This window comes from Silene latifolia, chromosome 7, assembly GCF_048544455.1.
Source record: "Silene latifolia isolate original U9 population chromosome 7, ASM4854445v1, whole genome shotgun sequence".
NCBI classification, from domain to species: domain Eukaryota; kingdom Viridiplantae; phylum Streptophyta; class Magnoliopsida; order Caryophyllales; family Caryophyllaceae; genus Silene; species Silene latifolia.
In genome coordinates, this window is record NC_133532.1 from 124,025,100 (window position 1) to 124,140,511 (window position 115,412).

At 36.7% G+C, this 115,412-nt stretch overlaps 7 protein-coding genes, 2 long non-coding RNA genes and 5 other non-coding genes across 17 annotated transcripts; 4 read left to right on the forward strand and 10 right to left on the reverse strand.

Annotated features, from left to right (window-relative positions):
• Nucleotides 1-32,358: 32,358 nt before the first annotated feature.
• On the reverse strand, nucleotides 32,359-38,597 carry LOC141592934 (internal alternative NAD(P)H-ubiquinone oxidoreductase A1, mitochondrial-like). Of its 3 annotated transcripts, none has more exons than XM_074413827.1 (9): nucleotides 37,278-37,379; nucleotides 35,602-36,230; nucleotides 35,305-35,518; nucleotides 35,049-35,209; nucleotides 34,879-34,944; nucleotides 34,304-34,467; nucleotides 34,092-34,206; nucleotides 33,813-33,992; nucleotides 32,359-32,785 (listed from the first exon to the last, which is right to left on the reverse strand). In XM_074413827.1, the coding sequence occupies exons 2-9, from the start codon at nucleotides 36,190-36,192 to the stop codon at nucleotides 32,627-32,629; spliced, it is 1,650 nt and encodes a 549-aa protein (XP_074269928.1). In that variant the 5' UTR covers nucleotides 36,193-36,230; nucleotides 37,278-37,379; the 3' UTR covers nucleotides 32,359-32,626. The 3 variants fall into 3 exon arrangements, with proteins under 3 accessions (XP_074269928.1, XP_074269929.1, XP_074269930.1); XM_074413828.1 differs by lacking the exon at nucleotides 37,278-37,379 and adding an exon at nucleotides 38,532-38,597 and having other exon boundaries at nucleotides 32,427-32,785; XM_074413829.1 differs by lacking the exon at nucleotides 37,278-37,379 and adding an exon at nucleotides 37,094-37,112 and having other exon boundaries at nucleotides 32,427-32,785.
• Nucleotides 38,598-43,670: 5,073 nt separating this feature from the next.
• On the forward strand, nucleotides 43,671-46,656 carry LOC141592942 (uncharacterized). The gene is made up of 3 exons (XR_012521259.1): nucleotides 43,671-43,878; nucleotides 44,537-44,604; nucleotides 46,537-46,656. It is a non-coding gene; the product is annotated as an uncharacterized LOC141592942 (long non-coding RNA).
• A 1,965-nt stretch (nucleotides 46,657-48,621) lies between these two features.
• On the forward strand, nucleotides 48,622-50,213 carry LOC141592943 (uncharacterized). The gene is made up of 2 exons (XR_012521260.1): nucleotides 48,622-48,697; nucleotides 49,855-50,213. It is a non-coding gene; the product is annotated as an uncharacterized LOC141592943 (long non-coding RNA).
• A 1,052-nt stretch (nucleotides 50,214-51,265) lies between these two features.
• On the reverse strand, nucleotides 51,266-57,527 carry LOC141592940 (endonuclease 1). The gene is made up of 9 exons (XM_074413836.1): nucleotides 57,236-57,527; nucleotides 56,140-56,320; nucleotides 55,938-56,045; nucleotides 54,992-55,047; nucleotides 54,755-54,838; nucleotides 54,557-54,652; nucleotides 52,672-52,736; nucleotides 52,443-52,516; nucleotides 51,266-51,561 (listed from the first exon to the last, which is right to left on the reverse strand). Exons 1-9 carry the CDS (start codon nucleotides 57,347-57,349, stop codon nucleotides 51,437-51,439), a joined length of 903 nt encoding a protein of 300 aa, XP_074269937.1. The 5' UTR covers nucleotides 57,350-57,527; the 3' UTR covers nucleotides 51,266-51,436.
• A 1,949-nt stretch (nucleotides 57,528-59,476) lies between these two features.
• On the reverse strand, nucleotides 59,477-63,818 carry LOC141592941 (uncharacterized). Its single transcript, XM_074413837.1, has 5 exons — nucleotides 63,593-63,818; nucleotides 62,540-62,764; nucleotides 61,319-61,417; nucleotides 61,082-61,233; nucleotides 59,477-60,119 (listed from the first exon to the last, which is right to left on the reverse strand). The coding sequence occupies exons 2-5, from the start codon at nucleotides 62,753-62,755 to the stop codon at nucleotides 59,732-59,734; spliced, it is 855 nt and encodes a 284-aa protein (XP_074269938.1). The 5' UTR covers nucleotides 62,756-62,764; nucleotides 63,593-63,818; the 3' UTR covers nucleotides 59,477-59,731.
• A 1,018-nt stretch (nucleotides 63,819-64,836) lies between these two features.
• TRNAM-CAU (transfer RNA methionine (anticodon CAU)) lies at nucleotides 64,837-64,908 on the forward strand. The gene has a single exon. It is a non-coding gene; the product is annotated as a tRNA-Met (tRNA).
• Nucleotides 64,909-67,440: 2,532 nt separating this feature from the next.
• On the forward strand, nucleotides 67,441-67,512 carry TRNAM-CAU (transfer RNA methionine (anticodon CAU)). Its single transcript has one exon. It is a non-coding gene; the product is annotated as a tRNA-Met (tRNA).
• A 61-nt stretch (nucleotides 67,513-67,573) lies between these two features.
• LOC141592937 (endonuclease 4-like) lies at nucleotides 67,574-70,594 on the reverse strand. The gene is made up of 9 exons (XM_074413832.1): nucleotides 70,466-70,594; nucleotides 69,996-70,176; nucleotides 69,789-69,899; nucleotides 69,574-69,629; nucleotides 69,369-69,452; nucleotides 68,892-68,984; nucleotides 68,709-68,773; nucleotides 68,270-68,343; nucleotides 67,574-67,810 (listed from the first exon to the last, which is right to left on the reverse strand). Exons 1-9 carry the CDS (start codon nucleotides 70,577-70,579, stop codon nucleotides 67,668-67,670), a joined length of 921 nt encoding a protein of 306 aa, XP_074269933.1. The 5' UTR covers nucleotides 70,580-70,594; the 3' UTR covers nucleotides 67,574-67,667.
• A 464-nt stretch (nucleotides 70,595-71,058) lies between these two features.
• LOC141592939 (endonuclease 4-like) lies at nucleotides 71,059-74,145 on the reverse strand. The gene is made up of 8 exons (XM_074413834.1): nucleotides 73,363-74,145; nucleotides 73,156-73,266; nucleotides 72,995-73,050; nucleotides 72,606-72,689; nucleotides 72,025-72,117; nucleotides 71,839-71,900; nucleotides 71,559-71,632; nucleotides 71,059-71,419 (listed from the first exon to the last, which is right to left on the reverse strand). The coding sequence occupies exons 1-8, from the start codon at nucleotides 73,511-73,513 to the stop codon at nucleotides 71,265-71,267; spliced, it is 786 nt and encodes a 261-aa protein (XP_074269935.1). The 5' UTR covers nucleotides 73,514-74,145; the 3' UTR covers nucleotides 71,059-71,264.
• Nucleotides 74,146-74,464: 319 nt separating this feature from the next.
• LOC141592935 (uncharacterized) lies at nucleotides 74,465-77,534 on the reverse strand. Of its 2 annotated transcripts, none has more exons than XM_074413831.1 (3): nucleotides 77,356-77,534; nucleotides 75,338-76,371; nucleotides 74,465-74,845 (listed from the first exon to the last, which is right to left on the reverse strand). In XM_074413831.1, the coding sequence occupies exons 2-3, from the start codon at nucleotides 76,299-76,301 to the stop codon at nucleotides 74,817-74,819; spliced, it is 993 nt and encodes a 330-aa protein (XP_074269932.1). In that variant the 5' UTR covers nucleotides 76,302-76,371; nucleotides 77,356-77,534; the 3' UTR covers nucleotides 74,465-74,816. The 2 variants fall into 2 exon arrangements, with proteins under 2 accessions (XP_074269932.1, XP_074269931.1); XM_074413830.1 differs by having other exon boundaries at nucleotides 75,338-76,377; nucleotides 77,356-77,533.
• Nucleotides 77,520-77,591, reverse strand: TRNAD-GUC (transfer RNA aspartic acid (anticodon GUC)). The gene has a single exon. It is a non-coding gene; the product is annotated as a tRNA-Asp (tRNA).
• Nucleotides 77,592-77,680: 89 nt separating this feature from the next.
• On the reverse strand, nucleotides 77,681-77,752 carry TRNAW-CCA (transfer RNA tryptophan (anticodon CCA)). The gene has a single exon. It is a non-coding gene; the product is annotated as a tRNA-Trp (tRNA).
• Nucleotides 77,753-78,254: 502 nt separating this feature from the next.
• On the reverse strand, nucleotides 78,255-82,409 carry LOC141592938 (endonuclease 4-like). Its single transcript, XM_074413833.1, has 9 exons — nucleotides 82,201-82,409; nucleotides 81,343-81,523; nucleotides 80,999-81,115; nucleotides 80,418-80,473; nucleotides 80,202-80,285; nucleotides 79,383-79,475; nucleotides 79,242-79,303; nucleotides 78,643-78,716; nucleotides 78,255-78,546 (listed from the first exon to the last, which is right to left on the reverse strand). The coding sequence occupies exons 1-9, from the start codon at nucleotides 82,312-82,314 to the stop codon at nucleotides 78,413-78,415; spliced, it is 915 nt and encodes a 304-aa protein (XP_074269934.1). The 5' UTR covers nucleotides 82,315-82,409; the 3' UTR covers nucleotides 78,255-78,412.
• Nucleotides 82,410-86,962: 4,553 nt separating this feature from the next.
• TRNAD-GUC (transfer RNA aspartic acid (anticodon GUC)) lies at nucleotides 86,963-87,034 on the reverse strand. The gene has a single exon. It is a non-coding gene; the product is annotated as a tRNA-Asp (tRNA).
• Between the last annotated feature and the right edge of the window lie 28,378 nt (nucleotides 87,035-115,412).

Here is a 115,412-nt window from a genome sequence, read left to right on the forward strand (position 1 = left end):
GAATTCATCATTTTTAACAAGTGACGAATTTAACCTCCTAGGTTTTAAAGAAACAATGTCTTACACAAAGCGTCTCATGTAGCCAAGAAAGACCAGTTTCTTGCAACATAACATTCTCTGTGGCATTCTTTGTGGCTCTTGAATAATTTCTCCCACTCTGTCTTCTAAAAATAAACTTGTATTTTAGAAAGACAGTTTCACGAGCCGCAAACTCGTCGTACTCGTGATAATTGAAAGGGAAAAATGAGCATTTGTTTCTTTGTGAAAACTTACAAATATGGTACATTACCATTTCATATCTCATATGATTCGATTTAGTGGAAAAAAATTTAGACAAAAATGATAAAATCCCCAAAAGGATCAAGTAACTCAAAGTAACTTGATTGAAGTCGAAACCATATCGAATAGCGTTTGAATTCATATCCAATCACACATTATTCCATAACGTGTGCTAAGAGAGATTAATTTGTGATACAATATCACATTTCCTTTGGCTTATATCAAAGTCTTCACTTTGATAATCCCATCACGACTAAATCGTGATTCCTTGAACTCTTTGAAATTCTTCAAAGATTTCTCTATTTACCTTATTAAGTGAACATACTAGTGTCAACTTAAATCGTTGGTAAAAGAAAATGATCAACCTATTTTGGATAAATGATTTACAATCTCGATCTCCTTTTTCAACCAAAAAGGCACGAGATATCTTGCTTTGAATACAAGATACGCATATACCATTAACAATCTAATGGTTTCAAGAGTACTCGATAACTCTTTGCGTTCATCATTCCAAAATTTAAGGTTTAATCTTGGGTTACCAATTTGAATCTTACATCATCTACATGATATATCATTCTAGTTTGGTTTAGAATATGATCACCTTGATAATGGGCTAGCCATACATCAAATCGTGGTGTATAGGGTCACAAAAGTGAAAACCTCTTTTGTATCTTAACAAGTTTATATTCTTATTTAGAGTTTATGCACTTAATAGTCATAATTAAGTACAACTTTAAATCCAAAAACTAGATTGAGTACACAATTACTCTATCTCTCGACATTATTGTTGCTAGTCGTCATATTCTAATCATCCTATGTATCAAATATAATGATGAAAACCTCCACTTGTTTCTAATATTGACGAAGTAGTACTAGCAAAATTTATGTTTAATCAAATAAACATTTTAAAGAAGAATGTCCCATTAGATGTCCCACAACTAACTTGTTGATTCTTCAATAATTTGGGGTAGTTTCCTTTCTCGTGTCTAACATTTAAGACAATGGAAACCATATCGGTCGGGATTGATAGGTTTAGCATCGTCATTCTCAACAACTTTACCTTTAACATTACCTTGTATCAATTCCTTTTACTTCTTGAACCTCGTCCTCATCTTAACAGTTTAAGAGAATGCTCCCACTTATTTCAATGAGCCTTTGCTTTGAGAAGCAAAATTGAATTCACGAAGATCACTTCTTCATTTGTTCGTTTTAGTCTTAAAACTTTCATTGAAGTGGTTGCGTTATTTTGGTCAATTACGAATTCTGAAAATCTAATCACCAAAACAATTTATCGCTTCAAGGTACTTAATTCAATCAAGTATATGAATAACAATCCATTGTAAGTAGATGTGTTAGTCAAGAATCAAAACCTGTTTGATAATGAATAACTTTAATCTATACTCTTTACAAGAGATCCTTAGCAATGGTTCATTTGAGGTTTTTAGAAGCAATTTCAAATTTGTCTTTAGTTACGTTGTTTTAATGGAGATTTGTATCAAAATCGAAATGATATCGTATATGAATTGTGGTAAAGAAATAGAACAATATAAAAAACGGAATAGTGGAAAACTTAACATTCATCGTTATATTAATACTTGTAAAACAAGTATAGCATTTACATAGTGACCTCTACCCAACTATGATAAATGATTCCAAGATCCAAATTCATATTAACTTGGGCACGGTAGGGCCGATTCATCCCTTATCAATATAACTCGGTGGATTAACTCTTTAATCGATTCTACTTTTAGAACTCTTGGTCGATAAAATTACTCTAATAATTATCTATAGCCCAAAACACATCCGACAAGGGCACGGTAGGGCGATTCATCCCTTTATCGAAAAACTTTTGTTGAGTTCAATCCAATTTTCGAATAAATGTGTCCATGATCCAAATCCACATCAACTTGGGCACGGTAGGGCCGATTCATCCCTTATCAACATGAATTCGGTGGATTAACATTCATCACCCACTTCCCCTACGTAACAAGGTTTGTACCCGGTAGGGCCGAGCGCACTCCCCTCGCGAAATAGGTTTTCATGGTTTCTACTATTTGGTAAGGCTATGTCTCAATTGATTGTTTTAGCGAGAGGTCATGTCAATTTATTATCTATCACGTTTTAAGTGAACTAAAGCGGTGAACTACGATAATTCTAATTGACACGGTCGATAAACTCGATAAAAGAAGATGCATGTTTTAGTTATGGCGATTTAGCGATGCATGTGACATAAAATAAAATGCAAGCATAAAATAAATAAATCCTAGTATGGCCTTTCCTAAAATAGAAAAACTATTAATCTATTACATATTCGGAAACCAACTCCATTGGTCCCTTGAACTTCGGTTGTGACACACATCTCGAGGTAACACCGTCTTTATGTATCGCCATTCTTGAAGAAATCCGTCTTTTGGAACTCCTAATGAATAAAATTACATAATAAATTACATAATTTCCTATTATACATTTGTAACTAAAATAAAATAAATCTATTAAATTACAAAACGGTGATACGAGATCACAATAAAAAATTACAACCGAATCGATATCCCCATACATTTCGGGAAATATCAATTAAAATCTAAGGCCATACTAAGTAAAATTACATAATTCAAAATTACATAAATTAAAATTATGACAATCATAAAGGAAAAAATGCAGCATTTATAATATGTATGAACATGCTCAATTTTATGCTAAATCGCCTTTAATTAGCCAATATCATATATTACTCGGTTTTTACGGATTTGCGTGATTTCAACATTTTATAATCACAAAAATACATAAACTCATATTTATGCATAAGTTAATTACCCTAACCTCTTAGGACTCAAAATTTAGTCTTCACTAATAATTTGACCATAATTAACTTTTATTTACTTAAATTGTTCATAAATGGACAAAAATTACAAAAATAAGCTATTAAACTTCAAATAAATCACAAAAATTTCAAATAAATTCAAAATTTGAAATTTAAATTCATGAACATTCTAGAAAAATTCCATGACACTCATAATGTTCAAAACCTTAGGTTAAAAAAATTTCGAAATTTTCCGGAAAAACAATGTTGCGGTTTATCGATATTTAATAAAATAATCATAAAAACATGGAAAAATTATTTTCATTAACTTTTCAATTTTAGATCTGAAAAATATAATAAAATGCAACATTAGACGTTTTTCCCAAGTCATAGATTATGTTTTATTAATTTTTCACTAATAATGTCACTATTTATGCTATTTTTCTTCAAAAATTCATAAATCATGCTAAAAGACTTCTTTATAGCCAATTATTTTACACACATCTTGTAAAATTGCATGTGACAACATATAAATTTTCTATGACCAGATTCGAAATTTAACTCATATTAACCTATTTTTCTCTTAAATCCGAATTTAATAATGAAAAATTCATTTTTCGAGCATAACAAGTGCAAAAATTATGAAAATTTACAGGTTATCTCAAAATAATATATGTAACAACATATCCAAAAACCAAGTGAAAATTCGAAGTATAGCTAATTTTCGACCAAAAATGACATTTTTACTCATAAAATCACATTTAAATGTCATTATTATTAAATATGAACAATAAAAATCCGAAAAATTAACCAAAATATCCTAAAACACTTTAGGACCAGAAATATTAACATGCATGTAATTATTTCGTGATATATCATAATAACACAAATTTTACAAGTTTTATTTTGTTATTCATATAACTCGGAAAAACTTTTAACCAATTTGCATGCAAACAACCGTGGCTCATGATACCGATTAAAGGAAATGTAGATTCATATACATATTTAACATACTCATATATGTCTAATTAATTTGTCATAAAATTAAAACGGATTTTATGCATGCAAACAATAATATAAAATAGAGGAGAAATCATCCTTACATTGTGATTTCGGTTCTAATAGGGCACAAGAGAGATCTCCTTTCTCTTCTTGTTCTTGAGCTTTTCCAATGGAAGAACAAAGATCTAAGGGTAAGATCTCTCCCTATGCTTTATACCCAAGGCTTTCTCTTAATTAGAATTAATATTATGAGTACTAGATAATATTAATTCTTGTAGAAAAATGACCCAAAAATATTGTTTGTGCTCTTGAATATTCGGTCAAGAGTAAGGGGATTTTGGAGTTTATTTCTCTAGAATTCTCATAAATTGTAGAGAGTATTTTTCATTTTCTTACACTAGAAAAATAAGAAGCATGAATGAATGAGTAAAGTGAAGAGCTCTCTTCTCTATTGTTGTTGGTGGCCGAAAAAGAGAGCATTGGGTAGTATGCCCAATGCCTCTTGTTTGTGCTCTTCACAAGAGACTAGGCATGCAAGCCTACTCACAAGTGTTATGATTGTGTTTCTATTTAAAAATAAACAACACAATATAAACCATGTACACACACCCACATTTTCGGTTTTGGCATAAAATGGAGAATCCATTTTATTTTGTCATTTGTCAAATTTGTCACATGTAACATGTTACATGTCACATATATTTGTTATGTAATTTTTAACACATTAAAAATTCAACGTATTAATAAAAATACGTCACATACAAAAATCGACTTAGTAATATCATAATTACTTGTGCCAAAATATTTTACCAATTTATAAATCACAACAGATTGTATTTATAATAAATCATTCAATTCCGATTGTTTCTTTAAACAATAATTTCATCCGAGTAATGATACAATTCAATTACTCAGACCGTATCTCATTTAATCACATTTCAATTTGATACGTAAATTTTTACTTCCAAAATCGCCCGTCAATTTTTCAAGTAATTTAATTAACTCGTAACGTTATACGATTAATTAAATAATCAATTAAGAGTGTTGCCCTATAGGTATGACCTAGGGGTCAACGATCACCACCGTCACACGACAAAGAATGTCAAACTCTAGTCGACCAATCATTACCGATATATGTTGACCAGTTGACAGTAACAATATTACTTCCCAATTGTATTCTTAAAATGAGATTTAGTAATGATATTTAAATCATGTGATCGCACTATTGTTGAGGACACATTTCCCAACAGGTTTATGGCATACCGACACCCCCAAATGTCTTCTGTTGCTACTCAAATTTTGCGTGGCCGCTTTATCTGACCTGTGGAACTTTCTATGTGATTTCCGGAGAATTTTGTTCCGGGACCCTGGAATCCCGAAAAACCGTGTATTATACACTTCAATTTGAGCCGTTCGGGAGGTCTTACCGGACCCTGTTCTTTTTCTCCCGGTTTTTCAATCACGCGTCCGAGGTCATTTCAGGAGTTAACCTATTTGATTCAGCCTCAAATAACGAGCATTAAACGAGCACTAATCCATTTTTCGTGGCCGCTTTATCTGACCCGACGAACTTTCTATGTGATTTCCGGAGAATTTTTTTCCGGGACCTTGGAATCCCGAAAAACCGTGTATTATATACACTTCAGTTTGAGCCGTTTGGGAGGTCGTACCGTACCCAGTTTCTATTTCTCCCGGTTTTTCAATCACACGTCCGAGTTCATTGCAGGAGTTAACCTATTCGATTCAGCCTCAAATAACGAGCATTAAACGAGCATTAATCCATTTTTCACGATTATCCGAGGTTCGGCGAATGCTAGTTTATGGCATACCGGCAACCCAAATGTCTTCCGTTGCTACTCAAATTATGCGGGGCCGATTTATTTAACCCGAGGAACTTTCTATGTGATTTCCGGAGATGTTTTTTCTGGGACCTGGAATCCCGAAAAACTGTGTATTATACACTTCAATTTGAGCCATTCGGGTGGACGTACCGGACCCGGTTTCTTTTTCTCCCGGTTTTTCAATCACGCGTCCGAGGTCATTTCAGGAGTTAACCTATTCGATTCAGCCACAAATAACGAGCATTAAACGAGCATTAATCCATTATTCACGATTATCCGAGGTTCGACGAATTCTGGTTTATGACATACTGGCACCCTAAATGTCTTCCGTTGCTACTCAAATTTTGCGTGGCTGCTTTATCTGACCCGAAGAACTTTCTATGTGATTTCCGCAGAATTTTGTTCCAGGACCCTGTAATCCCGAAAAACCGTGTATTATACACTTCAATTTGAGACGTTCGGGAGATCGTACCGGACCCAGTTTCTTTTTCTCCATCGATTTTTCAATCACGCGTCCGAGATCATTTCAGGAGTTAACCTATTCGATTAAGCCTCAAATAACGAGCATTAAACGAGCATTAATCCATTTTTCACGATTATCCGAGTTTCGACGAATCCTGGTTTTATGGCATACCAGCACCCCCAAATATCTTCCGTTGCTACTCAAATTTTGCGTGGCCGTTTTATCTTACCCGAGGAACTTTCTATGTGATTTCCGTGGAATTTTATTTCGGGACCCTGGAATCCCGAAAAACCGTGTATTATACACTTCAATTTGAGACGTTCGGGAGGTCGTACCGGACCCAGTTTCTTTTTCGCACGGTTTTTCAATTTCGCGTCCGGGGTCATTTCGGGAGTTAACCTATTCGATTCAGTCTCAAATGACGAGCATTAAACGAGCATTAATCCTTTTTTCACGATTATCCGAGGTTCGACGAACGAATCCTGGTTTATGACATACCGGCACCCCCAAATGTCTTCCGTTGCTACTCAAATTTTGCGGGGCCGCTTTATCTGACCCGAGGAACTTTCTATGTGATTTCCGGAGAAGTTTGTTCCGGGACCCTGGAATCCCGAAAAACCGCGAATTATACACTTCAATTTGAGCCGTTCGGGTGGTCGTACCGGACCCTGTTTCTTTTTCTCCCGGTTTTTCAGTCACGCTTCGGAGGTTATTTAAGGAGTTAACCTATTCGATTTAGCTTCAAATAACGAACATTAAACGAGCATTAATCCATTTTTCACAATTATCCGAGGTTCGACGAATGCTGGTTTATGGCATACCGGCACCTCCAAATTTCTTCCGTTGCTACTCAAATTTTGCGAGGGCGCTTTATCTGACCCGAGGAACTTTATATGTGATTTCTGGAGAAGTTTGTTCCAGGACCCTGGAATCCCGAAAAACCGTGTATTATACATTTCAATTTGAGCCGTTCGGGAGGTCGTACCAGATCCTGTTTATTTTTCTCCCGGTTTTCAATCACGTGTCCGAGGTCATTTCAGGAGTTAACCTATTCGATTCAGCCTCAAATAACGAGCATTAAACGAGCATTAATCCATTTTTCACGATTATCCGATGTTCGACGAATGCTGATTTATGGCATACCGGCACCCCCAAATGTTTTCCTTTGCTACTCAAATTTTGCGTGGCCGCTTTATTTGACCCGAGTAACTTTCTATGTGATTTCCGGAGAATTTTGTTCCGGGGCCCTGGAATCCCTAAAAACCGTGTATGTCAATTTGAGCCGTTCGGGAGGTCGTACCGGACCCTGTTTCTTTTTCTCCCGATTTTTCTATCACGCGTCCGAGATCATTTCAGGATTTAACCTATTCGATTCAGCCTCAAATAACGAGCATTAAACGAGCATTAATCCATTTTTCACGATTATCCGAGGTTCGACGAATGCTGGTTTATGACATAACGACACTCCCAAATGTCTTCCGTTGCTACTCAAATTTTGCGGGGCCGCTTTATCTGACCCGAGGAACTTTCAATGTGATTTCTGGAGAAGTTTGTTCCGGGACCCTGGAATCCCGAAAAACCGTGTATTATACACTTCAATTTGAGCCGTTCGGGAGGTCGTACCAGACCCTGTTTCTTTTTCTCCCGGTTTTCAATCACGTGTCCGAGGTCATTTCAGGAGTTAACCTATTTCGTTCAGCCTCAAATAACGAGCATTAAGCAAGCATTAATCCATTTTTCACGATTATCCGAGATTCGACGAATGCTGGTTTATGGCATACCGGCACCCCCAAATGTCTTCCTTTCTACTCAAATTTTGTGTGGCCGCTTTATCTGACCCAAGTAACTTTCTATGTGATTTCCGGAGAATTTTGTTCCGGGGGCCCTGGAATCCCGAAAAACCGTGTATGTCAATTTGAGCCGTTCGGGAGGTCGTACCGAACCCTGTTTCTTTTTCTGCCTGTTTTTCAATCGCGCGTCCGAGATGATTTCAGGATTTAACCTATTCGATTCACCTCAAATAACGAGCATTAAACGAGCATTAATCCATTTTTCACGATTATCCGAGGTTCGACGAATGCTGGTTTATGGCATACCGGCACCCCCAAATGTCTTGCTACTCAAATTTTGCGTGGCCGCTTTATCTGACCCGAAAAACGTTCTATGTGATTTCCGTAGAATTTTGTTTCGAGACCCTGGAATCCCGAAAAACCGTGTTTTATACACTTCAATTGAGCCGTTCGGGAGGTCGTACCGGACCCAGTTTCTTTTTCACACGGTTTTTCAATTTCGCGTCTGAGGTCATTTCAGAAGTTAAAACCTATTCGATTCAGCTTCAAATAACGAACATTAAACGAGCATTAATCCATTTTTCACAATTATCCGAGGTTCGACGAATGCTGGTTTATGGCATAACGGCACTCCCAAATGTCTTCCGTTGCTACTCAAATTTTGTGTGGCCGCATTATTTGACCCCAGAAACTTTCTATGTGATTTTCGGAGAATTTTGTTCCGGGGGCTCTGGAATCCCGAAAAACCGTGTATGTCAATTTGAGCCGTTTGGGAGGTTGTACCGGACCCTATTTCTTTTTCTCCCGGTTTTTCAATCACGCGTCCGAGGTCATTTCAGGAGTCAACCTATTCGATTCAGCCTCAAATAACGAGCATTAAACGAGCATTAATCCATTTTACACGATTATCCGAGGTTCGGCGAATGCTAGTTTATGGCATACCGGCAACCCAAATGTCTTCCGTTGTTACTCAAATTATACGGGGTCGCTTTATTTAACCCGAGGAACTTTCTATGTGATTTCCGGAGAAGTTTTTTCTGGGACCTGGAATCCCAAAAAACCGTGTATTATCGACTTCAATTTGAGCCATTCGGGAGGTCGTACGGGACCCGGTTTCTTTTTCTCCCGGTTTTTCAATCATGCGCCCGAGGTCATTTCAGGAGTTAACCTATTCGATTCAGCCACAAATAACGAGCATTAAACGAGCATTAATCCATTATTCACGATTATCCGAGGTTAAACGAATTCTGGTTTATGACATACCGGCACCCCAAATGTCTTCCGTTGCTACTCAAATTTTGCGTGGCTGCTTTATCTGACCCGGAGAACTTTCTATGTGATTTCCGCAGAATTTTGTTCCAGGACCCTGTAATCCCGAAAAACCGTGTATTATATACAATTCAATTTGAGCCGTTCGGGAGGTCGTACCGGACCCAGTTTCTTTTTCTCCATCGATTTTTCAATCACGCGTCCGAGGTCATTTCAGGAGTTAACCTATTCGATTAAGCCTCAAATAACGAGCATTAAACGAGCATTAATCCATTATTCACGATTATCCGAGTTTCGACGAATCCTGGTTTTATGGCATACCGGCACCCCCAAATATCTTCCGTTGATACTCAAATTTTTCGTGGCCGTTTTATCTTACCCGAGGAACTTTCTATGTGATTTCCGTAGAATTTTGTTTCGGGACCCTGGAATCCCGAAAAACCGTGTATTATACACTTCAATTTGAGACGTTCGGGAGGTCGTACCGGACCCAGTTTCTTTTTCGCACAGTTTTTCAATTTCGCGTCCGGGGTCATTTCAGGAGTTAACCTATTCGATTTAGCTTCAAATAACGAACATTAAACGAGTATTAATCCATTTTTCACAATTATCCGAGATTCGACGAATGCTGGTTTATGGCATACCGGCACCTCCAAATTTCTTCCGTTGCTACTCAAATTTTGCGAGGGCGCTTTATCTGACCCGAGGATCTTTATATGTGATTTCTGGAGAAGTTTGTTCCAGGACCCTGGAATCCCGAAAAACCGTGTATTATACATTTTAATTTGAGCCGTTCGGGAGGTCGTACCAGATCCTGTTTCTTTTTCTCCCGGTTTTCAATCACGTGTCCGAGGTCATTTCAGGAGTTAACCTATTCGATTCAGCCTCAAATAACGAGCATTAATCCATTTTCACGATTATCCGAGGTTTGACGAATGCTGATTTATGGCATACTGGCACCCCCAAATGTTTTCCTTTGCTACTCAAATTTTGCGTGGCCGCTTTATTTGACCCGAAAAACTTTCTATGTGATTTCCGGAGAATTTTGTTCCGGGGCCCTGGAATCCGGAAAAAACCGTGTATGTCAATTTGAGCCGTTCGGGAGGTCGTACCGGACCCTGTTTCTTTTTCTCCCGGTTTTTCTATCACGCGTCCGAGATCATTTCAGGATTTAACCTATTCGATTCAGCCTCAAATAACAAGCATTAAACGAGCATTAATCCATTTTTCACGATTATCCGAGGTTCGACGAATGCTGGTTTATGGCATACCGGCACCCCCAAATGTCTTCCGTTGCTACTCAAATTTTGCGTGGCCGCTTTATCTGACCCAAAGAACTTTCTATGAGATTTCCGTAGAATTTTTTTTCGAGACCCTGGAATCCCAAAAAACCGTGTATTATACACTTCAATTGAGCCGTTCGGGAGGTCGTACCGGACCCTGTTTCTTTTTCTCCCGATTTTTCTATCACGCGTCCGAGATCATTTCAGGATTTAACCTATTCGATTCAGCCTCAAATAACGAGCATTAAACGAGCATTAATCCATTTTTCACGATTATCCGAGGTTCGACGAATGCTGGTTTATGACATAACGACACTCCCAAATGTCTTCCGTTGCTACTCAAATTTTGCGGGGCCGCTTTATCTGACCCGAGGAACTTTCTATGTGATTTCGGAGAATTTTGTTCCGGGACCCTGGAATCCCGAAAAACGTGTATTATACACTTCAATTTGAGCCGTTCGGGAGGTCGTACCAGACCCTGTTTCTTTTTCTCCCGGTTTTCAATCACGTGTCCGAGGTCATTTCAGGAGTTAACCTATTTCGTTCAGCCTCAAATAACGAGCATTAAGCAAGCATTAATCAATTTTTCACGATTATCCGAGATTCGACGAATCTTTGGTTTATGGCATACCGCACCCCAAATGTCTTCCTTGCTACTCAAATTTTGTGTGGCCGCTTTATCTGACCCAAGTAACTTTCTATGTGATTTCCGGAGAATTTTGTTCCGGGGGCCCTGGAATCCCGAAAAACCGTGTATGTCAATTTGAGCCGTTCGGGAGGTCGTACCGAACCCTGTTTCTTTTTCTGCCTGTTTTTCAATCACGCGTCCGAGATGATTTCAGGATTTAACCTATTCGATTCACCTCAAATAACGAGCATTAAACGAGCATTAATCCATTTTTCACGATTATCCGAGGTTCGACGAATCTTTGGTTTATGGCATACCTAAGCACCCCCAAATGTCTTGCTACTCAAATTTTGCGTGGCAGCTTTATCTGACCCGAAAAACGTTCTATGTGATTTCCGTAGAATTTTGTTTCGAGACCCTGGAATCCCGAAAAACCGTGTTTTATACACTTCAATTGAGCCGTTCGGGAGGTCGTACCGGACCCAGTTTCTTTTTCACACGGTTTTTCATTTTCGCGTCTGAGGTCATTTCAGAAGTTAAAACCTATTCGATTCAGCTTCAAATAACGAACATTAAACGAGCATTAATCCATTTTTCACAATTATCCGAGGTTCGACGAATGCTGGTTTATGGCATACCGGCACCTCCAAATTTCTTCCGTTGCTACTCAAATTTTGCGAGGGCGCTTTATCTGACCCGAGGAACTTTATATGTGATTTCTGGAGAAGTTTGTTCCAGGACCCTGGAATCCCGAAAAACCGTGTATGTCAATTTGAGCCGTTCGGGAGGTTGTACCGGACCCTATTTCTTTTTCTCCCGGTTTTTCAATCACGCGTCCGAGGTCATTTCAGGAGTCAACCTATTCGATTCAGCCTCAAATAACGAGCATTAAACGAGCATTAATCCATTTTACACGATTATCCGAGGTTCGGCGAATGCTAGTTTATGGCATACCGGCAACCCAAATGTCTTCCGTTGTTACTCAAATTATAAGGGGTCGCTTTATTTAACCCGAGGAACTTTCTATGTGATTTCCGGAGAAGTTTTTTCTGGGACCTGGAATCCCAAAAAACCGTGTATTATCGACTTCAATTTGAGCCATTCGGGAGGTCGTACGGGACCCGGTTTCTTTTTCTCCCGGTTTTTCAATCATGCGCCCGAGGTCATTTCAGGAGTTAACCTATTCGATTCAGCCACAAATAACGAGCATTAAACGAGCATTAATCCATTATTCACGATTATCCGAGGTTAAACGAATTCTGGTTTATGACATACCGGCACCCCAAATGTCTTCCGTTGCTACTCAAATTTTGCGTGGCTGCTTTATCTGACCCGGAGAACTTTCTATGTGATTTCCGCAGAATTTTGTTCCAGGACCCTGTAATCCCGAAAAACCGTGTATTATATACAATTCAATTTGAGCCGTTCGGGAGGTCGTACCGGACCCAGTTTCTTTTTCTTCATCGATTTTTCAATCACGCGTCCGAGGTCATTTCAGGAGTTAACCTATTCGATTAAGCCTCAAATAACGAGCATTAAACGAGCATTAATCCATTATTCACGATTATCCGAGTTTCGACGAATCCTGGTTTTATGGCATACCGGCACCCCCAAATATCTTCCGTTGATACTCAAATTTTTCGTGGCCGTTTTATCTTACCCGAGGAACTTTCTATGTGATTTCCGTAGAATTTTGTTTCGGGACCCTGGAATCCCGAAAAACCGTGTATTATACACTTCAATTTGAGACGTTCGGGAGGTCGTACCGGACCCAGTTTCTTTTTCGCACAGTTTTTCAATTTCGCGTTCGGGGTCATTTCAGGAGTTAACCTATTCGATTTAGCTTCAAATAACGAACATTAAACGAGCATTAATCCATTTTTCACAATTATCCGAGGTTCGACGAATGCTGGTTTATGGCATACCGGCACCTCCAAATTTCTTCCGTTGCTACTCAAATTTTGCGAGGGCGCTTTATCTGACCCGAGGAACTTTATATGTGATTTCGGAGAAGTTTGTTCCGAGACCCCGGAATCCCGAAAAACCGTGTATTATACATTTTAATTTGAGCCGTTCGGGAGGTCGTACCAGATCCTGTTTCTTTTTCTCCCGGTTTTCAATCACGTGTCCGAGGTCATTTCAGGAGTTAACCTATTCGATTCAGCCTCAAATAACGAGCATTAATCCATTTTCACGATTATCCGAGGTTCGACGAATGCTGATTTATGGCATACTGGCACCCCCAAATGTTTTCCTTTGCTACTCAAATTTTGCGTGGCCGCTTTATTTTACCCGAGGAACTTTCTATGTGATTTACGGAGAATTTTGTCCGGGACCCTGGAATCCCGAAAAACCGTGAATTATACACTTCAATTTGAGCCGTTCGGGAGGTCGTACCGGACCCTGTTTCTTTTTCTCCCGGTTTTTCTATCACGCGTCCGAGATCATTTCAGGATTTAACCTATTCGATTCAGCCTCAAATAACAAGCATTAAACGAGCATTAATCCATTTTTCACGATTATCCGAGGTTCGACGAATGCTGGTTTATGGCAAACCGGCACCCCCAAATGTCTTCCGTTGCTACTCAAATTTTGCGTGGCCGCTTTATCTGACCCAAAGAACTTTCTATGAGATTTCCGTAGAATTTTTTTTCGAGACCCTGGAATCCCAAAAAACCGTGTATTATACACTTCAATTGAGCCGTTCGGGAGGTCGTACCGGACCCAGTTTCTTTTTCTCACGGTTTTTCAATTTCGCGTCTGAGGTCATTTCAGAAGTTAACCTATTCGATTCAGCTTCAAATAACGAACATTAAACGAGCATTAATCCATTTTTCACAATTATACGAGGTTCGACGAATGCTGGTTTATGGCATAACGGCACTCCCAAATGTCTTCCGTTGCTACTCAAATTTTGTGTGGCCGCTTTATCTGACCCCAGAAACTTTCTATGTGATTTCGGGAGAATTTTGTTCCGGGGGCTCTGGAATCCCGAAAAACCGTGTATGTCAATTTGAGCCGTTCGGGAGGTCGTACCGAACCCTGTTTCTTTTTCTGCCTGTTTTTCAATCACGCGTCCGAGATCATTTCAGGATTTAACCTATTCGATTCAGCCTCAAATAACGAGCATTAAACGGGCATTAATCCATTTTTCACGATTATCCGAGGTTCGACGAATGGTGGTTTATGGCATATCGGCACCCCCAACTGTCTTCCGTTGCTACTCAAATTTTAAGTGGCCGCTTTATCTGATCCGAGGAACTTTCTATGTGAATTCCGGAGAATTTTTTTCCGGAGCCTGGAATCCCGAAAAACCGTGTATTATACACTTCAATTTGAGCCGTTCGGGAGGTCGTACCGGACCCTGTTTCTTTTTCTTCCAGTTTTTCAATCACGCGTCCGAGGTCATTTCAGGAGTTAACCTATTCGATTCAGCCTCAAATAACGAGCATTAAACGAGCATTAATCTGTTTTTCACGATTATCCAAGGTTCGACGAATGCTTGTTAATGGCATAGCGGCACCCCCAAATGTCTGCCGTTGCTATTCAAATTTTTCGTGGCCGCTTTATCTGACCCGAGGAACTTTTTATGTGATTTCCGGAGAATTTTGTTCCGGGACCCTGGAATCCCGAAAAACCGTGTATTATACACTTCAATTTGAGCCGTTCGGGAGGTCGTACCGGACCCTATTTCTTTTTCTTCTGGTTTTTCAATCACGCGTCCGAGGTCATTTCAGGAGTTAACCTATTCGATTCAGCCTCAAATAACGAGCATTAAACGAGCATTAATCCATTTTTTACGATTATCCGAGGTTCGACGAATGCTGGTTTATGGCATACCGGCACCCCCAAATGTCTTCCGTTGCTACTCAAATTTTGCGGGGCCGCTTTATCTGACCCGAGGAACTTTCAATGTGATTTCTGGAGAAGTTTGTTCCGGGACCCTGGAATCCCGAAAAACCGTGTATTATAGACTTCAATTTGAGCCGTTCGGGAGGTCGTAGCAGACCCTGTTTCTTTTTCTCCCGGTTTTCAATCACGTGTCTGAGGTCATTTCAGGAGTTAACCTATTTCGTTCAGCCTCAAATAACGAGCATTAAACAAGCATTAATCCATTTTTCACGATTATCCGAGATTCGACGAATGCTGGTTTATGGCATACTGGCACCCCCAAATGTCTTCCTTTCTACTCAAATTTTGTGTGGCCGCTTTATCTGACCCGAGTAACTTCCTATGTTATTTCCGGAGAATTTTGTTCCGGGGGCCCTGGAATCCCGAAAAACCGTGTATGTCAATTTGAGCCGTCCGGAGGTCGTACCGAACCCTGTTTCTTTTTCTCCCTGTTTTTCAATCACGCGTCCGAGATCATTTCAGGATTTAACCTATTCGATTCAGCCTCAAATAACGAGCATTAAACGAGCATTAAACCATTTTTCACGATTATCCGAGGTTCGACGAATGCTGGTTTATGGCATACCGGCACCCCCAAATGTCTTCCGTTGCTACTCACATTTTGCGTGGCCACTTTGTCTGACCCGAGGAACTTTCTATGTGATTTCCGGAAAATTTTGTTCCGGGACCTTGGAATCCCGAAAAAACCGTGTATTATACATTTATGCACTTCAATTTGAGCCGTTCGGGAAGTCGTACCGAACCTGTTTCTTTTTATCCCTGTTTTTCAATCACGCGTCTGAGGTCATTTCAGGAGTTAACCTATTCGATTCAGCCTCAAATTACAAGCATTAAACGAACATTAATCCATTTTACACGATTATCCGAGGTTCGACGAATGCTGGTTTATGGCATACCGGCACCCTCAAAGTTCTTCCGTTGCTACTCAAATTTTGTGTGGCCGCTTTATCTGACCCGAGAAACTTTCTATGTGATTTTCGGAGAATTTTGTTCCGGGGGCCCTGGAATCCCGAAAAACCGTGTATGTCAATTTGATCTGTTCGGGAGGTCGTACCGAACCCTGTTTCTTTTTCTGCCTGTTTTTCAATCACGCGTCCAAGATCATTTCAGGATTTAACCTATTCGATTCAGCCTCAAATAACGAGCATTAAACGAGCATTAATCCATTTTTCACGATTATCCGAGGTTCGACGAATGCTGGTTTATGGCATACCGGCACCCCCAAATGTCTTCCGTTGCTACTCAAATTTTGCGGGCCGCTTTATCTGACCCGAGAAACTTTCTATGTGATTTCCGAAGAATTTTGTTCCGGGACCCTGGAATCCCGAAAAACCGTTTATTATACACTTCAATTTGAGCCGTTCGGGAGGTCGTACCGCTCTGTTTCTTTTTCTACCGGTTTTTCAATCACGTGTCCGAGGTCATTTCAGGAGTTAACCTATTCGATTCAGCCTCAAATAACGAGCATTAATCCATTTTTCACGGTTATCCGAGGTTCGACGAATGTTGGTTTATGGCATACCGGCACCCCTAAATGTCTTCCGTTGCTACTCCAATTTTGCATGGCCGCTTTATCTAACCCGAGGAACTTTCTATGTGATTTACGGAGAATTTTGTCCGGGACCCTGGAATCCCGAAAAACCGTGAATTATACACTTCAATTTGAGCCGTTCGGGAGGTCGTACAGGACCTTGTTTCTTTTTCTCCCGGTTTTTCAATCACCCGTTCGAGGTCATTTCAAGAGTTAACCTATTCCATTCAGCCTCAAATAACGAGCATTAAACGAGCATTAATCCATTTTTCACGATTATCCGAGGTTCGACAAATGATGGTTTATGGCATACCGGCACCCCCAAATGTCTTCTGTTACTACTCAAAATTTGCGTGGCCGCTTTATCTGACCCGAGAAACTCTCTATGTGATTTCCGGAGAATTTTGTTCCGGGACCCTGAAATCCCGAAAAAGCGTGTATTATACATTTCAATTTGAGCCGTTCGGGAGGTTGTACCGGACCTAGTTTCTTTTTCTCCCGGTTTTTCAATTACGCGTCCGAGGTCATTTCAGGAGTTAACCTATTCGTTTCAGGAGTTAACCTATTCGATTCAGCCTCAGATAACGAGCATTAAACGAGCATTAATCCATTTTTCACGATTATCTGAGGTTCGACGAATGCTGGTTTATGGCATACCGGCATCCCAAATGTCTTCCGTTGCTACTCAAATTTTGCGTGGCCGCTTTATCTAACCCGAGGAACTTTCTATGTGATTTCCGGAGAATTTTGTTCCAGAACCCTGAAATCCCGAAAAAATGTGTATTATATACACTACAATTTGAGTCGTTCAGAATGTCGTACCGGACCCTGTTTTTATTTGGTTCAATTTTTATGGGTCAAGTTTCGAGAAAAGTAGATTTATGCTTAAAATGGCAAGTAAATTGAAGATTAGGAACCTTTTTTCTGACTATAGAAAGGTCAAATACTTGATCTTTGACGGTTCTATTGCCTAACCAAATAAAAGGTCAAGTGTCTTAAGAGTCAAGATTCAAGAGCCAAGAGTAATCACCAAGTAATGGAAACATACGCATTCACATTGTTGACACTTAATTTAAACTAAATTCCCATCAACAATAAGGATTATCTCCATCGAAAGGTGTTTCTTCAGACTGGTCATTTCGTCTGAAGATTTTAGACGATTATCAATAACCCATTCACAATCACAAATTCTCATTGAAGACATGACATATCCGTCACAAACTTGTGACGGATACCACTTTACCTCACAATGTACCCACTTATTCTCTCTCTGCAATACTATTCATGTGGTCCCCTTTCTCCACTAACCCATTTTGTTACCATTTTATCTCACAAAATATCCGCCACAAATGGTAACCCGTCACAAGGGAGACCAATTGATTCACAAATTCACATTCAAATGTGATTCTGTTTAAGTAGTAATATTTTTATGTTACAAAATGTGATCCAATTTAGGAGGCCACATTTTACCATAAAAATAGTCATAAAAATCCGTCCAAATGCTTCAGATGAAATTTCTCGCCTGAAATGAGAATTATTAGCGTATTTCGATTTCCTAGAAGAAATAGAGGTTTATTTATCTCAGCGCTCAAGATTTCGTCCACCGATAATCTAACAATTCAGGCTCTATCCAAAAAATAAAGGAAAGAGGCAATGTAAAGAGAAATAAATGTCTGTAAATCATAAAGACAGTTCTTCGGGTCAGATAAAGCAGCCACATAAATTTGAGAAAGCAACAGAAGCCATTTAAGGGTGTCGATAAGCGATAAACGAGTCTCAAACGAAAATCAGGCACTCCTTAAAAACTGATGAATACTTCTTATTTAGGGCTGAAAATCGAATACGATAACTCATGACGCGACCTCAGACACGTGGTGGAAAAAGAAAAATGACCCGTACTACCTCCCAAATGGCTCAAAAATAAGGGTATAATACATGGTTTTTGAGATTTCAGGGTCCGGAACAAAATATTTGTAAATCATACGGGCGGTTCCTCAGGTCAGATAAAGCAGCCACAAAAAAATTTAGAAACAACAAAAGACATTTGGGGGTGCCGATACGCGATAACGAGTCACGAACGAAAATCATTTACTCCTTAAAAATTGATGAATACTTCTTATCTATGGCTGAAAATCGAATACGGTAACTCATAAAAGACTCAAGGGCACGTGGCCTAACGGTCTGTCCATGAATAATTTTATTTAGTCCATACCCGCCCATTAATTTAGCGGGCCGAGTTTTCCATGTCCATTAACCATTAATTTTAAAAATTATGTGACCAAGCCGGCAAGTACCGGGCGGATGGGCCACCGGAGATGATCACTCTCTAACGGTAACACATGAAGAAGCGACGCGTACACGTGGTAAAAAAACTTGTATGAAAAGAAACATGACCCGCTACGACCTTCCAAACGGCTCAAATTTAAGTGTATAATACACAGTTTTCTTGATTTTAGGGCCTCGAAACAAAATGTGTGTAAATCATACGGACGTCTCCGGTTAGAAAAAGTAGCTACAAAAATTTTGAAAAGCAACATAAGACATTTGAGGGTGTCGGTACACGATAAAGGAGTCTCGAACTATTAGGTACTCCTTAAAAATAGATGAAAACTTCTTATTTATGGCTGAAAATCGAATACGGTAACTCATGAAACGACCCAAAACACGTGGTAGAAAAACTGGGAGGAAATGAAACTCCGACCCTCATTTACCTCCAAACGACTCAAATTTAAGTGTATAATACACGATTTTCGGGATTTCAGGGTTCCGGGACAAAAATGTTAGTAATCATAAAGAGGATTCTTCGGGTCGGATAAAGCGGCCACACAAATATTGAGAAATAACCGAAGACTTATTAGGGTGCCCGTACGTGATAAACAGGTCTCGGACAAAAAATAGGTACTCCTTAAAGTAGATTAATACTTTTTTTATAGCTGAAAATCGAATATGGTAACTCATGAAACGAACCCAAAAACGTGATAAAAAACTGGGAGAAAAATGAACAATGACCTGGCTCAAATTTAAGTGTATGAAAATTTTCAAGAGTTCAGTATCCCGGAATAAAATGTCTGTAAATCATACGACGATTTACAAGATCAAATAAAGCAGCTCAAATTTAAGTGTATCAAAGTTTTAAAGAGTTGAGATTCCCAATAACTCAACACAAATTCTTGTTTCAGACGGACACTTTTGGTCTTATTTGTCAGACGGATAAAATGTTGCCATTTTTTAAGAAAATGTAACCAATTAATTCACAAAATGTTATGACTAGAGGTGTCATTTTTTACCCTGAAAATGATGTGAACAATAATGATAACATGTTATCAGAAAATAACAACATTTTATTATAAAATGATGACATGTTACCCGTCTTATTTTAGACCAAAAGCAATGATTTTAAGAAAAACGGACCGATAACTCAAACACCCCATGCAAGGAGTTTTTCTTATTTTTTTGTTTTTTAAATCTCATCCTTTAAGATTGATAAGTTTAATCCAATCCATTTGACTCATTATTTTATATTTCAACTCTATTTTTTTTTTCAAAATTTTTTTTCCAAAAAAACAATATTATGGTCAAAAGTTCCACGTGGATTCGTATACAAAAAACAATATACCATGTGTAGATCCTTTGTACTTCCTCCATTCAACTCCACTCTACCTATTTCTATTTCGTACACTATTCACAAATGCACATTCAATCTCGATTTTCTCTCAATACATAAGTGAAAATATATTCATGTGGGATCTTGTTTGATTCGTCTTTACGAGTACATCAAAAATATCTAACTTTCATAATTTTTGCAAATACGTAGCTAACGATATTTACCGCGTAAAACACGCGTTGGCGAACGTGAAAAAGCAAAGTGGTAGAGTGGAGTTGAATGGAGGAAGTATTAGACATGCACGACAAAGAATCGGTAAAACGAAGGTACGTAAGCACGTAACAACGCGGCTTCATGTTCCTAGTCAAAATTGGTCAATTTCTTTCGGTCAAAATCAGCCCATTGACTCTGACTTTGATTTAATTTAATTAATCCAAAATTTTTTTAATTTTAGAACTACTATATATACAAATCTTGAGCTACCACACTATTATCATTTATATCATCATATTTTTTTTGGTGCACACTTAAACACCCCCTCAAAATCTCACTAATAATAAATTCGTATATCTAATCTTATAACAGGTTACGACTTTTAAAATCCTGGAATATCTTACGAGTTACGACCTTAATTGAACACGATTTGTTCTGTTCTCTAGGCTCGTACTTTGGAATCCTAGGATAACTTACTTGAACACGACCTTACTTGAACACGACCTGTTCTGTTATGGTGAGTCGTAACAAATCATCAGTATCAACTCCATCAAATTCAATGATGATCGCGACGAAGATGAGTTGTAGAAGCAATAATAATCAAGACCGTTTGATTCCAAAAAGAGGAAAAGTAAAAGCTGGGATTGTTTTGGCTGTTGCTCATACTTTGGTTGCTCTTTTTTCCATTAATCATCATCATCGTCATCATGATGTTAATGATGGTGGATTATCATCACACCATCAAATTAATATCGTTGGCTGTTAATTAGTCGTTGCTAATACATGAATAAGGCTGCATATGTCCGACTTTTCTTATCCTGTAATTTACGGGAGTTATTGAGACACTAGGTACCATAATGTTACTTAGTCCTTTTTTGTGTGCTTTTTGCATTTTGAGATTTTTGGATTAAGATGGATGTGATATTTTTGTAGTGTGTGGATATCATGCACTATTTTTAGAATGTAATTTCTATATCTTTTGGAATTGAATTTAAAATTTGTGTGTGTTTTTTTTCAATTGGATTGTAAATTTGTAAGTGATCATTAATTTAAAAGCATTAGCTTGAATGTTTGATCCACTTTAGTTTTAAGTTTTAACTTTTGATAATATTACTCACGATTTTACTAGTTAAGCTAACTGACATTTACCTAAATATTTATTGTCGTATAGGCCATTATCGATTTACCCTCGGTAACTTGATAACAACACCTAAAAATGACCTGGACTCGAAATAACTCGTCCCGACCCAATCCTACCAAAGTTCTTGTAAATCCAAAATAACGGGATTACTCAAACTGACTGGAACTGTCCCCATCCCGTTTAGCCCATTTACGAGGTCTATATACATGTCCCCTTTCTTCAAGAAATTAAATATAAGACTGACCCATGCTTTTAGATGATCATATAAAGAATTATCTATTAAAAATCTCCACTTTCCTATTACTACTAGTCAAAAAGTATTTATGTTGTCTTAAAACGTTTTATGTTAAAAAAAAAACACAAAAGTCAAAGCAGCCCTATAATCTTGAAATTAAGCTATAATTTGCTAATGAAATCCCTAATAAAGAATTTAAAAACAATAAACATTTATGTTAGCTCTTAAAACTTTGTAGAGCAAACATGTAAGCCAGACATTAAAAGTGATCAGTGGCGGAGTTAGGTTTTGAGCGAAGGGGTAATATTATAAGGTATCCTCAAAAAAATGTCGAAAATCTCATCTGTCGGAAGGTGAGCGCCCCTGCTAGCACCCCTAGCTCCACCACTGAGAGTGACTATGATTTCATGGACTCGGAGTACATCCATGCATGGTTCTATAGTTAAATCTCTTTTTTTTTGGTGTCAAAGGAGCCTATAAGGGTGATTTTAGTTAATCAGGTTTGAACTCAGGCTATATATGAGTATCACATCTCATAATTTAACTAACTAAGCTAATTAAAATCTGCTATACTTAAATCTCTCTAATCTCCCTGTTTATGTACTCTCGATTGAGTTAATAGAGCACTGACTATTAGGTTTCAATTTAATCAGATATCTCAAGTTTGAGCAGTAATATATGCTCTCCGTCTCAATCATTTATTTACCTCTTTTAGTCGTTATGAGAAATATTTTTATTTAAATTTTAACAAATGATTAAGACAAAGATGCATTATTTATTTTCTTTGTTATAGAAGATTAGGAGACATAAAACAAATGCACAAGGTAGCGACTAACCACGTATCATGTTTATATTGTCTTCATTTGACTTTATTGATCAAACAATGTCAATATTATTTGTATTTCCTCGCAAAAAATACAATATTGTCAACTATTTAAGATGCTAAAATGATGATTCTATTTTATTTTTTTCAACCAAATATTGATACTAAAGAGCCCTAAGCACATCCCCTGTTTTCTTCTTCACAAGGCAAATAAAGGACAAAACGAAGTGGCAATAGTTTCTAAAAGGAGTGGCACTCAATCTCGATACCACCCTCTCACATGTAATATGTAAAATTCTACTAAAATGATGTTTTTATATAAGAACGTGTGAGAGGATGGTGCCAAGACTGGATACCACCTGGTGACCCCCTATCATTATCCACTAAAAATAGAGGACTACCTAAAGCTCAAGGACACATAACATAGTCATCAATCCTAACAAATTTCTTCTTATATAAACTCAAGTCATGGCAAGGTGAAGGCCCTGAAGGGGGCACTAGTCCTTTGGGAAGCCTACCTTCAAACATGTAATGAAGCTTATTTCTTTGATCGAGTCGTCGGCCGCAATCAACCCTTGTTGTAAGGATCACCATTATGAAGAGAAAACACTTGATCAAGTTCATTAGCAACTTCTTTCTTGTTTGAAATGCCATTTTTGTGTTTGATGTAATAAGGTGTAATGAAGCATAGGGTGTTTGTTATATAGTAGAAGTATGTAATGAGTATGTTTTGTGTGAGAAACAAAGAATGTTGGCATCTTTGAAAAGAAACATGACCCGCTACGACCTCTCAAACGTCTCAAATTTAAGTGTATAATACACAGTTTTCTTGATTTTAGGGTCTCAAAACAAAATGTGTGTAAATCATACGGACGACTCCGGTCAGAAAAAGCAGACACAAAAATTTTGAGAAGCACCATAAGACATTTGAGGGTGTCGGTATGCGATAAAGGAGTCTCGAACTAAAATTAGGTACTCCTTAAAAATAGATGAAAACTTCTTATTTATGGCTGAAAATCGAATACGGTAACTCATGAAACGACCCAAAACACGTGGTAGAAAAACTAGGAGGAAATGAAACATAACCCGGTACGACCTCCAAACGGCTCAAATTTAAGTGTATAATACACGATTTTCGGAATTTCAGGGTTCCGGGACAAAAATGTTAGTAATCATAAAGAGGATTCTTCGGGTCAGATAAAGCGGCCACACAAATATTGAGAAATAACCGAAGACTTATTAGGGTGCTCGTACGTGATAAACAGGTCTCAGACAAAAAATAGGTACTCCTTAAAGTAGATTAATACTTTTTTTATGGCTGAAAATCGAATATGGTAACTCATGAAACGATCCCAAAAACGTGGTAAAAAACTGGGAGAAAAATGAACAATGACCTGGCTCAAATTTAAGTGTTTGAAAATTTTCAAGAGTTCAGTATCCCAGAATAAAATGTCTGTAAATCATACGACGATTTACAAGATCAAATAAAGCAGCTCAAATTTAAGTGTATCAAAGTTTTAAAGAGTTGAGATTCCCAATAACTTAACATAAATTCTTGTTTCAGACGGACACTTTTGGTCTTATTTGTCAGACGGATAAAATGTTGCCATTTTTTAAGAAAATGTAACCAATTAATTCACAAAATGTTAGGACTAGAGGTGTCATTGTTTACCCTGAAAATGATGTGAACAATAATGATAACATGTTATCAGAAAATAACAACATTTTATTGTAAAATGATGACATGTTACCCGTCTTATTTCAGACCAAAAGCAATGGTTTTAAGAAAAACGGACCGATTACTCAAACACTCCACGCAAAGAGTTTTTCTTATTTTTTTGTTTTTTAAATCTCATCCTTTAAGATTGATAAGTTTAATCCAATCCATTTGACTCATTATTTTATATTTCAACTCTATTTTTTTTTTCAAAATTTTTTTTCCAAAAAAACAATATTATGGTCAAAAGTTCCACGTGGATTCTGTATATAAAAAGCAAAATACCATGTGTATATCCTTTGTATTAGACATGCACGACAAAGAATCGGTAAAACGAAGGTACGTACTACGTAGTACGTGACGACGCGGCTTCATGTTCCTAGTCAACAAAGGTCAATTCTTTCGGTCAAAATCAGCCCATTGACTCTGACTTTGATTTAATTTAATTAATCCAAAAATTATTTAATTTTAGAACTACTATATATACAAATCTTGAGCTACCACACTATTATCATTTATATCATCACATTTTTTTTGGTGCACACTTAAAACACCCCCTTAAAATCTCACTAATAATAAATTCGTATATCTAATCTTATTACAAGTTACGACCTTCAAAATCCTGGAATATCTTACGAGTTACGACCTTACTTGAACACGACCTGTTCTGTTCTATAGGATCATACTTCGGAATCCGAGAAAATCTCTAATATGGTGAGTCGTAACAAATCATCAGTATCAACTCCATCAAATTCCACGATGATCGCGACGAAGATGAGTTGTAGAAGCAATAATAATCAAGAACGTTTGATTCCAAAGAGAGGAAAAGTAAAAGCTGGGATTGTTTTGGCTGTTGCTCATACTTTGGTTGCTCTTTTTTCCATTAATCATCATCATCATCATCATCATGATAATGATGGTGGATTATCATCACACCATAAAATTAATATCGTTAGTTGTTAATTAGTCCTTTCTGAAGCATGAATAAGGTTGCATACATTCAATTTTTCTTATCCCGTAATTTGCGGGAGCTATTGGATGTTACTTAGTCGCTTTTTGTGTGCTTTTTGCATTTTTGAGATTTTTGGATTAAGATAGATGTGATATTTTTGTAGTGTATGTGGATATCATGCACTATTTTTATTTAGAATGTAATTTCTATACCTTTTGGAATTGAATTTAAAATTTGTGTGTGTTTTTTTTTTTTTCTTCAACTGGATTGTAATTTTGTAAGTGATCATTAATTTAAAAGCACTAGTTTGAATGTTTGATCCACTTTAGTTTTAACTTTTGATGAATATCACCCACGATTTTAATAGTTAAGCTAAGTGACATTTACCAATAAAATCATTAAATAACATTATACAATTTTCTTATTCCATAATCATAGTAACCCAATTCGAATGACCCGGTTTGAATAATCCGAGTCGTACTCAACTTGCATTTGTATTTGATATACAACCCGATTGACCCAAACCTACCTCATTTGACCTAAACATTTATTGTTGCATATGCCATTACCCAAATAACTTGATAACAACACACCGAAAAATGACGTGAATTCGAAATGACTCGTCTCGACCCAATCCTACCCAAGTTCTTGTAAATCCAAAATAACGGGACTACTCAAACTGACTGGAACTGTCCCCATCCCGTTTAGCCCATTTACTAGGTCTATATACTAGTCCCCTTTCTTCAAGAAATTAAATATAAGACTGACCCATGCTTTTGGATGATCATATAAAGAATCTATACTATATAGTTAAAAGGCTACTTATACCATTTAATTTTATTCCACATATCATTTTTAGATTTGTTAATATTAATTAATTTTAGTTTATATTGCTTACTTGATTAATGACAATTGATAACATGACATTAACTTATAAAATTAACATTTTAAGTGAATGTTTTGTAATAAAACAAGTTAATGAATTGATTAATGTTTTTTATAGTTTTTTTTTAATTTATTTTCATATGATGGAATATTTGGTTGAAAATGTTGCATATTTTTTTTTGGGTAAAAAGTTAAACTTAGCTTTCCTGAAATTGTACCACTTAAAATTTACACCTAGATCTATTAATTTAAGATCGTTATACAAACCATTTTAATTAAAAATAAAATAATTGTTAAGTTTAATAATATTCTTAAAAGTAAAGTATGACATTTTATTTAAACCACTATTTAAAACCAATAATAATAATAGTAATTTTAATTAACATTTTTTCCTATTTGTTTTACCTCTTGATCAGCTCCTCGCTAATGAATTATATTATTTAATAATACTCATAACTCAAAAATAAATGAACAGGCAAATTAAAAGATGGGAATCCTCCATTTAATAACTACTCCCTCCTATTCTATATATTCTTCCCTATTTCCTAAAACGGATTATTCAGGTTTTCTTCCCCTTTCTTATTTTGGAAACTTTTACTCTTATTTTATTCATTTCTCTCTCCTATCACCAAACCCCACCCAACTCTTTTACTCATATTTTATTACTTTCCTTAATATTTTGGCCCCACCATTTCTTATTTAACTCATAATTATTCATCCCTCTCTCCTACTACCAAACCCCACCCAACTTTTTACTCTTATTTTATTATTCTCCTTAATTCTCGTGCCCACAAACAAAGGGAAGAATACATAGAATTGGAGGGAGTATTACTCATGAACTTCCAAATTACAAACTATATTTCATGGTTGAATGAAAAAATTCCAAAAAAAAATGTAACTTACCAAAATTCACATCAAAATTTTTTAATTTACAATTAAAATTCCAATTTTACAATAAAAAAAAATGTTAGTGAATCGATTAACATTTTTCATAGTAGTATAGCTCATAAAAGTTATACATTTATTTATTTATTTAAAATTACACAAACTTGAAAAGAAAAACAAATGAGTAGCTTACTAATATTCTTAAACGTAAAATTATGGCATTTTATATTCAACCATTATTTAAGTTCAACCAACGATAATTTTCGCATAAGTCTAATGATTTTCTTAAAGGTATCGTCGAATTTTCTCACAAGTCTCTTCTAATTTCCTGCCCTAGCCTAAATGTTTCTACTTTAACTCTCATACTAATTTTACAATAATTCCTACCAGCATAAAGATTATATAAAGCAACCCATTATATAAAACCTTTTGAATGCTTTTGTTTTTTTCCTAATTAATATTTATGTCATTTAAAGTTTGTGAACACTAATTTTAGTGTACATCATTTAACTTCCAAATTAGCATTATTTAGTCTCTCCTATTTAATATCGTCTCATTTGTTTTCCTCCAAACCAATCATTTGGGAGTAGTAAAAATTTGCAGTATTTTCTTTAACTTGAATTTGGAATGACGAATTACTAATTAATTTGTGTATTGTTTTTGTTGTACTTTTGTTTTGTAGGCGGTACGAAAGGAATACCTTGTGGTGAAGTCGTATGTTTAGCGGCTAACTCTTGATGCCATGCACACTCCACAAGTAAATTCCCTTTTTATACAACTAATAACTTTAATATTTAAATTTGGTTTTCAAGTTTTCTAATTCGTACATAATCAAATTCTAAAATTTATAAATTTTTATTAGATGATGATCAAAATTAAACAATAGGAATATGTATCAATGATGAAATAAATTCCGGTTTCATTTCATATTCACACAAAAAAATCAACTAACTAAATTTTTAATTTTCCTAGAGATAACCCGTAATTTTCACGGGTAACAAAACTAGTTATCTATTGAAAAGCTCCACTTTCCTATTACTACTAGATAGCTAGTCAAAAAGTATATATGTTGTCTTAAAACGTTTTATGTTAAAAAAAAAACACAAAAGTCAAAGCAGACCTATAATCTTGAAATTAAGCTATAACTTGCTAATGATCAAATCCCTAGTAAACAATTTTTAAACATTAAACATCTATGTTAGCTCTTAAAACTTGGTAGTGCAAACATGTAAGCAAGACCTTAAGGGTGTGTTTGGATTGAAAGATTTAAAGGGAAAAGAAAGGGAGGGAGAGTAGGGGATTTAAAGTCCATTGTTTGGATAGCAAATGAGAGTGGAGGTAAATGGAGGGGGGGAGATTTGGAGGGATCCAATTTCCCTCGTTCATGCCTAATTAAAATCTCTCCACAATAGGCAAGATTTGGAGAGAAATTGTATCCAAACACCCACACTCCATTCCCCCTTCCCTTCCCTTCTCTTCTTTCCCTTTCCCTTCCCTCATTCCCCCTCCCCTCCCTTTCCCTCCACTTTTGCTATCCAAACACACCCTAAGAGTGATCGGTGGTGGAGATAGGTTTTGAGCGTAGAGGGCGAAAATTTTTTAGGAGGGAGCGAAGGGGTAATAATATAAGGTATCCTCGAAAATGTCGAAAATCTCATCCGTCGCAGGCCGAACACCCCTGCTAACCCCCTAACTCCACCACTACTGAAAATGACTATGACTTCATGGACTCAGAGTACATCCATGCATAGTTCTATAGTTAAATCTCTTTTTTTTTCGGTGTGAAAGGAGCTTATAAGGATGATTTTAATGTTAATCAGGTTTGAACTCAGGTTATGAGTATCACCTCTTATAATTTAACTAACTAAGCTAATTGAAATCTGCTATACTAAAATCTGTGTGTTTATGTACTCTCGATTGAGTTAATAGAGCACTAGCTATTAGGTTTCAATTTAATCATATCCAAGTTTGAGTAGCACTAGCTATTAGCTAATTACCAAACACTTCTACTAAATCTGCTAATTGAAATATACTAGTCAAACCTGTTAATCCAATGTGTCATTTATAATCTACTTGACCAATCTGCTTCTGCTAATATCAATCTGCTGATTATCAAACAGGGCCTATATGCTCTCCGTCTCAATCATTTATATATTTACGTCTTTTAGTTGTTATGGGAAGTATTTTAATTAAAATGTTAACAAATGATTAAGACAAAGTTGCATTATTTATTTTCTTTGTTATAGAAGATTAAACAAATGCACAAGCAAGGTAGCGACTAACCATGTATCATGCTTATATTGTCTCTATTTTGACTTATTAATCAAACAATGTCAATATTCTTTGTATTTTCTGGCAAATGTTTATATTGTCTTCATTTGACTTTATTGATCAAACAATATCAATATTCTTTGTATTTCCTCGCAAAAAATACAATATTGCAAACTATTTAAGATGCTAAAATGATGATCTATTTTATTTTTTCAACAAAATATTGATACTAATAAAGAGCCCTAAGCAATCCATCTTGTGTTTTCTTCTTCACAAGCCAAATAAAGGACCAAATGGAGTTGCAATAGTTTCTAAAAGGAGTAATATCTAATCTCGATACCACCCTCTCACATGCAATAATGCAATATATAAGATTCTACTAAATTGATGTTTCTACGTAATGACATGTGAGAGGGTGGTACCGAGACTGAATACCACCTAATGACCCCTTATCATTATCCACTAAAAATAGAGGACTACCTAAAGCTTAAGGACACATAACATAGTCATCAACCCTAACAAATTTCTTCTCATATAAACTCAAGTCATGGCAAGGTGAAGGCCCTGAAGGGGGCACTAGTCCTTTGGGAAGCCTACCTTCAAACATGTAATGAAGCTTATTTCTTTGATCGAGTCGTCGACCGCAATCAACCCTTGTTGTAAGGATCACCACTATGAAGAGAAAACACTTGATCAAGTTCATTAGCAACTTCTTTCTTGTTTGAAATGCCATTTTTTTGTGTTTTGATGTAATAGGGTTAATGAAGCATAGGGTGCTTGTTATATACGGAGTAGTATGTAATGAGTATGTTTTGTGTGAGAAACAAAGAATGTTGGCATCTTTGAAAATTAATGCATGGTTGTTCTTGTTAGACTTTTTGAAGGAGATTGAATTGTGTATTTTAAGTGCAAAGGAATGAAAATGGAGCTATAAAACTCACTTTTGGATGGACTTTTGGTGTTTGAGGTTGACATTCAGAATTAGACTTGGTAAATGAGTTATTTGGTTGGATGGACTTTTGGTGTTTGAGGTTGACATTCAGAATTAGACTTGGTAAATGAGTTATTCGGTTATATTTCAGTGAGTTGAATCATTTCAGTTTAGTTCATTTCTCGAGGTTTTGTTATTGGGTTATTTTAAGTATGACCTAGTTATACAGTAAGTACGTGGATTATACATCTGATGTAGTACATCAGATAGTATAGTTTTTGAGCATTAAGATAAAGTTTTTGAGTTTTAATCTAAAATTTTTGAGTTTTATTATAAAGTTTTTGAGCTTATTTACTTAAACTTTAATCTCAAAAAGTTACATTATAACTCAAAAAAATTACATATAAGCTCAAAAAAATTTGATTTTTGACATCATAAAACAAAAATGTAATTTATAAACTCTATAGTACTCGAAAAAATACACAAAAACTCATAAAATCATTAAATGTGATGCAGTATATTTGATGTACAATCCTTTTTCTCCCTAGTTATATAATGAATTATTTCAGCTATCAGTTAATTTGGGTTATTCATTAGTTTGGGTCATTATTGAAGATTTTGTTTTGAATAAGCCATTTAGGGTCTTTTAGGTCATTGTTCACATCGAATCATTTTACATTTAGGTAATTTTTAGGTCATGTACTCTGAATTGAGTCGTTTTGGGTTTTAACTTTTATTATACTTTTTAGGTACAAATCGAGTTTAAAACGAGTTTGTTTCGACTATATAAACAAGTGCATACTTTGTTATAGCTAAATCACTAGTACTCGGACTCGAGACCTCCCGTGTTTTTAGGAAAAAAATATTACCATGGAGTATTTTTTTTTTTTAACTAGGCTTATTTGTCTCATCTTTTACTCTTTTAGTCAATATTTGCGACCTGTTTTAGTAATGGAAAATGAAAGGGCGCCACCGGTCCACCGGATGACACCCAATTTGGGCGCCACCCTCTCACATGGGGTGAGTGGGGACCCCTTCAATAAACAATTGTTGTGAGAGGGTGACACCCAATTTGGACGTCACCCGGTAATGCCCTATCACTATCTTTAGTAATTACAGAGCACTATGGAAAAACACATTTAACCTTATGTGTATGGTGCTTAATGCTTAGAAGGCTGGTGGGGTTGGAAATGTGCCTAATTAATCTGGTATAAACTAATTAAATTCCAAATTATCATCCTCTAAAGTTGGTTTTTAGAATTATTACTTACATGACTAGTAAAGTTTTACAGTATTTTATAAGGAATGTGTATTGCATGACAAGTGCGGTCACTTTATCGGGTTAGTTTTAGATCGAGTATGGCCAAAACCTTTAAATTTTGTCATATATTTTCTTCGTTCGGTTGAATTTCAAATGTTTGTTTTTTAATACTGTATTTATAAAGTATATTTTAATCAAACATATAAAAGTTTACAAGTATTCAAGTTAGATAGTGAGTGATACCCAATACCCAACAAGTTTTTTTCTACTATGTTAGTTTAATTGACAAAGTAATTAAGTTATGAGGGTGATACTCATGACCTGAATTCAAATCCCGTCAGCAACGATGCTCCCTTAATTTATACAAAAAAAAAAACAAAAAAGTAAAGGTTGACTGAACAACTAAAAAAAATCACAAAATCTCATTTGTGACCAACAATATCCGTCACTTTGGAGTGACGGATACCATTTTACCTCACAAAGTACCCACTTTTTCTCTCTCTGCAACACTATTCATGTGGTCCCTTTCTCCACTAACCCATTTTGTTACCATTTTTACTCACAAAATATCCGCCACAAATGGTGACCCGTCACAAGGAAGACCAATTGAAAAAAAATAGTTCAAACATGATCGAGACAGAGTAAACAAAGAAAATAGGGGTATACATCGATCTTTAACTGGGCAAAAAATCCGAATCAGATACATCCGGTCGCTCTTAAAATCTCTAATCTACCCAATCGAAAAATTCGAAATGGGTTGTTTACATTACAAAACTGAGGAATATAAGATACTAACATAAATGTTTATAAGTGGCTCTCAAGTTATAAGCAAGTATTTAGTAGATTACGGTGTTGATATTATTCAGATTACGGTATAAGAAATGTTTATAAGGAGAAAATAATGCAAACTCTAACTTCCAATCCTGGAATTATCCCTGCCAAAGATGAAGGTTGTAGCCCAGTTTACAGCTACATAAAATCTGTTTCTCCAACTCAGAACTCGAGTCAGGTACGCAGATCGCCATATCAGAAAGCTCAGGAATCCTGCCATGGATATGCCATTCGCATCCTAATGATATAAAACAAAACATTATTAGTCCTAAGCAATGCCTGGTTTTGGTTGAGACGGTATTACACTAGAATATGTTCGGACTTTGACCGTCAATAACTTTTGGCTACAAGTTCAGAATACGATAAACTTTTTTTTTTAAGTTGACTGTCTTTGAGAAGTCTTCAGTTTGAAAAAGAATTCACCGAAGTCTCAACTCGTAGTCGGGAATTATGGTCGGTCAAAGTTTATTCGTTTAAAAAGGTTTGACCAACCATAACTACCGGCTACGATTACAAAAATCGGTGATTTTTTTTTTTCAAATTCAAGACGGCCTTGACGAGATAATTGGTTTGAAAAAAAAAAAGGAAATTCTACCGTCTACCCTTGAATTTTTTGGTTTTCTATGTTGTACCCCTTATTTTTTTATATTCTATATTGTACCCCTAAACTTCACACTTATTTCTTCATCATAACCTCGTTTAATTCTCCATTAACTTTATCACTATCACATTGACCTTTATTCTAACTCAATGATGTTGAATCACCATCCTATATGAGAAGAATCACAAATCACTTTTAATTAGCACAAACTACCATTAAAAACATTTGTTGTAATTCATACATAATAATGGAGATTTGATAAATTTTTAGTTAGATTCGTATACTATTTGGTAGGTTAATGAGTAATTCGGTGAGTAAATTAGTAGGTTATTGACTAATTGGAATGATAAATAGATGATTTAATAGGTTAATTATGAAACTAAGTTAACAAAGACAATAAATAAGGTCACGGTATAGACTAATGTATAGAGTTTAAGGGTACACCATAGAATTTCAAAAATGTAGGGGTACAACACAGAAAACCGAAAAATTCGAGGGTACACCGTAGAATATCCCAAAAAAAAATTACCGTTTTCTGAACTCGTAACAGATAATTATTGTCGGTCAAAGTTTTTTTTGCAAAAAACAAGGGGTATACCAAAAAAAAAACTTGGAAAACGATAAAGTTCAGGGGTACACGAGAGAAGCCAGGTAGGAAATGTACCTTAGACTCGCGGAGATCAACAAGGGCCTTGTAGCTCCCAACAGAAGCCATGCTACCGGCATGCTTGTAAACGAAAGGCTCACCTAAAAGAAGGCCTTTGGCACAGTAAGCCTTACCGCCATCCTGTTTTCCGATGTTGTTGAATAGTTCTACTAAATACTTGCCTTCTCTTTCAGCCACCTATATCGACATCAAACAGAAAAAGAAACATCTTTCCATGAATATTACAGATAGTAGCATGCTACGTCGAAAGTATCAGGATTTTGTAGTTTAGTTTACCTGAGCCAGAGCAGGAAGCACCTTCCTTCCTGTTTGCTCCATGAAACCAGCGCAATCACCAAGCGCAAATACGTCTTGCACTGAAGGAACCCTCAACCACTGATCAATCCCTAACCTGAATCATTCAACATATTACTCGATATAACTTTCATCTGTCGTATTTACTGATACGATTAATTTCTGAAAAAATGAACATGAGTTATGTAAGACACCTTCCTCCAGGGCACTTGGGAAGTTTCAGAGATTTTACAAACTCAGAGGGACCCACACCGGTAGACCAGACCAAAATCCCGTATGGTACTTCAGTTCCATCAGTCAGGACAATCTTTTCTTTCTCAACTTCTTTTACAATCCCACGTACTAGACGTACACCCGACTGTATGCATTAAATCAGAGAATTAAATGAAAATATGAAATGAAATCCCTCAACCCGACTGTATGCATTAAATCAGAGAATGAAATGAAAATATGAAATGAAATCCCAACTGTATGCATTAAGTCAGAGAATGAAAATATGAAATGAAATCCCTCAACCCGACTGCCCGACTGTATGCATTAAATCAGAATGAAAATATGAAAATATGGAATGAAATCCCTCAACCCGACATTAAATCAGAGAATGAAAATATGAAATGAAATCCCTCAACCTGACTGTATGCATTAAATCAGAGAATGAAAATATGAAAATATGAAATGAAATCCCTCAACCCGACTGTATGCATTAAATCAGAGTGAAAAAAAAAAAACGCAATAAGATTTAGGAAAACGGATGTGAATTGTGCATTACCTTGGTCAAGTGATTTGCTGCATACTCCCTCAACCCGGTATCAAAAGACGATAGGATTTCATTAGCCTGATCAATTCGGGAAATTAGGCATGACCAGTGAAATATAATAGTTGCAAGCAGTTTCACAAACATAACTAATTAAAGTTCATTCCGGTTAATAGAATCTGTACCTCAATAAGCGTGACCTGAATGTCGTCTTTCACATGAGCATACCGCTTACTAACATCTGTTTTTATGAAATCGCTCAATTCACCACTAAATTCTACTCCTGTTGGTCCGCCTCCAACTATCACACAATGTAACAAACGCTTCCTTTCATCTTCCGATATGCCTATGATCAGTAAAAACAAAACAAAAAAATACATTCAGACGGAATTTTACTGTCGCATTTGTATCTTGGTTAGAACAATTCAGATTAGAAATAACCTGGACTCTCAGAGAGCATGAGATTTGACAGAAGATTCTTTCTGATCTCCTGAGCATGAGTTACTTCGCGCAGAAATGTTGCATGTTCCTTAACACCCTTAATGTTAAATGTCAAGGGCTCAGCTCCGACTGCAATTACAAGTTTGTCATATGCGACCTTGAATTGATGACGCTTGATTGATTGACCAACATTCTCAACGGTTTCACAATACACCTAATTTCAAGAAAAACCGTTATTTTACATCATGACGCAGAATCAGCAGAAATGTTTTAAACCGTTTTGCGAAGATAACATACTTCATGTTTGGCAGTATCAATGCCAGTGCAGGAGGCCAAATAGAAGTAACAATTTGGGTCCTTAGAAAGAGCAGACTGTATCTGACCAACCGGCTCAGCTACTGATCGGAATTCCAAGGTCCCGACACAGGTTGAAGCAAGCAGAGGAGTAAAAACCATATGATTCCTAGGTGAGACACAAACAATGTCATATATTTTAGTATCTAGTCCTTTCATGAACCGGCATGCAGCCCAACCCGTACCTAAGACTACAACTCTCGGCTTTTCCTCAGGCTTTGTTGGTCCGAGCCCTGGGTATTTCATGGTTTGATGCTCTGAACCTGATTTTTCAGTAGCATTCTCAGACAAAGGGTAATTAGCAGGCAAAGTAGCGCGGAAACCTCTGGTTTGAAATTCTGAAATTCCCGCCTTCCTAATGTTATGGACAGACGGGCTTTGAGAATTGTTCGTTGCATTTTCGAGTGAAGGTTGGGAAGCATTGCAGAAGAATGTCCTCTCAGATATTAAGTCTTTGTCGTTTTTCTGACCGTTTAGTACTCCTCCTGACCTTCTTAAGCCTGTCCTAGCAATTCTTGACATTGCCATCGCCATTTTAAATTATCGACTTAACCACAGAGTTCAACAAAGCGCTGCAAAAGAGAGATTCAAAGATCAGTCTAAGACAAAATTCACAGTCAGCCACAAAACCGCACAATAAGGTAATATGAAATCACAATGAAGGTAATGTAGCTTTGTTTAACAAAGCGCGCCTAGACGCTAACCAAAATTACAACAAGGATCACCCAAGGAGTAGCTATAGACGAGGCACACACGCACCATTAACCAAAATCCCACAAGAGGCACTCAAGGAGTAGCCATAGACGAGGCACACATGCACCACTAACCAAAATGCACACAAGGAGCACCCAAGGATAGCTATAGACGAGGCACACACGCACCACTAACCAAAATGCCCACAACGAGCACCCAAAGAGTAGCTATAGAGGAGGCACACACGCACCAGTAACCAAAATGCTAGCTACAATTCAACATCCTATTACATTACTATGCTCATTACTAAAGACCATAAAGAGCTTAAGTTTCTACTTAGCTTTTGAGAATAGACAAACAATGAATTATGGCATACCCGAGTTAGGATTCGAAGTTAGGGAGCTAAAACATAGATCTAAGATTCTAAAGGGCGACTCAATAATCCAATAAAGTTCATATTTCGTTACTTAAGAGGGAGATATCTCATGTTAACCCCCTCGCTCCACCACCAACTACGATAAATTGTGACTTTTCAACATGAATTGTGGCTCAATTTTGTAATATTCATACAATCATACACAATGTGCACAACCCATGTACAAAATGTCATCTTACTCACTATAAATCATTAAATCCCATCTAAACTACGTCCTTAAGACGTCAGATGTACACAACTTTACCCAACAGTCGAACTTTTTAAAACCCACCAAAGAAACCAAAAGAATGTATCTTACATTCTTACCCCAATCTAAAATAAATCCTTAGAGCGTGTGTCAGATGTACGCAACTTTACCCTGTCGAACTTTATAAAACCCACTAAGCGAAACCAACAATCAAATATAGAAACATAAGAAATGATGATAAATTAAACAAATTTCATAACAAATTGCAAAAAAAATGCATGAAAAAATGAAAGGAAATTAAACCTTTAAAGTAAAAGGTTATGGAATGGCGGCTAATGGTGTGAGATTATGGGGTTATGCAAGGTTTTGGTCCAAGAAAACTGGATGCATTGTTTGTTACACTTTATTATATAAATAAATACACCCTATTTATAGAAATGTTGTTGTAAATATTTTAAAGTGTAATAAAAAAATAATAGTTTCTGGAATATTTTAGTAATTTTTGGTGAAGGGAATATTAAAATATCTTAGGGTAAAAAAATGGAAATAAATATTATACGATTTGGTGGGGAGTTAAATAAGGGTGAAAAAATGGCGGCTTGGGGAACACGAAAACTGTAAAACGAAGAAATAATATCTACCCTGGGCATTGTACAGTTGTACTCCGTACTAGTCTCAATTGTTTATTCAAGTCAAAGGTAAAAAAAAAAAAAAAAAAAAAAAAAAAAAGGTACGGACTACAATTTTCTACGGGAAAAAGAAATATAAATTTTTAATTGAAAACGGTTGTAAATGCGAAATGGATCTAAAATAATTCGTTATTTGGTTAATAATAACAATTTAGTGTGTTTGAGTTGGTCTTGTGTGAAATCGTTGTACATTTAATTAGGGTAAAACCGTCTATTAGAGATAAATGGGTTTGGTGTGGTGGTTGCTCACCTCATCCTTTAATTATGAGGTCAGTTCGATCCCTGCTCCATGAGAATAGAGCAAACTCTTTGGTCAGCCGTATCGACGGTGAACACAAAATGGAAAAGGATCATCTCCATTACTTTTTGGTTAATTTTCTTTCTTAAGGAGTATTAACTCATATATTTCCATTTCACTCATTTAACCTTTTCTTTTCCAATTAAATTACGACCATCAGAATGGTCCAGAAATAAATCTGGACCACCAAATAGGTAATGGATCTACATTTCTTTAGGTAAAATGTAAGGCGACTTTATACTAATTTACTTTGATAGCAGCTCTTAAAAACGAGATTATTTGTAGTAGCCGTTATTAAAAAACCGTAATAACTGAACGTATAAAGTGGTTAGTCTACATATATGAACTGAAATTAAGTCCAAACAAACATGGGTCAGATCCAAAGAATGAGGGCTGCCTATAACTAGACCATACATCCTCTTGGATGAGGGTGTACTGAAAGATTACAAAGAAGGGTTTGGTTTTTAAACCACCTCGATAGATTTGTGTAGTTCGTAAATTCACTAGCAGCAAGAATTACGAAAAAGGAAAGAATGCAGTAGCGAAATAAAAACTAGAGATCAGATATACCGACAGAGGAAAGGTAGTGACACGGTACGAAACCGCTGCCTTAAAAACTATTTCTCCGGTGCGACCGTGGTGGCGATCAGCGACGACCGGTAGTCCCCAAGGATTACACTACTGCTGCCTGTTTGTAAGACCTGGAACGAACTTAAGCTTTACCCAGAAAAGAAGAGAGAAAGACGAGAGAATTGAATGTTTGTTGTGTGAAATAAGTGGAATAGCCACTGCATATACATAGTAGAGCATACGGTTTAGAGGAGCCAAAAACTGCTCCTCTAAAATCGTCAGTCAAAGAGAGAAAGGCCACTCGGATGCGGCCCAAAAAGATAGGCACAGCCCGCCGCAGGCGATTCCCAAATCCCGAATCCGGGCCGGGCCGGGCTCGGGCACGCGCGCGTGTGCGAGCTGAATTAAGCACCTCGCAAAGTCTCTACAAAAGACTCCCCATGACCACTAGTGATAAGGTAAGGGAAGGGGTGTTATATAAACACATAAAACACCCACTTCCTCACCAATGTGGGACAAATGGAAACTAAGAGAAAAGGCTCTCAAAGCCTCTATTTCCAACAATTTGTACATAAGCATTTATCATTATAGAATCGGTAATGAAATATACAGTATCTATTAGCGTTGTGAATCGACGAGAGTGTACAATATTATTTCACGACTTTCAATTCAAGTTAATATTTTAAAAATAAATAATTAGAAAAATTTTAAAATTATGAAAATTTTAACATGGGTTGGGCCGGTGGAGGATTAAAAGTTTAAAGTTATTTCATTCGGTATAGTCAGTCTGCTTTCTGCTTTGTATATTGCTCGTTTCTTGTGATGGTCGGTATGCTTTACATAAGGGATTTATCAAAGTTATAATATTTCTTCTGGATTTAGGCATTACACTTTCCTCTGCGCTGTACCCGTTTCTTGTGATAGTCAGTCTGTTGTGCATATTACTCGCGATCCTGTCTTTCATAAGCGTACAAAACACATTGAAATTAACTGTCATTTTGTCCGTGATGCTATCAAGGGCGCTCTTATTGCACCATCTTATGTTCGCACCGAAGCTCAACTCTCAAATGTCTTTACTAAAGCTTTGGGTGTATCCTAATTTTAGTCGTTAGTTGTTAAGTTGGGCATTTATAATCCGTATGCTCCAACTTAAGGAGGATAACCTAAGATGTCGTATGTATTACTTATTTACGTTCATATGATTAATTAGAAAGTACTAATATGTTTTCTGTTCTGTCGTATACACACATCTTGACACATTGAATTCTAAAAAAAACAAACATGAGTAATGTGTATGACACCTTCCTCCAGGCACTTGGGATTTTGGGAAGTTTCAGAGATTTTACAAACTCGAAGGGACCCACACCGGTAGACCACACCAAAATCCCGTATGGTACTCCTTCGGTTCCATCAGTTTAGGACAATCTTTTCCTTCTCGACTTCTTTTAAACCACCTCGATAGATTTGTACATAAACATCCATTATTATAGAATCAGTAATAATCTATTAGCGTTGTGAATCGACGAGAAATCGAGAATGTACAACATTATTTCACGACTTATAATTCACATTAAAATTTTACAAATAAATAAATGAGAAAAAATTTAAAGTTATAAAATTTTTAACATGGTTGGACCGTTGGAGGAGGATTAACAATTTATAAGGGATTTATCAAATACCATGAGTGATATTTCGTTTGGTGTATTTTATTCGGGATGTAGCAAATTACCCCCATAACATATGTATTATGCGCAAATAAACCTCCTAAGTTTTACTTGTAATAAATTAGCCCCATGAGTTTTTAAAAATGTGTGTTTAAACACAAATCAAGTTTTCTACCCTTTTTTTTAACTAAAATTATTATTTTCTATTGTAAAAATCATTTTAAAAATAATTATTAAAAATTAAATACATTATTTACATGTTCAATAAAAAATGTGAACCAAATTTAATATATACAAAAATTTGAACTGTAACTTTTCATTATAACTTCACTGAAAATTCTCATATTATGAATATTTTTTCACCACAAAAAAAAAAAAAAAAAAAAAAAAAATTGAATATACTTTCTAGTACTCCTAATAATTAAGAATTTTAGGATTAATATTTGATTAATAATTTTGACTTTATTGCACATAGTATCAAATTTATGAGGTGATTTGCTATATTTATCGTATTTTACTCTGTTTAGTTTGGATTTGAGTTGAATAAAATCAGGAGGATGTGTGTTAGAGCATCACAATTTTTAACATTGCTGCATTTTTAGAGCTCGAACACGAAATCTCTATGCTAAAACAACTTTCTAAATAAGTGGTGATGCAAGTGTTCATGGGTCAATTTAACCATTTGATATCATATGAAAATTATTAGTTATGCCAATAAAAAACATCCATGTTGTGCAAGTTAAGTATATAGAACAATAAACCTAAATTAATTTTACAACAAAGTTAATTAGTAAATAAAATACAACAATACGTAAGAATGAATCGTACGATTAGCACCAGGAAATTCCTTAATTTCTCTGTAATTTTTGGTTAGGATTAACCTGCTACTGTAAAAATTAGCATTTCAGCAGCTGCTGGAACCTGCTAAAACAATTTTTTTAAAAAAATATTTATAAATTCGATTACGTTAAAATAAAACCGTGGTCAATAAATCTATTGAAAACGGTCGCATTTAAATAGAAACCTGTTGACATATTCATCCATAATACAACATTTCAATAATCACAAACCGTTGTCGAATTCATGACATTTAAAACGGTTTAATAAGCATAAACCGTTGTCATATTTACTACAGTCTTTTACAACGGTTGTGTTTCAATAAAACCGTTGTCATAGGTTTTCGTAGAGCATTCAGACTAATATGTACTACCACGGTTTCAATATTATAGACAACGGTTGTTGAACCGTTCTTAATATTGTATTACGGTTATCTGAACCCGTTATTTACATTTCATAACGGTTCTGCCTTTTTAACAACCGTGGTCACGAAATAACAACTGTCGTTGTAATAACGGTTCCGTATTTGGTATTACAGCGGTATATCACCTTTTCTAACCGTTGTTGCACCGATTATTTGGCGTAGTGTATGCTATTTATTGTCCGTGCTTGTGGGTAGAAACATGCAGAATAAGGTTTCATGTGGAACGATGCGAGTCGGAATGAGCGTGAGGCCCTTAAGAGGTCTATTTGGTCTAGTAAAGGAGGGAAACTCGACCGAGCTTCAGGTACTAGACCGAGCGGTTGACTTTCCAGAAAGTCTGGAAAATCTATATTTGGTGCACTCGGCCGAGTGTAATTCACTCGACCGAGTGCGCCCGGATACTCGATCGAGTGGGCTGTATGGCAAAACTTGGGTTGTTCCTGGAAAGAGGATACTCGACCGAGTAGGGATGCTCACTCGACCGAGTGGGGTCACTCGACCGAGTGATGATTCCCACTCGACTAAGTGGTCCCCTAATGTAATCAATATTACTTGTCTCTTATTGTGAGACGTATATTGATTTTTGTCATGGTTTTTGAAACTAGAATGGCGCCATGGAGAGCTCAATCGGCAATCGGAACACCCCGTAGGTCCGAAGAAGAAGTGGATAGGATCGTCGCGCAAAACAAGGCTCTTACGGAGGCCCTCAAGAACGTGACTAGAAGGGAAGTAGCGGTTGATGGCACGACCATAAGCAAAGCCATGGATCGTCATCGACCCACAAAGTATGACGATATTGGAGAGCCAAACCTCTTTGGCAATTGGATAAGAGAAATGAAGAACATCTTTGAGGTAGTACAGTGCCTCGATGAGCTGAAGGTGCAGCAAACCGCGTTCTATCTTAGGGGACAAGTGGGTTTGTGGCGGTACAAAGAAATAGAGGCAATGAAGGAATACTACAAGGAGCAAGGGAAAGATGTTATTCCATGGGGAAGCTTTAAGGCGAAAATGAGGGATGGATTCATTCCGGACCATGTCTTAAGCAAGCTCCGAGTGGAGTTTTATGGTTTCTTGTTGACCGATGGGATGCCGATGCAAGAATACTATGTGAGGTTCAATGAGCTATTGACTTATGTTGAAGACCATAACCTTAGCTCGCATTTGTTGGCTCACAAATTTTACAAGGGGCAAACCCTCAAGGTCCTTGAAAAGCTCCCGGCGAGAGTATTGGTGGATGTGAAAGACGTATATGCTAGGGCTGGAAACGCCAAGAGGTTGGCCAATATGACCAAGGAGGCTAAAGAGAGGGTCAGAGAGAAAAGGAAGGCCGAGAGTGAAGGATGAGGAGCTCATCAAAAGAAGTACAACTACCACCAAGTTAAGTCATATTCGGGTGGACCCAATGGAGGCGGTTATTCAAGGTCAAGCGTTGAAGGGAGGGCCATGAGTGAAGGCGGGGGCTTGAGATACTTCAATTTTGGTGGCATTTGCCACAAAATAAATGAGCGTACAAGCGCCAGAAAGGGGTATAATCTAAGGTTTGGGAAAGAGAGCTCCACCAAGCTCCTTCCCAAAGTTTGGTGAGTAATCGCAACTCCGGACCGTGGACCAACCAAAGGAATCCAAGGTCCAATTTCAATGGCGGGTATGGAAGAGGAAATTTCAACTGAGGGGCGCCAATCTCAAAGGTCGATCTACAACGGGAGCCAAGCTTTGGAGGCTAGACCGACTACTTCGGCGAGCACCGTGTAACGGGCAGCCAAGAATAGTGGCAAGATCTTTGCCATGGAGAATAAAGGTGTCGGGAAGGACGCTCATGTGGTCTTCGGTACATTTCTTGTTAACTCTCAACCTTGTTTTATTTTATTTGAGTCGGGGGCTACGCATTCTTTTGCGTCTAAAAGACATATGTCGACCCTAGGTTTTGGGGGAGGTGATTTAGTGAACGACGATGTATCGTTACCTTATGGGGCGTCCGTTGTGTGTTCAAAATTGTACAAAAGGGTGTCGGTCATGGTGGGAGAAGTAAACTTTTCGATCAATCTTTTTGAATTTCCTTTGGAGGGGTTTGAAGTAATTTTAGGCCAATATAGATTGTCATCAAAAGAAGATAGCTTTGAAAGGACCCAAGGGTGTTTGAGTGTCGTACAATGTTTACTTAGTTAAACCCAAGGTGAAACTCATTACGGTAATGACTTTAAAGTCATGTTTTGTAATAACCCGCGTTTTACAAAAGTTAAATATAGTATTTCAGGAAATGGGAAATAATCAAATAAGAAATTAAATAAATAAGTAATCAACTTATGCAATTAATGAATAATATTTCACTTTTCTCATCTAAAAATCAAAAAATAGAGAGAAAGAGGGAGAGAAGTTGTACAAAGGGAATTCATTCTACTCATCTTTTCCATATTTATTTATTGTAAGTAATCAATTAATCCTTGTTTTAATTTTCATATTGTTACCTTAATTAAATTAGTTAAGTAATTAGCATAATTAGTCGTCAACCTTGACCGTGACCATGGGGGTTGGTGGTGCTGTTGGTGGTGGTTGGCCGTTGGTGGTGGTGGCGGGATGGTGTAGTAGTGGTGTTGTTTTGGGGATTTTTGATTGATTTACACAAGTATGAGTTGTTAGTTAAGATTTTATACATTGAATTCTTATATTCATTATAACTACGTGAATTAAATTACAAGAGGGGATTTAATTAAAGTAAGATGAACTAATTAGTGTTAAAACAACATAATAAAGGTAGTAGATTTGGCCTTGTCAAGTATTATAATTCAATAAATTGATAGTTTGGGTATAGTTGACATGAATTAATTGATTAAGGAAGGTTGATAAAGGTTGTAATTTTGGCTAAGTAGTTTATTAAGTAGCTAATTAGAGAATTTAATTTTTAATTGATCAAGGATTTAATTTTCGTTCTTCCTTTTTGTTTTTCATCTTCCCCTGTTTTTATTCGCATTTTGAGGCGTGCGTTCACCCATGGACGGTTTGAAAGGATGATTCATGTCAGCCGACCCCAAATCATTTTGGGATTAAGGCTCTGATGTTGTTGTTGTTGTTGTTGTTGTAAGGATTTGAAGAGGAGACTTGCTAGTTGTTGATTTGACTTTGGAGCTTGTTGGGAGCGTTTGCTTGAAAGGTAGGCTAGCTACTCAACACTTTTTTGCGGGATTTCTTTATGTGATTCTTTGTCTTTGAATTGTTGTTAAATGGCATTGTTAAGTTCTTACATGATAAATTGCTTGTTGAGCATTTGTGTTAGCCTTAGGTTGTCTAAGTTCTTATAGAATCACCTTCTTCATCTAGCTTGGGTTGCCGCCCTACTGCTGTTAATCGTCAACAACACCGACGCTTGTTTTACCAAACACCCACCGCTCGCCGGCTTCATCATTCACACCACATACGACTTTCGCTTCCTCTCTCCCGAGTGAAGCTTTTTCAGTTTTCCCCCAATTTTCAACTTCTCACTTTTTCACTCAAATTATTCACTTATTTACCCCTTCTATTCTATTAGGCGCCTTATTATTATTAGGGTTAATTGATAACAATAATCCAAACTATTACCCTCCTTCTCAAAATAATCCTAACTAAGATTTATTCTACAATAAACTCAGCTTTTGATATTATGTTCTTAAAACAATCTAAGTGACTGCCTACCGGTTTAATAGGTCATTTCTTTCTTCACTTTGAAAATATTTCGGGCAACATAAAATTGACATATCTCAGATTCTCCTCCATAATTAATCACCAATCCAACCACCACTCCGCCACCAGATTTCAACACCTTATCCTCATCACCGGCGACTACCACTATTCCCCAACATTAACACTATCACCAAGCTCCACCAATTGAACCATCACTATAATCATCTCTATGTTGGAATCGAACTAAAATACCTCAATTATAAAGTAAACAAGACGAGTAACTTGGGGATTTTTGGGAACTTGCTCAGTTTTTTTTGTTGTTGAATTTGGTTTATGGTTTTGTTTGGTTGAATTTGGATTATGGTTTACGGTTGGGGCGTTCAAACTTCTCTGGGTTAAACAAAAAAAATTGACATAGCTCCTCTATAATCATTCACCATTCACCCACTTGATACCACCAACTACCGCGCACACCACCAGCCACCAATTAACCACCCACGAAACCACAACCCAACACAGCCAACCACCATAAAACGCCAACACACGAGCAGATCTAGAATTATAAAGATGGTACAGATAAAAGTGATGCTGAAAATTTTGATTTGGAATTACTTTGTAAAGATTATCATAATTAGTGGAAGACGAAGAAGAATCAATGGAAATACAAGAGTAATCATAACCACGAGTGTTTATGATTGAAGGGGAGGGGCTGTCAGTTTCACTCATTCACTTGTTTTGAATCACTTCAACATTAATGAAGCAATAGATGGATTGAAGTGTTTTATGTGTGAAGGGGAAGGATGTCAGATTTGATTTTCTGACTTTATATTCTCTGGAAAACTTGATCGACTACTGAAATTTGGTCCTAACACTCTTTACAACTAGGTGACTCTAAAGAAGAGATGGTAAGAAAATAAAGGAAGAATTTTGGAAATTAATGGAGGAAGAAAATAAGATATTAATGAAAGAAGTAAACAGGAAAGTTATGTTGGTAATGATAATGACGAAGATGAAGATTGGCTTACAAAAATGAAGGTAACCCACAAAAGCTTTCAATTAACCGGTAATAACAAGTCACTAGTAAGACAGAAGCAATAGAAGATAAATGACGGGTAAAATCAGATTATTTTGGGTTAAACAATAACTTGGATTATTTTGAGAAGGTCCATAATAGTTTGAATTATTCCTGTCAAATAACCCTTATTATTATTATTGTTACCACTCTATTTGTGTATTTGTAGTTATTTTGGGTTCAATTGCTGGCTTATTTAACTTAATTATCTCATCTTTTCCCAAACCCTAATTCACATCATTTTTCTCCTTACAATTAGTTGATTAATAATTAGTTGATTTTGAATTAATTATTATTCGGATTTATTGTCATGTTGAGTAATTTCGGATGGTGGCTGATTTTTAGTTAATTTAGGCATTTAATCATGACGGTTCTGGCCATTACTGACGACGAGGTGTTGTTGCTGAGTACCATATCTAAATTCACAAGGGATGCCGAGTTTGCTATCGAAGACCTTGATACCGCTTATCGTTATCACCCCAGTGCGCCAATTTAAGTAATTTTCTTGTCTTTAACACTACTAACCTATTCCCCATTTTTAATTTCATGTCATAGAAGGGAGGGGGTACTAACTACTATTTGATTCTATTGTCATCCTGAAAGTATCATGTAATGCTTTGAATTCATCGTAAAACCGTCCTTGGACTCATCTTCCTGGATATCGTTGTTGGTGTCTCCAAAATACGCGACTTTCCCCTATTCCTCTCATTTCGAATTGTTTAGAGTTACAAAGCCGGATGGAAAAGTTCTTATATACCTTACTCAACTTGGGGTGATCTTCCTTCGAAAAGGGTACTCTACGCTGTTATTTGTTTTGTTATGTGTATCCATTACCTTCTTTTTTTTTGCCAGGGCATAAGTTTGACAATATTTTTTTCTATCTATCGGTATAGATACTTTCTTCACTTCAGGGGAAGATACTTAAAGTCGGATTCTCTCAACCACAAACTATTCAATGACCATTAGATGTATATTCGGGAGTTCAAGGTTTAGTCATGTAAGTGGCCTATTTGTGCTATTACTTTATAGAATTATTGGTATCGATCCTTTCCATTCACTTTATAAGTACTTTGTTAGAGTTTGTCTCCTGTGCTACTTCTTGTTAATTTTCATAAGCCACGTTGTTTCTCAAGGCACTTCACGCTTGCACTTGTCGCTTTCTTGAATCTCTTTTGAGTATCCTGTTTTCTTCTCTACCTTTTCTCGTTTGTCCGGAGTTTTGGAACTCTCGTTGTGCTCGCAAAGGTTAATTATCTCGGAGTGAGTTTCACAAACTACTTACTGAAACCTCGATTCGACCACCCTTGGCATCAACTCGGACCATAGCGACTACCCCCGACCCACTCCAAAATCTCATGCGAACACGATAGTTCCTTAACAACACTATAAACATCCCGAACAACCGGTAGTAGAGCTTTTGCGTTCAAGATGGCTCCTCCTAGTCCAACTCGGCCAAAATCTTAAATCAACTGATCTTTGCAAAATAAACTGATTCTTAGCAAATTGCAGAGCATCCTTTTACCCCCGTCTTTTGTCTTGTTCCTTGTTGGAGTCAAGTTTTCTTCTACCGTGATTTATTTGATGAAAAATTGAAAATAACCTATGGTGACTAGGGATAATATTTTCTAGAGAGGTGTAAATAATTTCGGTGTTACTTAAAAATCTCATTTGATAGCTCTCTGTTCATCATCCGACATAGACAGTTGAAAGTTTCGTTTTAGATATTCCACTTGTTTATAAAGAAACTATTTGATACTCCGTATGTGATTTGGAACACACCGATATATTTTTATACCCCCTTGTATGTGTGGTTTAAGCCTACTCCCCGTCAAGTGATTTCATTTAATGTTTCTACATTGCAATGTAGGTGGTAGTTGACAACAAATTGCTAACATAGTTCTTTGGGCCGTGATTATTTGTTCGTCATGAGCTGCGTGTTTCTCATTTTGCAGATCAAAGCCAAAAAGCCATCTTGGAAACTCGGGTCATCGTATCCCCTTAAAGTATCAAAAGGCTTACCCGTGGTTCAACTTAGTGACGATTTTGATCGGATCGATGAGGACTCTTTGTTAACCGAGGAAGACCGTAAAAGCCACAATTGCCCCCTGGTAGGGCCGTTTATTTGTCTCCAAATATTTCTTTCTCATCAAATAGTCTATCGTAGTATCCGCTTATTAATTCAAGCTGTCATTACAGTTGGTGACTCATGGCTGGGAATCACTAGGAAAGCTGCAAGAATTAAGCGTCTGTGGAAGGGCGAAGCGAGCGTAAAAGTAGACAAACTGGACTCAACAATGGAACCGCTAACTGGATCCGGTTGTGGCAAAGTGTATGTGTTTCATTTTATTGTATGCTATTTGATAATGGAAAGGTCAAAGAGGCATGACATATGGATATTGATTAGTGATTTTTCTCAATGATGGCGTTCTCGTATTACGGTGTGGACTAGGGGATGCTTTCGGATGCAAAGACATGCCCTTACAAAGGTCAACCTCCATTTAAACCTGGAGAAAAGGTACACCTTTCCTTCCTCTCATCTATTTCTCAACCCTTAGATATCTACTTGGCCATCTTTGCGTCATTTATGGAGATTGAATGGATCAGATAAAATATTTTGTCTTATATTCCTTCCTTCGACAAAACTGATTTCACATTCCAATGGTGCCTTGTTTATGCCTGATGAATGGTTCATTCTGCAGCAATTGTTTTTGTCTAACTCTTACAACTAGAGTGTATATCAAAAAGTCATCTGGTAGTTTACACTTTCTCCTCAAATCTAGAGACCATTAGTGCTCTTATGGGCGTTTGGTCAGGACATAAAGAAAGTAAACTGCAGACCTCAAATTCCGCTTGGTTGTGTTTTTGATAAATTACAAAAAACTCTCTACCTCATTCCCATACACGCTAACTCAGTTAAGGGGGTACCTTTCCTGGAGATCTTGCTGCTGTATCACTAAAACAGCTAGCTCCACTCATTACCACCGACAAGCTACCATTCCTCTTGTTGTCATCATGCTATAGACCACAAATTCTTGTTTCAGACGGACACTTTTGGTCTTATTTGTCAGACGGATAAAATGTTGCCATTTTTTAAGAAAATGTAACCAATTAATTCACAAAATGTTATGACTAGAGGTGTTATTTTTTACCCTGGAAATGATGTGAACAATAATGGTAACATGTTATCAGAAAATAACAACATTTTATTGTAAAATAATGACATGTTACTCGTCTTATTTCAGACCAAAAGCAATGGTCTTAAGAAAAACGGACTGGCTATAGACATGTTATTCTGTATTCCCTTTTTCTTTCTTATTTCCCTTCTCTTTCTTCTTCAAACCAATGATTCTTTAATTGTTAGTTTGCTACTTGCTAGTTAAAGTGATAACAATAACAGTGAACTATATGGCATTTTACACATGCCCTTGTTAGACAATACTGGCTTGACCAGGATTAGGATTAGACCCTCAGCATTACTTTGGTTAAGATGTTAGACTATTCCATCTCGCGGACTCTCAATTTCTCATCTGTGGTGTATCAATTACAGCACACAAACTTAAAAGACATTCTCATAATCAAATAACCGACTCATACAAGACTCGCTCTCATTTTAGACACCAAGGGTTTCATCTACGACTTGTTTAATATAGTTTGCCTTTATTTGTGTTGCAGGTAGTTTTGTCCCTTACTGCTGATATATGAATGATGTGAAACAATGGTTCGTCTCAGCTGCCTCCAATTTTGTTTCTGATCGGAAATCATAGAGCAGGTTGTCCAGACCCTATACTGCAACTTCTTAGTCTTGGTTCATCAAATCATAGAGGGTTTCGTAGTGAGCATAATAATTATATAGTGAGTAATTGAATATTTGCATACATGACATTTTATTTTATGCCAGGCGCGGTTTCAAACATATGGTTGTATACTTGTATGTTGGTTAGACTCGATTGCTAGTGTTTTGTTGCAGCCATTGCGTTGGTCGGATAACAGGACTATTTAATGGAAAAATTGATATTTTTAGAAATTAATAATTACACAAAAACGGAGAAAGACAGGCCATGGTTTTTGAGGGAGGGCATAGCAGGAGGGGTTTGCACTAAATTTGCAGTATCCGACTCATTATTCGCTCCCTGTTTTGCCTCGAGTCATGTTTATGTTTGGCTAGTATAATGAAAACTTCCAAGTCTTTTTAGGTCTTTAATTCTTGTTGTTAGCCTAAACTTTTACTTTATTATTGTAAAAAAATATGGTTTTCGTGTAATAACTACCGGTTTTAGTTTGGTAACTTGAGTAAAAAATTGTGGATTATAGCTGTCGATTAACGCTAGGGTGGAGGTCGTCATTCCTAACCCGACCATACAAATTAGGTAAGGTGGGGGATGAAGGATTATGGATAGTGGTGGCTTGGGGTGGAATCCGTCAATCCGATACCAGTACGACTCAAGGATGAAAATGGGAGAAGGGAGATGACAGTTACCTATGTTATGCGTCTTACCTTATATTGTTGGTTTTATAAATCAATTTTTTTTTTTTTTTGGAAATTAATTGATTTTTTGGGCCTTTTTGTTATGGACTGGTTGAGACCGTCTTATATAACAATTTGTGATAAATAAATGAGAAAAAAATTAAAATTATGAAAATTTTAATATGGGTTGTACCGTTGGAGGATTAACAATTTATAAGGGATCGGATTTATCAAATACCATGAGTGATATTTCTTTTGGTGTATTATTTCATTCGGTATAGTTTGAATTTGAGCTGAATAAAACCAGGAGGGTGCGTGCTACAGTTAATGTATTATACAACTTATTTAATGTAGTTGAGCTTTGGTATAAAGTTATCGAGCTTTACTAACAAAATTAGCGAGCTATAATACAAAGTTATTGATCTTAACAGAATAAATACTAAGTTCAATAACTTCGTAATATAGCCCAATAACTTGTAAAATAGTTTCAACAACTTTGATGCGGTTATACAATGCTACTATACAACTAGTTGTAGGATAGTATTTGTGTGCGTGCTATAGCATCACGATTTTTAACATTACTGCATTTCTAGGACTCGGGACTTGAAAATTAAGAGCTGATGCAATTTAACCATTTGATATCATATGTAAATTTACAACATAAAGTTAGTACTTAAAAAAAAACAATAATACATAAGAATGAATCGTAAGATTAGCACCAGGAAATTCTTTAATCTCTCTGTAATTTTTGGTGATTAGGGTTAATTAGTGTTGCGTAATCGTCGTTAATTACGTAGCTGCTGCCATTGCTGCATGGCCATGGTTGAACACCTTATTCAAAATCATGGCTAATCTAACTCCTCCTTGAGCTATTCGTTTCATCACAAATGGTAGTCTTGTATTGAAGTACTCATCTGTACACAAACACGATAAGACGTTCTTATATAAGAATAAATAAAACGCTCAGTTTATACTTTATAGACTATATACAATCAGTGGCAGACTGGCAGCACCATTGATTGTATAGTTTGTGAACTTTATAATAAAGTTCGAGTTTTTTTTTTTGCAGTTTATGAAATTTGAAATAATGTTTTCTGCTTATTCACTTAAACATGCATTAAGCTCAACAAATTATGATGTTAACTCATGAACAATACATATAGGCCGGCTTAGTTAGATTTGATTTTAAAGAGAAAAAAAAAATTTAACATAACTTAAAACTTTAAATCTTCAAAAATTATACTTCTACACATAAAATCAGTTAAATTTGATATGTTTATACAATGCTATTATACCTCAAGTCCTCAACTAGCTTATAAAGATCATTAAAACTTGGGAGAGACGGTCTTTCAATAAGTTATTAAGAGACCAGTCTTCCGTACCTTTTTATTTGTATTTCGTGACTCTTTTGTTGTTGATCGTAACATAGTAATTTCGTACCTATTTACATAATAAAGTTACCCATTTTATCTTTAATCGAGATTTATACCTATTTTAATTTAATTTCTTTAGTACCATTTTTTCTTAAGATTGTAAATAATCTCTCAATAAATTTATTGAGAGACCATCTCTCAGAAGAGCTACTCCATTTTGAGTCGATATCAGCTTAATTAGCTAATCGAAACACAATTTTAAAGCACATATCTTAATTATGAAAACATTTGTTATGTTATTTGACCACATTTTGAGTCGATATCAACTTAATTAGCTAATTGAAACACATTTTTAAAGTTCATATCTTCTCATTTACTTTATTTTAACTAAAAAATAAAATAAAATGTATAATGTTGCTCACCAGAAAGAGTAATTCCAGACTTCACGTCTTTGTAACCCCATTTACAAGCTATGTTAATGCTCTCTGTTGCGTACCTTTAGAAGAAAAAAAACGTCAACAAATAATTAATCTTCTGTAAGACGATTTTAACAAAAAATAGTTATTGTTATTAGAATCCGTTTTATAATAAACTTGTGCCAGCCGCTTTAACAAGTATTCGTGACTTAATTAAGAGAAAGAAGAAACGTACTTGGTTACACAAGCATGAAGACTTGTGCAATCCGTCCATGATGAGACATCATCGGACCATATCCCCTATAACCAAAAAAAAAAAAAAAAAAATATTATGTAAACGAGTCAAAGTCAAATAATAGCGAATTCATAAAATTCTCATTTATAATATAATAATGTTCTGATAGAAATTTGGAAAAAAGAATTATACAATAGATGTACTACCTCACACTTATTGAGTTTTTGAATTTTTGCATTTTTGCATTTCTGTGTATTTTTTTTTAGTTCTATACAGTTTGTAAATTACATTTTATTTTTTTGAAATTTTTTTGAGCTTATATGTAATTTTTTTGAATTATAATGTAATTTTTTGAATTTAATGTTTAAATAAATGAATTCAAAAACTTTATTATAAAACTTACAATTTTTTAAAAAGTTTGTCTTCTCAGATAACAAATGAACTACTCGTACTTTTTAACATTTTCGAAGGAAAATGAAGTTAAAAGTACGGGTTTGCTAAAGATCGCCCCTAGTTTTACTCATATCGCCCCTAAATATTACCTTTTTGCCCTTGTGTAATTAAAACCCCATTTACCTTCCTTTTTACTCATTTTCGATTTTAAATTTAAAATTTCAAAAAAACCGCTTCATAAATTAACAAAAACAAAACCGTCTCAAAATAATACGAAATAGGGATTTAAATTGGACTAAATTTGACGAATAAAGCCAAAATACTTCAAACAATCATAACTTTGTGCTCAGGTGTCCGATTGTGACGAATTTTTTTTTCAAATCACTTAACTCGACGAGACGAACGCAATGCAAAAAAAAAAAAAAAAAAAAAAAAATTGAGAAATGGTCCATTCGTGTAAAAAACACGAATTGACCTAGGCCAATTCTTGTGGTTTACACGAACCAGCCTGGGCCAATTCGTGTAATCCACATGAACTGGCCTAGGCCTATTCGTGTGATTTACATGAACTGGCCAAGGTTGGTTCATGTAAACCACATGAACCGCTTTCAGCTCGTTCGTGTTTTTCACACGAATGGGCCCGCTTTCCAATTTTTTTTTTTTTTTTTTTTTTTACCTTTGCGTTCGTCTCGTCGAGTTAAGTGATTTGAAAAAAATTGGCAAAATCGAACACCCGAGCACAAAGTTATGATCGTTTGAAGTTTTTACGTTTCTAATCGTCAATTTTGTTTCGAATTTAATCGTGCTTGATTATTAATTATCGTAAAATGGGTCACCGCCATTCATATGTTGAATTATCGATAAAAAATAGTTTTGAAAATGCGTTAGAGTAAAGGGCAAAATTGGAAAGTAAAATGAATATTAGGGGCGAGATGAGTAATATAGGGGCGATCTTTAGTAATTTTGTAAAAGTATTCATTTTTACTTTTTAGGTATTTCGATATACTAAATTAGTGTCCGCGTCTCCATATGTAGCCGACGTAAAATGTACATACTTTATTTTTATTTTTTGAGTTAAAACATACTTCCTCCATTCAACTCCACTCTACCTATTTCTATTTTCTACACTATTCACAAGTACACATTTATTCTCGATTTTCTCTCAATACATAAGTGAAAATATATTCATGTGGGATCTTGTTTGATTTGTCTTTGCGAGTACATTAAAAATATCTAACTTTTATAATTTTTGCAAATACGTAGCTAACGATATTTCTCGCGTAAAACACGCGTTGGCGAACGTGAAAAAGCAAAATGGTAGAGTGGAGTTGAATGGAGGAAGTACTTTATAAATTATGAGATGTGATATTCATGATCTGGTTTCAAATTCCGTCAACATTAAAAATCGCTCGCTCCCGTGCCTTCCTTTAAATCAAAACAAAACATTACATGTGTATTTGAATGAATTGAATTGAATTGAATTGAATCTTACATCAGTGAAGTTTCCTACGATGTCTTGTTGTAAGAGTTGTACGTCATTTTCATAGTAATCTTTCATTGCCGTCAGAATTATTTCTCTGTCCCATACCTACAATAATCAATATTAGTCAAAAATAACCGTCACAATTAAAAAGCGCGAAAGTGGCAATTAATGAGTGCATATCTCATAAAAATAAAATGCGTTACGTACATGATGAAGATTAGATTTGTGCCTGAACCAACGTAAGTCGATAGAATTTCCGCCTTCGTCCGTGGTATGTGCACAATGCATTGGCTGCCAGAATTGTTTAGTATAATTAGTCGTATTTATTATTTCCTCCCATCCACTCCAAAGGTAACATGAACCCACTTTTCCTGATACTTCTATAAGACAGTGTTATGCAAGACGAACTTCTATATGAGATGGTAGAATTGGATCGTGTCAAACCTGATGGATATCTCCCATGAAGTGTGACAAAAATAGCAACGCCTCCGTTAAATTATCTGCAATTTAAAGGAATAAATCAAGGATGACGACAAATCTCTTATAGTGCAGATGTCAACTAGCATAGTGACCTAGTTGTAGACTTGTACTCGGGTCGGACTTTCCTGGTCAGACTCGGGCCAGGCCAGGAGGAGGGCTGGCTTGGCCGGGCTGGGATATGCCTGATCCGGGCCAAGGCGGGTTGGGCTGGAATTTTAGGGCCCAGGTCGAGCCCATGCAACGTCGGGCCAAGCCCGACCCAAGTTGCATAGAATAACGGGCCGGGTCGGGCCGAGCTGATGACCAGCTTTACCTGGTTGTGAACCGATTGTCCAATTAAACCTGGCAAAACGGGTCAACGGGTCGGGTTTGGGTCAGGTCGGGTTTGTCACATTGTTGGGTTAGTTCGGGTCGGGTTGGGTCTTTTCGGGTTTTCAGGTTGTTTCGGGTATGTTTGTCGGGTTATTTTCGGATCAAGCGGGTCGGGTTGTTTTGGAACGGGCCATTTTCGGGTCAATGATTAAGAGAAAAAAAACATTTCAAGTCTTTTGGGGTCAATTAAAGTTATGTTTTATCGGGTCATTTTCGGGTTGGGTGGTTTCTCTTCGGGTCGTTCCAGGTCGGGTCTGTTAAGGGTCCATGAAAGCTCGGGTCAATTTGTGCTTCAGGTGTCATTCGGGTGCGGCAGTTCGGGTCAATTTTGGGTCTTGGGTTAGCCTTTTCGAGTAGGGTCAATTGGGTCGGGTTGATTTAGCCAGGTCTACCGATTGATAACAAAGTATTGTATTTTTATGTATGTTTACGTAAGAATTTTCATTTTTATAACAAGTTTTTCTATATACAGTATGTGATTAAAAGCCGTAAAGGTTAAAGTTACACTCGAAATAAGGTTATATAAAAGCGATCTTACAACGACGATCAGAAGTGCCTTCACGGTAATGCTGAAGTTGTGAAGTAAAATTCTGAATAGCACCAGCAACACACATATCTTTTACCCCATGAGTATCATGACAATCACCTAATCAATCAACCAAAGCATTAATTAACGTCGAAAATTGTTTTTAACATCGATTATAATTAAGCATAAAGACTAAGGAGAGACGAAAACTTACGATCATAATCAAACGAGCAAGAATCGTCAGGGGTGTCAATGAAATGAAGCGGACTCGTCCAACGGTATTTGTACCAATGCCTTACTTGGTCAGGCCATACACATAATGCTGATAAATTACCGTCTAAATGCTCTGGTAATAGATTTTTTACTGCATGTAATGCCTCTGGCTCTAAGAGACTCTGTTTAAGACACTTATAAGTCAGATGATAACATATTTTAACTTAAAACGAGTCAAGTAAAGGTAAATAGGACAAAAGAAAAATGTCTCGGGACTAACAAAATAAAGGTTTGTCATATAACTCATATATGCGGAAGTGATCTGCATATTTGACCTTTTTTTATTTTAAAATATAGGAGTAGTATATTATTGTTGTCCTAAGAAAGACTTACTGAATTTTGATAATTAGTCTAAATAATCACTCATGTTGACGTTGTATTACAAGTGACTTGATTTTCTTATGTATCAGATGAGCCACAAGAGCAGTACAATATAAGCGGCATTTGAAACCGATGAGGCATATTATGCAAGAAACTTTCAGTTTAATCACTAGACAAGACATTTCTTGTGTACTTTATGTCCATAACAAAGTAGTATACTAAGGTACGTAGTTTTATTTTAAGATGACTTGGCTTAAGAAAACTCTTGATGCTTCATGATAATGAGGCCATTTTAGGGCATAAAGTTTCGTAAATTTGGTAAAAAGGGATGGGGTATTTATCAAAACAAATTACTAAAATTAGGTCATCTAAACCATCACCTAATTACCTAGTCCAAAATCATATTTAATTATTTACCCAATATGTAAATATCGTATGACAAATATATTCTTCATTATACAGCACGTCAAGAAAATATGATCATGTAATTTCAGTCCAATTCAACCATATTAAATCGAGGAAATAATAAAACAGATATTATGACTAGTAGAAGAAACAAAATTATCCCTATAGCCAAGTGTGCTGATGTGGCACACTCGACTTAGTTTTGAACATTTTAAGTAACTTACTACGCAATCCATTTCCAATTCTTTACCCGTAAATTGATTTAAGTCCAGTAAAATCGAGTAAAAAAAACCGAGAAACAAGTACTTTACCTGAGCTATTTGGCAAGTAATGGTGTGACCCTCTTTGCTCCATGCTCGAGCACCGGCGACAAAGATCAAACAATAAACAAGGCAAGAAACAAACCTAGAAGAAGAAGAATGCATTGTAATAATAAGACTAGAATTCTTGAAAATGTATGTTTTATGTTATGTTTTTTTCAGATAGAATTAACACATATACATATACTTAGCAGAATATGGTTGGTCCAACTTATATTTTATACACATTTGTAAGATAGGATTACATTGAGTGCAAGTCTTATATTTTGATATACATTTTTGAGTAATTATTAAGTTGTCATGTTTTACAAGCAAAATTCGGCATATTCTCTTAGACTATATTATAGTATCATTACATTTTATTAGTGTGTATAGTGTGCTTAAAGTAGAGTTTATGGCTTAACTTTGGCTTGACTTTGTTACATACCTTTTTTTTTTTTTTTTTTTTTTTTTTTTTTTTTTTTTTTTTTTTTTTTTTTTTGACGAGGGAACCCGCAGCCGCTACCTTCGGTGCGCACTGGGTAAACCCTTGGGTGTACGTGATAACCTGCAAACCATTATACTAGGTAAGCCACCCGAGGGTGACAGGCTCGAAGTCTATTAGGCATGGACTCAGGCCAAGAATACTCCACAAGATTTTGCTCTTGAGGAGGCTTGAATCTGGATCTCCTGAGAATTTCACCCAAGTTTTAACCACTAGACTCCACCCTTGCGGGCCTTTGTTACATACTTGCATTACGTATTTATATTGTGAAACTAACTAATATGGAGTAGCAAAATAATTGATGGCTGTATGGCACTTGAGTTCTTGTTGGGGTCGTGTCACATGTTTGGAAACCGTGTTGAGATGGTTTATTGCAGTTTTGGGGGTCTAATCTCGTGTTCCACTATTTTTGTCTTAAAAATACATCATCATTCACATGATAGAATCCGTTGTAATTTATCAGTCAGATGATTTGACATAAGGAATAGATAATGAGATCGATTGAACACATAAATTGAAATGAAACAGGGGATCTGTGAATACACATGATCCTTATGACATTAATTAAGTTGGCAATGGGTGAATGTTTCAATTTCATTTTGGGTCATTCGGAAACAATTTCTTTGTATTGTTAACACAAGGGTGAGATTACGTACATCTGACTACTACTCTGCAATTTGCGAAAGTCATTGAGACACTGAGGTAATATTGTATATATAAATGTAGAATAAAAATCAATAGCCCCTGCACACATTTTATGAATGATTTTATGTTTCCATATCATTATTTGTCAAACTTTATGTTGATAACATTAATCTTCTTTGAAATTAAGGAAGTAATTAAAGATTTAAGAGCAAGAAATGCGTGTAAGTAACAACCACGTCTTGTTGCGTACATCAACATGGTTGATGACTTTGCTTGTAGAAATAAATTAATCAATCATCCACACATGGTCCATAAGTTAGGTGTCTCCTACAACGAGGATTACCAAGGCTCACATGCTCCGTAGGTATAACCTACTCAATAATTTGTTCTCTAAAACAGCATAAATTTAGATGCTTTGAAAAGATTCTCAAAACCCGTCACCACGGCGGACAAGAAGGCGCCTATTAGTCATATCGGAGAAGAGAAACCCCGTCATAAATCATAATTAGACCTGTCAAACGGGTCGGGCGGGTTGGGTCACGGGTCACGGGTCGGGTCAGAATACGGGTCGGGTCGGATACGGGTCAGGTTAGGGTCATAATACGGGTCAGAAAATAATTTCTAACGCCTAAAAAATATTTTTTTAAATGTAAATCATATTTAAAATTAATATTTTAATCATATTCAACGTTTACATTAATTATATTCACATAATTATTAAAATAAAGTTTTTTTAATAATTATTTTATTATTAAATATTATAAAAGTTATATAAAATTAATTTTTTAGTTGTTTTTGTAATTTTTAGTAATAAAAAAAATACTTTTTTAACTATTTTTTTCAAATATAATATATAAATATTAATATTTTAATAAAATTCTTGATTTACCTTTGACCCAACGGGTCGACCTGTTCGGGTCGGGTCTCGACCCTAAAATAACGGGTCATTTCGGGTTCGGGTAGAACGGGTCACGGGTCAAAAAAATCGGGTTTGTAACCCTAAAAATGGGTCGGGTCGAATTTTGACAGGTCTAATATTCATAATATAGAATGGAGAATTCTCCTGTATCGTAAAATTCTTCGATAACTTTCCAGTATCTTACCGGTACAGAAAAAAGACGAATTGTACCAAGCTACTAAACCGACGTTCCAAGTGTTCATTACAAATTGGGCACATTTCAGCTTCAAAATTCATATGCAAATCTTTCTAGATGAGAAACAATATAGATATAACAACACATATGATCAGAACACGGAAACCGGTCAAATTCAGAAGAAAAGGGCACAATGGGTGTAAGAGTTTCCTACACCTAGTCGGTTCCTAGCTACGCCTATACATAACAAAGGACGGACTTGGGTTAAAAAAGCCAGTGAACGCTAATGTTTCCGAGCCAGATGAAGAGTGGGAACTGAGCAAGTGCTATCAAAAGTAAAAGGACGTGATGTTTGCCCGAGTCATAACTCCTCACTTCGGCATACAAAACCCGCTTCATCGTCTTCACCAAAAAGATTCCCATGCATAGGCAGGTCCAGGGTAATAGTACATAGTATGAATGTTTCCACAGTAGTCTTCCTAGGACTGCCAGAGAGATGCCGGTAAATGCATATCCTGCATATGCCACGACATCCAACAGCGGTGCTTCTCCGCTACTTAGAGATAATAGTGATAGCTTTAGTAGCGTGACTTGGAGGAACCAGCCTACCATTCCTTTCATGAACAGCCAGTTTACAGCCTCGGGATTAAACCTGAAATGTTTTTTAGCAACAAAGTGTAGCAGTGCTATCAGAACATGGAAGACATCAAAGCTGTAAAAATAGAAAGACCTGGATATAGGGACACGTCTTAAAAAATTTTAAATAAAAATAAGAAATATTTAGAGTAAAAGTGAAACGGTGAGATGCTTGACACATGAGAGTTAAAATCATCAAGAATCAGACTATCTACATCATATACTCGTCTTTTTCTTCAATATCGTCATGCAAGTATCCCTGTCCGCCTCTGTTAAGAGAAGTGTTGGATACAGATTCCATGCACATCTTTGAGTGTCATGTCGGACTCGAGTATGGCCTCAAACCTCAAAAGTGAAGAAAGGGTGAAGAAAGTAGAATGTAGGCACACAGCAGTTGTGTTGATATCAAACACAATTTCAAAAAAAAAAGAACACATTCTTAGAAGTATGCACTATTGCACTGTCAGCAGAGCAACCACAGATTAGTCTTATAATGATCAAAAGGATTTGCAAACATGAAAATAGAGAGCAAGAAGTAAAAAAAATCGAGACGAAGCCTCCAAAACTTTTCCTAATACTTCTTGAAAACGACAGGGCCTGCTAACTGTTTATAGGCTTTATAGTTTATACCGAACCTTACATCTGAAGCACTCATGATTTCACTCAGAGATGTACCATGTACTGCATTCCACTATAACCTTGTGAGCAGTACACTATCAGACACTAAAGCACAATTACCCGGACTTCTAAAATATTAGAAGACAAGAGTAAATGAAATAAACATTTGATATCATTCTTGTTTGTTCCTAAATCGACGATTTAGCAAGAAATATATTACCAATGCCTACTGTTTAATAAGTTTGTGATCCAGCTGCATACTGGCCCAACATTATGCAAAATTTTCTAGAGGAAGCATGAAACCATGCATGATAACAATGTATGTGTCGGCCAAAACAAGATCATAAGCAAAAATCTTACTTTCCACTCAGTCCCAAGACAAGTCCAGCTAGAACAACGTAAGAGAGAAACGCCATAAGAGGAATGTAGAGATCCGGTGCATTGATGTCATAAATTGGAGGTTTGTACGATAGTTTGCCTGCCATAGGTTCGGTTATCCTTGTCCAGTGCCCCTGCAACAAAATGAGATTATAAGAGGACAAACTTCTACAAATTTCTGAGACAAAATACATGAGAAACATAAGTTTAGGCACTAACCCGATGCAAAAAGGGAAATAGAACCACCTTCAATTTGTTCCTCACGTAGTCATCATTCACTTGAAAGTAATATTGCGGATCAGCAAAATACCTACTTATCTGTTGAGTTTAAAAATGTACGACACTAGATAAGTTTTTTTTTCCTATTTAAAGCAAACTTGAATCAAGCTATTATAGAGTCACACTGACACCACCCATACGTGATCAATCACACTGAAACCCATTACATGATCAATCACACAAGGTGGGGCAGAGCAGGATCAAAGATATAAAGGATAAACTGAAAGGGATACATATAACTGAAATCATTTAGTATAGTCTGAAAATTAAAGCAACTGGGTGTCGCATCAACATAAATTTTTCCAGTACTCAGTAAGCCATCGAAGTAATCACAGTAGAGGAGAATTGCCCTAACCATTACCAAATGAGAAGGGGCTAAGATGAAAAAAGTTCATGTCCCTATGTATTGGGGAATCTCAAGGAAAATACATTACTGTTTAAAGCTTCTTTAAACCACAAGTTTTTATGAAAGGCTTCCCACCTAAATGAAATGACTAAAATCAGTTATAACTCAACAACCCTTGAGTTCTTGACAATTTTCTTCATTTACCTTCTTTAAGCCACAAGTTAAAAACTTATCCAAACCCTAAATTTTATGATAGGTTTTGTATCGGCAATGAAATCAGTTATAACTCAACTACCCTCAAGTTCTTGACAGCGTTCTTTGTTGATTCTAATTCTAAGATGTGGGAATGGGGCATATATGTCGATCAACTGTGAGAGAATAAACACAATACCTAAACGACTTTTTTTTGGTTCCACTGTCCTTCCCTATCCTTACAATGTTGGAAGGATTTTGTTCCAATGCCCTTTAAGATACTGTCGACCATCTTTTCCATCAAAATATCTCATCTAAAGCATGAGCACAGGACTCTCATTTGACTCCACACTACCACACCCTGAGTATGGGTGGCACTACAGTAAGTCCAGAAGTACACGTTGAGGAACACCAGAATACATGAAGCATGAACATTCTGCACCATACAAAAATGCTACGAACTCCTACTAAATGAAAATCGAAACACAGCCTAATCTTGTTCCAGCAATACACAAGAAAACTACCATGATGAAAGCTAAGGGGAGAACAAACAAAACCTCACCAGAATTGAAAATGCATAAAGGTAAACACAAATAGGTTTGAGTAATCAGAGCATTACTCACATTGCTTTGCACATACTCGGAGCTTGACCCTAAGATTTTCTCCCCATACGCACTCAATCCACTGCGAACCAATCCCGAACCAGGGCCATAGAATGGATTCCCAAACGGATTAGCTTGGTTAGGGTAGGGTGGTTGTTGGCTTCCCGCCTGCGGGCCCATGTGGTGCATAAAGGGTTGTTGCTGCCCTCCAGGCTGAGCTCCCATGTTACTATACATGTCTACAATCTAACAAATAAAAACACCAACCAACATCAAAATAACTTCTTAACGCATCTCACTTTCGTATTACAAAACTTATATGAAGCCATTCTACAACCGAAGTTATAACATTTCAAATTTTCAATACAATCTTCAAGCTCAAGTTCAGATAAAAACATTTTGATACAACGAAATAATTAAAAACAGCAGTGAACATGAATAACTTTTGTCATTCATAAGCGAGGAAATTCACAATTAAGCATCTTGCTTTCAAGTAATCCAATCATCTCAATCTTCAAGCTCAAGTTTGGATAATAACATTCCAAATTCCAATACAACCGGATAATAAAACAAGCGAAGAACATTTCAATTTTTCAATACAATCTTCAAGCTCAATCTCACATTATAATATTTTGATACAACGAAACAATTAAAAACCGCGAAGAACACGATTAACTTTTCTCATTAATAAGGGATGATATTCACAATAAGCATCTCGCTTTCAAGTAATCAAGTCATCTCAATCTACAAGCTCAAATCCGATAATAACAATTCAATGCAACCAAACAATTAAAAACCGCGAAGAATGCGAATAACTTTTCACATTCATAAATCATAACAGAGGAAATTCAAAATTAAGCATCTCAATTTTCTCATGTAATCAAATCATCTCAATCTTCGAGCTCAAATTCAGATAATAGCAATCCAATACAACCGAATAATCGAAAAACAGCGAAGAACATGAATAACTTTTCTATCTAATTCATAAATTATGAAATTCACTTCAAATTATCACAATTTTCAAGCTTAATCCATAAAATAACACTACAAAATCTGTCGATATAAAGAAACTACCTGATTCGAATTTGTTGCGTATAGAATTGATGAATGCTGATTTACACGATCTACAGCTTTGATTGTTTGATTATTGCGTTTGAATTTCTAGGGTTTTAGTGGTAATTGTCGATTGATTTCTGGAAGAATTGTGAATCGAAGGGTATTACTTCGTACGAAATACTTTTCTGTATTCTATTTTACTTCACATTGGATTTGGCTAAAGATTTCACTCAACGGCTCTGATTACCACAAACAAGTCATTCGGTTCGGGTTTTAATTCAATCAACGGTTTTTATTACAACCAACATGTCATTTAGTTCAGGCTCTGATCGGATCACTTTCAAGTCGGGATTACTTTTGGATGCGTAGTTTTAGTCGTTTAATTTCTAAATTTTATATAGGTTGGTATGGGGTTTGAATACTTGAATTATTTTGGATCGAATTTATAAGGTAGTAACCTGTTATTTTCGCTCAGGTTATTTTCCCGGTGTCAAATTAAGGAGCCCATTTCCTTTCCATTTCCTAAAAAGAAATGGAGAGGCAAGTTCCTATTAACGGTGCGGATCGCATGTGCACAACATCTAACGGTTCTAAATTTACGCATAAAGATAAAGGAAAATGAAGGTGAAAGGGGAAATTATTATTTTAAAGAGATTGTGAGAGGAAATGGAGAGAAAGGAAATGGAGAGGATCCATTTCCCAAATTAAGGTCCTCTTTTATGGGTTTGAGTCGAGTTAATTTCCTCAGAACTAGTTACACTTACAGTAAATAAAATTGACCCTAATCAAGCGATACTGAACAAAAAATTCCGCTTTCAAATTTACTCAATCAATGGATCACATATTCTTGTTTCAAGGCTCTCTCTCTAAATTAACCTCCCCCCTCTCTCTAAAAAAAATTTACTCAATCAAAACATGTGACTTTGAAAAATGACTCTAAATCGTTTGAAATGATTTCTTTTAATCAATACTTTACTAACTATTACCTATAATTTTTTATAACTAAAATGATCTTATAATAATGCGCTTAAAATAGGAGAACGCTTAATAACTCGGCCCAAATAAGAAATCATTTACCAATTACATTTTTTTTGTGTCAAATAAGCCACAAGGACGCTACAATATCGGGGATCGAAAATACTATTTTCAACTAATGAGGCTTTAATGTCAACTTGTTCAATCTCAATATTAATAGTGCGTTTGATAAATCCAATTTACGTTAAATTGATATATAAATTTTAAACTTGAGAATGAACAACAACATCAGAGTGGCGCAGCGGAAGCGTGGTGGGCCCATAACCCACAGGTCCCAGGATCGAAACCTGGCTCTGATATTTCCAGTGAAAGCTTCCTGCCATCTTTTTTTTTGCCCTTTGTGTGGATATAACTCGCTTTTGCAACTCAGTTTCAGAATTGATGATGGGGTTGCACTTGCAGGAATAATTATACAGCAGTAACTTAATCAAAAGGGAAGTCATTTGAATTCAGTGCAATTTCATTTCATGGCATTAAATGTTTCACATCAAAGGCGATAAACATTAACGGGTTCTAAGCAATACATCATCATCTTAGTCTAGTAAATCGCAGATATAACTTGATTTTGCATCTGCATCCTGGTTTTTGCTCCGAATATTTCTTCGAGAAGTGCTGCCAAGCGCACTCCACCTTGAGCTAGCCTTTTCTCCACGATTGGAAGCCGGGAGTGGAAATAGTCATCTGTGTACCAAGAAAATTGAATCAGATTAAGAGGATGATGACATACGTGTTAGCCAACTCCAAATTATTTTGAGATTATGAATCTGTTGTTCTTAAGTTGAAGTATACACACCGTTCAGTTGGGTTCCGTTTGTGGCATCCTTGTATGCATATTTACAGGCCAGAGAAATACTCTCTTCTGCGTACCTGTACAGGTAATAATAGTCAGTCTCGGGATGCTGTTGGGTTAGTACATGGGATAGTGACATCTAGACCTCACGAATCTGCCCGGCTCAAAACCCAACCTGTCAAGAAACAGACCCATACCCGAAATGACCCAATCCATAATACGACCTGGAATGACCTGACAGAGACCTGAATAACTCGTAAATGACCCTTAACACGGAATGACAGATAACAGTGGATCCTGAAATAACTTAAAACTCCTAATGACGCGACCAGCCAAATGACCTGCTAGCCATGTCTTGTACTGGTACATGATCAGGTAAAACAGCATATTTACTTAGACCGGCCAACTTACTGATTAGGGCAAACTGAACGGTGACATGCTTCCGAGGATTTGATCTCACTTGTTAATCGGTCGTCCGGAATTTAGTTAAGAAGCAAGGATTGTTAGCAAAGACGAGCTGTATATATGCCAATATGCCACGCATTACAGTACTAGGTAAATAAATTGTGTAGAAAGCAGGAAGCTTACTGTTACATTACTCTTGATTGCTTCTATCAGGTTCGTCAAATTTGAACCGTAGTATCTTTGCAAGGCCGTGTCAATGATTTCATCATCCCACACCTATAAAGTACGGAGCCACAGAATAATTTTTAACTCCAAGAAAAAGAAAAATCATAGCAAGGGGATGAATCTCCGAGACACAATGTATCTACTTGCTCTATAAGTAGGTCTTTCTCACGTAAATCTCTACGTCCTCGAGGCGTAAGCATTGTTGTCAGAATCGCGATTCGATCCAACGATTCTACGATTTTACGATCCAAAAATGCTTGACCGATCCTGGTTCCTACGATTCTATCATAGTTGTAGAATCTTACGATCCAAATAAAAAATTATATTTAGTGAGTTAGTAGAATCTTGCGATTCTACGGTCCGATTCTACCGATTCGATCCTGCCCTCCCCATCGATCCAAAGTAGAATCCCGATCCTGACAACATTGGGTGTAAGTGTGTCTTGTTGCAGGTAGTCCTCTGAAGCCCAACTGACTAAGAAGAGGAAAGAAGAATTCGCTCATTTGGCAAACTCAGATCGTCCCCCTCAAGAAGCCTTTTCTTTTTGCTAACCCCGTTTAACTTATGTTTCAGGTAATGTAATAATAAAGTCTGGCTCCGAGAGTCAACTAAGCACTATGTAAGGAACTTTTCTTTATCGTTGCCAAAAAAAAAAAAAAACATAAAAAGCATGTAAATGACATAATTTAGCACGAAATCGTATCAAAAGTAATTAAGGAGAATATAATTATGACTCATCAGTGTCATCGGCAGAAGTTATGAGACATAAGATGGGACACGAAATGGGACAAAGGATCTCCATTACTATTTTTTGGGTTTAAGTCGAGTTAATTTCGTCAGAACTAGTTACACTTATGGTGATTAAAATTGACACTAATCAAGCGATACTGAACAAAAAATTCCGCTTTCAAATTTACTCAATCAAAACATGTGACTTTGAAAAATGACTCTAAATCATTTGAAATGATTGCTTTTAATCAATACTTTACTAACTATTACTCATAATTTTTTATAACTAAAATGATCTTATAATAATGCGATTAAAATAGGAGAACGCTTAATAACTCGGCCCAAATAAGAAATCATTTACCAACTACATTTTTTTTGCGTCAAATAAGCCACAAGGACGCTACAATATCGGGGATCGAAAATACTATTTGTACCATTTGCTCCCCTTTATTCCTTATGAATTGGGTAATCTGAAAGTTTTCTTGACTCTTGATTACCGCTCTCATCCGCGAAGATGTTATGGATCGATTACGATTGACCTAGTTTCCTTTCCTTATCAAAAAAAAAAAAAATGAGGCTTTAATGTCAATTTGTTCAATCTCAATATTCTAATAGTGCGTATGATAAATCCAATTTACGTTAAATTGATATATAAATTTTAAACTTGAGAATGTACAACAACATCAGAGTGGCGCAGCGGAAGCGTGGTGGGCCCATAACCCACAGGTCCCAGGATCGAAACCTGGCTCTGATATTTACAGTGAAAGCTTCCTGCCATCCTTCCTTATTTTTGGTGTGTTTTAAGGGAAGTCATCTGAAATCAGTGCAATTTTATTTCATGGCATTAAATGTTTCACATCAAAGGCGATAAACGCTAGCTTGTTCTAAGCAATATATCATCATCTTAGTCTAGTAAATCGCAGATATAACTTGCTTCTGCATCTGCATCCTGGTTTTTGCTCCGAATATTTCTTCGAGAAGGGCTGCCAACCGCACTCCACCTTGAGCTAGCCTTTTCTCCACGATTGGAAGCCGGGAGTGGAAATAGTCATCTGTGTACCAAGAAAATTGAATCAGATTAAGTGGATGAGATACGTGTTAGCCAACTCCAAATTATTTTCAGATTATTAATCTGATGTCGTATTAGGTTAATTTGAGGTCATTTATACTCCCTCCTATTCTCTATTTTCTTCCCCTTTCCTTTTTTGGAAACTTTTAATCTTATTTTATTCATTCCTCTCTCCTATCACCAAACCCCACCCAACTCACAATTCCTTATTTAATTCATAATTATTCATTTCTCTCTCCTATCACCAAACCCCACCCAACTCACAATTCCTTATTTTATTCATTCCTCTCTCCTATCACCAAACCCCACCCAATTCATATTTTATTCTCTTCCTTAAATATTGTGCCCCATCCAAAGGGGAAGAAAAAGAAGAATAGGAGGGAGTAATATACTTAACTAGCAAAGACCACAGAAATTTGTTCTTAAGTTGAAGTATACACACCGTTCAGTTGGGTTCCGTTTGTGGCATCCTTGTATGCATATTTACAGGCCAGAGAAATACTCTCTTCTGCGTACCTGTACAGGTAATAAAGTCAGTCTCGGGATGCTGTTGGGTGAGTACATGGGAGAGTGGCATCTAGACCTCACGAATCTGCCCGGCTCAAAACCCAACCTGTCAAGAAACAGACCCATACCCGAAATGACCCAATCCATAATAAGCTGGTCGGTTAAACAAGGATTTGATAAAAAAAAAAGACTATATAGGAACAAATTTCTTAATAGCCACGACCTGGAATGACCTGACAGACCTGAATAACACGTAAATGACCCTTAACACGGAATGACCGATAACAGTGGATCCTTAAATAACTTGAACTCATAACTCGACCAGCCAAATGACCTGCTTAGCCATGTCTTGTACTGGTACTTAGACAACTTACTGATTAGGACAAACTGAATGGTGACATGCTTCCGAGGATTTGATCTCACTTATTAATCGGTCATCCTGAATTTAGTTAAGAAGCAAGAATTGTTAGCAAAGACAAGCTATATATGCCAATATGCCACGCATAAACGCATTACAGTACTAGGTAAATAAATTGTGTAGAAGGCAAGAAGCTTACTGTTATATTACTCTTGATTGCTTCTATCAGGTTCGTCAAATTTGAACCGTAGTATCTTTCCAAGGCTGTGTCAATGATTTCATCATCCCATACCTATGAAGTACAGAATCATAGATTAATTAAGTCTGACATTCCTTATAAGAAAAACGCATGATTTTTGAACAGACGCGCCTTTTAAGTTTTAACATTTTTGACGCAGCAGAATATTTGGTTCATCTACGAAACAGAAACAGCTGCATTATACAAAAAGTGAGAATAAAATGACCGACATAGATGTTTCCGTGTCTGTTGCTCAAAATAACTGAAAGAATTGATACCCAAGTAGCTGATGTTAGCTGATAAAGTCACTGAGACGGCTTGAAACCCGTTAACATCAAACTTTCCCTTGTGGGCTTGTGGCCCCGTTTATTACACCAAAAGTGAGAAAAAAATAATAAGAGCAAGTGAAAGAGGAGGAGACAAAGAACTGAAACATACACGATGCAAATTGGTCGTCTTATTGTACCAGCTGATAATAATCCGGTTTCCACCTAAGTCTTCGGAATATCCAAGATGTAAAGGCTGCATGAAAGGCATCATTTCAAAATTTAACCACAGAAATATCAGCTTTCCGCGCTTCATATTACATGTGTAGTAATTAGCAAACATAAGCACCAGGAAACAACTGAGAAGATCAGCACACCTGATGAAGATCGCCCATGAAGTGCGCCAGGAACATGAGTGCCTCTGTCAAGTTATCTATATACGGAGTATAACATAATGCACCTTACGTTAGACAAATTTTAAACCAGAAGAAAGGCGACTTAATGGATACGCAGTTCTACTTATTCCAATTCTTTGAATTCCTATGATTTGAAATGGTAAAAAAATCATAAAAGTATATTACAGACGACTTACATTTGGAATAAGCTCCATAGTGATGGTATACAGACTCGAGTTGTCGTGTATAATTATAAACTGCTCCAACTACACATCTATTTTTCACATTTGCAGCATTGTGACAGTCTCCTGCACGTTTATATGTTACAGGTTAGACTGGTTCCGAGATGTCAGCTAGCTCAACTGGTAGGGTTTTAGCGGCATGGTAAAATTAAAGGGTCTTACTACAATAATCAAAACTACACGCAAAGTTAGGAGCGTTAGCATAATGCAATTCACCACTCCATGGATAGCCTTTACGAATCTCAGGCAAATCAGGCCATGAACAAACGTCTGCTAGTTCACCATTTGCAGATTTTGGTAATAGTTCTTTCATAGCATCCTTGGCTGCTTCAGTAAGATAATCCTGTAAAAAGCAAAATATTGTCCGTCTTTAAATATGCATAAAAGTCGAACAGTAAGGTAAACAGATCTGAAAAAAGTTAAGGGGTCATGTACGCGGTTTGCCATTTACCAAATGTTTTTTTCAGATCTGTTTACTTTACAGAATGTAGCATTCAAGTGCGGTTACATCCTAAAACTTATTTAAGATCACAGGTACAAACCGCGTACATGACCCCTTAACTCTATCGATACAAGCAAATAACTTCTCGGTACAACGAGATTAGTAAGTTATAAGAAGAATGGAACAGTACCTGAGCAATTTTACAAGTAGCATAATGCCCTGCTTCTCCCCAACTAAGTATTGCAGGAATCAGTTGGAAGAACACCAGCGCGACAGAAATCGAGTATACATTCAGCAAAGCCATGTAATCTTTTGCTACTTTCACATATAGTTTATTCTGCCTTGGCAAGTAACAACCATACTGCTTCAAATATAAACAAAGCTTAAAGAGCACGAGGATTGCAGTACAGCATCTTTTATAGTTTAATAATCCCACTGCTCGAAATTTCTTCGTTCTAGTCATATTAATATTTTATTAGAACAATAATTAATTACGATAACATATTTTATCATAGCGTGAATTCGAAGATATGGATGACCTAAAACTCTAAAAGAAAGGATTCACAGGATGAGAGTAGGCCGCGAAAATTGTAATCCAGGTCGGGTTTGACTTGATTTATTAGAGTTTGAGTCGGGTTAATTTGGGTTACGGTTTATTTCAGGTGTTGGGTTATTGTTACATGTTCTGGTCATTATCTACGAGTCTGATCAATCGGGTTTGAGTCGAGTTAACTGTAATTTAGCATTAACAAAATATCAACAGTCAGTAACATTTATCGATGCTGGATGCATAATATTCCCCACTGTAATATTCCCTCCGTCTCAAATCATATATCGGAATCAATTTTGCCATTGCAGGAAAAAAATGATACAGAAGTAATTAACTTAATCAAAGGGAAGTTATCTGAATTCAGTGCAATTTTATTTCTTGGTAATAAATGTTTCACATCAAAGACGATTAACTCTAGCGGTTTCTGAGCAGGACAACATCATTTGATTAGTCTATTAAATCGCAGATATAACTTGCTTTGCTTCTGCATCCTGGTTTTTGCTCCGAAAATTTCTTCGAGAAGGACTGCCAAGCGCACTCCACCTTGAGCTAACCTTTTCTCAACGACTGGAAGCCGAGAGAGGAAGTAGTCATCTATGTTCCAACAAAGCAAAACCATATTAAGAGGATGTGATTCCTGATAGCCGACCTCAAATCATTTTGGGATAGAGTGTACAGAAAATCTAATCTCCAGTCAGAAGCATATGAATCAAGATTAGGGTTTGTAAATTACCGTTCAGGTGAGTTAAATTTGCTGCATTCTTGTATGCATATTCACAAGCCAAAGAAACACTCTCGGCTGCGTACCTGCACAAGTACAGTCTTAAGATGCTGATGTGTACTTCACATATTTGCCCTGACGCGAATGACCCCGACCCAAACCAACCCTGATAGAATATTCGAAGCTGACTCATACCTGAAATGACCTGATGCTTAAACCCCTATGTAACCTAACCTAAACTCATAATGAGACAACCGACCCGAGTGACCTGTTTGCCATGTCTAGTACTTACTGATTGGGACAAACTGAGCGGTGGCATGCTTTCGGGGATTTGATCTCACTAAACCGGTTGTCCTGAATTTAGTTAAGAAACATTGTAAGGATCAGGAATCGCTAGCAAAGACAAGTTGTATATATGCTAATATAGTTATATGCATTTCAGTTTGACACATCATCAACTTGTCATCAGGAAGCTTACTGTTACATTACTCTTGATTGCTTCTATCAGGTTCGTCAAATTTGAACCGTAGTATCTCTCCAAGGCCGTGTCAATGATTTCATCATCCCACACCTAAAAAGTAAAGATTAAATAAGTCTGATATTCACTCATAAGAAAAAACACATGATTATTGACAGTGGCAGAACCAGGACTTGATGTTAGGGGACGAAAACCTAACGCAATAGAGTTAGCCAGGAAAATTAACTAAAAATTTCTAACAAAAAGTTATGTTTTTGGTTCCGCCATTGATTATTAAATACATACATCACTTCAACAACTTTTACACAGCAGAATATTTGGCTCATTTATGAAATAGAAACAGCTGCATTTTACAGCTGATGCCTATATATGATTAATGTACAGCGAACTAGGTGGCACGGTAGTTTTTGCTCAAAATAACTGAAAGAAATGGTAAAGAGCAGCTGATGTTAGCCGATAAAGTCACAGAAAGGAGATAACCATGACCTAGGCTTGAAGCCTGTCAGCATCAAACTGCCCTTGTGGGCTTGTGGCCCCCTTTACGCCAAAAAAAAAGACTGGTAAGAGCAAGTGAAACATACACGGTGCAAATTGGTCTTCTTATCGAACCATTTGACAAAAACCCGGTTTCCACCCAAGTCTCCGAGATATCCAAGATGTAAAGGCTGCAACAAAGGCAATCATAGATTAATGAAAAATATAATTTACACACATTCTATCAGACATTGATTTTGTTGGTCTAAATCTCTCTATGTTATATCCAAATCTTGCTTCCATATCCAATAGGAAGTAAAAAAGTTCGAGATTTTCGGTTAGATTCTGCCTCAGAGAACAAGTTTCAGCAAGAAATCAGTAGTTTTTAAATTTTAACTATTGCCAGCATGTATTCTAAAATCTGAATGTCCAACATATTTACGAGTAGTAATTAGAAAACATAAACACCAGGAAACAACTGAGCAGTTCAGCACACCTGATGAAGATCGCCCACGAAATGCGCCAGAAACATGAGTGCCTCTGTCAAGTTATCTATAATTCTATATACAACATAATTTTTCAATATCCCGTCGAAGTATTTGAGAAGTGGTAAGATATCATAGAATCAGAGATAACAGTACATTACAGATGGCTTACATTTAGAGTAGGCTCCATACTGATAGTTAGCTGACTTAAGTTGTATTGTATAATTATAAATTGCTCCGATAACACATCTATTTTTCACATTTGCAGCATTGTGACAATCTCCTGCACGTTTAAACGTTACAGGTTAAACTAGTTAGCAGATGTCAACGAGCTCAACAGGTAGGATTTCACCAGAGTGGTAGAATTAGAGGATCTTACTGCGATAATCAAAATTACACTCAAAGTCAGGTGTGTCAGCAAAATGCAATTCACCACTCCAGGGATAGCCTTTACAAACCTCCCGCAAATCAGGCCATGAACAAACAGCTGCAAGTTCGTCATTTGCAGATTCTGGCAGTAGTCCCTTCATAGCATCCTTGGCTGATTCAGTCAGATTTGTGTTCGTATCACTCGATCCTGGTTTGTGTTCGTAGCATCCTTGGCTGATTCAGTGATACGAACACAAACCAGGATCTCGACCTCAATACTGAGGTAAGTAGTTTATTCATGGACAAAAAATAAGGTACAATTATACTTGTAACAAACGAAAAGGTAATCATGCGGAGTAAAAGAAAAGAACATAAAAGTAATAGTCATTATGTAACTTTTGGGATGCTGTAAGCTATCCTTTTTCTCTATGTCAAAAAAAAAAAAAAAAAAAAAAAAAAAAACTACAGCATTGGGTTTATATCGAGATATATGAATGTTTTTCCCTCAAAAAAAAAGAGATATATAAATGTTTTGGTATACATCAGATCCTGAAGCTTTCCTCAGTATTGAGGTCGAGATCCTGGTTTGTGTTCGTATCACTCGATCTGACTATGCAGCATGGTTAGATGTCAAGTACATCAAGAAAGTGTGGCGTGTGGCAGAGGATCTTGGTGACGCTGGGTTTTACAGTGATGAAATGGGTAAATGGAAACACAAGAAAGACATCTGATCCCGACCTAGGGCACCATTGCTACTTTGTTCTTACTGGATTTGACAAAAAAATATTTTTTCAGATTAAACTGACTCAACCTTAAACTGAAAAAACACCCGAAGTAGAATTAACCAAAAACAATCCTACCTGATCTTTTCCGGGAAAAAAAAAAAGGAGAGAGAACAATCTGAAAATGACCGTACTTCAATTGCCAAACATGAAAGAAAAATATTACTGTTACACAACCTGAAACGGCATGAAAATGACACAGTTGACCAGACCCGAAAGCAACCAAAACTGACCTGTATGCGAATGACCTGACAGTAATGCACTGATAATGATCCAAACAGTATGACACCCTTAACCGCGTCTAGCTCCTATTAAGCTTCCGTGTGTGTGGCTCAATGAATCATTATAGGTACAACTGTATAAGTACTGCTTTCGTATTTTTGAAATGATACAAAGTTGCAGACTGCTAGAATCTGTTCATAATACTGAAGTAATATACTCTTCAATGGGATCAAGTACATGACCTGATGACCTCACAGCATGGCGAAACACAGATCCTGAACAACGTGACTGCTACACGAGAAAAACGACATTACATTGTAGCGAGTAGAGCAGCGATGAGAAAGATACTAGATAGGTTTAAAAAGGAGTCGTAAGGCAAGGGCAGTTCTGCAGCTGATAGATTTTTAGCACGATTCATGAGTTCCACCACTGCATGATTCTGCACTGAGTAGGAAGGCTGCTATGCAGTTGAGTCCGCCACGACATTACCTGTGGTTATAACAGAGAATCATAAGTTCAGTCATAATCACAAACAGGCTGATATTTTCTGTCACTTTGGTGTTTTGACGATTCGTGCACTTTGCCAATTGATACGGAAAAAATGAGGAAATAATATACAAAAACAACATAATCACCAATGTTAGAACCAGAATGGGTGGCAGAAAGGTCAGCAAGGGATAACTTTGAATTCTAACAACAGTAAAAACTGCCAATTAAGTAATTATAGCAATTAAAAGAGTCCAATGTAAAAAAATATTTTCCACGGCCGCCCATCTTAATCTGGTCAGAAAATTCATTAAGGCTTCTAACATTCAGAACTCAGAAATCTTATCACAATCAGGCCATCTAACATGAATCAGCATTTAAATTCGTCAATAAGAGGTGTAATAATGAAAATAAATGAAAAAAGAGCAAATTATACAAAATAGATCAGACACACTTAAATCAAATAACAAACATCAGAAAAGGCCTCTAACAAACCTTCTTTTCGTACTTTAGATCCTTCGTAGGAAAACAGTCGCACAGCATTCCTGTAAGTCACTTCTGCAAGATCTTCTTTACTCATTTCAAGCAGGAAAGCCACATAACCGAGAACTTTATGGATATTTGCCGGGTGATTTAACATTCCTTTTGGTGGAACTGGTGCGTCCTTCACAACATCTGGCATGTCACCATTTCCCCTTAAGTAAGGGCTTTCACCTCGTCCTTGAAGTTCAGGAGGGAGGGAAGAATCACCTTCCACAATAAACAAAGAATCGAAATTCACACTTGGTAGAGCATCTGGTGCATCAGTCTCAAGAAGGATTCTATCAGACGGAACAGATTTCACCAATTTTTTCGCCTTTTGTGGTTTCATTGCCATAAGGAATCCCGAAAAGGAAAAATACCCCCCAAGACTCGCGAGTTGAGGGACCATTTCAGGCGAACCTAAAAAAGAATGAAGAATAACTCCCTCGGGAAATGGGCCAGTTGATTTCATCACGTCAAGGAGGTCACCAAAGGCCCGGACACAATGGACTGAAGCTGGCCTTTTCAGCTCTTTGGCAAGTTCCAACTGTTTCTTACAAACATCAACCTGATCACTAAAATTAATCGTTTTCCCTTTCGACCCTTTATCCAGACCAATTTCCCCAACAGCAGCACACGGTGTAGACTCAAAGTACTGTCTCAACACGCTAAACCAATTTGGACTCCTCTCTGGGACCCACAAAGGGTGAATACCGAAACAAGGAACAACAGATGGATAGGAATCACTCATTTGCTTAACCAAATGCCAGTCTTCCTCAGAAGTTCCATTAACCGCGAAACTGACAACCCCAGTGTCAAGCGTTGAGCGAATTACTTGGGGGGCGAAGCTAAATATCCTCGGCTCTTGTAGGTGACAATGTGCATCAAAGAGTTTCATGGCGCTCTCTCCTCCAACCCTCAAACTATTGAACTGCATAATCCTCACTTTGATCACTTCCCCGACTACCAAGCTGTAGAAACTAGAAAATACGACTCTAAGTCTTTAACTAATCCTTCAAAAAAAAAAAAACATTACGATGATCAATCAGATGAACATGTCCTCGGCTCAAAGTAACATTCTGATATCAGATAACCAAACATGATTCACATTATATACAAATTCTCATTTGAAATCGTTATATGAGCCGCTGCAATAATTCATCACGATTCAAGATCATTCATTAGAGCATTTAATTGTGGACAATAATCATTCGTCAGCAATCAGTACACTTCTCTGAAGAACACTAAATTAGACAAGCAAGCAGTCGAAATTTTCTCAGTGGCGAACTGATAATGCAATAAGGTAAACCAGGAAAAAACTCAAAATCTTAACTGTCAATCGTGCTTGCTAGCCTCCATAGTTCCGCTACTGAAGCTCATGATACCCAATGAGCACAAATTCTAGAATAAGACCGTCTCACAATCCTTTTTATTTTATTTCTTCTAAAAATTCATTCATTTATTGCTATCAATAAAAGAGTGATTATCATACATACAAATGGTCCGTCTTACATTGTGAAACCGTCTCACACTATAACTACTGAAAGGTTCGATTTTTTTAAATTAAAATAACAAACTACAAAATACCCAGAAACATGATCAAAATCTTAACTGCCAATCGTGCTTGCTAGCCCCCATAGTTCCGCTACTGAAGCTCATGATACCCAATGAGCACAAATTCTAGAATAAGACCGTCTCACGATTTTTATTTTTATTTTCTAAAAATTCATTCATTTATTGCTATCAATAGAAGAGTCATCATCATACAAATGGTCCGTCTTACATTGTGAGACCGTCTCACACTATAACTACTGCAAGGTTGGATTTTTTTTAATTAAAATAACAAACTACAAAATACCCAGAAACATGATCAATAGAAACATACAAAAATTAGCAAAGGAACATTAAAACTAGCAATTACAACATTTTTTTTAAAAAAGTGTAATCTATTTATAACACTAAATAAAAATTGAATTGTAGTTTACTCATACCTTCAAGGCTATGATTTGATACTTTGATGTACGATGGAATAAAAGAGGGAAATTTGCAATTTTAATTTTCTAGGGTTAGTAATATAAGATGGTGATTGAGAGTTGGATTTGGGGAAAATTATAATTAGGGAATAATAAAGGTTGATAAACCAGGAAAAAAAAAACGCCGTTGCCGGGGATCGAACCCGGGTCACCCGCGTGACAGGCGGGAATACTTACCACTATACTACAACGACCTTGTTGCTTTTAGACGCGACGTAGTACTATATAAATGCAAATATATAAAACACAGACAGCAAAAAGACAGTGATGAGGATCGGGAAATTGAACCCGACGTGAATCGAACACGCAACCTTCTGATCTGGAGTCAGACGCGCTACCATTGCGCCACGGATCCTCTTGTTGTTTACTTTCTTCGCTATTCATTCCTCTCACTCATTTATGTCTTTCATTTTATTTGCTCACTCCTAGTCTTTACTCTTTATGCTCCCTTCGTCTCGTTCTATGTTTATCATTGTTTGAAATATACAACGGAAATTTTAATTAATGGGAGTATGAAAATATATTATGGTAATTATTACATGACTTCGCTCATTACTTGAAACGGTATAACCATATAATTATGGCCTAAATTTTTGAGTCACGGTCATGATAAATGAACAAAACTGATTCAAAATTAACGGAACGAGCCACAAATCCTTCCCAAAATGTTTAGTGGTTTGCGTGTAGCAACATCGTTAACACTAATAGTTCCGACATATTCCTTATACAGGCAGTGAATGAGTAATTGAGTAGGTGAGCAATGTCATTAGAGTCGCGAGGCAGAAGCGTAGTCAACCCATAACTCACAGGTTATAGGATCGAACCTGGCTTGGTAATCACAGTGAATGCGCTGCATCTACAGAAGGAATAACTATTATTATCTAGATTCGGAACCAATAATGTCTTTGCAGAAAAAAAAAATTACAGATCAGAAATTAATTCAAGATAAGTCCTCTAAATTCCATGCAATTTTATTTGAAAGCAATAAAGTTTTACATCAAAGATAATTAGTCTATTAAACCGCAGATATGACTTGCTTCTGAATACTGGTTTTTGCTCCGAAAAACTTTTCGAGAATGTCTGCCAAGCGCTTTCCACCTTGAGCTAACCTTTTCTCCACAATTGGAAGCCGAGAGAGGAAGTAATCGTCTGTGTTCCAATAAAATAAATTCAGATTCAGAGGACGAGATTCATTTTAGCCGACCCAAATCATTTTGAGATTATGAATTTTGGGTTGTGGATTACCGTTCAGTTGTGTTCCGTTTATGGCATTCTTGTATGCATATTCACAAGCCAAAGAAATACTCTCAGCTGCGAAACTGCAGAAATTCTAAGGTCAGTCTCAAGACGATGTTGCTGAATATATTATACTGAAGCTGTTATAACAGAAGCAAGAAAGAACAAATAAAAGAACAATAAAAAGGCAAACACACATTTACGTGGTTCACTAACGGGGTGTTAGCTACGTCCACAGGAGGGCAGAAGGGAGAGAGTAGAGAGTTTTATTGATATGTGAGGAGTTTTCAGATTACAGATTCAAACGGTAATACAGAATGAATGACCTAATAAAGGCCCAATACAGACCTAGCCCCAGATACCCCGCATAGTCGTTCGAAGCGGCGATTAACAGAATCAAGGCACAAACCCAACAGAAGCAGACCTATACCTAACGTGACCTGATCCATAACAAGACCCAGAACAACCTGAAAATGACTCGTACTCGAAACAACCCAATAACACGGAACCCCACGGCCCCACATGACCTGAACTCATAATAAGTAAATTTACCTGTGTGCCATGTCCAGCACTGGTATCTGATAAAGGAAAATATTATATGTACTTACTCTCTAAGAGAACCTGAGCTGTGATATGCTTCCGAGGATTTGAGCTCACTTAGCCAGTCGTCCTGAATTTAGTTAAGAAGCATTTTAAGGACCTGGAATCGTTAGCAAAGACGAGCTATAATAGAAAGGCGAGAAGCTTACTGTCATGTTACTCTTGATTGCTTCTATCAGGTTTGTCAAATTTGAACCATGGTATCTTTCCAAGGCTGTGTCGATGATTGCATCATCCCATACCTAAAAAGTACAGATTAACTACGTGCGACATTCACTTATATGAAAAACTCGTGATTATTTAATGCACACATTTTTAACAGTAAAGTCGTTGAGGGGCGATACTCATGACTTAGCCTTTTGACCCCTTTTACACCAGATAATGAATTGTTAGGGTGCAAACCCTTGTCCCACATCGGTAGAATAAAGATGGAAGATCATCTTTATAAGTGTCTATAAAATATAATAGTATGAGGCCTTTTGGGAAGGAGCCCAAGAGTAAATCCGTGAGGGCTTGGCCCAAAGCGGACAAAACACGGGATATTCACGCTTCCGCACAACAAGTGGTATCTGAGCCCAGGGTTCTACTTGGGCTAGACACAGAGATTCATCAGGCCAAGACTTGAAGGTGGAAGTCTTACTTGGGCTAGACACAGAGATTCATCAGGCCAAGACTTGAAGGTGGAAGTCTTAATGGAGACAACAAAAGCGGTACTTGGTAAGTCCAATGGCGGTTCCGGAGCGACGCACTGAGGCACTGGATACGGACCCAGTCCAGGGTATATTGGATGCAGAGGAGTTAGTGTAGCACAAGCCCCGTGAGACACATGGTGTGTCGTTTAAGGGGAGATTATCAAGACTTGGTGAGACGGACCCAGTCCAGGGTATATTGGATGCAGAGGATATAAGTTGGGGCTGTAGGTTGTAGGAGTAAAGTAAAAGATGAATACGCAAAGAAACCAAACATACATGGTGCAAACTGGTCGGCATATTGAACCAGCTGACAATAACACGGTTTCCACCCAAGTCTCCGAGATATCCAAGATTCAAAGGCTGCAAAAAAAAAAAAAAAAAAAAAAATCATTTCAAGATTGGACAACAGACTCACTATCTGAATGCATAAAGTGTACCCTGTAGTATTTAGCAAACATAAGCATCAGGAAACAACTGAGCAGTACAGCACACCTGATGAAGGTCGCCAATAAAATGCGCCAAAAACATGAGTGCCTCTGTCAAGTTATCTATATACAACAATTAGCACCATAAGTAACACAAACTTTAAACCAGAAGAAAGGTGACTTAATGGTACACTTCCTCCGTTCAATCCATATAGACTAATAGATGAATCATCTCAACCAAAACCTTAAGGTAATGGTTGAGGTCCAACAATTATATTTATTTCCTATTATGCCCCCTCACTCGAGTGCCCACTGGGCTCGAAGAGTGGTTAGTACTTAGTGCACAGGCCCCCTCATACCATGTGCTGAATTTCCACTTCGTGAGTTATTGGAGGCTGCTAGGATTTTTGAACCCGTGACCTCTTGGTCACACTAGCTCTAATAACAGGATAGATGAACCATCTCAACCAAAACCTTAAGGTAATGGTTGAGGCCCAACAATTATATTTATTTCCTATTATAGGCTACATTTGTCGAAATGTAGTGAAATCTAATTTGTAATTTGTTCAATATCTCCTCAAAAAGGTTGAGAATTGGCAAGAAATCATAGAATCGGAGATAAGTAACAGAAAATTACAAACGGCATACAATTGGAAAAAGCTTCAGCTTGATGGTATTTGTAGGCCAACTCAAGTTGCATTGTATAATTATAAGTTGCTCCAACCACACATCTATGTGTCTCATTTGCAGCATTGTGACAGTCTCCTGCACGTTTAAAATGTTAGTACATGTGAGACTGATTCATAGGATTTCACCAGCGGTCAGTGGTGGAGCTAGGGGGGGCTAGCAGAGGCGGTCGCCCCCTGACAGATGAAATTTTCGAAGTTTTTTTGAGGGTGCCTTATGAAATTAGTCGTTCGCCCCCCTAAGTTCAAATCCTGGCTCCGCCACTGCCAGTGGTAATTGGTAAATGGTCGGTCAAAGGATCTTACTGTTATAACCGAAATTACACTGAAAGTCAGGAGTGTAAGCATAATGCAATTCACCGGTCCAGGGATAGCGTTTACGAATCTCAGCCAAATCGGGCCGTGAACAAACAGCTGCAAGTTCGCCATTTGCAGATCCTGGCAATAGTTCTTTCATTGCATCCTTGGCTGATTCAGTCAGATAATCCTGTACGAAGCAAAACATCTCTCATTAGCAGCCTAGGGCGGAAACAAAACAGTTAGAACTGAACTGAAGTAACTGAAAAAAAGTACAAAAGCTAAAGGGCAATCTAAACCAACAAAAATGGAAACTTTATTTTTTTTTGGTAACGAGGAACATCTCTCATTAGCAGCCTAGGGCGATACATCTTTGAGAGCAAACCCCGACAGATACGCGACAGCAAGGTAAGCCGGCCCTCTCTTTTAACAGACCAGAAGGTCACTATGCAATAACCCAGGGCCTCGCAATTCATGCCATTGCATGATTTGAGGGTGACCCGCGCTCCAGTGCAGTCACAGCACTTGGTTAAACATGCAAACGGGTCTAAGCCACACCCAAATGGAAGAGAAAGAGAGTCCACCTCATAAACCCAACCAGGTTCCACTCTAAAATGTGTACATCTGACCCCTTAACTAATCGATAGTTCGATACCTATGTTACTCCGAGACTTCACTTACCTGACGTGTCGCGTGTCCGACATCTATCGTGTCGACACACGACACCTCGACACTTCATTTTAGACCAAAAAATTAAAAAATTCGCACAAAATAGCCGTATCCGACGGGGTAACACAGGTTCCATACTAGGCTAATCTAAACATACAAACAAATTATTTCTTAGTACAACTAGATTAGTAGTATTACCTGAGCAATTTTACAAGTAGCATAATGACCAGCATCTCCCCAACTAAGTATAGCAGGAATCAGTAGGTAAAACACAACTGCTCTTACAATGCAGTAAACATTTAACAAAGCCATATATTATTATCTTTTGTTACTTTTACTGTTTACAGTAGTTTGCAGTTCAGGTTGCAAATTTGCAATGTATGAATCTCAGTGAATGGTTAAGTACTGTGCTAAAATTTTACTCCCTCCGTCTCGGTCATTTGTTGTCCTTTTTCTGGGTGTCTCGGTCAATTGTTGTCCATTCTATTTTAGGATTGCATTTGATGAGTAATTTGATCATTGACATCCAATTTAGTCCACTTGTCATCTTATAATTGGCTCTCTCCTCATTCCTTGGTCTTTGTGCCAAAACCAAAGGACAACAATTGACCGGGACGGAGGGAGTATATTGATAAATTATATATTTGAGATATTTTGTCGTGTACCTCTCAACTTTTTCATTTTCTTTGATTTACCCTCTTTTCTTGTAAAAAAATTTTGACCGTCAATAACTCTTGGCTATAAGTTCAGAATACGATATTTTTTTTTTCAATTTGATCGTCTTTAAGAGGACTTCAGTTTGGAAAAGAATTCACCGACGTCTCAACTCGTAATCGGGAATTATGGTCGGTCAAAGTTTATTCGTTAAAAAAGCTTTGACCAACCAGAACTATCGGCTACGAGTTCAAAAAACGGTGAATTTTTTTTTCGAATTCAAGATCTTGACGAGATAATTGGTTTGAAATTTTTTTTACCGTTTTCTGAACTCGTAATAGAGAATAATTGGTTTGAAAAAAAAAAAAGAAAAATCACCCTTGCTTCCCTCGCTCTTACACTATAATCCATCGCCATGAGTTATCGTCATCGTTGTCCTTGGCGTAGACCCACCTTCCACAACAAACAAAGAATCGACATCCACACTTGGGAGGGCATCTGGTGCATCAGTCTCAACAGGTTAAACCAATTTGGACTCCTCTCTTGAACCACACAAAATCTCATTATAGACGTCAATATCCGTCTATAATGAAAGACGGGTCAAATACAATACCATTTTCTTAATAAAACAAAAGACAAGTGGGGTGGTGGGGCCAAAAATGTCACCACTTTCATTGTATTTGACCCGTCTATAGCTATAGACGGTATAGCAAGACTAATTGTAAATTGCTTGAACCAAATGCCAGTCTTCCTCACAAGTTCCTATTAGAGAATATATTATCATAGAATATTATCTTTCCTGCTATGATAAGGGTAAGATTATTGGTAGTTTTGGGACAAGACTCACTCAAAACTACCAATAATCTACCCTAGTCTTGACAAAGTCTTAAGTTGAAGCTTGAAAATCCAAGACTCAACTTAAGACTTTGGGCGAGTCTTGACCCCACCTTTAAGAAAGAAAAATTATCCAATAAGTGGACAACAAGTGTCATTTCTTTTTGTTAAAAAGAAAAGTGGAGTGGAAAAGTAGAGTCTGGGGTGAGTCTGGCGGATAATGTATAAAGTATGAGGTGAGTCTGAACAATAAAGAAATAATAAAAGTTAATGGAAAGCTGATGTAGAAGAGTCTTAAGACTTGGGAGAGTTGACTGATAATCTCACCCTAATATATTCTCTAATAGTTCCATTAACCGCGAAACTGACAACCCCGGTGCCAAGCGTTGAACAAATTATTGAACTGCATAGGCCTCACTCCATTCACTTCCCAGACTACCAAGCTATAGAAACTCGAATATATGCTTGCGTCTTTAACTAATCCTCCAACAACAACAACAACAACAACAGAGCTTTAATTCCAAAATGATTGGGGGTCGGCTGACATGAATCATCCTTTAGAACCGTCCATGGGTGAACGCACGCCTCAAAATACGAATAGAAAAGGAAAAATGAAAAAAAAACATTACAATGCTCAATCAGATTGACATGTCATGAAAGTAACATTCTGATATCAGATAACCAAACATGTGATTCACATTATATAAAAGTTCTCATTTGAGACCGTCATATGAATCGTTGCAGTAATTTATCAAGATCATTCATAAGCAATGAGTACACTTGTTAAGAACACTACATTAGACAAGCTAGCATTAGGGTAGCCATGACTTTTATTTAGGGGCCGGAAATTTCGGCTCGGCGAATTGATAATGCAATAAGGTAAACTAGAAAAAATTACAAAAATCAAAAGTAAAAATTCCATTTTTTTTATCGCTTAGACCATCCCTAAGACCATGCCCAAGAGAGGTCACCAACCGGGTCGTGACCTTGTTGGGTCGTGCTAATTAGGGCTGGGCACCGGTCCAAAATCGGACCGGACCGGAACCGGAATCGGCAAAATTCACGGACCCGGACCGGACCGGATTACAAAAATTCCGGTCCAAGACCGGACCGGACCGGTTGGACCGGATTTACCCACTTTTTTCAAATTCCGGTCCAAAAATTCCGGTCCATTGGACTGGATCAGACCGGAATAAAAATACAATTTTAAGAAAAAAATGAAAATAACCATAATTCTGGGCATTCCGGTCCAAACCGGTCTGGACCGGAAAATACTGGTCCCGGACCGGACCGGACCGAAAACCGGAATCTTGAAAAATGGTGGACCGGAGACCGGACCGAAATTTTTAATTCCGGTTCCGGTCCACTCGATTCCGGTCCGGACCGGTCCATTTTTCCGGTCCGGACCGGATTATGCCCACCCATAGTGCTAATGACGTAATTAACTAGTAAATCGATGGTGTTTAGGATGACCTTGAACTAGATAGGTGCAATTGGTGACCTTGAGTTGAGACATTGGTGAATTTTGGTGACCCGGTAGGTGGCGCCCTCTTATTTCATAAACGGACGTACCACACCAAATGTAACATTCCTTATTTGGCCGACAACATTACCAAGTTATCCTTATACCCATTTCATATTTACACAAAATGTCATTACATAACCCACCTAACAACCCACAATTAAACCCACTATTACATACAACATACCCCACCTATTTTTTCCCTCTTTACCCTTACCTTTTCCACTTTTTCTTAAGTACTCCACTTTTCCCTACGTTACCTATGGTGTGGTACGGAGGGAGTAATAATTGAAAAAATATGAGAGAGTTTTTGGTGGGGTAAGAAAGTGGAAAATGATTGAAAAGTGAAAAATAATTGGGTTGGTGACCTAGGTCGTGACTTTCTGCTTGGGAGGGTGAAAGTGGGTCAAGATAAATAAGGAGAAATTAAGGGCTAAAATATCGGTGACCTAGTTAGCGTGACCTTCTGCTTTGGGATGGTCTAAGCAATGGTCGCGCTAATTAGGTCGCGACCCAATTTTACTCGTAATCCCACCTTATTAACCTTGACTCATTTTCACCCTCTCAAGCAGAAGATCACGAACTAGGTTATCAACCCAATTATTTTTCACCTTCCAACCCTTTTTGTTTTGTTTACCACCAATGATAATGTGACACATATTGGGTCAAGAGCAAGCAAAAAGGTCACAAATTGACCTCTTTCACCAAAAGGTCACGATAATTTGCTTCACGCTAATCTTGTGTTTAATTGTTGGTTAAGGCGAAGGTCACGACCTCCCTTGTGAGTTGTGACCCTGCTTGAGGATGGTCTTATAGTGGAGACGACCGCCCTTACTAGCTCCCTTAATTCCGCTACTAAAGCTAAAATGATATCCAATGAAAACACAAACAACTTTCACACTATCAAACTACCACCAAAACTCCACAAATCAAATCCTATTTATATTAACTAGTTTTAAACCCGTGCAAAATTGCACGAGTATGTATTTGGACCAGAATGAATGTTTTTTTATGTATATTTGTTTTTGCATTTGTATTGTACATATCTAATTGGTCTAAATCAACGATGTACATAATTAATGTTTAAATTTGTTACAAACATGTGTTCACATGCACTGGTTTATAAGAATATAACGTAATCTACTCTTGTAAATAAAAATTGCATACATAAAAAACTTTACATTCGGATAAAAGAAATATAATCTAATAATCAACTTAAACATATGTAATTCATTTTTGTAATTCATTTCCGTTGTATGTTCAAACCCGTATATAACTGTAATTCCTTCTGTAATTTTACTGTGTAATTTTGCTTCAAAAATTATGTAATTTAATCACATTACTCGCATTTGTAATTAATTCTGCGTAAATGTTTTGCATTTTCTTTACACGGATTGTATAGAATTTTATCATAATATTAATTCGAAGAAGTATTCCATAAGATTATTTTATATAATTTGTTGCGACACGGAATTTAGCGCATGTTCGAAAAAACGGATATCTGAATAATTAAATACGTTCAGACACTTTCACGGCCCCACCATAACCCTGATTTTCCAAAAAAAAAAAAAAATTATGACGACGCGTAACAGATAATGAGATTGCCTTCAATTTATATAGATAAGATTATTCAAGCAAATAACTGAAAAAAGGTTGCATTTTTTAAATTAAAATTACAAATTACAAAATTCATACATCAGTAGAAACATAAAAAAAAATTAGCAAAGAAACATTAAAACAATCAATTACAACAAGTCAACAATTACAGAAAACTGTAATTTAAAACAAGCATTAAAACAAAGAAGCACTGAATAATTATTGAATAATAAAATTATTACTTTTATGCATCAAAAGTAAGCCGCTTTAGTAATTTAATTTAATGCATTCCTTCGAGATTATGGTTTGATACTTCGATCTGATAGAAAAAAAACAGGGGAAATTAACAAAAAACGCCGTTGTCGGGGATCGAACCCGGGTCACCCGCGTGACAGGCGGGAATACTTACCACTATACTACAACGACTTTGTTGACAAATTGTTTCCTTACTAAGTTTCTATACAATATATTTGGAAAAATGACTTGCTTATATTGTTGGGACATACCGTATTTTTATATGACGATAGGACGGCACCGGGTGACACAACATTTGAGTGCCACCATAATAATAAAAAATTTAAAAAATCAATAAATTGTAAAATAACAAATCTGCAATATATTTCCCCCTTAAATATAAAAGGGTACAAAAGTAATTTGTGTACTTGTCTTCTTCCTTATATCCTTCTTACTGATCCACTAATCCCATCATACCGCAAAGATCCAAATATATACAAATCTGCTGAATGCCTGAATTACGTGACACTTATAGTCTTATACCATGCTTAACCATTTTTTTCAATTTCAAATCTCTGCCATAATTAGCATGAATTAAGTACTAATTTACACAACAATTGGCAAACTGATACGTTCCGAAATGCATATGATTTTACACAAAGATTTGGTCTGCACAAATTGGCGATTGGCGATGCAATCCCTACTAAACTAAAAGAATAAGACTTGCTTACAATTTTTCCGCTCAATTAATTGACAAATATAGTGGGCCCACATTAAAATTATGACTTTTAATATAAAATATGACAATCAGAATAAAATATTACAATCAAATCAAAATGCCAACTAAAAATAGGCTTAACACTGCCATTATTCACGCTTAATATACCTATAGTATACTAATTTGTTCTTTTTTAATTTGGTGGTTGGAATTGATAAGGTTTCAATTTTATTTGGTTTTTTTTTGTTTTTCTAAAATAAATTGTCCTCTTTTTTTTTGTTTAAGTTAAGTAATCCTTATTAATATGGGTTGTTCTTAATTGATAGGCTTGTCGTATACCTAATCAAAGATAAATACCCTAGACACAAATGAATGTAGTAATAGGGGTCGAACACAAGGATACATGAGTTGCTATATAAGTTGTTATGGGGTGAATTCTATCAAGGTCAATAAATGTATAATTGCTTGGTTTGGTTGATAAACTTGTGATAAAACAATAATAAAGTAATAGTCTAGGGAGGTCGGGTCATACATGCAAATTATGTAAATGCTAAAGTCAAACAAAGGATGATAAAATTGTTAATTGTTTAGGCTTAAAGACAACCACCTCTCGGCCTTATTGTCAACCATAGGTCGGGTCCTAGAGAACTCTCGTTATGACTAGGTCGTCCTACTAACACATGTTTGGTATAATTCAATTTCGTGCCTCTCGACTTATAAAGGTGAATTAACAATTTTAATCTAAGATAGTGATCATGTAACACCCCCTCATACCAAGGTACCTTACCAGGACTACCCCAGCATGAAAGGCTGTTACCATCTCGGTTGCCCGAGGTTAGTATATATCAAAAGCAACAGTCCAAACACATTTATTAAAGTATAAAGAGTTAGCAATTACATTATCTCAGACCAACTCAAAATAAAAGTACAAGGTCTCAAAACAAATGAAATCTAAGACATCTAAACTCATAACAAATAAAGCTAGACTTGACGTGATAACTCCCCATGACTGTCCCCATAGCTAACATCTCGCATAACTCGTCACAATCCGCTCACCATCCCCGAATGGATCACCGCAGTTTTACAAACAACAACACGGGTCGGATTACTCAATCAATATAAGACAACAAACAATACAACCAAATGATCATCCTCCATCCCCTGGTCTCCTGGTCTCACACAAGAATCGACTACACACCGACGTGTGTAGCCCCGCCCAGATTACCCATCGCAACAGTAATCCTCGCCGCCAGTGGGTGACCGCAGCCCAACCCCACCTAGTCCAGCTCATCAACGAGCGACTAACAATCTCTGTCCCTTAATGTGCACATCCCCTCCCGTGACGGGTTCCACGGAGGGCGAACGAGGGTGTGAAGCCACTCCCGCAAGTGACTCCACCACAATCACATATACCAAAGCATCACAGCTGTCACAACACCACAACCGTCACAACACAACCACATCACCACAACACCCATCCTCCGATGATCAGCAGATAACAACAATTATGAAGCAAACACAATCTTAATCAATTAACAAAGATCTTGAGTAGGAAACCCTACCTTTTCGCAATCTGCTACGCTGCAATCAATCATACAAATGCACAACTAGTAACACATCATCACCTACAACAACGATAATCAACAATCAACGACATATGATGACCAAAACCCTAAACCCCCAAATTAACCAAATTAGGGTTTGTTAACTTATACGAATGACAATAGATGAACAAGTATAAGACACTTACTACGGCGATTGACACGGAATGAGATGCTAGAACCCACAATCGACAACCTTTGACTTGGAATTGATGAAGATGATTAGAGGACAATGAACGTAGTTTATGTTTTTGGGGAGAAATGATTTTAGAAACTGACGAACGATGATATATAACCTCTAATCATTTTAACCAAAATCGCGAAATAATACCCGTCAAAGGGGATACTCGGTCGAGTAAAGTGTATACTCGGCCGAGTATCCTCTACTCGGTCGAGTATTCACCATACTCGGCCGAGTATTCCTCGGCAGAACCCAAACAAACTACACTCCTGACACTACTCGGCCGAGTAGGCTCTACTCGCTTGAGTACTTAGCTTATAAAAATCTGTAGTGTTACAATCTTCCCCCCTTAAAAAGAACTTCGTCCCGAAGTTCACACTCTACTATAAAACAAAGCACAACACTACGCCACAAGACTATACCAACCACATATAACAACACCAAGGAACTATACAAGTCACCACAAAAATCATTACCCCAACTCAAAGCAAAACAACAAACAAAACAAAACACGACCACGAAGTTCCAACCCAACCTATAAAACAAGGACACTTAACACCAACTCCACAAACCACTCTTCCTTCCACAACATGGCTCACGATATCGTCTCAACTATAGCATAGGCTCCCAATACTGACTCCATAACATTACCCAATAACCACAATATAATGTTGCCAACCTTGTATCACTTCCATAACACTCAATAGCACTCAATCCACAAAAGAAGATCAATCATCAAAACGGAATGTTACATTCTATCATCCTTAAAACGAACTTCGTCCTCGAAGTTTATTCAAACACATAAACATCATCTTCCAACTGTCAAAACTATCGGACTCATAATCATTATCATTCAACTGTCAACACTGTTGAAATATTCTCTCATTGCTAAACATCGAACTATTACAAGCACGGTCATGACCTTTAATCAAAACAAATATCCGACCTTTATGCTACACCAACACTCTACTTCCAATTATACTACCATATGCACAACCATAAAAATCTCTTTTATCGCATCCTACTCCTCTTAAGATAAATGTTACGTCCTCGTAACTCACTAATACTAAATCCTAGCTATATTTTCTCATTATCCCCATCACCACCGCATGTCAAAGATAACCACTCATAATCTGAATCACGCCGCCATGCATATATCTTAAGCTCTCTTACTTAAACAACTCTCATCCTTCAATTCACTCGTCACACCCCCTAACCTATACCTCAAAATCCTTAACTTAACCCAAAACTTCAACTCTTCCACATTACCGCAACATGACACACCTCTCTATATAAACTATATAAAACTCATATCACCCAAAAGCATAACTCACACTCCACACTTGTTACGTACACTCACACTAGATCCTCAAGTTCTTTTCTTTCATTACCGCAAAACTCATACATAACTTAACATGACACCAATTCTCAATATCCTGCACTCACTATTTCAACAAAAGATTATGAACCACCTGCCGCTTTCAGATCATTACAACACATATTCCACGAATCGCTTGCCATGACTATGACTACCGATGACTCATCTTAAAACAAGATCAAAATTACTGTAACAACTTCTCACAACCGTGTCCCATCAACAGAATATCACTTATACCATGATAACAACGAAAACATATACAACTCTCTTTCATATCATACTCTACCCTCATTCCCAAACTGAAACTGGTAAGAAACATCAACAACAAAACAACAGTCTACATGTCTAACCAAAACTCACAAGAAACAAAGCAACAAAACAACAATCTGTGCATAACTGGTCTGTACTTTCGAAACTCAAATCGTAACCACCCCGTATACTCCACCACAACCCGGACGGCATTGCAACACCGCCACCAACAACCGCACCACAACAAAAAAAATGCCCGCATCACAACACGAAGTACCGTGCTCGGATCACCACCCGAGGCACGACAACCACATCGATAAACATCACACCCACATATAATTCCCACAAACACTGACTCAGTATAACTCTCCGGACAAGAAAACTTACTCAAAACTGCTTTACTCGATCATAACACAACATTTTATACGGAATAAACATACAAGAACCTCATGCATATCATCCATACCTTTTCACGGAATAAACATGTATCATCAATACACATACAATTTTAACTATCCATGCCAGATCAATCAAATTATTACCTTTTGAACCTTATTCCATTAGATTGTCGTACCCAACATATATCACAAACATTCATATAACAACTTTATGACTATCACATCATACCGCTTCTCGTGAGGTCAGAGCCTCACACAAACATTTATACACATCATAGACCCATAATCACATCCAACTAGTCAATCCTGATCACGTAAGTTACCACTTGACAATGAATATCTCTTATCCGGACTTAACTCAGGTGCCATTCCTAACATATCTTCTCTTACACACAATTATCACCCCTCCCAAGCAAATGTAGCCATAACATCGCACCCAACTCCCAAAAACACCTCGTATATCCACATCTTATACTTCCTCACAACCAAACATACTAACCACCTCCACAAAATCAACCTCATTAGAACAACTAACTTCCTTAAAGTAACATCATCCTCAGCCACTAGTGACACTACTATGACACCAACATCCTTCATGTGACTACTCTCTTACTATCACTTCTTAATATAACAATCTGTTTCCTCTCTTTGGTTATCATCCCAAATACGAACATCCAATCCATCAACAAAACATACCTCAACATTATTCCCAATTCTATCCTTTATCATATCGCTACCTAACTCTCCACCAAAATCTCAGATCTTGCAACACTCCACAAGCTTCTTATTCCCTTAATACCTCGAAACTCACGGCTATCACGTCGTCCTGCTCTCCTATATAACCATCAACTCACACCCTCTAGTGAGGCTATCGTACATTTCCATAATTTTCTACCTTCATGCTCCTTAACTCCGGTCAACGTTCTCTCAACTTACTTCCATACTTCTTTCCCTCCTTTTACTCAATAATGCCAATTAATAAGTCATCTCCTTTCTCTTTCTACCTAACTCTTTAGTCATTTGTTTATTTTCCATAGCTCCACAACTCTAATTCCATTAATTCATATCAATATCTTATCATCCTTCTTATCATTTATCATCTCTCATCTTGCTTAACACTCACCCTTGTCACCATCAAGTCCACGCACTAACAGTTACTCTTCAATTAGTCGTATCTCCCTTTCGCATCTCTAGAACCAAAATTCACTTCATACCGTTTGTCCAAAGAATTACACACTAGGCTCACCCCTTGATATTCCAACTTCCCAAACTTAGCCACTATCTACAAATCCACATCGCGACATAACTTCCTTTAAGTTCACTATATACCTCTCTTTCCTATCTTCTTACAACAACCTTCCATTACATATATCCTTAAGCAACTCTATCCTAGCTGTCTTCCTCCATAAATCCTTACACATCCAAATATGCCACTATTCGTATCCCTTATCTCAATCTTTCATTCTCATGCTTCTTTACATGCACTTACATCACCCTTGCCCATATACACTTACTTTTATACTACTCAACACACGACTATATCACTCGTCATATCTCACAAAACATGCTCTTTATCTCGATTAGCTCATCATTCTTCCCTTTTCTTTTTCCACTATCCTTCACAACCACATTAACACATGTCTTCCTTACCCAACACATGTCCCTCATAAGCCGTCATTCTCCATGTCATAACTCCCGGTAACTTACGTATCAAGACCATCTCACATATAAAAGAATGCGTTAAGACTCAAGACATACATGTGTATATACCCCACGACTCAAAACAATGTAAAAACATAGCCACCGGCTCAAAACAAAAGTAAGAACATAGCCACCGACTCAAAGTGGCCGCCCAATGAGGTACTCGGTCGAGTACATAACATACTAGGTCGAGTACAAGGTACTCGGTCGAGTAACTATATTACTCGGTCGAGTTTTCGACTCCGAGCAAAAACTCAATTGTCGCAGAAGGATTACTCGGTCGAGTATTGGGAATACTCGGCCGAGTAGACCTTACTCGGTCGAGTATGAGACTACTCGGCCGAGTTCACGACTCCGCACGCTAAACAAAGATATCACGAGAGAGATTACTCGGCCGAATATGGAATACTCGGTCGAGTATGAAAAATACTCGGCCGAGTAGGGACTACTCGGTCGAGTATCGACGCAGCTTCTCAAAGACTGGCCCAGCTTTTAAATAAAAGCAGTCATATCTCACTCGTTAGTTGGTCATTTTAGGCGTGTGACCTATTGTTAGAATCGTAAGAGGACAAGTTATCACCTCAACTTGGAATTACAGAAATATAATTTCTAGAACTCGACTTATGACAGGTTTAAGATAACCCTTCCAAAATCAGTTTGTATACAAATCAAAATTTCTTAACAAAACAACTTAAACATGCATAAAACAAACAATAACGATCCAATACTTCTAAAAACCAGTACATGGGTGAACTTTTATCATACTCACATTAAAATTAAACACGACATTCACATATATAGACGCATGACCTTAATCACATGCTTCTACCAACAATCAAGCATTGACACCATCATGTTCATATGCACATGTACCACTACCATACTTCATGCTCAACATTGTATTAAACAGGTAACATGAACACATTCTTCATGCTCAATATCAACCAGATACAAATTCACAATTCACCTTTCATATTTTACCATGTTCCAACACTTAACATGCCAACATATTCATGCTCAAAGTTTAACATCAACAATCCTCGATGCATCTTTCAACAACTATCACATTCCACTTCTTTCATCATTTCATCCTACCATGCACAAGATTAAAACTATATATATCAAACTCACATGACTCAAGCATACAACAGTTTCCCCCATGTGAACGGCTTGAGATCGTAAGGGCCTTAATGCAACTTCGGGACGTCTCCCAAGTCTTTGCGGTAGCTCCAAACAACTCTCCCCGGGTTCATTTTATTTAGACTCCCTAAGTTCATTGGGTTCATTTGTTTTAGGTGCCGGAATCGTCGGCTCTGATACCACATTGTAACACCCCCTCATACCAAGGTACCTTACCAGACTACCCCAAATGAAAGGTCATTACCATCTCGGTTGCCCGAGGTTAGTATATATCAAAAGCAACAGTCCAAACACATTTATTAAAGTATAAAGAGTTAGCAATTACATTATCTCAGACCAACTCAAAATAAAAGTACAAGGTCTCAAAACAAATGAAATCTAAGACATCTAAACTCATAACAGCGAAAGCTAGACTTGACGTGATAACTCCCCATGACTATCCCATAGCTAACATCTGCATAACCTGTCACAATCTGCTCACCATCCCCGAATGGATCACCGCAGGTTTTACAAACAACAACACGGGGTCAGTACTACTCAATCAATATAAGACAACAAACAATACAACCAGCTGATCATCCTCCATCCCCGGTCTCCTGGTCTCACACAGTAACTGTAACACCCCCATACTCCAAGTGCCTTACCAGGACCACTCAGGTATAAGGATGTCACCATCTCGGTTACCCGAGGCAATGATATTCATAAGACAATAAAGAAACATATTTAAAAGTAAATAGTTTAAGTGATTACATGATCAAAACCAAAACTAATAAATCTGAATACAACATTCTCACACGGTCTCATCACTAAAACTATCAAAGCTATAAGACACCGTCGACACAGCGGAAGACTTCTAATCGCCACGTGATGACTCATCCCACTATCCCATACGCGTCATATCATACCGCTCAATAATCGCTCACCACCCCGAATGGATCACCACAGCTTTTAAAACATTTAAACGGGGTCAGTACTAATCACACAATTCAATATATATCAACGATAAGATAAAAGAACACTTAACCGTCACACACACACACAACCACACCAATCCCAACAAACTCAATCACCGATCGTCCACTGGACCACCGCCCAGTGGGGGACCGCAGCCGTTCCCACCTAAGCCCCGCTCATCATACCGAGCGATAACCCTGTCCCATTAATGTGCACATCCCTTCCGTGGCGGGTTCCACGAAGGGCGAAACTAGGGCGTGAAGCCACTCCCGCAAGTGACTCCACTCACCGAGAACGCATCTCGAGAACCGTAGACAACAATCACAATCACAACTACGATATTAATCAATAATCACAATCAACCACCGTCACAACACAATTACGATATTAAACAATCAATCTCAACACATCAACAATCATCCCATTATGGGACTAATACTGAGTAGGAAATCCTACCGAAAGCAACACAATCATCGACGATCTAGCAAAATGTCTCAAAACCTCTCCTTTACAAATCCTTCTCCTATCACATAATCACATAATCACAATCTAACCTTAACAAATCATAAAAACCCCCAATCCCAAAATTAGGGTTTAACAGAACTTGACGAAATACTATAAAATTGGTATGCAGATCTTACCCTCGACGCAAGGATCACAAAGGTGTAAAGAACGATGAAATCCGACCTCTCAAGCTCCGGATTTGTCAACAACACGGATGAATGCGAAGAACGAACTTGAATCTCCTTTAATGTTATTAGGTTTGTAAAGGTGTATTATGAAAGTGACGGAAAGATTTATATATTAATCCGTGTTATTAACAAAACCCGTCGAATTAACACCCCGTAAACCGGCTACTCGATCGAGTACCCAAGGTACTCGATCGAGTACCCCCCCTACTCGATCGAGTACCCTAGTTACTCGATCGAGTACCCAACAGGTCAGAAAATATTTTATTTCGCAAAACGCCCTTACTCGACAGAGTAAGGCCTACTCGATAGAGTACCCCAAGACTCATAAATACGGAGTATTACAGTCTTCCCTCCTTAAAAAGAACTTCGTCCCCGAAGTTCAACCCATACATAAAAACAACCATACTAGCTCGACCAAGACACAACAACATAACTAAGAACTCAAGAACTCGACCAAACATAAAACATGAACTTTTAACACCCACTCCACCCACTATGTTTACTTCCCTAACATGACTCACGATATCGTATCCACCACACATATATCTCTCACGACACCAACTCCATACATAACCAACTACCATCCTCTAACGTTGCTAGCTCCATATTATCATCCACTATCAAATCCAAAATCAAGACACTCATAGACATCAAACGGAATGTTACATTCTACCACCCTTAAAAGGAACTTCGTCCTCGAAGTTTACTCACACTCATAATCTCATCATCCAATCACAACACTATCGAAGTATTCTCGCATTCCTAACATCAAACTACTACAAGCACGTCCATGACCTTTTAACACCATCAACCACAACATATACAAATCCATATCTTATGCTACACCAACACTCTACTTCCAAATATACTACCATATGAACAACCATCAAAATCTCTTTTATCGCATCCTACTCCTCTTAAGATAAATGTTACGTCCTCGTAACTCACTAATACTAAATCCTAGATATATCTTTTCATTACCCTCTTTACCACCACATGTCAAAGATAACCGTCTATAAACCAAACACTCACCATGCATATATCCAAGGCTCTCTTACTTAAACATTTCTCATAACTCAACTCATTTGGCATACCACCTAACCTATACCATAAAACTCGTAGCAAAATCACCATACTAACTCTCCATTATTTCTGCAAAACAACATACCTCTCTATGTAAGGCACTTATCTCCCAGAAGCATAACTCACGATCCACACTCGTTACGTACACGCACACTAGATCCTCAAGTTCTTTCTTCCATTACCGCAAAACTCGTACACAACTTAACATGACACTAATTCCCAATACCCTACACTCACTGTCTCAACAAAAGATTATGAACCACCCGCATCTTTCGGGTCATTACCACACATGTTCTACGACTCACTTGCCATTACCATGTCTATCAAACCGTAACTAGAACAAGATCATAATTATTGTAACAACCTCTCACAACCGTGTCCCATTAATGTAATGTCACTATACTATGACAACAACGAAAACATATACAACTCTATGTATATCATACTCTACCCTCATTCCCAACTTAACCAGTAAAGAAAACATTAATAAACAAGACAATCGTCTATCTCGCACAAATCGAAACTCGCAGGGAATAACATCAAACAAAACAACAATCTATGTATAATCGCTATGTACTTTCGGAACTCGAATCATAATCATCCTCCGCTCCACCACTGGCAAACCGGTGACGGCATCACAACACCGCCACCAACAGCCACGCCGCGGTGCGAAAATACCCGCATCACAACACTAAATATCGTGCCCGGATCACCACCCGAGGCACCACAACCACATCGATAGTCATCACGATCGCATACAACTCCCATAAATACGACTCAGAATAATTTCTCGCACAATAAAAACTTACTCAAATCCACTTTACTAAATCATAACACCACATATTTTATGAATTAAACAGATAATAACCTCGTGAATATCATCTCCTTACCATATCACATGATTGACATGTACCATGAATACGACAGGCATAACTAGTCATGCCAAAACAACAAATTATTACCTTTTTAAACATCCTTCCATTACGTTCGTATCCAACATGTATTACGTAAAAATTCAGATAACAACTTATAATTATCACACCATACCATTTCTTGTGAGGTCACAACCTCACACAAACATTTATATATGACATAGACCCATAATCACATCCAACCAAATAATCCCGATCACGTAAGTTACCACTCAACATAGGTTACCTGCCGCCCGAGCTTAACTCATATGCCCCTCATAACCTTTTCTCCCATTCGCACAACCATCACTTCCCGCCCAAAGATAACCATACCATTACTATTCAACTATTAGCATCCGCCTCATCTAACCACATCTTATACCCTCTCACAACCATACATATCCATCCGGTCTCTACAAAATCAACCTCTTTAGAATTGCTACCTTTCTAATATACCATCACCCTTAACCACTAGTCACAAACGATAACACTACCACTGTCCGAACATCAAACCTCTTACACTCATCTCTAAACATCACGATTTCTTTCCTATCTTTGGTTGACATCCCAAATAACAAACATCGAATCCATCAACAAAATTACCTCAACATTCTTCCCAATACTATCCTTAATTGTATCATCATCTAACTCTCCGCCAAAAATCTCGTATCGTGCAAATATTCTACCAACTTCTTACTTTCCTTAATTCCTCGAAACTCATTACTAATCATGTAGTCCCAAAACTCCTCTATAACCATTAACTAACATCCTCATGATTGGTAGCACACATCTCGACGACTCCTTACCTCTATATCACATAACTCCGGTCAACATTTTCTTAGTTTTATTCCCCTCATTCTTTTCCTTTACATCTACAAAATCAATTACCCATTCAACTCCTTATCACTTCTACCTAATTCTTTAGTGTTCCGGTTACGTTCTCACTGCTCCAAAACTCACATCTAATTATTTCATATCGATATCATCTCACTCTTTCTTACCACAAATATTCTCTTATTATGTCATCAATCACCCTTGCCACTAATCCGTCCATAGAATCAACGTTCTTGTTCAACGATTGCATCTCCCTTCTTACATCTCTAGAAATCAAAATTCCTTTCATACCGCTAATTGCCCAAGGAAAACCCACAATAGTTTCATCTCTTAAAAAGCCAAATCTCCACCCCGCGACATGTCTCCACAAAATTCACTATATACCACTCTTCTCAACCCCTTTAAAACGAACTTTCATTATGTATATTCTTAACCCACACGGCTCTTAACTACCTCCCTCCATAATTCTTTACACATCTCAAGTTGTCACTATCCATATCCTTACTCTCAATCCTTTCATTCTCACGTTCCTTAGACTCACATCATCCATTGCCCACATTCACTTACTTTTACGTTACTCAACACACACTCATATCACTCATTTCATCTCGTCTCAGAAAACATGCTCTATGTCTCAATTAAGCCATAACAATCTTCCTTTTCTTTTTCCACTATCTATTACAACCACGTATAACTCATGTCCTCCCACCGAACTCATACTCACCACAAAAAGCCACTCACTACACCACAAGATTGGGTAACTTACGCGTTAAGACCAACATACATGTAAAACAATGCATAAAGAAGCAAAATAATAACTTTGAATTAAACATAATATGCAACGAATTCAAAAGATAAGCATATGACCCAAAAACAGGTCACTAGATCGAGTACAGACACTCGATCGAGTAAGGACCTACTCGATCGAGTAGGTGAAGATCGAAGCACGTAAAAATTACCAGGGCCACTCGATCGAGTAACTGACGTACTCGATCGAGTTCCACCCTACTCGATCGAGTACCAAGGCTACTCGATCGAGTACCTACGCATTTCTCAAAGACTGTCCAGTTTTCAGAAAACAGTCATAACTCACTCATTTCTTGGTCATTTTGGGCGTATGACCTATCGTTAGAATCGTAAAAGAACAAGCTATCACCTCCAATTGGAATCACATTAAAATCATTTACGCATCTCAAGTTATAACAGTTTAAAGACAACCTCTTTATCATCGAAAAAACACAACTATATATTTTTACTTCCCAAACGACTTAAACAACAACAAGGTAGACAAAACGACTCAGTACTCATAAAACCAGTATTGCTAATCTCTTATTACCATCTTCAAAAATCAAGCAACAACATCCATCATGCACATATATTATTTAACTCATTAGTCATGTACTAACCGCATGCTTTAAATTTTATAACTTTTCGTAACACAAAACATTCTCATACATTACTTAATCCTATTCCCATGTTACTAATACAACAACATTACAATTACACTTTGTCACCTAAACATATTCATAATCACAAAATTCATATTCTTATGCAATTGGTACTCCATCTTTTCCAATCAATTCATCTATTTCCAACACATTACTCATCATTCTCATACACTTTTCTAACAATTCCAACCAACATTGTAAATCAACTATCATGCAACATGCTTTCAATCAACAACATACGAAATCACATTATCACCATCTTTTCTACACATCCCCTATTCTCCACATACATACATCCACTGATTCATGCCACACATCACTCCATAGGTACACAAAGCACAAGGTAAACACATAGCGATCCCGACTCGTATCCCATGTGGCCGGTTCAAAATTATAGGGCGAGTTCGCGACTTTAGGACGTCTCCCAAGTCTTTGCATTAGCTCCTACAACCTTTACCCCAGATTCATTTTAATTGACTCCCTATATTCATTGGATTCATTGGTTACAGGTTTCAGGATCGTCGCTCTGATACCATTTGTAACACCCCCATACTCCAAGTGCCTTACCAGGACTACTCGGGTATAAGGATGTCACCATCTCGGTTACCCGAGGCAATGATATTCATAAGACAATAAAGAAACATATTTAAAAGTAAATAGTTTAAGTGATTACATGATCAAAACCAAAACTAATAAAATCAAATACAACATTCTCACACGGTCTCATCGCTAAAACTATCAAAGCTATAAGACACCGTCGACACAAATGAAGACTTCTAATCGCCACGTGATGACTCATCCTCAGCCTATCCCATACGCGTCATATCATACCGCTCAATAATCGCTCACCACCCCGAATGGATCACCACAGCTTTTAAAACATTTAAACGGGTCGACTAATCACACAATTCAATATATATCAACGATAAGATAAAATGTATGTGACTTAACCGTCACACACACACAACCACACCAATCCCAACAAACTCAATCACCGATCGTCCACCGGACCCACCGCCAGCTGGGGGACCGCAGCCGTTCCCACCTAAGCCCCGCTCATCATACCGAGCGATAACCCCGTCCCATTAATGTGCACATCCCCTTCCGTGGCGGGTTCCACGAAGGGCGAAACTAGGGCGTGAAGCCACTCCCGCAAGTGACTCCACTCAGCCGAGAACGCATCTCGAGAACCAGAGACAACAATCACAATCACAACTACGATATTAATCAATAATCACAATCAACCACCGTCACAACACAATTACGATATTAAACAATCAATCTCAACACATCAACAATCATCCCATTATGGGACTAATACCGAGTAGAAATCCTACCGGAAAGCAACACAATCATCGACGATCTAGCAAAATTGTCTCAAAACCTCTCCTTTACAAATCCTTCTCCTATCACATAATCACATAATCACAATCTAACCTTAACAAATCATAAAAACCCCCAATCCCAAAATTAGGGTTTAACAGAACTTGACGAAATACTATAAAATTGGTATGCAGATCTTACCCTCGACGCAAGGATCACAAAGGTGTAAAGAACGATGAAATCCGACCTCTCAAGCTCCGGGATTTGTCAACAACACGGATGAATGCGAAGAACGTAACTTGAATCTCCCTTTAATGTTATTAGGTTTGTAAAGGTGTATTATGAAAGTGACGGAAAGATTTATATATTAATCCGTGTTATTAACAAAACCCGTCGAATTAACACCCAAACCGGCTACTCGATCGAGTACCCAAGGTACTCGATCGAGTACCCCCCTACTCGATCGAGTACCCTAGTTACTCGATCGAGTACCCAACAGGTCAGAAACTATTTTATTTCGCAAAACGCCCTTACTCGACAGAGTAAGGCCTACTCGATAGAGTACCCCAAGACTCATAAATACGGAGTATTACAGTCTTCCCTCCTTAAAAAGAACTTCGTCCCCGAAGTTCAACCCATACATAAAAACAACCATACTAGCTCGACCAAGACACAACAACATAACTAAGAACTCAAGAACTCGACCAAACATAAAACATGAACTTTTAACACCCACTCCACCCACTATGTTTACTTCCCTAACATGACTCACGATATCGTATCCACCACATATATATCTCTCACGACACCAACTCCATACATAACCAACTACCATCCTCTAACGTTGCTAGCTCCATATTATCATCCACTATCAAATCCAAAATCAAGACACTCATAGACATCAAACGGAATGTTACATTCTACCACCCTTAAAAGGAACTTCGTCCTCGAAGTTTACTCACACTCATAATCTCATCATCCAACTGTCAACACTATCGAAGTATTCTCGCATTCCTAACATCAAACTACTACAAGCACGTCCATGACCTTTTAACACCATCAACCACAACATATACAAATCCATATCTTATGCTACACCAACACTCTACTTCCAAATATACTACCATATGAACAACCATCAAAATCTCTTTTATCGCATCCTACTCCTCTTAAGATAAATGTTACGTCCTCGTAACTCACTAATACTAAATCCTAGATATATCTTTTCATTACCCTCTTTACCACCACATGTCAAAGATAACCGTCTATAAACCAAACACTCACCATGCATATATCCAAGGCTCTCTTACTTAAACATTTCTCATAACTCAACTCATTTGGCATACCACCTAACCTATACCATAAAACTCGTAGCAAAATCACCATACTAACTCTCCATTATTTCTGCAAAACAACATACCTCTCTATGTAAGGCACTTATCTCCCAGAAGCATAACTCACGATCCACACTCGTTACGTACACGCACACTAGATCCTCAAGTTCTTTCTTCCATTACCGCAAAACTCATACACAACTTAACATGACACTAATTCCCAATACCCTACACTCACTGTCTCAACAAAAGATTATGAACCACCTGCATCTTTCGGGTCATTACCACACATGTTCTACGACTCACTTGCCATTACCATGTCTACTGAAACCTTAACTAGAACAAGATCATAATTATTGTAACAACCTCTCACAACCGTGTCCCATTAATAGAATGTCACTATACTATGACAACAACGAAAACATATACAACTCTATGTATATCATACTCTACCCTCATTCCTAACTTAACCAGGTAAAGAAAACATTAATAAACAAGACAACTCGTCTATCTGCACAAATCCGAAACTCGCAGGAATAACATCAAACAAAACAACAATCTATGTATAACTGCTATGTACTTTCGGAACTCGAATCATAATCATCCTGCCTACTCCACCACAACCGGTGACGGCATCACAACACCGCCACCAACAGCCACGCCGCGGTGCGAAAATACCCGCATCACAACACTAAATATCGTGCCCGGATCACCACCCGAGGCACCACAACCACATCGATAGTCATCACGACTGCATACAACTCCCATAAATACTGACTCAGAATAATTTCTCAGACAATAAAAACTTACTCAAATCCACTTTACTAAATCATAACACCACATATTTTATGAATTAAACAGATAATAACCTCGTGAATATCATCTCCTTACCATATCACGATTGACATGTACCATGAATACGCATGTGCATAACTAGTCATGCTAAAACAATCAAATTATTACCTTTTTAAACATCCTTCCATTACGTTCTCGTATCCAACATGTATTACGTAAAATTCAGATAACAACTTATAATTATCACACCATACCATTTCTTGTGAGGTCACAACCTCACACAAACATTTATATATGACATAGACCCATAATCACATCCAACCAGTCAATCCTGATCACGTAAGTTACCACTCAACATAGGTTACCTGCCGCCCGAGCTTAACTCATATGCCCCTCATAACCTTTTCTCCCATTCGCACAACCATCACTTCCCGCCCAAAGATAACCATACCATTACTATTCAACTATTAGCATCCGCCTCATCTAACCACATCTTATACCCTCTCACAACCATAAATATCCATCTGGTCTCTACAAAATCAACCTCTTTAGAATTGCTACCTTTCTAATATACCATCACCCTTAACCACTAGTCACAAACGATAACACTACCACTGTCCGAACATCAAACCTCTTACACTCATCTCTAAACATCGCGATTTCTTTCCTATCTTTGGTTGACATCCCAAATAACAAACATCGAATCCATCAACAAAATTACCTCAACATTCTTCCCAATACTATCCTTAATTGTATCATCATCTAACTCTCCGCCAAAAATCTCGTATCGTGCAAATATTCTACCAACTTCTTACTTTCCTTAATTCCTCGAAACTCATTACTAATCATGTAGTCCCAAAACTCCTCTATAACCATTAACTAACATCCTCATGATTGGTAGCACACATCTCGACGACTCCTTACCTCTATATCACATAACTCCGGTCAACATTTTCTTAGTTTTATTCCCCTCATTCTTTTCCTTTACATCTACAAAATCAATTACCCATTCAACTCCTTATCACTTCTACCTAATTCTTTAGTGTTCCTAAGCATGTTCTCACCGCTCCAAAACTCACATCTAATTATTTCATATCGATATCATCTCACTCTTTCTTACCACAAATATTCTCTTATTATGTCATCAATCACCCTTGCCACTAATCCGTCCATAGAATCAACGTTCTTCGTTCAACGATTGCATCTCCCTTCTTACATCTCTAGAAATCAAAATTTCTTTCATACCGCTAATTGCCCAAGGAAAACCCACAATAGTTTCATCTCTTAAAAAGCCAAATCTCCACCCCGCGACATGTCTCCACAAAATTCACTATATACCACTCTTCTCAACCCCTTTAAAACGAACTTTCATTATGTATATTCTTAACCCACACGGCTCTTAACTACCTCCCTCCATAATTCTTTACACATCTCAAGTTGTCACTATCCATATCCTTACTCTCAATCCTTTCATTCTCACGTTCCTTAGACTCACATCATCCATTGCCCACATTCACTTACTTTTACGTTACTCAACACACACTCATATCACTCATTTCATCTCGTCTCAGAAAACATGCTCTATGTCTCAATTAAGCCATAACAATCTTCCTTTTCTTTTTCCACTATCTATTACAACCACGTATAACTCATGTCCTCCCACCGAACTCATACTCACCACAAAGCCACTCACTACACCACAAGATTGGGTAACTTACGCGTTAAGACCAACATACATGTAAAACAATGCATAAAGAAGCAAAATAATAACTTTGAATTAAACATAATATGCAACGAATTCAAAAGATAAGCATATGACCCAAAACAGGGGTCACTAGATCGAGTACAGGACACTCGATCGAGTAAGGGACTTACTCGATCGAGTAGGTGAAGATCAGAAGCACGTAAAAAAAATTACCAGGGACACTCGATCGAGTAACTGACGTACTCGATCGAGTACCCCCCCTACTCGATCGAGTACCAAGGCTACTCGATCGAGTACCTACGCATTTCTCAGCACTGTCCAGTTTTCGTAAAACAGTCATAACTCACTCATTTCTTGGTCATTTTGGGCGTATGACCTATCGTTAGAATCGTAAAAGAACAAGCTATCACCTCCAATTGGAATCACATTAAAATCATTTACGCATCTCAAGTTATAACAGTTTAAAGACAACCTCTTTATCATCGAAAAAACACAACTATATATTTTTACTTCCCAAACGACTTAAACAACAACAAGGTAGACAAAACGACTCAGTACTCATAAAACCAGTATTGCTAATCTCATATTACCATCTTCAAAAATCAAGCAACAACATCCATCATGCACATATATTATTTAACTCATTAGTCATGTACTAACCGCATGCTTTAAATTTTATAACTTTTCGTAACACAAAACATTCTCATACATTACGAATCCTATTCCCATGTTACTAATACAACAACATTACAATTACACTTTGTCACCTAAACATATTCATAATCACAAAATTCATATTCTTATGCAATTGGTACTCCATCTTTTCCAATCAATTCATCTATTTCCAACACATTACTCATCATTCTCATACACTTTTCTAACAATTCCAACCAACATTGTAAATCAACTATCATGCAACATGCTTTCAATCAACAACATACGAAATCACATTATCACCATCTTTTCTACACATCCCCTATTCTCCACATACATACATCCACTGATTCATGCCACACATCACTCCATAGGTACACAAAGCACAAGGTAAACACATAGCGATCCCGACTCGTATCCCATGTGGCCGGTTCAAAATTATAGGGCGAGTTCGCGACTTTAGGACGTCTCCCAAGTCTTTGCATTAGCTCCTACAACCTTTACCCCGGATTCATTTTAATTGACTCCCTACATTCATTGGATTCATTGGTTACAGGTTTCAGGATCGTCGCTCTGATACCATTTGTAACACCCCCATACTCCAAGTGCCTTACCAGGACCACTCAGGTATAAGGATGTCACCATCTCGGTTACCCGAGGCAATGATATTCATAAGACAATAAAGAAACATATTTAAAAGTAAATAGTTTAAGTGATTACATGATCAAAACCAAAACTAATAAATCAAAATACAACATTCTCACACGGTCTCTTCATCTAAAACTATCAAAGCTATAAGACACCGTCGACACACGCGGAAGACTTCTAATCGCCACGTGATGACTCATCCTTTATCCCATACGCGTCATATCATACCGCTCAATAACCGCTCACCACCCCGAATGGATCACCACGCTTTTAAAACATTTAAACGGGGTCAAGATTAAATCACACAATTCAATATATATCAACGATAAGATAAACAGACATGACCTTAACCGTCACACACACACAACCACACCAATCCCAACAAACTCAATCACCGATCGTCCACTGGACTACCCGCCAGCCGTGGGGACCGCAGCCTGTTCCCACCTAAGCCCCGCTCATCATACCGAGCGATAACCCTGTCCCATTAATGTGCACATCCCCTTCCGTGGCGGGTTCCACGAAGGGCGAAACTAGGGCGTGAAGCCACTCCCGCAAGTGACTCCACTCAGCCGAGAACGCATCTCGAGAACCAGAGACAACAATCACAATCACAACTACGATATTAATCAATAATCACAATCAACCACCGTCACAACACAATTACGATATTAAACAATCAATCTCAACACATCAACAATCATCCCATTATGGGACTAATACTGAGTAGGAAATCCTACCGAAAGCAACACAATCATCGACGATCTAGCAAACTGCCTCAAAACCTCTCCTTTACAAATCCTTCTCCTATCACATAATCACATAATCACAATCTAACCTTAACAAATCATAAAACCCCCAATCCCAAAATTAGGGTTTAATGAAACTTGACGAAATACTATAAAATTGGTATGCAGATCTTACCCTCGACGCAAGGATCACAAAGGTGTAAAGAACGATGAAATCCGACCTCTCAAGCTCCGGGATTTGTCAACAACACGGATGAATGCGAAGAACGTAACTTGAATCTCCCCTTTAATGTTATTAGGTTTGTAAAGGTGTATTATGAAAGTGACGGAAAGATTTATATATTAATCCGTGTTATTAACAAAACCCGTCGAATTAACACCAGAACCGCTTACTCGATCGAGTACCCAAGGTACTCGATCGAGTAACCCCCTACTCGATCGAGTACCCTAGTTACTCGATCGAGTACCCAACAGGTCAGAAACTATTTTATTTCGCAAAACGCCCTTACTCGACAGAGTAAGGCCTACTCGATAGAGTACCCCAAGACTCATAAATACGGAGTATTACAGTAACCGACTACACACCGACGTGTGTAGCCCTGCCAGATTACCCATCGCAACAGGTAATCCTCGCCGCCAGTGGGTGACCGCAGCCCAACCCCACCTAGTCCAGCTCATCAACGAGCAACTAACAATCCCTGTCCCTTAATGTGCACATCCCCTCCCGTGACGGGTTCCACAAAGGGCGAACGAGGGTGTGAAGCCACTCCCGCAAGTGACTCCACCACAATCACATATACCACAGCATCACAGCTGTCACAACACCACAACCGTCACAACACAACCACATCACCACAACACCCATCCTCCGATGATCAGCAGATAACAACAATTATGAAGCAAACACAATCTTAATCAATTAACAGTACTGAGTAGGGAAACCCTACCTTTTCGCAATCTGCTACGCTGCAATCAATCATACAAATGCACAACTAGTAACACATCATCACCTACAACAACGATAATCAACAATCAACGACATATGATGACCAAAACCCTAAACCCCCAAATTAACCAAATTAGGGTTTGTTAACTTATAAGAATGACAATAGATGAACAAGTATAAGACACTTACTACGGCGATTGACACGGAATGAGATGCTAGAACCCACAATCGACAACCTTTGACTTGGAATTGATGAAGATGATTAGAGGATAATGAACGTAGTTTATGTTTTTGGGGAGAAATGATTTTAGAAACTGACGAACGATGATATATAACCTCTAATCATTTTAACCAAAATCGCGGAAATAATACCCGTCAGGCCGGATACTCGGTCGAGTAAAGTGTATACTCGACCGAGTATCCTCTACTCGGTCGAGTATTCACCATACTCGGCCGAGTATTCCTCGGCAGAACCCAAACAAACTACACTCCTGACACTACTCGGCCGAGTAGGCTCTACTCGCTCGAGTACTTAGCTTATAAAAATCCGTAGTGTTACAGATCATTTATCAAAGACTAACGATACAATGCAAACATGTGAAAGAAACAATGAAACGACGATATTATAACATCCTAATTCAACAATTGCAAGACACTAATGGAAAAAACCCCTATTGCGTCAGTTGTAGATTATAACATCCTAATTCAACAATTGCAAGATATAAAAACTTATGCACGATTTCCCTTTATTCCCTAGACAAATTTGTCTACTCTTGCATAATGTAAATTAAACAAATGACAAATGATAAAGTGATCATAATAACTAATTGATAATGGAAATTAAATGACAAGGGAGATAATAGAACATTACAAGAAATAGAATTACCTTAATTAATAATTAGAAATGAAACTTGGAATTGAAGAACAAATGCTTGAATGGAAATTGTAATACAATATTGAAATGCTAAAGGAAATGTTAATAACATAAAGGAAAACTAACCTACATTCTATTCTAAAACTAAGATTAAAACATATACTCCCTCTTATTCACAATAAACTTCCCATTTTATTTTGACACAAAATTTAAGGAAACATATTACCCCATCATATAAATAAATTTAGACCACACAAATACACTACCCCACCATACAATTAAATTTGGACCACACAAACACTTACCAAAAAAGGAAATAGGAAAGTTATTGTGAATAGACGGAAAATGAAATAAGGAAGTTTATATTGAATATGAGGGAGTATAAAATGTGTGTAGAAAGAGGTGTAAGAAGTGTAAGAAGATATCCCATAATGACGGATAATGGCCCCTACTTATAGTAAAATAGGGGCATAACGTAAAGTCCATAGAACAAGGAAGCCCCGATCGAGGCCTGGCCACCCCGATCGGGGTCGTGACTTTTCCGATTTTTTCTCTTCAATTCTTGATTAAATGCCAAGGGGATCCAATGTGAGTCATTAATCTCCTCCTAATTCACCCGGTTAATTGCCTAATAACACATCTTAAGAGCATCCAAAGAACATCTATAAAACTTGTTACTTGGACTTTTCTTCTTATGGGCTTCACTTCTTAACTTTATTTGGGCTCCAACTTTTATTTGTCATCATGCTTAAGTCTTGCTTCCACTTAGATTAGTGAACTTCGGTGTTTGCTAAAAATGACGGGAATAAGCTACCGAATGCTCAATTTCCTACAAAATGCAACAAATACAAACAACACACCTAGAACACAAGATTAGCTCACAAAAAATACAAATTAAAGTGCAATAACAAGTAAAACCGACCTAAATTAGGGGTAAATTCCTATATAAAATGGACACATCATTAATAAAGAATAGGGTTATTCTACGTAGTAACCCTGTGTTTTTCTGAATTCTACCTGGTAACCCTTCGTTTTTCAACTACCCACCTGGTAACCCTGAACTTCTGAAAAAAGGTTCTCCATGACCCTCAACTTTTATTCCGTTAAAAAACTCCGTTAGTTTGAATGTTTATCGAGACTTGAGCTTGTCTTTTACACTTCAAATGCTTAAATGACCAAGTAACTATGGTTTTCTCAACTCAATTAAAATAAATAAACCATGAATTTTGCTAACAAATAATTATATTATAGGTGTGTTGAGAGTATAATTCATAACATTTTTATTATCATTCTTATTATTATCATCATTTTTATTGCTTAACAAAGAATATTAAAGTAGTAAATATATTGAAACACAGATTACTTTTGTTTTTATTATAAATTATACTGTATTAGATTATAATTGATATTATATTATTTTTATTTTTATAAAAAAAAAACAAAGGTAAGATGTGGATCGGTATTTTTACTACTTTAATATTCTTTGTTAAACAATAAAAATGATGATAATAATAATAATGATAATAAAAAGATTATGAATTATACTCTTAAGTCTTACCACACCTAGAATATAATTATTTGTTAGAAAAATTTGGGGTATATTTATTTAATTGAGTTGAGAAGACCATAGTTAGTTACCATTTAAGCATTTGAATTCTAAAAAACAAGCCCAAGTCCCAATAAACATGCAAACTAACGGAGTTTTTTAACGGAATAAAAGTTGGGGGTCATGGAGAACTTTTTTTGATAAGTTCAGGGTTACCATGTGGGTGGTTGAAAAATGAAGGGTTACCAGCTAGAATTCAAAAAAACACAGGGTTACCGCGTAGAATAACCCTAAAGAATAAAGAGGAAGAATCAATAATTCTAATTTTTCCGAATAAAAATAAAAGGAAAAAAAATATAGGGGTAAATAGTATTTTTAATTGTTTGTAAATCGTCCTTCTAGATGTGTCGTATACTGTTTATATATGTTTTCGTTATAAGGTCAACTAGTGTGGGTGCTCGGCTTCGCCCGGGCTACCTGTATTTAGCATTAAAATATATTTTTAATTCAATTAACTAAAACTATTTTCAAGTTGCATAACTCATAAATATCATTAATATATATATTTTTTTAATATACGGAATATATCTTAAAATTACAGTGAAATAAATTATGAGAAAAATTCACTGCTCCCGCTATTAATATTTTACTTAAATCGATTGCTTAGCTAATTTTTCATATATACTTCCTGTTGTTCTTAGAATTGTTAACTTTTATTACATTCATTATTATTACTTTTACTTTCACTACTCCCGCCGTAATTATTGTATCCTAATTATTGTTACTTTCACTACTTCTACATTAATATTGATAATTTCACTACTCGTTGTTATTTCTGTTATTTTCACTACTCCCGCTCGCTGCTAATATTGTTACTTTGACTATTCAAATGAGTGATTACTATCATATTACTATATCCAATGTTACTACAATTCTTCTCACTACTAACAGAATTACTTTTACTCTTTAAGTATCCAATGAGTGATTACTATATCCAATTAAGGTTACTTTTATTACTCTCACTACTCGAAATACATATATTACATATATGCATTAAATTAATTAAGTCGAAATAATTATGGAATATTATATTTTTTGGAAATCTAGCTTGATTTATTTACTTTTTAATAGTTTCCAAAATATAATATACTTATATTATATTTGTTTATGTTAAAATAATTAACATATTTATACTAATTAATAACATAAGTGGGGCATGTTTAAGTTAAGGAAAATTACCATATTCCGTATTCTCTAAATTTATACTTCAACCAAAACTATATAATATTTACATTTAAGTCTCTTGTTTAGGTCCATCGCACAGTGCTATTGATTTAAAACTATATAGTATAATTAATTTGTATAAATTTATTTAATTACATTGAAGTCCATTGGTTTCTGGAATTAATGTATAGTATTGATTGATTGATTGATTGATTGATTGATATGCGCTTTATAATAACAGAGTACTGACCCTATATTAGATTATGTTATTCCATCATAGTCAGCTATCATTATTTTTAATAACAAAAATAGGTTAACACAAAAATAACTTAATCTAAAAGTCCTTTGAATAGTAAACCTTTTTTTTAATATAATTTTACTAACATTATAATCAGTACATTACAACATACTATTATAACTACAAAATTAAAAATTTATGTAAATTTTTTTAATTTTTACAAGCTCAATTAATTTAACCCTCACAAATGTCGAGCTTTAGCACGAGATCTCAACTAGTTAATGACGAACTAATGGTGAAGGGATTTTTTTATAGTTTACGATTTTAATTTGTTCTGGGCAACTAATTCTAGTATACCAAACATACCCTTATTAGAAAATTTAATTTGAAATTTCAAAAAGATGAGAGGGAATTGAAACTCGCGTATAAATTACAAATATATCTCCGGTGATGTCATCTCCTTTTCCTTTTTGTATTTTAAGATTTGCTAGTTTTATGTTAGACAATTTTTGCGTGTGAAGTCATCATAATTTATGTGTTGGTTATAATTGTGGAGAGGATGTGCGAAAATATTTTAAATTACGATTTAATTTACTCGTTTAATCTTTGTATGTTAAGTTTACAATCTACCTAGTACAAAAGCTAGGTTTTTTCGTGACTTCTAATTGGTTGCTGAATTTATGGATATATTTTGCATGTGGACCCCGCCATGATTTATATAACAATTAATTAGTCTCTCTCCTCAAATCAATCCACCACATTCACTTTCAGTTATTTAATTTCTCTCATTCCCTTTTTCAGAATTTCACTATGCATATATTAAAATATTTTAATTTACATCAAATCATAAACTAAAACATAGTACATGCATAAAAAAGGGAAATCTGGCATATTTTTATGTGCTAAACAACAAGATAAAAAAAATTAAATAGATCTGTAAAATTACTAAATGAACATAACTAAAATATTTAAAAATTTAAAAAATCATAAATCGATGAGATTTAGTACAAAAAAACAGAATATGAAATTTTTGGGCTTCAATTACTATTGTGAACAAATTCAATTTCATAATTTTATGTTTTTTTTTTAAAATAAGACAATTATCATCAGATCTAATTGATTAGCTACAAAAAAAAGAAATTAAAAATATTAGAATTTCAATTATTTATTATAAAAATAAATAAAAAATTAAAAATAATAATGAGATTAAATCTATGAAATGCACTACAAACCCAAAAATTGTCAAATTATTTCAAATATAGATATTGTATGAAGTATTAAGATTTAGGTAAATCTACAATTTATGAAAATGCATCTTTATACTATATTAGAGGTAGATACAGTACAATGGAAACAAATTTACAAAATACCCAAAAAAAATATTTACAACCACTTCAAAATATAGAACGACAATAAAAATAAATAAATTTTAAATTACCGATATAAAGTTTATAAAAATTGAAAAAAATATATACACTTTAAAATACATGCAAGTGAATATAAAAAAATTCAATATAAGTTTTGGAGCATGCATACAAGAATTTCTTCTAATTGTTTTCTTTAATAATTAACTTCAAACTTCACTTCTGATCCTATAGTTTTAAATAGAATTGTTAATTTGGTCTATCGAAAATCTTTTTTATGCATTAAATGAGAAGAGATGAAAAAGGTTGTTTAAGTTGAGTAATATGAGGGATGAAAGATTAAATGATCTGAGAATGTGGAGAGAGTTTTTATTGCAAAAACCAAAAAAAGGATGTAGAAATTTAGGGGGAAAAAAGAACAAGATGGGGAGATGAGGTGAGATGGAGTCATGAAGGAGTGAGACGACCTAAGTGTGAGCTTATAGGTTAGGAATCTCCTAGATAAGTAATATTGTTGGTCCATATTTTAATTTTGGCTTATTTGGTTTGCTTGTGCTTTATATCTTCTGCATTTTTTATTTTACCGTAGTGGACAATAATGTCGTGTAGACCTGTCAAACGGATCGGGTCTCGAGTCGGACCTTACAGGTCGGGTTCTACGTGTCTTGAGTCGGATTAGGGTCAGAATACGGATTAGATAAAAGTTTATGACGTCTTTTATTTTACCATTTTCCAGCCGAAAAACAATTTTTAAAATTAAATTATATTTAATATTAATAATATTATATTCATTATTTTAATAATTATTTTATTATTTAATGATATAAAATTGGCGTTTAAATAAATTTTTTAATTAAAAATATAAAAATAATATACTATATTTTATATTAATTATTTGGAATATAAAATAAAAATATTAATTTTTTAATAATATTCTTCATTTATTTTTGACCCATCGGGTCGAACGGGTTGGGTCGATTTTCGACCTTAGAATAACATGTCATTTCGGATTCAGGGTCATTTTGGGTCGCGGGTCAAGATTTACGGGTGTTTGACCCTAAAAAAATCGGGTCATATTTTAACAGGTCTAATATTGTCGTTTATTTTCATGTTCGTCCATGTTAAAATATATTCACCAAAATCGCATTTGTGGCTCCGGAGCCCACTGCCATTGACATTCCTCCCCTTCTTTGCATTTTCTGTGTTTACGGTATATATGTACATTATTTTCTTCATTTCATTAATTCTTCTAATATTTATGATTTTAGTTTGAATAAAGTTCTTATATATGTAAATGCAAGAGTTTTAAAACTATTTAAATTTTTCAAATGATAAATTTTTTAGTACCTTATTTATTCAAGTTTTTAAATATTAAATCCCGTAAAATTCTATCCGCACGGGCATAATTATAAAATATTATATTATTATTATTATAAACATCATATCGTGTTATTTTATTATTACATGAAATATACCCGTGCATATTTTTGCACGGGCCTAAAACGAGTTATTATCGTAAACCTAGGAATTGTATTTGGTTGTTAACTAGCCATGAAATGTGATCCTCTGTATTCCTGTATATGTTTTTGTGGTATTATGGACAATTAATTACGAAATGTTAGCATCCAAAGAAAAAAATTAAAAAAAAAATTCAATGTAAATATTAGGGATATTCTCTCGTGTACCCCTGAACTTTTTTTGTTTTCTATGGTGTACCCCTCGTTTTTCGCAAAAAAACTTTGACCGACAATAATTCTCTATTACGAGTTTAGAAAACGGTAATTTTTTTTCCAACCAATTATCTCGTCAAGGCCTTCAATTTGAAAAAAAAATTCACCGCTTTTTGAACTATTAGCCGGTAGTTATGGTTGGTCAAATATTT

What these genes read in the sequence shown, in the direction of transcription:
- LOC141592934 (XM_074413827.1), bottom strand. Translation starts at nt 36,192, where the DNA reads ATGGCGATGGCAATGTCAAGAATTGCTAGGACAGGCTTAAGAAGGTCA. An exon ending in TTGATACTGCCAAACATGAA is followed by an intron (nt 35,519 to 35,601) that starts GTATGTTATCTT and finishes TCTTGAAATTAG; the next exon opens with GTGTATTGTGAAACCGTTGA. An exon ending in CAGCAAATCACTTGACCAAG is followed by an intron (nt 34,468 to 34,878) that starts GTAATGCACAAT and finishes TAATGCATACAG; the next exon opens with TCGGGTGTACGTCTAGTACG.
- LOC141592940 (XM_074413836.1), bottom strand. Translation starts at nt 57,349, where the DNA reads ATGCATTCTTCTTCTTCTAGGTTTGTTTCTTGCCTTGTTTATTGTTTG. An exon ending in TTGCTCGTTTGATTATGATC is followed by an intron (nt 56,046 to 56,139) that starts GTAAGTTTTCGT and finishes TTGATTGATTAG; the next exon opens with GTGATTGTCATGATACTCAT. An exon ending in GTCTGGAATTACTCTTTCTG is followed by an intron (nt 51,562 to 52,442) that starts GTGAGCAACATT and finishes GTTTGTGTACAG; the next exon opens with ATGAGTACTTCAATACAAGA.
- LOC141592941 (XM_074413837.1), bottom strand. Translation starts at nt 62,755, where the DNA reads ATGTATAGTAACATGGGAGCTCAGCCTGGAGGGCAGCAACAACCCTTT. An exon ending in TATTTCCCTTTTTGCATCGG is followed by an intron (nt 61,234 to 61,318) that starts GTTAGTGCCTAA and finishes ATTTTGTTGCAG; the next exon opens with GGGCACTGGACAAGGATAAC. An exon ending in GTCTTGGGACTGAGTGGAAA is followed by an intron (nt 60,120 to 61,081) that starts GTAAGATTTTTG and finishes AAAACATTTCAG; the next exon opens with GTTTAATCCCGAGGCTGTAA.
- LOC141592937 (XM_074413832.1), bottom strand. Translation starts at nt 70,579, where the DNA reads ATGGCTTTGCTGAATGTATACTCGATTTCTGTCGCGCTGGTGTTCTTC. An exon ending in TCATGGGCGATCTTCATCAG is followed by an intron (nt 69,453 to 69,573) that starts GTGTGCTGATCT and finishes CCTTTCATGCAG; the next exon opens with CCTTTACATCTTGGATATTC. An exon ending in AGACGACCAATTTGCATCGT is followed by an intron (nt 68,985 to 69,368) that starts GTATGTTTCAGT and finishes TGTACTTCATAG; the next exon opens with GTATGGGATGATGAAATCAT.
- LOC141592939 (XM_074413834.1), bottom strand. Translation starts at nt 73,513, where the DNA reads ATGAAGGGACTACTGCCAGAATCTGCAAATGACGAACTTGCAGCTGTT. An exon ending in CAATCAAGAGTAATGTAACA is followed by an intron (nt 71,901 to 72,024) that starts GTAAGCTTCCTG and finishes AACTAAATTCAG; the next exon opens with GACAACCGGTTTAGTGAGAT. An exon ending in AAATTTAACTCACCTGAACG is followed by an intron (nt 71,420 to 71,558) that starts GTAATTTACAAA and finishes GTTGGAACATAG; the next exon opens with ATGACTACTTCCTCTCTCGG.
- LOC141592935 (XM_074413831.1), bottom strand. Translation starts at nt 76,301, where the DNA reads ATGCAGTTCAATAGTTTGAGGGTTGGAGGAGAGAGCGCCATGAAACTC. An exon ending in ATCTAAAGTACGAAAAGAAG is followed by an intron (nt 74,846 to 75,337) that starts GTTTGTTAGAGG and finishes TTATAACCACAG; the next exon opens with GTAATGTCGTGGCGGACTCA.
- LOC141592938 (XM_074413833.1), bottom strand. Translation starts at nt 82,314, where the DNA reads ATGGCTTTGTTAAATGTTTACTGCATTGTAAGAGCAGTTGTGTTTTAC. An exon ending in AGCTGAAGCTTTTTCCAATT is followed by an intron (nt 80,474 to 80,998) that starts GTATGCCGTTTG and finishes TGTTGTATATAG; the next exon opens with ATAACTTGACAGAGGCACTC. An exon ending in AGCTCAGGTTCTCTTAGAGA is followed by an intron (nt 78,717 to 79,241) that starts GTAAGTACATAT and finishes GAATTTCTGCAG; the next exon opens with TTTCGCAGCTGAGAGTATTT.